Consider the following 135,912-nt stretch of genomic DNA (forward strand, 5'->3'; position numbering starts at 1 on the left):
TTTTTTACTATTCTTATTTTTTCAACATTTCTTTAAGGAGATATTTGTCTTTTGTTGCCTTAGTCACTATATAAGACAACAACATCTCTTTGACGTGCTTTTTTACGTTTTACAAAAAGGTTAAAACAATACTTTTCTTGGAACGTTGATATAGCCTTGTTTATTTGTGTTTTAAACATGCCATAGTTCATTCCTAGTCTGAACCAATAAGCTACTGTAAAATTAAATGAATAAATAAATAACATTGAAAAACACTGATAAAGTGAAGTTGTGGTCATAATGTTCGTGGGGTTTGCAGTAGTATGAATAGTTTGAGTGCGGCCTAAGAAATTGCTTTTGGGGAACATTCACAACGGTTGGACCAACTTCCGTACCAAGTAACCCGGACAGACCAATATGGCGGCGTTCAGAACAGGGATTGTTTGTGTTGGTTTGAGGTAAGATATACAACTACTTGTCTTTAAATACATTTGTAGTTCCTTGATATACAGCGACAGTGAAATGTTTTACTCATCTAATCGACACCAGAAATGTGCGGCGTTACAGGAGACCGAATGAGATCTTCATTTAAGGACTAGGTTATATCATACCTAGCTAGTAGTAAAGACGAGTCGTGTAACGTAGTAGCCTACTAGTGCAACACGGGGGTTTTCAAATGACTGTTGATCCCATCAACACTGTTACAATCGATGTTTATAATGTTAAATGTGACCGTGGTTCGCTTAACATACTCTTATTGAGTTGTAAGTCGCTCTGGATAAGAGCGTCTGCTAAATTAGTAAATGTCTTTTTGAAACATTTCCGCAGTTTACCATAAGTGTCACTTTACCCACTTTCTCAATTATTCCTAGAAACTGCGCTTTGAATTTGATGAAATTCAGCGTTTCCTTGATACCCCGACGAGTAGTCAAATTGCCTGCTGCAATAAGGAAGAACTGGTTCTCCCTAACTGCTGTCTCTGGCGGTCTGTGCGCGGTGCCATTCGCCGTGGTACGTAATGCCCATAGGTCAACATTTGTTTAATGTGCTTAAACCATACACAGTTACTAAACTTATTATCCTGTATCTATTGCTGTCTTTGTAGAGACAAGAAGGCCTGTCTCACGAGTCGCTAATCCGTCGGGCCTCGTCACTGGTCACAGACAGCACAAACACCTTCCTCTCTCAGACCACCCTAGCCCTAGTGGATTCCTGGACACAGTATATCAAGGTAATAGTCATGTCAGAAGAGTATAGCAGTAATATATAATATTTGATAATGCCAAGCACATTTTCAAATCCAGTTTATCCGTGTACATCCAAGCATATACATTTTCCCAACAGTATAACAAGGTCCACAATATGGCCATAAGTATTGTGAACACCACTCAGTACACAGCATCTGCATGTTGAACCTCTCATTCCAAAATCGTGGGCATTAATATAGAGTTGTTCCCACTTTGTTTCTATACTGCCTTCACTTTTCAAGGCTTATAAATAGACATTGGAACATCGATACAGGATTTGTTCCATTCAGCCAGGAGAGCATTAGGAAGGTTGGGCACTGAGGATGGGTGATTAGAACTGGCTTGCAGATGGCATACACATTCATCACTGGTTGATCTTTCTAATTTAGGATATTTGCTATATATATTTGTTCATGCAGTTGGCCAATGTTGTTTTATTTCGTCTCTTTAGGCCATAAATACAATCGTGACCCTACATAGAAACTATGTGTCATCAGCCAGCAGACTAACCCCAGCAGAAGAGGAGGCAGTCTGGCAAGTGATTATTCGCCAACGTGAGGAAGTAGGTGCCAAGTCTCAGAGGACAGACTTGCCCTTACATCTCCTTATGTTTCATATTTCAATAACTATCTTTCTCACATGTAATGTGTTATCGTATTTCTAAAAGATAAAGGGCCTAAGGGAGGACTGTAAGAAGTTTGAGTCAAACTGGATGATGGCCAAAGGTCTCTCAGAGCTGGCAGCTGAAACGGCATTCAACGCAGGTACAGTAATATGCTCCTGCTCTCTCATTGTGAAAGATACAATTCCACTGTTATGTTTTGGGGTGAAATGGGGTGGATGGGATTTTGGGAAGATGTCAATGTAAAGTGCTTCTGTCTACTCTGACATCTGGTATTGCAGGGCGTTTTGGTCAAAACGTCACAGTAAAGGGCTCAGACCTAAGACTAAAAGTGGAAGTGGAAATGTTGCTCCTGTCAATCTTAACCAGAAGGTTCCACTACTCTTTTTTGGTCCATTTTAGTTTTTTGTTAGGTACCAGGTATATGTTTTATAAACAAAGAGCTGTTAATTATTGCACCTAGTGATTTGTGTGTCTGTGTGTTTGTACAGGTGCCGACCAGGCATGTGTGACGGCAAAAGGCAGTCTCCAGGTAGCCATGGCTCATGTTGAGCAGACCAGACAGCTTTCTCTGGAAGCGGAGAACAACTTAAAGGAATCCAACGCAGACAACAGCCAAAGGGTCACATTGCCTGCTGCCATGGAAACTGGAGAGGACGATGATATCCCAGATGCTTATTTGCGAGAAGACTAGTGTGTGTTGTATTTGTCCCCTTGCCTCTTCTATAAGCCCTCTCCTTCTGTCAATCTAAGGATGGATAAGGGTCCTGTCTTTCTGGAAGTCTGATAAAAACCTAGAAGAATGACAATGTGGAGAAGAACTAGATCTAACGGAGTCATGGTAATCAATGTAGCGCTTACACTGCAAAATAAATGTTCCTGTTTTTGGTTATGTGAATTCCAGGTGATAAGTGCAATTTAAAATGTCAGCTTTAATGCTGTGTTTGGGAGATTATTGGGTGAAAGTGATTTTTTTTTATAAATATATATATATATATACAAAGGGTTACATCTAAACTCAAAGATTATGACTCCAGGAAGGTATTACAATCTGTAAAGTGTTTTATATGCATTTTTCACTTATGTAGTGACAACATTTTAGTATAATGGTATTGTACTCAAGGTCCTGATTGTGAAGGCCCTATTTTGCGCCAGCTTATATCAGAATATCTTGAGGAATTTTAAACTGTTTAGAATAAATTCTTTATTCATGTTTCTTTGGTTTGGTATCATGTTATGTTTTGACAATTTGCAACATCTAACCAGTAACATGCCTGATGTTCTTTAACACATTAAAATTTAATATGAATACAATGTCATAATGGCTGTAGTTTCAAATTTGCTTGCAGAGTTGAGTGCCAAAGTCAATATATTATTGGCCACCAGGTGGCACTTTAGGTTCATGATTAGTTAATCACTCTATTTGACTCAGTAATGGGGAGATACACTTGTCTACAAACAAATTAAGCTAATAATGTAATGGGCAAGAAATAGGGGTGATTTTTTATTATATTTAAGTTTGTTGGAAAAGGAAAGTGAAATACTTGAGTTAGACAGTACTTGAAAAGACAGTCACTGATTAGCCCTAAAGGAATACACCTTACTCAATACTACTTACAGCTGAATATCTGTATAAAGTTTTACAATTAATCACCAGGGCTTTCTTCAAAAAAAGAGAAAATGGATTGACACATTACACTGTGCATTTTATGTCGACACCCTCTACTTCACTACGTCCTACGCTCCATCCCAGTTGGGCATTTATGTACGAGCTAGAAAGAGAGACAGATGTACGGACGTAAACCAAGTAGGGAACTGTAAAAAAAAGAGGCAGGCAGAGTGAAAATGAGCGGGGGTGGGACAGATATGACTGAGCTTCACATTGCCACCATTCACTAACCCCTCTCAAGTCCCGCATGGCCCTCACTGAAGAACACTTGAGGACTTGCACAACATTCTCGAGGAGGAAAAGTGCTCGCAGGAAAGAAAAAGAACCTAACGTGTGAGCGGAGGAAGATGTTGTCATGGTCACAGTCAGAAGGACAGATATTTACAACAATTCCATGTCAAAACATTGATACCTGTTGTTATCATGATCAATCCACCCAAGGGTTAGGGTTTGTTGTCACTCTATCCAAACAGGAGTTACCTACATAAGGTACAGCCTTTTCTACTCCTTTACATTTGTCATCTTCTGAGATAGCCTATAGAGGAAGGGCTCACCTTTAAAGTTATTTTGCTCTTCCTTTAATTAATGGCACTGCCTCTGAAAGGTTCAGCTAAAGATATGCATGCAGTATATGTTGTTCCTTCCCTTTACAAACCAGGGGAGTTTAGTTATCATAATAAGAATCAATGTATCTTTTAGTCAAACTTGCAATATTAGACAACACACATAAGTCCTACATGATTCTTGTAAATTGTATTCACATGGGGTCTGGGTTTATGCACATGTACTTGTGTGAAGGTGAGAGATAAAAAATAACAAATTCAGCCATGGTGTTGGTGTAGTTAGTGGGCATGACAAATGGGGAGATGGTTGTAGGCCTTTGCTAGGTATGATCCCAATTTATTCACTTTATCAAAGATTTATTTATCTCTAAGATGATCTAGCAGTACAGGCAAGCAGAAATACGACACATTGATTTTCAGTCACACATAAACAAGTTCCACAGGCTTATAATGGAGTGAATATGGCCAAGCACGTCTTTTTGGTTGAGGAAGCAGTGGGAAAATACAACATCCTTAAATAAATACCAATTTAGGTTATACCGTTTATAAACATGTGTCACTTGTCATTTCTCTATAAATGCAGCTTTGGGGGGGAAAAGACAAAGGGAAAATTGTTTCAAATAAAACAGAGAAGACAGGACTGTTGCATCAGGAATGTATCAGGTCTGTTGGTATAATCCTTGGCACACAATGGGGAGCTCTTCTTGAGCTGAATGAGTGCCTCTGCTCTCAGGCAGATCGACCTCCCCTTGGTTTGTTTGGGCCACTGAGAGGAAACTCCTATGATGACTCCAGCTCACTGTCCCATGGTAAGAGGTTGTGGGAGAGTTCTTCAACTTTTAAATCGTTACCAGGAGTGTGGGACGACCTAGGTTGTGCAATCACAAAAACATACCAGTCGGATTCTCTTTTTTAATGCCACAGTCGCCAGCCGCACCCTCATTAATGCGCTATGCTAATGTTGGTGCATGCATGCTGTAAAGGCCTGCCTGGTACAGCCTGTGGAATGCATGCACAAGGACACACACTTACACACACTCGCTCCCTCACGCATAAACGCACATGCACACGCAGTCCTACCTCACACTGACAGGATAGGATGAATGGGGGTAGAGGAGATAACTTGTGTCTCTAGTGGATCTCCATAATACAGAATATAAAACTAAAATTAAAGAACTGATCTGGTTAGCTTCTAGCCAACAGGAGGGTGCCCACCACATTTGCTGTTTGCAAGGATTAGTTTGTTAATTTGCGCATGGCCCAATTAGACTTTAGGTGGTATGGGGGTGCTGTTCTAGTTGTTAAAGAACAGCAGGAGCAGGCTGAGACACAGATTGTTTTTGGAGAGGGGTTATGTGGGGATTACTGGTGGAGGGGTACTGGGGATTATCGCTGATACAGGGTCTAAGTTAACACTCAGAAGACAGTCTGCGGTGGCCAAAACGTAAAGTGCTAGAGGGCATTTTGGCAGGGGCAAACAGCAGACCCACATAAGTATACACGATGAACAACAGCAATCTAATTTTTCTCAAGTCGAATAATTGGACTTATCTTTGCATCATGTTTAATATAACCCATCAACTATTGAAACGCATTAAAGTGTGTCGTTTGTATGAGGAATATTAGTGGTTTTATTAACTGAATTGCACAAGTATGTTAAGAACAAATGGACTGTGCCTTTGATACTTATTTTTTTCTGTGGACCATTAATCCAATCAGGCGTTTGAATATATGTTCTACAGATAAGAGCGCAATAAAGATGACGTAATTTATATATTCGACCATATTTCAGGGGGTGGTATTAGATGACAGTTCGTTTGTTTGAATGGCTTCAGAGAGGTGAGCTCCCCTCTTCCTGTTCTAAATGCTGCAGTGGTACAGTCCAAACGCAGTTTGGAGTTGTTGCTGAGGAGGGTTGCAGTTCGGCGGATACTAGACAAACGTGTTCAATAGACCGCTCTACTTTGAAAATGTTGCTGCCTGAACACAGGAATTACCCGCACCAACAAAGACATACTGTCTTATTCTTTATCCTTCTATGTTGTATGACAGGTAAGTTGTTTGTTCAATTCAGACGTAGTTATCTATCTACAGTAGGAATAATCAAAGTTTCGAATTTGCTCTTGGAAGCAATTGAATCGGGTCTCGTGCGTCTCACCGAGCTGTCTAGCAACCTAGCAACCTAAAACAAAAATCACTTATTTTTCACTCAAAGACTTGTTAAGCAATATTAAGTTGTATGTTACCTGAAGGCTGAGATTGTCAAAAGTAACTGTTGTTAAGAAGTTGTTCACTTCGCTTCAGTGCTGGAATGGTGCTTCGGATGATGGTGTGATCCACGGCTGCCATGGAAACCTTTCGCGAAACCATTAGCAAGGGATTTTCTTCTTTTTGAAACTAACATTGTTGCTCTTCAAGTTATCACAACAACAGTATTGTCACCAGCAGCTATAAAAGTACACACAATGCATATTTACAAAGCTCGGTGGACCGCAAAACTTTATTGGACCAAGGGTAGTTACTAAGTTACTTATTTTTAAGGAAACATTCTAATGAGATTTGAAAAAGGACCCAGAGAATTTGGCACAATTTGTCCGTTTGTAAGATTTGCATTCTACCTTACAATTCCAATTGTTCAGGGAAATGACTAATGGGCATTGGCTTTCTCGCTTGTGATAAAGCTCTTTGCAGTCATGACGAGAGCGCAGGACTGTGTATCTAGGAATGTCATTTACCATCACCTGGTTTTTCCCTTATAAACGTGTGCTTTATAAAAAAAAACGGATCCTCGCAAATCACAAAGGTAAACTTAACAATTAGGTGTTTGTTTGCCAGGCATATGAGGGGAGAGGTGAAAAACACGCCAATTCACCAACACATATCTGTGTATTGTGACCTTGGGTCCGGTGAAGTGTCCTGTCCCCCCCCTTCCCCCTCCCCCCAGGTGGTTCAGGCATGTCCATTAGCTGGCCGGCATGTTGTGCCTGACTGATTGCAACAGGGGGAGAGGGGAAGACGACGAGGAACAGTTGAAATACCACAGGATAGCGGGAGGATTACCCTGGGCATTCCTCCGTCACTGGTGTCTTCTGTGTCTCTGTTCACTCTGGTGTGGCTGCCTCCTGCCCACCTTCTCTCTCTCTCTCTCTCTCTCTCTCTCTCTCTCTCTCTCTCTCTCTCTCTCTCTCTCTCTCTCTCTCTCTCTCTCTCTCTCTCTCTCGCTGTAGATTTAGTTAGCTGCGGTGTCCTACTGCCCATGACCCTTCTGTGCACGGCCTGCTGCATCCCTTGGATCGATGTGATGTACTGATGTGACTTGGGAATTGAAACATTAGTAGTTCAATCCTTTTACTGACCCCACTTTCTCTCTCTGTCTCTCTCTCTCTCTCTCTCTCTCTCTCTCTCTCTCTCTCTCTCTCTCTCTCTCTCTCTCTCTCTGAAATATAGAGGATACTTATTATAATGGTAGGCCTATTCAATGGTAAATCCAGATTGTTTATTAGACAGCACATGTGCTGTTGTGAGTGTAATGCAGAAGCTGCTAAGTCAACTGACTAAAAGATAGTGTGTTTTCTTGACGTTTGTGCATGCCGTTACTACGCAGGCACTCAAGCAGGAGACAGGCTTTGTGATTGTTGTAATGTGTTGTATCAGTGAGGGAAGAGTGTTCCACTCAGAGCTGTCAGGGTCCATTTGTTGCTGGGTGACCTGGCTGTAACGGACAGGTCTGCTCCGGCCAGATGCTGCAATTGCTGCCTGTTAGTGTTCCAATGGCTGGGCTTGGGGATCGGGGTGGTCGTGACAAGGGGTGGGACCGTATCAATCTAAAACTCAGTCTCACTTTGATGTGAAGTTAAAACCTCCCTTCCACCCACCCACTTCCCCACCACAAGCCTCACTCCCCCAGTCTCCTGGTGCAGCTCCTCCTGCTTCACAACATCAAAGCCAGAGAATATGGGAGCGTGGTCGACCCGGAGAAGAGAATGAGAGAGAGAGAGAGATTCATTCCTGTCGGCTGTGTTAAACACATTACACTCCACCAATGCTCCTTACCTGTGTTAAATCTATCAAAGTCCCAACTGCTGTGGTAAATCTAGATGTGACGGGTCTTAAGATGGGAGGATGGGATCCAATCCTCTCATTCATCAATGAACAAACTGACGGTAGTTGGGTGATGGCTGCATTTGCTCCTTTTTAGTTTGACATCCCTTCACTTACCAGACTGGCATCTCTCCAGTGAACAGTTTGGGTGTTCTCACTGGCTTCTGCCAAAATTAACTTGCGCACTGGGATTCAATCTGCAATCAATCAGCACAGCAAATCACATGACCTATAGTATATCCCTACCACTCGACACTATGGCATATAGGAGCCCACAGATTGGTCCCTCAGTGAAACGTATTGAATGTGATTATGTGGGATCCAGATAGTTTACTAGCAAAATCTGCAGATATGAAAGCGTAGGTTTGTAAAGCATGTCCTTGGTTTTGTGTTGTTTGACCTTCTGGCTCTGAGTGAGAACATATTCACCACCCAATGCTGCGGTACAGGAGGCCCGGGAACGGTCTGTTTAGTGTGCATTGACGTAGCACACACTAAACACACACCTGACTGACACATTGGTATTCTCTGGGACACCCTGCAGGTCGATGCTCAGTGCCACCACAATGTCATGGAAAGATTGAATTAAATGTAAACTCAGCAAGCACATAGGCTGCTGGTTCTCCCCCTCTCAGCATCTTCATTCTGTTCATTTGTCACTCAGAGCTGATGCTTCTGGCCCAACCCAGGAGGACTGACTGAGGGGGGCCTGAGAAGAGCAGAGCAGTTCTAGCATGCTCCCTGTCTGCCTTTGGAGGTCTCAATAAGATGACTACAGTCGCGGGAATATCCATCTGACTCCCAACCACTGTTTTACACACACACGCGTGCACACACACACACAGCATGTCATCATGGCTCTTAAATCTCTCGAACATTCTGGAACATGTGGCTTATGCGTTTAATGCCTCCTATCTGCTTGTTTGAGAGCGCCCCTCGCTATGTGGATAGGGGCTGTTGATAATTAGGCTCTGAGTCAAAAATGCAATGCTTTAGCGAAGCTCAGTCGTGTAATGACAAACTGGGACTGTTTAACTAAGGCTTGACAGCCTGTGTTGGAACAGTGTAGGCCCGCTCCTCCATTCCCACAGTCTGGGAGTTTGAATTTGAAAACGTTTCTTTAGAAGAATCTGAAGTGAATGTTTGTGTAAAAAAAATCTGTTGTTGTGGGCATGTGATCGTGATGGTCTATTCAGGCTGTCGAGGCTGAAGTGTGGATTAAGTGTTATGGGTGGCGGGGAAGCACACAGTTGAATTCTAATGAGAGGTTTCTATCATTTTCAGCTCTTTAGCACTTTGTGTCTGTGGTTTGGTATTGTCTTTGTGGAAGTATGGATGGCCAGGATGGATGGCCAGGATGTCTGGATACTTTTTCGAGGGAGAATACAGTCGGCCAAACAGTTTTTCATGTTGACCATGTCAACCTTTTCCTATTTTTAATGGGAAAAGCAGCCTTGGAAAATGACATCCTTAACCTCAGAGGAAATACAGGACCCAGATAGTTTTTTCGTTTTTCTTCCTGTAATTTGACCAGAAAACCAATCTTGTGACAAATCGCTCAATCCTGCCCCTTCTTCTTCATGACTAACTGCTCTCCTCACCTCCTAACTCCTCTGTCCGTCTCCCTTTAACCCCCAACCTGCAAGTTCTTTCTTCAACCCCCGTCTTTCTGTGTGACCTGCAGTGCCGATGGCAGATAGCAGCACTCTTATCTATTATTCATCACTGGTAGTTGGGGCGGATGCAGAGCTGTGAAGGCACTGACTTCTTCACCCTGGTCTCCACCCATGGTGGAGGTATGAAGGGGAAGAGGCAGGGCCCAGCACCCAGTTAACGTCCCCTGGGATGGGGGGTGGGGTGTACTGTAGTAGGCCCCATGTTCAGACAACCGTCAGCCCATTTCATAGACCTTTTTCATTAAATCGCATTTCAATAGGCCCACATTAAAGTATAATTGTGTGCTGAATTATTGATATTTCCGTACTGTCAGATATAGGGGTTAAAATGCCTCTGAGGTGTTTAGGTACAGCTGATGTGTGAGCTAGGAGTGTGTGTGTCAGGGCCTGTGGGGAGAAAAGGGGGGTGCATACTCTACTGCAGCCTTGAGTGTTACATACTCAACCCTCTTGTCTACACTAGGTGTGAAGCTAGTGTGTGGGAACGAGAACTTCGTTCCTACGCTGGAGGACTGATTCCCCCATCGCAGGTTCTTGCCCTATCCATCCTGTCCCAAAGTGTTATGACTTAACCTGATCTAGTGAGGTTGTTGTAGAGCTTGTGTTGAGCCTAACTCCCACCCACGTATACATGGTGCTGCTACATTAGGGGTGATGTGAGAAAGTAGGACACTCACTGCCTCATGTGTCCAAAGGGATGGGTGGGCTCCGGCACATTCTTTGTATCTGTGAATGAGCTTGCATTCTTTCTGAAAGAGTCTGTGAATGTGAAGCTGTGCATCTTTTTCTTTGGGCTTTTTTCGATTCTCAGAATCGAATCTCTCAGATTTGAGAACTTTCTTGACACACGAAACAATGTGGCTACATAAGATGAGTGTTTGTGTTTGAACCTGAGGCTGAATGTGTGTACGTGATGAGTGGGTGAACATCACGGTCCCATCACGCTATCAGCCGGCTGCTGTGGGCTTCATGGCCCATAGATGGGATCTGTGATGTCATATCCTGTCTGTGGCAGTGGGTGTCCCCCTCCAGTCATGAGCTCTGGGACAGGGACAAGCTGTAGTGTATTTGAGGCTTGGTGTCAGCCCTCACCCAGCCTGTCTTTGTGTCTGCCCATGGCCCTGGAAGGCTTTAATGAGCTCCATGATCCTGAGGTTCTGGCCAAAGGTTTAAGGGTGTGTTTATCTGTGCAGGTCTGCTGCAAGGATGTGTGGACTGCATTATAGAGGGCTGGTCCTGACATGAGCAGTTTAAACCTCTACCTGGAGGTGGCTCAGAGGGAAGCTAGCCAGACCTGGTAATCCCATCAGCCAATATCACAAGCTTAGGGATGGCTGTTTGACATGGACTTTTGCCGAGTAAGCCTATAGCAAGCCTGCTTTGTCGTAGGTGAAGCCTGTGTTGTTGGTGGGCGAGGAGGGTGAGACATCAGGGTTGTTTATTGCTTGTTACAGAAGAAGGAGGAAGCTGTAGCTTCATCTGTTGGCGCCGGGCATCCTTTTATTTCAAGCTCCCCAAGCCGTATTGTTTAGGGCCTAAATAAACCATTGGCGCAGGATCTAGTAACGAGGTGGGTGGTAGTCTATCACACTGGTGACCGCAGATGAGTCTTAGGCTCAGATGGGGAGAGCCAAAGTTATTTTCCTCTGGTTATTCCCTTAGTCAAGATCAGATGGCTCAAAGCTTGTTGCAGAACTGTCAGCAGCGTGGAGACAAAGAGACTGGGAGGGTTGTGGGAGGGAGGACCTCCCGGTGACCCACAGATATCTGGTGATGACGTGCTGAATCCCTCAGTGCTACGCTTAGCCTCATACAACTTGTGTTGCCTGTTGTCTGTCTCTCTCTCTCTCTCTCTCTCTCTCTCTCTCTCTCTCTCTCTCTCTCTCTCTCTCTCTCTCTCTCTCTCTCTCTCTCTCTCTCTCTCTCTCTCTCTCTCTCTCTCTCTCTCTAACTTTCTACTTTTCTTGCCATACAAACAAGCATACACTCTCATTTTCACAATAGCAATTGCTGTGGCTGTCCTGGCGACAGGCGTGTTTCTGCCTCTATATTTTAACATGCTTAAAACACAGCCTGTCAGAACAGGATATTCATCAACACCAATCAACAACCAGCCGCTCTCAGCACCTGAGGGTCGTCGTCTCCTCAACTTCCGTGGTCTACTTTCCTGCTTGCTTGACTCTTCTCCAAACTCCCCCCCACGGTTTTTGTCTGAAGTGAATCCACTCCGTCCTCCAGAGCTCAACTCTTTAATTAAAAATGTAGTTTCGCCTGGCACACACTGTAAACAGGAATTTAGTCAGAAATAGGTATGTGTATGTGTGTCTCGCTTCTGTTTGTGAGAACAGACATTGTGTTAGATGAAAGTACAGATCTGAAAAAGTGGAAGCGGAAGAGAAGGGGGAAGTCATAATTATCCACAAGGGGCATCCAACCCCCCAGTGCATAAACACACACACACACACACACACAAAGCTGTAACATTATGCACCCACCTACTGATGTCTGATGCATGAATGAGATGCAGGAATAACTGGGAAAAGGCCTGCCTCATTAGCGAGGCCCTTTTGCCTGGCATTGAGTCATCAAAACAGCTCTGTTTTCTTCCTCTCCTTCCTCTTTTCCCTCATCCTTCAGCTGTCTTTACTGAACAAGCACTGTGTCTTAGTGGAGTATCCCTGCGCTTAGATTCAGCAGAGATAACTTTTCTGTGTTTGTGTGTGTGTGGGAGAGCTGTGGGACTGGTCGGGGAAGGTGCTTTCCCTCCGTACCGGGGCCAGATATCCGAGACAGCTTTCCGTCTTCGGGGTCCCGTGTGTGAAGCGAGCTGGCCGCCCGTGTGTTTTTAGGCCGACACGTTTGGCTCGGTCCTGACATTCTCGCTGTGAGCGGGGCTGTGTGAATTCATCACTGCTTCTCAGTTCACACGCGAGGGTGTGTCTCCCAACAGCTCCACAGGGCCCACTACTGCACCCCTGCTTGGGAAAAGTAGTGCAGGGCTCCTCGACACTGTCATCCCTTGTTGACCATGGAAGGCCATTTGGACTGCATTAGCACTGTATCAGACTGGAGGCTGTTTGAGGCGCCTGGGCTTCTGTTGACCCCTGACTCTGCTCCAGTTTCCTCCTCCTCGTGAGAGCTGAGCAGAACCACACCTGTGTGTCTCCTCCGTGCAGAGTTTGACTGTGGTGATGGATCTATGAGTCCCTCTCCCCAGGCTGCCACCCAGCCCACAGGCCCGGCCCGGACACGAGCGAAGGCTGTTTCTGCGTTGCCATGGCGTCACGACAACATTTAATAAGGCATTACGGCTCCACCAACAGAAGAGCCACCACAACCTCAGGCCTGAGCAGAACTTCAGCTGGTCTGGTGCCTCCATCACCCAAAGGGCTGTTGGTGGGAGGGGAGGGGGGAGGACAGCCTCCTTCCTTAGGCCCTCGTCCAGACCCCAGACACCGGGAATCACCTCCGGAGAATCGGGGCTCCGGAGCCGGGACATGTGTCCTTTTTTTGTTTTTAGGGGCTGGGGGTGGGCTTGTTATTTTAAGTCCCCTGTGCATTCCATTACCCAGACCTCGGTCCAGGGGCAGCTGTGTGTGTGTGTGTGTGTGTGTAAACATGAATGATAGGGGGCTTTGGCTCCGCTAACGTGAAACCTGATGCTCCTCTAGCAGCTACTGTGCAAGTGCCCCTGCCGTAATGATATAACCTTTGCCCTCGCGTCGTGTGTGAAAGCAAGCCCACGTGCACACTCCCAAAGCACTGTAATGAGGAAACTGTCTGTTTGTGTGTGTGTGCGTGTGTGTGTTTGACATGCACAGATGCAGTCGTTGTTAAGTCCCAGTCTGTTCTCACTGTCTGGAACACCTGCTCTCGGCTTGCTGAAGTGGCTCTCCAACCACGTCGCCTTCCTTCAAACGCCACACAAGCGCCACGTGCATCGCGACAGCCCACAGTTCCTTCCGCACGCTCGCATAGTTTCCACAGATGTGCCTAACCAGACTTTTCTCGGATCCAGTGCATGTCACAGTAGACTGCACTGACTGAAGTACCCATGTAGTTAGTCAGGATGAGGGGAGTCAGGTGGCTGAGTGGTTAGAGAATCGGGCTAGTAACCAGAAGGTCGCTGGTTCGATTCCCGGCCATGCCACATGACGTTGTGTCCTTGGGCAAGGCACTTCACCCTACTTGCCTCAGGGGAATGTCCATGTACTTACTGTAAGTCGCTCTGGATAAGAGTGTCTGCTAAATGACTAAATGTAAATGTAAATGAGGGGTGATTTCTTTCCCACTCACACACACACACACACACAGACACACACACATGTGGCGTATGGGACCAGCTCGCCGTCACACACCTGCCTCCACGTGAGCTGTGCGTGTGAAGGGAGCGCTGACAGAGGAGAACAGGCAGAGGAGTCTCCTCTGGGAACGCTGTGTCCTTGCTGCCAGGACACCCAGACTCCTCTATGCTACTGTGTGTGTGTGTGTGTGTGTCTGTGTGTGTGTGTGCGCACACCTCATTTGCCAACTACGCCGACAGAATCACAGAAGCTACTCATCTTTGAGCTGGGTGTATGCCTATAGCTGCTCCTCAAGGAGAATCCCCTTTGATACAGCAGAGAAGGACATTTAGGTCCACCTCTGTAGCCACCAAAGAGCGGTTTTGTACCTCTGGCTTGTCATTTTCATCAAGGGAGAGGTAGTGGAGACAGTGTGTCATCCCTTCCTTGTCCCCCAAACTGAAAGGCGATTTTTGAATTGAAGGCAACTCTCTTTTCTCTCCTGCTGCTGTTGTTATTTTTAGGCCGAGCTGAACAGGCAGAGAAGATGAAAGCTCAGACTGAACATTTCTCTAGTGGTGGAGTTATTAATATCCACCCATCTATTGCAATTTAAAACCCCTGCATTATAGAAAGGAAATCACGACCTGTCATTTTAACTCTAAGCCCCCTTCTGTACAAGGATGGAGGGCTTTCCCTGACCACCTTCTCAAATACCCTAACCTCCACAGACTCTGACCTCCACAGGCTCTATCCTCCACAGACTAACCTCCACAGACTAACCTCCACAGACTCTGACCTCCACAGACTCTAACCTCCACAGACTCTAACCTCCACAGACTCTGACCTCCACAGACTCTGACCTCCACAGACTCTGACCTCCACAGACTCTGACCTCCACAGACTCTAACCTCCACAGACTCTAACCTCCACAGACTCTAACCTCCACAGACTCTGACCTCCACAGACTCTAACCTCCACAGACTCTAACCTCCACAGACTCTAACCTCCACAGACTCTAACCTCCACAGACCCTAACCCTAACACCTCTACAAAAAGCATGGCCCAGGATGCACTCTGGCCTTTTTAAAACATCACCTGTCTGCAGTGAAAGCCCTGTAGCTCGGACCCCAGTGTTTAACACTTGGATTAGAATGTACATCCCTCACTGTCAAAGATGGGGTGTCTTTCTGTTACGATGTCGAGGCCTGAGATCTGATGGGTGGGCCTTTGTTGGAGGGAATACTTAGAAATTGTCTGCCTTTTGTGATTGGCAGAGTGGGGGATTTGGCCTTCGTTGTTGTTGGCAAGACAACAACAGAATGTTTGGGGACAGTTGCCAAGCAATGCGGCGGGTTTTGATTTACGATGACGTCTTCCCCCCTTGCAGCTTGATGCAATTAGTGATGTAGTTGAGGGGTTTGGCGGGGTGACTCTAGTATTATGTTTTGGGGTTTATTTATCTGTGACTCCTATCATTCCTTCCACAAGATTCTTTTTTTTTCTCCACCACATTCTGGGTGATATGTTTCCCCCTCATCTGTGTTTCATATTAGCCTCTCCTTCCTCTTCCTCTGCTCTCTCTTCTTGTCTTACTGGTCCCTTCATCGGGTCAGCATATTTCTCCTTTTCTCTTCCGCCCTTCTCCCTCTCTAATTATTCCTGTCTAGTTCTCTCTCTTTCTGTCTTAGACTCTCTCTCTCTCTGTCTCTGTCTCTGTCTCTCTGTCTGTCTCTCTGTCTGTCTGTCTGTCTCTCTCTCTGCCCCCCCCCCCCCCCCCTTCCCCCCTGTCCTGCTGATATTAATGCTGTGTGGCCAGGCCATGGTAAGGACTGGAGGGGATGACCAAGCTTTCACGCTCGTTCTGATTGGACAAAGTGCTTTCACAAAGGGCTGGTTTTAATTCCTGGATTCAGGTCAGGGATAGGACAGGCTATTGTAAAAGAGCCCCTCTACGCTACATTCATCTTCAGAAAACACGCACGCTCAGCGGGGTATGATTTGATGGAAAGACCAAATGATCAGTTGCCGTGGGACTGCTTGGGTTTATGGCTCTAAGCTCGTGTTTGGTTTCAGGAACTCTTAGTGCAGCTGACGTCAGCGGTCTTCAGACCCGCGCTGCCTTGCGAGCACAGCCACACGGCAGACGTGACGGGGTTTCACGGAGAGGCGGCGATGATCGTCCTCGCACGGAGAACGCCACGCGGCTCTCCGTGTCGCCAGCACTCCCAGACCCCAGGCCCTCCTGCACAGCATGAGACAGCAGAGACACGTTTCCCCGTGCAAATAACGAACCGTGTTTCAAACGAGCATCTCAGTTAGCTCACTGGGTTGTACAGGAGATGGAGGTCCTTTGTGTTGATACAAATTCCTATAGTGACGGATATTCTCTCCCTCCCTGCCTTCCTGTGTATGTGTGTGTTTCTCAGGTGTGTGGACCAGCCAGGTGGTGGTGCCCCACAAGGTCAACGCCGTGCTGGGGAAGAACGTGACCCTGGGCTGCCGGGTGGAGGTGGGCAGCAACCTGAGCCTGACCCAGAGCACCTGGGAGCGCCGGCTCCCCTCCGGCTCCGTCACCGTGGCCGTATACAACCCCGTGTTCGGCATCTCCATCCCCCCCGACTACGCCCGCCGCCTGTCCTTCCGCTCGCCCTCCTCCCTGGACGCCACCATCATCCTGGAGGACGTGGGCTTCGCCGACATTGGCGTCTACACCTGCAAGGTGGCCACCTTCCCCCTGGGCAACACACAGGCCTCCACCACCGTCAGCGTGCTGGGTAAGAGAGGGTGGGAGCGGCGGGGGGGAGGGAGGAGGGGTAGTGAGCGGAGGAGAGAAAGTGAGGGGGGGGGGGGTTGGAGGAGGGGTAGTGAGCGGAGGAGAGAAAGTGAGGGGGAGAGGGAGGGAAAAAGAGAGAGTGTTGTGACAACTTTCAACAGCGTGCTTGTGTTGTGTGTGTGTGTGTGCGCGTCGACTGTGTGCGCGTCGACTGTGTGTTTATGTGGGGGTGGCTGTGCGCTTGTAAGAGTCTGAATGTAATGCTGTATCTTTGTAAAGAGCCCCTTGTAAAATGAATTAATAATGCATGTGGCTGGTGAGCAGGAAGCCTCTTCCCACGTCACTGGGCCGGAGGGAGAGGAGAGGAGGGGGGGGGCGGAGGAATCAGAGAGGAGGGTGGTGAAGGATGGAAGTTTGAAGAGGATGAGGCGGAGAGGGGCCGACGGACAGAGCATAGAAGTGACTTCACAATAATGTAGTGTTTCCAGTCAGACGCGGGGCGGGGGGAGTTCTGGGGATAGGGAATGGGAGCAATGAAGGCTCGTAGAGGAACCAGCCTACTATAATTAGAACAGGAGGAATGCGGTGAGCTGTAAGGGTAGTGTGTGTGTGTTTGTGTGTGGGCAGGGGTGTGAGTGTGTGTTTGGGTCGCACAGTTTAGTCGGACCTCTATTTTAAGGGGTCCCTGAGGACTGAGGGTGGGGGTTACATTGATGTAGTGTTTGAAAGGTTACTTGAAGCTCCTGAGCTGCTACTACAGAGCTGGAAAAGAGGGGAGAGGGGGGGTTGGAAGATGGAGAGAGTGGCATAAGTGGAAAGAAAGTGGTGGAAAGAAGGGGGGGAAAAAGAGGGTAATGAATGAAAGATGGGGGGGCTTTGGGTGCCTGTACCTCAGCCAGCTCAGGATCAACTCTGCCCCAGATCCATCAAGGCTGCTGAGTTGACTAACACTGCCACCTTTGTGTTTGTGGCCGCGCGCGCGCGTGCGTGTGTCTCAGTGGAGCCCAAGGTGTACGTGTCGGCCGGCTCCGCGCCGCTGATCGACGGCGGCAACGAGACGGTGGTGGCCACCTGCATCGCCGAGCGGGCCCGCCCCCCCGCCCAGGTCTCCTGGGAGTCGGACCTGTCCGGCCGATCCGAGGCGCAGCTGCTGGACGAGGCCAACGGCACCACCAGCACCCAGGTGCGCTACGTCTGGCAGCCCACGCGCCACGTCCAGGGCCTGGCCCTCGCCTGCGTGGTGCGCCACCCCGCCCTCCAGGCCGACTTCAGGATCCCCTACCAGCTCAACGTGCAGTGTGAGTGTGCGCAGCGGGGGGGCCGAGGCCACGCCGTGGACCGGGTGACGTCACCCTGGCGTGTTTCACCAGACGCTCTCCTGCTCTGTCCGCAGATGCTCCCGACATCTCCGTGGTGGGCTACGACGGAGACTGGTACGTGGGCCGCCAGAACGTCCAGCTGACCTGCAAGGCCAACTCCAACCCTCCAGCCCACCACTTCAGGTGGATCAGGTGCGTGTTTGTGATTTGGACCCAAATGACGGACAAATGAGACACATCTGTTCTGTTTCTTTTATTGTTATTTAACTGTGTGTGTTCCTCAGGCTGGACGGAGATATGCCCGAGGGCGTAGAGGTGGTGAACGACACCCTGCTGTTCCTGCACTCCCTCCAGAAGAACGACTCTGGCGTCTACAGGTGCGAGGTGGCCAACGACATCAGCCTCCGCAGCCGAGACCTGCGCATCCTCGTACAAGGTGAGGGGAGGAGCCGGGCGCGCCTCGCACAGCCTCAGGTCCTCACACACAGCCTCACACACGGCCTCACAGGGCCTCACACAGAGCCTCTCAACATCGCACAGCCTCACAGGGCCTCACACACACAGCCTCACAGGGCCTCACACACACAGCCTCACAGGGCCTCACACACAGCCTCACAGGGCCTCACACACACAGCCTCACAGGGCCTCACACACACAGCCTCACAGGGCCTCACACACACAGCCTCACAGGGCCTCACACACAGCCTCTCCTGCTCTCTGTCCTTCAGGCAGTGTGCAGGAAACACTCAGTGTACTCTTTTCTAAGGCTTTCTAATACCCTGTTCTGGAACACCCAAAACCTTTCTTACTTCTTTGCTTGAAAGACAATAAGGCTACATGTGCTATAAATCACACTGAGGAGAACAAACACACACACACACACACACACAAATACACAGTCTATCCAGCATTTCATCATGTCAGACCCCAGTGTGTGTGAGCCCAGGGTGTGTCACCGTGGGATACCGCTCGCTGCATTAGTGCCCGATTATTTCCGGTGCTCAGATGTAAGAGTCTTAATTACAGACTGATTAGCCTGGATTAAGGCTCCAGATGTTCAACAGGAGAGCAGCTCCCTGCCTGGACAACCCCATCTGCTCGTCCCCCGTCCTCGGACCCTACGTCCCGGCACCCTCCACCCCTCCCTCCCTTCGTCCTCCCACCCGCATGCTGTGTGTGGGCTGTGGGACATGAGCATGTCCCCCGCTGGGGTTTGGTGTTCGCCCCCTTCTCCCCCCGACCGGTCTCTCACTGCCACGTTGACCACCGTACCTCTCCCCATGCCTGTCTGCCTGTGTCTACCTGTGTCTACCTGTCTGCCACGCTACAACGGTGACTGCATCACCCTGTGCCCGTCTCCCCTCTCTCCCTGTCTGCGTGTTGTGCAGTGAAGGCGTGCAAGCCTCGACTGAGAGATGAGGATGATGATGCTGAGGTTGTCCCAGATTCATGAAACATTCACCGGTTCTTTTCAACTCCTCTTCATTATTTATGAACTTTTTTTTTTCTCCTTTTCCCCTTTGAGAGGAGCTCGTGTTTTTGTGCGCGTGTGTGTTCCATGTGTGCGCCCCCCGGGGGTGTGTGTTCCTCGTGCGCCCCCCCCCCCCCGGGTGTGTGTTTCGCCGTGTGTGTGTGTGCGCCCACACATCCGTACCCCGTCTCCGCATGGTGCCGTGTTCATTCACACACTGTACCGTCACCTGACTGGAGTCCTCGGGTCCATGACGTCAACCATGTGAATGTGGGAATCTGATGTTGGTCCAGACATCCATCTGTCCTGCCACAGGGGCTGAACACCCCCCCCCCCCTCCCTCCCTCCCTCCCGCACACCCAGAACGCTCTCAAGAGCATCTGTGAGCCCACAGGACGAAGACATTCCGAGATAAAACTCCTCCCCCGACTCTCAGTTTAATCCCAAAACGAGCCCCAGTGGTTAACAACAGACTCAGCATATGTTGTGAGCTGAAGGCTGGAGGAGAGCAGATTAGCCGGGTGGCTGAGATCTCGATACCATGACGTGATAGCAAGCTGCTGAGACGAGGCCATGCTTGGTCATGGTCCGTCCAGCCAGCAGCACGGGACGTCTTGGATCCACAAACAGGAAGTCACCAGCTCTCCATTGACGGGGTCTAAAAGGGGGCTGCAAGCTTGCTGATTGGCTCTGTTGTAAATCCCTCCCCCATCTCTCCAGTCCTTCCCGGTAGATCCTAACCTATTAGAAACCTCCCTCTCCCCCTCCTCCATCAGTCCCCTGTAGACCTTCACATTCTCATTGACTCGAACATCTGTACCTCCCTGTTTTGATCTGATGTGCAGTACATACAGTAAGCTCTTCATAAAGCTCATATAAGCCTGTGTTTGGTCTGCACAGAATCGTCTGAGGTCAGGAGAGAGCTCTGCCCCTAGGCATTATGTGGGAATTATAAAAGCTACATCACTTCAAATAAGGAAATAGCAACAGGTTCTACTCTGACATTTAGGTCCCGGACGACATAGCTACTGACCCTCCCTCCCCATCCCTGGTCCCTTCTAGAACAGTGACATCAGTTCCCCCTCCACCCCTGCTTCTCCATAGTTCTGTGATTTATCTACAGCCTTCTCCTCCCAGCAGTCACTGGTTTGCTATTACTCAGTCTATAGCTATAGACTCTATCTAGTTAGCTATAGACTGTAAGGAAATCACCACAATCTCATTTATACAATCTAAAATGACAATTTCCAATCTATTAATGTGACTTCCATACCCTTTTAAAATACCTTCCCACAAGAGATACTTTATTTTTTTTGCAAACCAGAGGCTGCTGCGATCTAATTTAGATTTAAATTATGTTAGTTTTGTCATGTCCCTTTTGTAGTAAAATGCTAATGTAGTTGGCATTGACATTCTCTACTTTTCTGTCTGTCCATCCCTCCCTCCTTCCCTGAACCTCTCCTTTACCCGTCTCCCCCTCTTCCTCCCTCTCCCCCCCCCCCTCTCCCTCTTCCCCCCTCCTCCCCGACCCCTCTCCTTCCTCCCTCCATTAGATCCTCCCACCACCTCCATGCCCTCCACCACCCCTGCACCCGTCCTCACTGCAGCCTCCTCCTCCTCGGGGGGGGATAAGCGGCAGGTTCTCTTCACCTCCCCCACCCTGGCAGCCCTGCCTAGCAGCAACCTGGGCAGCATTGTGGGCGGGGCGGTGGGCGGGGCGCTCTTCCTCCTCCTGCTGCTGTCGCTGGGCGGGGTCTGTTACCTGCGGCAACAGCAGACCTTCCGCGGCAACTATTACACGAAGCAGTACCTGGGGCCCTCGGACATGCAGAAGGCCCCGGCACAGCACGAGCTGCAGCCCACCAAGACGGGCAACAACTACGGCTCCAACAGCCAGGACCGTGACCGCGAGGAGTGGGGGGACCGCGAGCGGAACCACGACCGCCGTCACCTGAACGACCACAACCACGAGAAGGGGCACACGGCCAACGGCCACACCAGGGCCATGAGGGAAGCCAACCAGCACCAGGAGCACCCGCGCTACTCCAGCCCCCAGCAGCCCGGCCACGCCAGATACGTCCCCCCCGCCGCCCCCCTGGCCAACGGCTCCCCCTACCTGTCGGATGACTGCTACGATAGCGGGCCGGAGGGGGACTACGTGTCCCACATGGACGGCTCCGTCATCTCTCGTAGGGAGTGGTACGTCTGACCCATGACCCCCCCCCCCACGTCAGACTCCTCCGCCAGGGAGACGAGACGCCACAGGAGAACATCTCAGAGGGTCTCGTGCGTTATTTAAGAAAGGACAACTCTCTCTCTCTCTCTCTCTCTCTCCCTCCCTCTCACGTTGAGCGTTTTCGTCCTTCCCTTTCTCAAGAAGACTCTAGTCTGAGAGCATTTTTTTCTTGACGTTTGAGCCCCATCGTGGACAGACTGTGTGGATCGCCTAGCCACACTGGTCGGTGGTGTGGGCATGCCTATATTCTGCACTGGAGGGTAAATGTCGCGTTTGTTTTCATGTGTGTTCCAAGCCTGATTTCTCATGCACTACTGTCTCTGCCTCATGGTGTTGTTGAGGTTGAACGCCACGGCAATTTAAGTTTGTCAACTAGATCATGTTCTTGGCTTCGTCAAAGCAGACTGAACACTCCCGTGCCACTTCAGTGTGTCTTTGTTTTTTTTTTTTTTTTTTTTTTTTTTTAATCTCAAGTTTCTGAAGACCTTTGACATGAGTTCATCATCTGTTCCTATGTTGGGAGGATTTGAGGCATATGTCTGATCATGGCATCAAGGGGTATAATGTAAGAGTAGAAGGGAGAGCTGGTACACCATGAAGTCACCCACGCGTCAGATCCTGAGAGGGCCATCTAACCACCTATGGAGAACAGAGAGAGGGATGAATCATCCCCAGGGAGGGAGAGAGGGAGGGAGAGAGGGAGAAAAGCAGGGTGAGGCCACGAGAGAGAGAGAGAACTTGTTTCTCTGAATGATTTCGATATTCATTCCAGATTTCATTTCGGTGTGTCTGTGGCCTGGTACCCACAGAGAGAGAGCAGAGTACAGAGCAGTGAGCAGATCGTGTGGGTAGCGAACACTTTGACGTCAGCTAGTACCTTTTTATTTATTTTTTAAACATGTGTAAGTGCCAACCTCCTTAGTGTTGTCAGGTATTAAAGTAGAAGCTGCCTTTGCAGCAGAATTCCAGTTGGACCGTGTATGTTGGTGCGGTTCCACTTTCTCAGATAACGGTATTGACGAATCAATAGCACTTGATTATTTGTTGATATGAATCACTTTGTGTATCACCTTATCGTACAGGGATGTGCAGCCCTAAGTAGAGTTCAATGGATGTAATGCTAGACCTTCCTGAAACGGTAGGACGACTGTAAAACCAGCTCCACAAGTCGAGACACTCCACACACACACTTACTGTAGGTAGAAGTGCTTTTTGTTGTATTACTAGGCAGCACTGCTCACAGAGAGACGTGAGACTCAATGTCATGAAGTCTGTGTGAGTCGGTGAGGGGGGAGAGCGGGCTGTCAGTTTGGTGGGGGTTCATCTGTTATGTTAAGTAGAGGGGTGGAATGGGAATCCATCTCCCTGGCTTTGAAAGCTTTCTGTCACTCTTCTGGGTTCAGTAATGTGACTGGTGCCTTATCCCAGAGAAACAGGAGTTAGAAAGTAATAAGATGCTATTATTTATTGCTGTCAACATGTTCCCAGATGAAGAAGCGAGCCCTTCGGCCCCCTGCTGCGAGAGGCGGGCTTTGTTTGCCGACTTCCTTCTTCTGTTTACTCCATTTGGCTTCTGAGGGACTGTCTCCTGTGCCATATCCTCTGTTCTGTCTTCTCTCTACAGCATGAAGTTTGACGACGGCATTGTTTTTTTGCTCGCACAACGACACTCGCGACATGCGAGTGGCAAAGCACCCAGAGAAAGCTGTGCTTGACTAGACTGGTGATCACGCACAGGTTCCACGGCGCTCCCGTGTCCGGTCGGACTGCGGACAGGGGAGCTCGAGGGCTCCCCACCTGCTCACGGGGCCTCCGGTGGAGACTTTTCACTTATGTCCTCGCAAGCACCTTCCTGTGTGTTCACGTTTGTATTGTATATAAGAAGAGACGGGGTACTGTAAAGTTCAAATGATTTCAAGCGAGGCGTAAAAAAATGAAGAAAAAAAACGTTCGAAAAATAAAAAAGAGTACAAAAAAAATCATATGCTGTATCAATGACGACGAACATTGTTTTGTAAATCTTTCGAGATACTTTTGTTTTCAATAAAGCACCTTTTTTTCTGTGAGTTTTCTTCCTGGACTGATTGGCAGCTCGTGGACTGAGAGAATGTGTGCTCCCAGACGGCTCCTCAGACTGATCAGTGTCTGTGTGCCTCCGCAGGTGACGTCATCTGTTGCTCCCCTCGCTCCCCGCACAGACTGAGCGCCCCTCAATCAGTGCGCGCACACACACACTCCAAACACACATGCTCCAAGCCCACAGCACACACACTCCAAGCACACACGCTCCGAGCCCACAGCACACACACTCCAAACACACACGCTCCGAGCCCACAGCACACACACTCCAAACACACACGCTCCAAGCCCACAGCACACACACTCCCGAACGGTCTCTTGCACATCCTCTCTGCTCCACCACTTCTCTGCCTTCCGACGTTCCGTTTGAGGAATTGATTGGATAATTTCAACTCTTCCAACCTTCTCCCCACCTGCTTTTCTAACGAGTCAGCAGAGATCAAGGAGCTCTACTCTGTTTTTTTACCCCCCCCCCACCTCTCTTGTGGTTCAGTTGTCCTCTCGACTGGCTTAGCGACAGAACAGAAAGTGCCCTCGCTCTCCTCTACGGCTCGTCTCCTTTGTGCGTCGTCGTCGTCCCCCCCCCCACGTCTCTCCCCCGGCGTCTCCCAGCTGGTGAAATCAAACGCTCTGTGTTTATGTCTGCCCCCGAGTCCTTCTCTCCAGGCCATTGACTCTGTCCCCATGGCAACAGCCTCATCTGGAGCTGGTGACAGAGGCTGTCTCCCTCAGGACTCCACCATACCGCCTCTACCTGCTCCGAGAGAGAGGGAGAGGGACAGGCAGGCAGGCAGGAAGAAAGGTAGAGACAGGCAGGGGGAGGGGGCTGGAGGAGCGAGGTAAAAGGGGTTGCTGAAGGACAGAGGAGAATGAGAGAATAAGCCATTGGGGTTTCAAATGGCTCATTATAACCTGCTGCTCCTAACAGGACATGGCAGGGAGCAGAAATCACTGGTGACCTTGGCCCACCGTGTCATCGTGACAAGCCCTGTCCAGAAAGTCTTCGTTTCTGTGCCTGTCCGGACGTGCAGTCACTCTCATTGAGACAATATTTTTCAAGGTTTCGTCGTCCTTGAAGTGGAGCGCGCTCAATTCCGTGTGGGGACGACTCTTCTGCAGATCTGCTCTGGAAAATAAGGAGAAATCGAGCTCTCCAGCTGTAATGATTTCCAGTCAGACATGCATGAATTACTGTAAAACCTCCATTTAGAAATCAATTAATTGATCTGACTGATCTTATCTTATTGTTCTGCCCACACTTAGAGTTTCTAATTGAACGCAGAGGGAGGTGGATAAACCACTCCGTGACGACAGCAGTGTGTTGTTCGATGATCGTTAAAATGAAAGATAAATAGTCTAGGATAGTCTATTGCCAATACCAGTCACTGTTAAATTGGAGCTGGATTACAAGAGACCACCAGGATTGTGTGAAATGACAGATGCTTGACAGACTGTCAGACCACCCATGCACCACGGCTCCACCCTATGATTTCACCAGAGCCGGCCACAACATGAACATCTGCTCCCTCAGGGGCGTGGTGCTGCAGCGACCCTTGACCTTGCTACAGAGGTTTGGGGATGATGATTGTCCCAAGAGGGGAAGCGTGTGACCCCCTCCCTCGGTGTGACACTCGTGTCAGGGAGGTGTGTGTGTTGTCACCTCCGAGGGGTTAGCCGTGGCCCGACCCGCGCCGAGACACAACCCTCTGCTTCCTCCTGTCCATTCATGGGGATCAGAGTTTGGCCTTGTCTGTCAGCAGTGTGCTGAGACCAGTGGACGAATAGTGAAAGGGAAGGAGCTTTAGAGTCCCTGGCAGTGGATTAAACCTCCACCTGTGTCCACAATCCGGTCTTAAGAGGCATCGCCTGGATGGAGGGCTCTATCTTGTTTGTGTTTGGGATCTGGGCTCCCTGAAGGTGCGCGGTGGGGAAAGCCATTAGCTCAGGTGTCTCTGAGAGGGCCTCTGTCGTCAGGCAAAGTGCTCACGCTTTAGTTAAGGTCGTCGTGCTTGACTCATCCCCAAGAACTTGTTGTCATGGTTATCAAAGGAAAAGGTTATTCTATGACTAACAGTCCACGGTTCGCCTCTCCTGTCTCACTTGAGAGCTCAAGGGCTTGTTTTTTTTCCCAACAGCTCTTAAGTACAGTGTACTCGCCCTCTGCTCTACAGATAGATCCAATACCTGCTCCTGTTGGTCATGGGGAGGGGGTGGAAGGAGGAAGGGGATGAGGAGGGGGAAGGAGGGAGAGAGAGAGGCGTGAAGAGGAGAGCAGCGTTCAGGGGTCGGCCCAAGGTCCCAGCTTGTTTGTTCTGCATCGTAATTGAGATGTTACTTTGGATTCTCGTCTCAGCACATTATTGATTTTGCTAGCGCTCAGGGAGCTAAGCAACTGGACTTGGCTGTCACGTTCACTGTTCTGTTTTTACCCCCACCCCACCTGCTCCCCCTCCTTCTAAAACATGCTTCTTTCCAATCCCTCTCTCACACCATATTACCAACATCCCACATTGACCCTCAAGGGTGGTCTGTAATTGGCTCTAACTGGCCATAGGCTATCTTTCGGTGAGTTTGATTAATCTTAATTAATCTTGATCAATGTTAATCCCCTCTGTGGACCCCCCGATGTCGTGGATAACGAGCATGTGATCTAACGAACAGTCCGCAGAGACGTTGCCAAGGCACCAGGACTCAACTCAGAGGAGTAAGGGAGAGAGAGAGAGGAATGGGAGGATGGAGGGTTGGGAAGGTCAAGGTGGAAAGTGACTGGAGCCCGGTGGAGTAGCCAGCAGCATGGAGCCCCTAATTACACCGAGTCAGGGCTGCGAGACCCAGCCAGCTTACATGCTTTACAGCCCGCAGTATACATATACCTCCTTAAACACACACGCACACTCAAACAGACACAACGCTATCGATAACACAGTGGATATCTGGGGTATGTTCTGCTGTGCCATGCTGCGTTACGCTGTGTCGTGTCGTGCAATAGTGTCCTGTGCTGTGCTGTACTTTGCTCCGTGCCGTGTTTGTGTGTGGTGCGGTGCTGTGCTACGTCTGTCCAGATGTTCTAGTCTTGTCTGTGTTGTGTCCCAGACCAGTCACAGGAGCAGAGGTCCAACTCCATCATCGTGGCGGGAGCCGCTCTGGGGGCGGTCCTCGCTCTCTTCCTCATCGCCGTGGTCACCATCGTCATCTTCACCGCTCGCAGGGCCCCCCCGCCAGCCTACACCGACAAAGTGTAAGTCCAAGATATGTTTCCCGCAGCAGTTTTGGATCCGTATATCAATCTGATTATGAATGTTCATCATTAGAACGAGTAGCAGAGTGTCCGAATGAAAGGTATTGCCATACATATGTTCCTTCAATGCCCGAAACTCCTTCCTTCTCTCCACCCTGAGGTGGGAGGGAGTCCTGGTTCCTGCGGAGGGCTGCTGCAGTATTCTCCTCAGGACCTGGAGGGTGGTGTCCGGGTGGGGGATGGTGGCGGGGGTGAGAGGGTGCAAGGTTTAGAGGTGACAGGTAATTGCAGTCTTGGCAGCAGTCCCTCAGTCTGTTTCGCTGAGTGTGTTTCTAGAGGCATACCTGAACTCATGTTCAACTGAATGTTGTGGAGGAGAGAAGGAACTTTTCCATTCAATTATTTACATGAGAGTCCGGTCACACCCTGGCCTAGAGCATGACTGACATGGAATGGGTGTGTGTGTGTGCGTGCGTGGGTGTGTGTGTGTGTGGGTGCACTTCCGTGATTCTGGTGCACCTAAGCAAATGGCTCCCATGTCTCTGTCTTCCTCTTCTCACTTTGGGATGTGGTTTCCTGTGACACACACACACGCACACAAACACACACACGATGATAATACACACCCGGCAGCTCAAGATGAAAACAGATCTTTTATCAGTTGAAAAGGCATTTCCTAGAACAGGACATTAAGCATAACAACAGCATCTGTTTCTCCTCGGCCCGTCCTCCAATTACACCGTAGATATGAAGCTCCATCCGGCGTCTTTATTCCTCAGAGGATTACATCACTCTTTTCCTTTTGTTCTTCGAAGGCCCTCTCCAGTCCCACACCTCGCCTGTCTGTCTTCGTTTCCTCACCAGCCACTCACAGGCTCGGTTTCTGAACTCGAGATGAGCCGGCCAATCAGCTGCTGTCTTCCTCGGAGCCAGTGGGTGGCTGCACGCAGAGCGTTGCTCGTAAATGGTTTCCTCATGCCGAAGACGCAGAGAGAACGTCTGACGGTGGAACAGTCCGGGTTGTTCCAGGGTTTATTAGCATACGTACAGTGCATCCACACTGCTCAGGGGGAACGGAAGGGTTCTCCATTACGGACAGACAGGATAAGCTTTGCCGAGGCACATGTATCATAATAAAGCTGATCAACTGTCACAGAGGCAGTTTAGAATGAATCCCAGGAGACTGATTGCTGGGGCTGTGGTAGTTCCTGCGGTTGGTACTGTGTGCGTGTGTGCGCGTGTGTGTGTGTGTGTAATTGGATGCCCACACTTGAGCATGTGCACCGATAGTATCTATAAATGATTGGCTCCTGGTGTTCCAGCCGGAGACATAGCCTCCGGTGATCAATAAGATTCACAATTATTTGATTCCTTTCTTCCTTATTCAGACACTCAGGTGACGGGCCGTCTAGTGGCTTTTAGCAAATGCTTGACCTTCACTCCGTCCGTGTTTGACCGGAGTTTTACACTTGGACTCTGTAGACGTTGGTCCAGGCAGCCTTGGGGCCTGTTAGGCAGCTCACTCTCAGACAGGCTGGGAGAGAAAACAGGAGGCCTTCTAGAACTGGCCAAGAGAAACACGAGCCTGATCTGAAACTCCGAATCAAACAGCTGTGTGTCAAAGGAAAGAACATTTTCCATGCGTCTATGCATCTGCGAGCCATATTGAGTGCTTCCAACCCCCCCCCCCCCACACACACACACACACACTTATAAATACAGTACAAACACACAGGTTCAGAGGGGTGTGTTTGGTCCGGCCTGGTGTGTGTCGTCTGATGCCAAGTCAAACGCTGTCGTCCTGGGAGTGACCCTGGCTGTGTGTCCCGGAGGGAAGAGGGGCTGTGGAGCCTCATCCTGCTCTGTCATCACACAGACATTAAAGCCCATCTCCTAATGGATCAGGTGCACTCTGTCCCTCAGCCTACTGTGGGAAACACATGCGAAGTCATTAACAATACATCAGCCTCCAGGAACCTCTCTCCCCATCCCGACCCCTGGAGCGACTTCGGTGGTTTTCTTGGCTCCGACGCAGAGGATACCGCTCTGAAGTACCCAAACAGCTGACGGTTAGAGTTCAGGAAATCAATGACTATGACATCCACTTATAAATGGATATAGGTCAGGGTGTAGACAGTTTTTTTTTCTTCTTTCGTCGTCGAGAAATGTGGGGTTTTGGCCAGCGTGAGTAGGGTCTGTGACCTTGGCTGCAGTCTCTGTCTCTGGAGAGCAAGAAACTTCCCTCGTCATGATGGAGACTCATCCATCCAGAACTCGGTGCTACTCGTCTCCACATGTGCACGGTCTCCCGGGAGACGGGGATGTGGACGGAGAGAGGGCGAGCGAAGGACGCATGCATAGAGGCAGGATGAAGAAAGAGCCGAGGATGTCCGCAGGAGGCCGTGCAGAGTAGGGGCTTTCTGCAGAGCGAGGGTCGAGGGCCTTGTGGTCGAGAGTGGAAACGATTTGTGCTCACGGTCTGTGTTTGGGTAGGAGGAGGGCTTGTGAGGTGTTTTGGAGGAAAATGGGTGGAGATTAGGCCGACTGGCAAGTCAAGCGTGAGGTGAGGCGCGATGAAGGGGCCGGCCGTTAAGTTAATCACTCCATTTACTGCAGCTTAGAGCCTGTCGATCTGAGCGCAGGATGGATTTGGTTCGCAGCAGTAGCCATTCCTAACATAATACTATTAATCTGGTTTAACCACCTTGTAATGACACGGCTCCGGGACACACAACACAACTGTGCCGTGGGTCAGTTTAGAAGAGGTTCACTTGTGGAGGAAACCTGACCTTTCTTCTGTCCTCCAGGATTGACCTCCCCCCGACACACAAGCCCCCTCCTCCCTACACAGAGAGACCCCCCGCCATCCCTCTGGCTGTCCACGCCACCCAGGTGGCCTCGCTATCACAGGTAACCCCCCCCCTCCCGCATCAGTAATGCTGCTGGCATGTCGGATGAAGCATGTGGAGGTAAGAAGCAGTGGCTGGGATAACCCGACAGGGGCCATTATTCAGTTAGTAGAAACACAGACCTCCAGTTTTAAACGGCTAGATGATTTATAGTCATCTTTACTTGTGATCCCCACCCATGCAGTCCATCTTTCTCCCTGCCCCCCCTCCCCCTTCTCTCCTGTCGGCGTTTCATCTCATTTGCCGCCTCATTTAAGAGAGTTAATTAGTATTCAGGTTCATAAAAGGATTGGAGCAGCTTTGGCCCTTTATACTCCTTTGTCGTCCCCCCCTCCCCCGCACTCATACGCAACACATACTCAGACAGAACCCACACACACATACTCACACACACATTCATACACACACACGTACATGCACGCGTACACACACGCACTTTTGATGGTGCACAATTCTCTCTTTTATTACAAAAGAAAACAGAATCTTTGCATCAGGCCCTCAGGGCACTGGCTCCTCCACAGTGACTGCTTTTCTTTGCTTCCGGGAAAATTGTCTTTTTCATCCAATTAGCAGCTCTCCTCAGAGACAGTCGTCACCGAACCAATATCGACCAATCCCCTGCCATTTCCATTCCTGTCCTACCGTAACCTTCTTCAACAAATGTTTACGCCGAGCTTGATGTGTGTTTCAGGCTCGCCGGTCCGAGCACAGGCTGGAGACGGCTGAGAGGTCAGCAGCCCGGCCGGTGCCGCGGCAGCCCAGAAGCCCCCCCCGCCAGCCGCTGTCCTATCAGGAGTGGGTGTGTCATCAGAACGGCGCCGACCGCGTGTACATCAACCACCGGGAGCACTACGTGTGACGGACGCCATCGCAAGCCCCTCCCACCATGTGACCTGTCAATCATCCAGCCCGACCAATACCAAGCTTGTCGAGTCCACTCTCTCCACCATGTTGAGCACGAGCAGCCAACCAGCAGGTGCCATGACAGGACAGCCTCTCTCTTTAACCGTCACACACCTGGTCCTCACGTCTCCCCCGCCTCAGCAGAGAGCAGAGAAATGCCATAGCAGGAAGAAAAAAAACGAGCGATTCTTTCAGGCACTTAGAAATGGCCCACTTTGAGCTCTGTAATGCCCATCAGCAGTGAGGAAAGCTGTTGTGGTTGTGGTGTTATGTTCTTTGCTGTAATTCTATCAGACATGGTAACATTGTCTGAAGGAGCTAAAACAAGTGTTACTGTATCTGAGAGTCAAACAAGGCAGTGTTTGTATTAGCACAAAAGCAAAATGTATTCACTGTTATCTCTAAAATGTGAAAGTCAGCCTGCATGTACTGTATATATTGAACTTATACTGTAGCCAACGTGCTTGAAAAGTCTAAACTGAGTGATAGAAAAAGAAAACTCCTGCACTTGAAACTGAAATGGGAATTGTTGTTTTTGTTATTCAAATTTGATTTGACTGTGATAATATAGAATTTCTTTCAACTGATTACGTGCCATATTGATATTAGTGGGGTTCCTTTGGTGTAGATACGATCATCTTTTATATTATTTTTCCATTGCGTGCACTGTAGATAATATGCATGTTTTCTTGTTTGATTTTTATATTAAATAGACTGTAAATTATACATATGATGAGCGTTTCCGCCTCTTGTATAGCATGTTTGTATGTGGTAGCTTTGAGTGGCAGCAAGCTCATCCTGCCATCCCATAATAACAATGACACTGACACTGAGTTCCAACCAGGCATCTGCTTGGCTTACTAGGATGGACCCAGTCCGTCACAACAGAGTGTTAATGAGCAAGGCCTCACTAGGGAGGTCCAGGACTCTCCTGGCTAGTCTACTAGGGAACCAGCCTGGCTCCAAACCACAATCAGGCCATTGTTTGTTTCCCTGTCTCTGGTGAATAAGCTCTCAGGAATTTGTTAACTATTGAAATATAAAAATGTGTCAGTTTCTGGCCAATGTCCCACTGTTTCCACCCGTTAACTAACTCTGGGGCTCCATGGTGGGAGTTTGGAGTTGTTAGTGTCTGTGTGTGTCTGTGTTGAAGGGGAGTTCAGGACTCTGACCTCAGGGGTTTGCTGACTGTTGGAGAGTGGAGCACTGGGTTATTTAATCAGGAGAACGGTTTTGGGTGGCAAAACATTTTTCATGTACACTCCCTGTGTGAGTGAGTGTGCGTGTGCATGCGTGCCTATGTGTGTGTGTGTGTGTGTAAAGGTTTTGCGTTAGGGGTTTCTAGCCTCAGCAGATTAAGGCACATCCTGCTCGAGGCATCTTATGAATAGTTAAACCTAATGTTTCATTCAGGCTGGCCTTAAAGGGCAACGAGATCCTTCAGGAATGTAACATACCAATGGAGGTGGATGAATATACATGTACTGTATGTAGTCATGTACATCTCCAGCACTCCCAACACCAGCACTGGCCCCGCGCTCTGGGTTTCTGGAACCCTCTGTGATGGTTGATGTCATCCTCCAGGCCCACGGCTTCGGAGTTTTATTTATTCATTTATCTGAAGCCACTTACAAACTGCAGAGAATCTCCAGGCAGTGTGAGAAACAACACACAATCAAATGGACGCACTGCGCAGCATCGCAGGATGGAATTGTCATTTCTCGGGTGAACCCAAGATCCAGTGCAACACAAGGCACAGTACAGAACGACTGCCTTATCACAGTGGCCCACCTAGGAGCTTTATCTAATGTTAGGAAGGCCTGGGAGGGTGGCGACTCTCCTCCAGAATGCAGATACGGCTGGTGTATGGAGAGGCATCATTAATAGTTCCACGTCTGCAGAGACACCGAGGGGAGCCCTGGCGTATGACAGGCGGCCGGCTCCCTGTCTGGGAGAGAGATAACCTCCCTGGATCAGGTCAGTGAAAGCCTCTCATCACACCCACCCACGTCAGTCTGAGACCACGGAAGATTCCAGCGTGTAAGACACACAGCAATAAAAAGGTGATGGTGATGATGAAATATGTGGCCCACAGCACAGGACCTTTGAAGGGCTGTAAAACTAACTGTCAACATATTTCCGTGCCGATGACTCAACCCGAGATGTTGGCGTGGTGCTGGACAGCCAGCAATGACTGTCTGCTTAACTTCATTATGACTCTGGCCTTTAAAAGTTTATCCCTGTTTTGTAAAACACCTCTCTCTCTCTCTCTCTCTCTCTCTCTCTCTCTCTCTCTCTCGCTCTACCCCTTTCTCTCTCTTTCAGACGTCTCTTTCCCTTTGTTGCTCTCTCTCTTTCAGGCTCTGTCTGTCTCTTGGCCCAGACATTGTCCTTAGTGGCTGCACTGGCCACCTGCCATCCTTTTCTCCTGTCAGACTCTTAGTGTGCGTGCAGGCCAGTGGGTGAGGGTGGGGGGAGGGGATTTAGAGTACTGTGGGGAGAGGGGGGTGAAGGGGGGAGGGGTGGGGCTGGGGGTGGGGTGGGAGAGGATGGTGGACAAGGGGGCTAAGCACAGGCAGATTTACTGCCCCAACGGGGAGGGGCTGGCCCCCTTTCTTCTTCCCCCCTGAGCAGTTTGTCACATCATTTGCTTTACGTCTGAAGGTGGATAAAGAACTACAGTGCCATGGAGATGGGGCTGGGCTCTGGAATAATAGATGGCTCTGTGGAAAAAAGGCGAGGCAGACAGAAGGGAGGGGATGAAGAGAGGGGCATGGCTTCAATGGCTTCTCTGCAATTCAGTGGTGATCATGGGCAACATAGTTTGTGATGTGCCATCTGTTGGGTGTGTGTGTGTGTATGTGTGTGTGTGTGTGTGTGTGAGAGAGAGAGAGAGAGAGAGAGAGAGAGAGAGAGAGAGAGAGAGAGAGAGAGAGAGAGAGAGAGGGAGAGAGAGAGAGAGAGAGAGAGGGAGGGAGAGAGAGAGAGAGAGAGAGAGAGAGAGAGAGAGAGAGAGAGAGAGAGAGAGAGAGAGAGAGAGAGAGAGAGAGAGAGAGAGAGAGAGAGAGAGTGTGTGTGTGTGTGTGTATGTGTGAGTGAGTGAGTGAGTGAGTGAGCATGTGTGTGCGTTGGTCTCCGGGTGATAGCATGTGTTCGTATGGGAGTGTGGTTGCCTGATGCATTGAGCTGGTTGTACTCACATCGCACCCTCTGGATGACTCAATCAGCCACCCCGTGAGCCAGCCCCGCTCCTCCCTCACCCGGGCCACGTCAGGGAAGAGCTAGCAAGACCACAGCGCCGCACCAAAGTCACATCAATTATGAATCCATCTCAGTATTGATCTCCGCCCGTTAACCAGTGACGTATCGTTCAGCAGGAGCTGGAGGACTTTGCACAGGCAACGCCACAGCAGGGACGCTAACGCCGCGAGCCAAGTCCAGCTTAGGACATCTCTGTGGAGGAGGACATTGTTTACGACCGCTTATCTAGACACCACAGGCGCATACCAAAACATAACAGCTGCGAAAGCTCAATTGGGTGATAGGAAAGTCATTCAACAAGGCTTGGAAATGTACTGTGTGTATGGCATTCCATTGGGTGCTAAGTGCCTCGTCTACAATTATACAATGCTTAGAAAATGGAAAGAGTGAGGAAAATAAACGTTTAAATACAACAACATATTTACTGGAGTATGCTACCAACCGTTAACCTTCCGAGAGTTCATGTTGGTTGTTTAAGGACATGCTAGCGACAGGAATATGAGTGCACAGAGAGGTGTCTGAGAACCTTCCAGTTAAGCAATGAGACATGTTGCCAAGGCTTTCCCCAAATCATTATTTATGAGTCTAGGCCCAGACTCATGCTGTACAGTGAGGAAAAAGTGCCTTTTCACAGGAGTACAAAAATAGCTGCCATTATTCTTTGTTAGTGTGTGTCTAGACATTTGCAAGATCTACACAACACCTTATTGAGGCCCAGCGTGCATGTGTTTGTGTGTGTGTGTGCGTGTATGATTGTATGTGCGCGTGTGTATATTTGTCAGAGGATTGATTCTGTGTAGTTGGACCATCCATCACTTTCGTCATACCTCCATGTCTCCCTTAACCCCGTTATCTCATGCTCCCTCCTTCCTCCCTCTCTGTCTCTTTTCATATCCTTTCATGTCCCCCACACCCCCACCCCCCAGCTCCCGTCTGTGATAGCCCACCACACTCATTCACTTCTGTTACTCCGAGCTACAAAACCACAGAGGAACGTTTATGCCTGTTTCTGCTCACAGTACAATTCTCTGCCGGTGTTTGGTGCCGGCTGAGCTCTTGTATATGCCGCGGTGCCTGCTCCCTGCAATCACACTCAGTCAGTCCTTCACAGACCCTTGAGGGAGTACATGAGATGTGGAAATCTGCCTCCCCAACCCATCGTTCCTCCCCGAGGGCTCATCATGTATTTATGACAGCTGAGCTGAACTCTTCGTCTGGGTGTTAAGCGGACAACCGCACACACCAAGGCCTGAGCGCTGAGCCGCCCGGCCGCACGGTGTCATTTCTCTTCCCCGGTGACGTGGCGGTGGCGGCGTCGTGATCAGAGCAGGATTGGTGTGGTTCTGCTCAGACGTCTCCATACATCAGCGGGGAGAGAGCAGCGATTCTCTCCCTCCTGCCGGAGCCTCATCTCTGGCTTAGATGCCAGCCATGAGACTGGACCATCTTCTTTCCGTCTCATATGTCACTGTGTGTGTGTGTGTGTGTTTGTGTGTATTTCCATGTGGTTGGATGTGATTTATGAGAGTTTCCAGTCGCAGTATGTAATAACTGAATGTAAAATGGAGGGCTATTTGTATTTTTATGGTTCCGTGTCAGATTTGATGTTTTTCATGAAACTGCTGACAGCATTTTTGACAAACAGTTTTCATGACAATTTGTGTTATTTTACAAGATGTTCCAAGGTCATCAGTGATCCAGCCAATGTTTCTAGGAGATCAGGCGAAGGTTGATGAGTTTTGGCAAACGTTAAAGAGAAAAAAATCTGTCAACAGCCCCAACACATGAATCAGAAAAATTCAGGCCTAGGCGCATAACTACAAAAGTAGGACAACCAATATTTTCAGCCTTTGTAAAAAAAAACTAAACAAAAAAACAACTTTTAAACAAAGACTAAGTTTGAGTGTCTGTTGGCAGAAACAGCAGGCCTCTATGTCTCATCTTTAGCCAGCCATCCTGTTCAGTGTGTTCATGAGGTATCAAACCTCGGCAGGAATGAGTCATTGTGTGTGTGTGTTTAAACTGAACAGCAATGAGGCAACGTTGACAGGACACAGGACACAAAAAGCTGGGAATAAGACAAACAACGTACTGGTCACACAATTTAGTTTTTCACGTGGTTTTAACATGCCATTAATGAATATTTGATGTGAAGGCATTCCTCACTTTAAAGTGCTACAATGTCTTAATGAAGTGATTGTTTTGCTATTTTTCCATTTAAGTTTTGGATAATTCTGATAAACATTGGTTCCTAATTCTAAGTAGTAGACATGAGTTCAAACTAAGGCTTTCACAAACTGTTGCAGATATACCACATATGAATGAATCTCCTAGATTTTGTGCACCTACTGCCTCATCATGGCCGATAGGGGCCCCTCCTCATGTGTGTGTGTGTGTCTGTATGTGTGTGTTCTTGAGCACGTGCGATCAGTGAAGGCTGACTCAGCAGAGCTGCGGCCCAGCTGTCGTCTAGTCGCATGCACCCATCCCTTTGGATCTCCACAGGTCAGAGGTCATAATACGAGTCCTGCGCGGCTCCCATTACTGCCTGCCTCTCAAGGACACACACACACACACGAATGGTAATTATGTTTGTAACGTCACACACCAATGATCCAAAACCATTAGGGCTCAGTTACTGAGTGTGGTTAGTGCTCTAGTGATTTCTGCTTCCATTTACACTTCAGGGGATCAGATATCAATGAAGACGGTCATGTGATGGAAATAGCTCCATCTTATCTGATTTAAATTGCATCTAAATGGAAGCCTGGGAAAGATAGGAAGACTCAAATTTGAATCAATTTAACAGTCACATTTTTCATACAAGTTCTGAAATGTCCAGCAGTGTATCCATGCTTATGATTTCACAGTGCTACCTGTATCAATTATGGCTTAACTGCAACAGTCACACCTACCTGTGGTAAAGTATTGGAATTTTGCTACAATCAACATAGTAAATGGTCAACTTTTACACCGTAAAATTGTAGTGGTCTTACTGCGCCCTCTAGTGGTAGCGAGGGAACAGCAGCGCAAAGACAAGCCAATCGTCATTCCACTGAACTATTATTAAACCAAAAATTGCCATTGAGGACAAACGTTATCTTAAAAATTATTTTATTATTATATTTAATTATATATCACAGACTTTCAGTGGCAGTTCACCAGTTCAGCATCATGAAGTTACATCTACTACACATACTGATGCATTTCACAGATAGGCAGGTCACATGTAAGATCATAGTCCAGATATATGCATCTAACAAAAACACTCACAAACACATTTGAAAAATGTAATTATATGAAATTTCTTAAATATGAATTATTCATTATTGTGCTTTACAGTGAGTACACACTGTAGTCAACTCAACCATTGGAGTGCATCTCTATACCATCATTCAATATGCGTCTATTGTATAATTTACACACACATGGCCTTAATAATGCTTCAACAGTCACTGCACAATACCCTCTACGTGAAGACACGGTACAGCACGCGCTTGCCCTAATATCAGGTTAGCAATGGCCATCAAATCTATTGCACACTTTGTACTTTATATATAATAGACATTGCTTACAATGAAAATGTTCAGTCAGTAACCACAGATTCATATTGTTTAAGCATGACCCAAACTGATCTCAGTCAGTTGACATGTATACATATTCATACCACGCTGTAGTAGTAGTAGGCCCTCTGGATAATGTTTCTTGGGACTATAGTAGCTACACAAGTCTGCTTCTCTATGAAGCCTTTTTAAAATATCTGACATCAATATCACGTTACTGTATACTTCTGTTGGATTTATATCTACATTATCGCACGGTTTTCTCAGCAGGATCAATAAATAGACTGCACTCTCGGGTCCCATCCTGTGACAGACTTGGTGCTCCCTGCCTCTGCCTTCAGAGACGATCCCCATCTCTCCAGTACCAACCCTCCTCACCGGGGCCTCCAAGGAGAGAGCAGGGAGCCAAAACACCAAATCAAACTCCTGATGTACTGTAAGTGTCTGTGGGCCGAGCTCTGATTGGCCGGGCGTTTATGTCATTTGTCGTCCCCAGGGCAACCCAGAGCAGAGTGCTAAGTCAGAAAGGGCCAGGAGGAGAGTGCCTCAGTGACCTGACCCAGGTGCCATGTCCACCACAGCTCCCGATCACCATGCTTATCTAGCCAAAAGGTCCACACAGGGTTTCCCCAGCCGTCGTTCAGGGGGTCAAAGGTTACGGAGGCGATCCTCCTTAGGCCGGAGCGCGAAGAGACGACGGTAGCAGAGCTGGACACCAGGCCCTGTGGGAGTCTAAAATCGGGAACAGTCTCAGTTAACAACAGGAGATCCATCCCACAGACACAATACAGCCGTGAGGAGGAGCTAGGCATGTTACCTGAAAACTGAGGCAGTGTGTATCTTGGGGGAGGGGGACTGTTAACCTTCCTAACAGTTGCACTGCTCCCTGGCCTGTGCCGAGGCTCCCTGTGGCGACTGGCGCAGGTGTCTCACCGTCGTGTCTCCGTACTGGATCCCCGAGCCCATCCTCTCTGGGTCCAGCTCACCTACGGCAGGGACACATCCACGCACGGGTGAGAACGCCCCGACGCTACCCCCCCTTCACTCGCGCTCGCACGCCGGGAAAAAGGTCTGCGTGAGTGCAGCTTGGCGGGTTACCTGACTCGATCTTGTTGAGGATGGTGCGGGCGCATTTGAGGAAGGCCTCCTCCACGTTCTCTCCGGTGAGCGCGCTCGTCTCCAGGAACATCAGCTCTGTGGAGACAACAAGCACAGGCATGTGCCGTCACCCTACCGCTCTCCTCCTCGCTCCCACGCTGAGGCCCACGCTGAGGCTGAGGCCCACGCTGAGGCTGAGGCCCACGCTGAGGCTGAGGCCTGGGCCGAGGCCCGTCCAGCCTGGCTGGTGCCAGGGGATCCGCTACGTTACCGTTCTCCTGGGCGAAGCGGGACGCCTCCAGGAAGGTGACCTCGCGCTCGGCCTCCAGGTCCTTCTTGTTCCCGCAGAGGATGATGACGATGTTCGGACTGGCCAGCGTCCGTGCGTCCGTCAGCCAGTTCGTTAGCGCGTTGTAGGTTTCCCGACTTGGCGAGAGACAGACAGACCAGAGATTAGGATGGCTGGATGGATAGATTCAGGCTGGATAGTAGGTTCATAGCAGGGCACACGACATTTGAACTTGAGCCAATGTGTTACCTGGTGATGTCATAAACCAGGAGAGCCCCTGCTGCTCCTCTGTAGTAGCTGCGCGTCACAGACCTGGGAGCCCAAGAGCAGACCACGACTCAGAACACTCTGCCAGCGCGTAACAACCAAGGTTGCGAGAGCCTCTATGGTACACATCATCAGACACTACCTGAATCGCTCCTGCCCAGCTGTGTCCCAAATCTGCAGTTTGACCGTCTTGCCAGCCACCATCACCACGCGTGAGCCAAACTCCACCCCGATGGTGTGGCTGGAGTCCTGCTTGACTACATGGACAACAATGCAAACAACAGGTCAGTGTGGACTGCCTTGAGGAGATAAGCCTCGTGCAGGCTTTCATGGGTGATGCAAGGTTGCTTGTTTACTGTAAATGTTCTGGGTGTGTTTGCCTTGACGGGAGGGTTAGAGAGCGTGCGATTCTGAATTCTACAGCTAGTGCTGGGATCTTACACTTGTTCTCTATGAACTGGTGGAGTATACAGGATTTTCCTGATCCAGCACTTCCAATCACCAAGAACTTGAAAAGGAAATCTGAAGAGGAGGGAATGATTAATTAAACATGAAAGGCACAGACATTAGCATGTGGCTAGGGATCAGGCTAGATGGGCTCTTTTTAAGAGTCGTTTCTTATTTCCAGAGTCAAGGCCTCGTCCTTTACATGAACTATTACTCAACTGAGCCCTGCTAACACTCTTAGATGGCAAGCTAGCAAGGTAGATTTAGCTTCGTATTCGTAAGCTTTAACTAGCTAGCTAGCTGGGTACCAATTGAAGAGAGGATAGGCAATATTGGCAGCTGATGTCGAAATTCATTCACTTTTAAAGAACCCCAATGACACAAGGACGACGCGACAAATAACAAACACGAAAACATTGCAAGTTAACTTTGCTCGGCTAGACGGTTAATCTCCAGACGTTGGCGTAAAAATAATTGACTGCCAAGACATGTCTATTTTGCTAGCTAGCTTGGGCTACCGCTAAATAAACAAGCTAGAGTCGGGCTGCAAATTAATACTTTCCTTACCATATGTCTCTGTCATTATCCTTGCCGGATTCAAGTTCACCGGTGGCTGAAACGTTATTTGTGAAGAGCAAAGACAATGTATCGTTAGCTCGATAGCAACTGTGTTCGATATTATTTGGCGTTTATTCTGGGGGACTCATACATCTCTGGCTGGCTAGCTGAATAGCAACATTACATTGGACAGCATAGGAGTTAGCGCAGGCTTGATGGGACGTGATGACGATATTGCGACGTTGCATGAGTCTATTTTACCTACAACCTTTTAAAGAAGTGTTAAATGAGGTATCATCTTCCTGTGGATGCTAAATTACATTTAAATTGCTCTGTGTTCACCTGTTCAGCAGCTCCAGCAGCAGATATTCAGTAAAACGCTATGCAAGAAATGTTCAGATATTTATTCAATCAGAATGGTATGCAAAAATGGAAGAAACGTGAACAAATGCAGTTTAACACGCCTTTACTTCAGTTACAGTAGCCACACGATCATATTTAGTCCAGCCATTCAGTATTTTGTGATGGCGATTGATTTGTGATATAAAAATCCCACTAACCCATTTGACCAAGTGCCTTCCACTCCAAATATTGCATCTTCTTGTAGTGTAAGTATGTGCCTTGACCAAAAGTGACCGAGTTTTCATTCTGGCTCCCGTTAACAGACAAATATGGGAAAATGGTAACAAAAGCACTTCCATCAAAATAACCCCCCCCCCCTCCCCCCCATTAGGTCCCTATAGCCTTATCCAGAGCAGTCCAGGACAGTCCAGGTGGCCCGATAAGACATGTGAGTGACACCCTCCTCTGCTGCAGCCCCTTCTACTCATCACTTGGACTTCAGTTTTGGTTTGGGGGCAGGGGCAGGGGCAGGGGCTGGCACAGGGGCAAGGGCAGGGTCAGAGTCAGGAGCAGGGACAGAAACAGGTCTGATCTTTCTGTACATCCTCTTAAACCTGTGAAGACAGTAAACCAGAAATATAGGCCTGAAAATGACAGTTTATGTCATGAGATTAGTATCTTTCATCAATGGCATCTAGAATTGTTGGACTGTTTTGACCTGAATTTTGAAAAACTGAATATTTAATGTCCCTATAGGGTGTGCGCCTAAAAATAAACATGAGTAAAACTAGAACATCATCACAGTAAAATAGGGCTCACATGTTTTTGATTCTCCTCAGGAAACCCTTGACCGCTCTCACCAGCTTCTTTATCCGTCCCTGTTACCCAAAACAAGAGCTGGTTAGCAAACTTCCCAGTGGATTGCTGTCAAACAGTGCTTCTTAGATGTGTCCCAGTCATGACTTCCAGGGTCGACGATGACCATTCTGCTGCCTTACCTGCTGCTTTTTGTAAAGTAGCGGAAAAGAGAAGAGGCAGATGACACCTGAGAAAAGAGAATTAATTGATGAGTCGTCTGTGTGAGTCATTTGTGAGAAGAGGAAGTTCATATGCAGATGTGGACCGGTAGAGTCTTACCAGCAATCACCAGGGTTAGTCCATTGGTCAGTATTCCCACATAGGACAACAGGTACAACAACACTGCAAACTGAACAACAACAAAGTGGGGAAGATAGTTTGATTTCATATGTGGAACAGGCTTGTGGACCACTGAGTCTAACACGCTCCTGAAACACTATACATCCAAATCCTTTTAAGGTACTAGAGTAGAAGATGTGATCGGTGACCTCTGACCTTCACAGAATCCGTGATGCTGCCAATGAACAGCAGGCGTTTGAGCTCCGTAAGACCAAACGCAATCAGCAGCACCGCCTTCTCCACCAACACCACTGTATCTTCATTCGTCAGTGAGCTGTCCTCATCCAGGTAAGTCCTAAGGGAAACACACAAACACACGCAAGTATTTACTCTGAATGAATGATATGGCACTCCAAAGAACAGCATGGTGGTTTCTCCTCAAGGACAGAGGTCTGGACTCACTGGAAGGGCTGTTCCTTTTCAGGGTTCCAGCGAAGGAGCTCCAACAACTTGTAGTAGAAGCGCAGGGGAAAGGTGACACACAGGATGCCCAGGCCCAGGTAGGACAGCACTGTGAGGGCACTGAGCTGGAACAGGCTGGCCAGGCCCACCACCAGCCCAGTGAACACCACTCCTGTCTTCCCCATGTTCTTCCAGTACACCAGCTCCACAACTGGCCACAGGCAATATGGGTTTATGAATGAGCGAGCAAATGAAACGTGGCCTGACTGCTTTGAATGAATGATCTAGGGAGACAGGCTGATGTACTGTCTACAAGGCACAGCTGAAGGATGTAGCATGGAATGCTTTTGTTTTTGTTTGTGTGAGAGAGTCAACCCCTTTTTTCTTCTACAGTGATGGTGGGAATGATGATATTATTCCAGCTAAACATACTACTGTTATGATTTAAATGATGAAGATGATTTAGAATCAAGAGTCAATAAAGAGTGATTGATATAAACCAGTTTAATATATATCAATCTAGGACAGCAATCCAGAGATGTCTATTGTGTGATCCCTCATTGATGATACTGTATATTGAGGGTGACAACCGGAGCTTGCTTCCGTAGCAACCAAAGTAACATACATGTTGACAGAAGTAGCCACATATACAGATGTTTACCACCAAAATCACTACTTATAATACCTAATTACGCATAACTACCTTTCCAAGGCCTGATGTGTGCAGTATGTAAATGGTTTATATTTCCCCATCAGAGGGAGAGGAAAGGAGAGCACAGACATGTTCACACAGCATGCACAGGCAAGCACACACACACACACACTCAATCAATCAGTGAGAAGCATGTGCTAGCAGATCTGTTTAGCCCTGTTAGAGCTGGTATAGCACTGTCCACAACAGCTGAAGCTTCAAATGAGCTCCCTAACCCCAGTGTAAATCTAGAGAGGTAATTATCTAATTAAAACTAACATCAAGGAATCCTGCGCCCACACATACAGCTCCTCCTCGGTCCCAACACGTAGCCCTGTATTGTATCCACAACAGCTGTACCCAGGGTGATTCAACATGGCCAGGCCAGATTAAATCTCAGAGCAGTCATCAATCTACGGAGCCAAATCAGGAGATGAAGGCTCCTGCTGTGCAATTCTGTTAAAACAATAATTTTTTCCCGTTCATTGTATGTCTGACCATCAATTCTAACTCGGTGTGATGTTACAGTAGCGATCTTGAGCTTATCTAGCAACAGATTTTTCAGTGGTCAGTCTGGCTCCAACTGACCTGGCCCTAGGAAGTCCCCTCTTTAGATCACCCACCCCCAGCTACACTCCTCCAGCCCCCCCCCCCCCTACCCCCCTCTATAGTCCACTCTACCTGGAATCACACACCCTTTGCCAGCTTACCTTTGGTGGCCATCTCAGCAGCTGTTGTCTTGCTGCTTAGCCCTCTCCTTAAGCCCCCTGCACTCCCACTGTATGAGTCCGGTCCCCAGGCTTTTTTTGGCCACCCCAGCCCTGTCAGCAGTATAAGGTCTGGCTGGCCTAATTTTATCCTGTATTGGATACCCTGTTTGAGGTCTCGCTCTCTCTCTCTCGCTCACACACACACACACACACACACTCTCTCTCTCTCTCGTTCACACGCTCTCTCTTGCTCTCTCTCCCCTCTTACACACACACACACACACACACACACACACAACTTGAGGAACCTGAGACGTCACCATGTGCATGAGCGCAGGCAGTTCCGTGGTCTCCGGAGAGAGCCCTGGTTTAGTGTGATTGGTTGATTATCCAAAATAAGCAGTCTTCCCCCAGTCAGACAGAGGGACAGGTTAGTAAAAACTACTGTACTTACTACCCATACCCTAAACATAACATTTCAGAATTGCTGCATGTATACATGTTTTTAGAGTAATGTGAAGATACTTTTCAAACCATTGCTAAATAGACAAACACAATATAAAAATGTCAAAATATGGTTTTGAATTTGCATATGAAATACATATATAAATAGGTCTGATTGTTCTGAATGAATGACTGCGACCACCACAAAGTGCGTCATTCACACAGCTTTCGCTCGAGGCACGCACCACAAACACATGACTCATATATTCTAAAGGGAGCATCGTTGTGCATAAAATGAGCCTTGTCTCCTCTCCATTCATCTCACTCTCACTCTCCTCCCTTCCATCCCCCCCTCTCTGTTTTTCCCTCCTGCCCTCCATGTGTCTCTCCCCCTCCTCCCCCTCCTCTCTCCCACATGCAGTACTATGTGCTGCTGTATATAGAAGGCTGACGCTCCTGTAATCCCCAGGAGTAGATGCCGGGTAATCCAGCCTCATCAAAGGTCGAGATTAACCAACCTGGAAGGGGAGGGATGAGAACCAGAGCTACAGATAGGAGCGGAGGGAGGGAGAGAGGGAGGGAGGGAACAAAAGAGAGTGATAGCGTATGCATGACAGGGGCGAGCTTTTCTGCTTACGGATTGGTGCACAGAAATAGCCAGCCAATTGGATGGAAGGAAGGGAAAATAACAAGACTAAGGGAGAGCTGGAGAAAGAGGGAAGAGCTATGAAAAAGAGAGGGAGACGGTGAGATCACAGGACTACAGTAGAGAGGAATAACCTAGCGTGGATCAATGATGAGAAGCGGAGGGATAAAGAACCACTGAGAAAACACAGGCCGGGGAGAGGAGAGGACAAACAGGAGATGGGCGGGGAGAGAAGGATTCCCAGCCGTCGCGGAGAAAATCAATCAGCCAGACCAACAGCATCCGTCCGGGCAGCCATGCACTGAGGCCTGGAGCTGCAGCACTCCGCAAACACGGCTCAGGCCCAGCACCAGGCACCCGGGCCTGCTGGCCTCGGCTCCCAGCAGCAGGCCAAGCCCTCAACGAGAAAGAAGATCCCCATTGGTCCACTGCACAGAGCAGCCATGAGGACGGCCAGGAAGGGCAACGTGGAGATGCCTGCTTTCGTGCGGCAGCTGGTGAAGGAGACAGAGAAGAGGGTCAGCTCCTTCTTCAAAGGAGGCCGTGGGGGAGCCGAGCCAACGGAAGGGGAGGCAGAGGAGGTGATCCCCAGTCCCTACTTAGACCGCCCCGTTCTGGATAAGCTAACCGAGGAGGGCTGCTCCAGATGGGGTCTTAACTATGCCCTGGGCAGCATGCAGGGCTGGAGGGCCAACATGGAGGACTTCCACAACTGTGTGCCACAGCTCGGCGGACAAATGGCTGACTGGAGCTTCTTCGCTGTCTTTGATGGTCATGCGGGCAACTGTGTGGCCCATTACTGCTCCCAACACCTGCTGACTCAGATCCTGACCACAGGTGACGCTGATTGACAATGATCTGTACCTCTTGCCACATCATCTTTCATCATCGTCATTTCTCATCCGAAAAGTCTTGAAAATGTGTACCTCTATATATTGAATTTATCCTGTCCTATTGAGATTTAATTATTTCGTTATTGCTATTATTTATAGCAATAACAAGTGTTTGATTTAGCTGATATTTAGTGGTGATGCTCTGAAAATGTGTAATGTCTTTGGAGTGTAATGTTTTCATGCGTGTGCGTGTTTGTGTAGGAGCCATCGGGCCCGAGGATGATGCCGAGAAGGTGAGAGGAGGCCTCATTGAGGGCTTCCTGCAGACAGACAAGCAGCTGCACACAGTGGCCCGGCGCGAGGGCTGGGAGCGCGGCGGCACCACCGTGGTGGCCACGCTCATCTCGCCGCGCTACATCTACTTCGCTAACTGCGGCGACTCGAGGGCCATGCTGTGCCGGGCAGGCCAGGTGGGCTTCTCCACAGAGGACCACAAGCCCTTCAGCCCTCTGGAGAGGGAGCGCATCGAAAGCGCCGGCGGCTCCGTGTCCCTGCAGCGCATCAACGGCTCCCTGGCCGTGTCCCGAGCCCTGGGAGACTTCAACTACAAGGGCGCCGAGAACCGGGAGCCCACCCAGCAGATGGTGTCCCCGGAGCCGGAGGTGTGTGTGCTGGAGCGCTCCCTTGCAGACGAGTTCCTGGTGCTGGCCTGCGACGGGGTGTGGGACACTATCACGAACGAGGAGCTGTGCGCTTTCATCCGCAGTCGGCTGTGCGTCTGCACTGACCTCAGGGAAGTCTGCTCGCAAGTCATCGACCTCTGCCTCTATAAGGTTGGTAACTGGGACAATGTGCTTGGTAAATAGAGAAAGAGATACACCTGGATATAAGCAGAGAAGCATTGGTGAACATGAAAGATTATTTACAAAATTTACAAAATGTATAAAAAAAATCTGAGATTGACAAATATATGTCCTGAGTCAAAGACACACATTACAAAATGTACTCAGTTTCATAAAAGAGAAAAGCCTGCAGTTATACTTTTATCTTAGAATGTTCTATTATGTAATAGCATAATCCCCAAGATTATTTTTTTGGGTGCAAAAAATGATTGGGAACACATCCAATACTTCTAACAGGGGCTCAGACTTTACGTGGCTACATCGGTCAAAACACACAAACATAATCTCTTTATACAAAGCACAGGCCACAAGAAGGCCAGCGAGGGACAAGTTGGCAACCTTGTGCACGCAGGGTGATTCAGCTGCTCTGGCTTTGGCTGTCGTGTCATCATCTTAGCGTGGCCTCAATGTTGTGTAACAGCCCTCGAGCTCAGACCTGCCCGACGACCTGAAAATGTCACCGTTTCTCGCTCCCTCAAACCCATGCCTGCGCTTCACCGCGACAGTTCATGGCACATCTAGTTTAGTTGGGCGTCACGGCAACTGTCCGTGTTGTGGGAGAGGAACCAAAGTGGTATTAGATTAGCAGGGTGTACGTTAGACAAAGGCTAATTTGGCCATCAGCCTTCCGCTTGATTTAGAAGCTTTTTTTTTAGCTTACCCAAGCCCTTTACTCTGGGCAACTTGTTCTTCATGCACACACAGACACAGCTTTAGAGACTCACAAACTACAGCCAACACTAACACAATTCACACTTGACCCTAAACAAAGCCACCTGTGGCTAACCCTGGTAAACACAGTGACTGAGCTTCTAGAGATGACAACAGGGATAAAGAAGTCTACAAGAGAGAATGGGAGGGCAATGGGCCCTACGTACCACCTGAACCAATTAACCTTCTTGTGACTTTAAGATACTAAGCCTTTCACTAGCACTCCAGAGATGGACAAATAGAACACAGCTCTGATTATTACAGCTCTCATTATTACTATTGTCCTTAGGGACAAACATTGCCAGCATGTTATTTGATTTGCTGTCCACATTGCTGTGCAATTTAAGGCTGTGCAAGATCATACGAGTGTTCAACATGTGTTGTTTATATATGTTACATGTGCACTCTTATGCAAACAGCATGTCCTCTCTGTGGTGGAACAATGCTTACCTTTGTAGGGAAGTCTGGACAACATCAGCATCATGCTGCTTTGCTTCCCTGGCGCCCCCCAGCTGTCAGCTGAGGCACTGCACCAAGAGGCCGAACTGGAGGACCTGCTGGAGTCCAAAGTGGCAGGTGCAGAGATGACACACACACACACACACTCCCCAGCCATTCAAAACACCACAGCTGTGATGTAATCGTTCTATCGAGCTTGAAGAGTATTCATACTGGCAATCCAGTCCAAATCCCATTTAAAAATAACAAGTGCAGTGGGATGCATATCCACTAGAGTCTCCACATTAACAGCTATATCTGTCTGAGAACTTACTGTAATCTGGGCGCTGACACGGCTTCTCCCTTCCACAGAGATCTTTGAGGAGCTGAGTGGCCGAGGGGAGGAGCCTGAACTGCTGTCCGTCCTCACGATGCTGGCGTCCACAGCCATCCCTGGTCTACCACCAGGAGGAGGCCTGCAGAGCAAGTGAGACAGCAAGTGTGTGCGAGTGTGTGTGTCTGCGTGTTTGTGTGTTTGTGTGTGTGTGTGCGTTTATGTGTGTTCAGAGAACAAATAATCAATTGCAATTTAGAAGGGGCATGCGATGGATGTATAAAAAAGAAAAATTAAAAAAAAAGAGAAAAAAAAACTGGAAACGTTACCTGCTTGTTCTCTTACCAATGTCCTGGTTTTGTTTCAGGAGGAACTGTATTATCTCTGCGTATTATCAACTGAAGGAGGCTCACCAACCTTCCCTACCCAATGTGAGTAAGTAAGCTGCAACATCATCTAACTGTTGTTTAACTACATCACGGAGGGTCTAGAAACCGTCTGTATTTCAAACAAATAGTGTCTCTTCCATGGTTTGACAGCGGCCTTATTTCATCTAGGAAGTAGGTGGTCCTGAGAAGCCCATCTAGGCTTGGAGTGTGACCAATCCGTTTGTGGCATTTGACCAATCACACAAGAGGAACTGTCGAAAGGAATTATTTTGTCTCATCAACTCAGAACATCTTACAGTAACAGGTACAATGAAAACTGAAGAATCCACAGATGTAATATATTTCTACAAGGGGGATATTTTTTATGATTCTGGACATAGATCAGCAGCAGCATGACTCAGTAGTTACAGCAACCAAATGTCTGCCTCATAATCATTCATTCAGAACTACAGTCTTAATTAATAAAACCATGATGGTTGATGTTTTTAAAATGGGATTTATAAAAGTACAATTGACGATGTGATATTTGGGGTTGTATTTCAGATTGATGTTTTGCGATTATTGTTATCCATAAGTTCCCAAACCTCTCTCTCAGTCCTATGTTTGGTCTGGTTTGCATGATCTGTACTGTGCTGCCTTACTGACCTCTTTCACAGTAGATTTAACATGTTACATGACCAGCCATGAACAGTCCATAAGCAGTCAGTAGACTCAGTAAAATGTTATCATTTATCATGCAAGATTTCCATGAATATGTACTTCTATGATATACTGTGTATAGCTATTTAATGTTTAAAGTAATGACTGTTTTCAGCCTAAATAAAGATTATTTGACTGACAGAGCATTTCAGTTTCAGTTCACACAAAACAAACTCAGATTCCAATCGAACTCAATTTTCATTGTTATTATTTAAAATATTCAAATTTGTTAGCAGCTGAAATGATATTCCTTAATCAGTTTAGTTCATAATATATCCACTAGGTGGAGATGTTATTCTTCTTGCTGCAACCTAGTGTTCAGTGTGTGCAAGACATCAAATCTTATCTTCGGTGCCCTGACACTTCTGATAAAGTGATGCTTTGATAGGCATTGAGTCAACATATAACAGCTACATATTAATAATAACTACAATATTAATAATAATACTGTAATGAAAAAACTTGCAGATGATACATGGCTTTTCTTATGAACACACACCTGCACACACATGATTTGATTAGACTCTGTACCATCCTGGTCTTTTCTACATGCTGGTTTCTTGACTGTGCCTGTATCACACTCACTGGAGCACTCTTTAACATAAGGGCATTTGTCCCAAGCCTCACCTACACTACATTACCTTTTAAAATATGACTTCTCACATACATCATGATTGCACTGAACTTCAATGAGACACTGCATTAAAACGTACTGTCCCCTCCTTGAGCTATCTGCAGAATAATGAATGCTGTCCTTACAGCTGCCATACTATTCTTCTGACGGATATGTAATTAAGCCACATCATTCAAACAGCGATACATATTCATCAGGTGCTCCTGCAGACTTCAGATGGCCGAGAATGCAAATACAGAATACGGCCACATCTCTTTATTCACTGATCGTGGACAGACCCTAACGGACAACCATTGTGCTGTTTTAAGGATCCCAGGGGACATCTGCAGTGCTCTCATGAATCAGGCCTTCCTCTCAAGAGGCCCTCAGAATCTCCCACTGTCTGATTGCCTTCGGCACGAGCCAATCACTTGAGCGAGACAGACCCCTCTCCAGACTGATGTTCTCTGAATGACACGCATCTGTCCAACGCTTATCTCCACACAAGAAAATGGGGATATTCAAGTATAGTCTGGAGTTCAGTGATATTGATGAACGTCTGGAATTCATGTCAGAGTTGGGTCTGACTCAGAAGCCTCTATCAGAATATAAGTGCCGTATATCTCCAATAATCTCTGAATCTGGTGTAAATGTATGGTCTTTGGCAGCAAGTTACTGTGGTTCGCTAAAACAGGTTTTCTTCGTGATTGATCAAGAATGAGCTAGTCACGGAAATGACCATCCAGGTCCAAAAAACAATCTCCGAAGGATATTCCAAATTCATGTGCACTCATTTATTCAGTGCATGTCTACATTTAAATAAAGCGTTTGTTTTCCCCCATGGCTAGACGGGAGCAGAGGCTTGCTGGGGGGGAGAAGGGACTACCTGTCTACACTGGTCTCCTGAAGGCGGTTGTTCATGATTGCGAAGGCGCCCACCCCTCCGGAGAAGCCGTTGTGGCGGGCCTGGCTTTGGCGGGGGCCCTGGTGAGCCGTCTCGCACAGCTGCTTCTGCAGCAGGGCCAGGGACACCTTATTAGAGGCCGTGAAGTCGTTCACCGAGATCATCTCCCCAGAGAGCCGGCGCCCCACGCCGTAGGCCCCGTCGGGCCCCGCCCCGGCGTCCGTCTCGCTGTCACACACCGTCTCCACCGAGGCGTCCGTGTAGCGATGCCGGCCCGCCGGGCAGTGGGACGGCGCGGGCTGCACCGCGTTGCGTTTGAGCCGCTGCTGGCGGAGCCTGGCGGGCGGGGGCCTGAGAGTGGGGTGCTTGTTAAGGAGGCAGGGGCAACACAGCCTCCAGCAGCCCCTCAGCGAGGGGCACGGGCAGGAGCAGCAGTGGCCCGGGCACGCCAGCTTGGCCAGGATCCAGTTCAGCGTCTGCTTGATGATGATGGAGATGACGTTGAAGAGCGAGTAGATGCAGCACACGCCCATGAGGATGAAGAGGCAGTTCCCGAGGCGGTAGGCGTCCTGGGCCTCGTAGCGCTGCCTCTGGCTGCTCACCAGGTCCCCGAAGCCGATGGTGCTGAAGGCCACGAAGCAGAAGTAGAGGGAGTCCACGTAGCTCCAGTCCTCCATGGTGCAGTAGAGGGTGGAGGCGCTGCAGGCGATCAGCACCGAGGCCACCCCCAGGATCAGCATCACGTAGTAGACCGAGGGCTTCCAGCCCTCCAGACTGTCCTCCTCACTGTGGGGCTCCTCTCCGCCCGACGAGCCGCCGACACCGGCTCGCCTCAGTCGCCGCTCGTGACACCAGCGCATGATATAGGCGAGCATGGTGATGATTCTCTCCAGAAAGAGGTTGAAGAACAGGATTGTAGCAGCACAGCCGATGAGACCATAGAAGATAAGGAATATTTTACCAGCTATGGTAGCTGGAGTAGTCATTCCAAAGCCTGGAAGGTGGGGAAATCGGTGTCATACAATTTGAAAGATGTTAGAGTAGAGAAGAGAAGAGAGGAGAGGAGGGGAGTTAAGAAAAAGAGAAAGACAGAGTTTTGTTCCGTCACAAGTAAAGATCGCAGTGGTATCACAGTGAGACACATATTGACCTCATGCCTCAGAATAGAGGAAAACAGAACCAGACTCTCCTGAAGCTCACCTGAACAGCCTCAACGCTCTCTCACTATTCTGAATACTCTGATCCTACTAAAACATCCTCTTCTGCCACAGAAAAACCTAAAACCACACGTTCTCATCCTGCCACAGCCTGAAGGGGGGGGGGGGGAAAGAACGAGCAGGTGCTCAGCTCACCGATTGTGGAGACCACTGTGCCAACAAAGTAGAAGGCTCCAGAGAAGTCCCATCTTGGCCGGAGTGCGTCCACTCTAATGCCCGCCCCGTTGGCCTCTTCATACTGACGCAGCAGCATGTGCAGGTCTTTCCTGCTCACCCTGTGGTGCCCAGTGAAGTTGGCCAGCTGCTGGTCCCAGAGACGGCGGGCGAGCAGCTCGGAGGGGCGCTCCAGAGCGGAGAAGATGGCCGCTCCACACATCAGGTAGCACAGGATGAGCCCGGCCAGGAGACAGAAACGTGCATTGTCCTCGTTTAGTGGCAGCCGAGAGCAGCAGCCACCGCGCCTACGAGCCATAACTGTGGTTGGCCCAGCAAAGACACACCACTGCACTAACATGCACCTCCCACACCGATCTGTTCGTTCCCTGTTAACACACTACACACAGCAAACCACCAACAACACATAATGCACTGACTACAATACGTAAAAAGATATCCATTGGAAGCTTAAATCACAGAGCAGCAGGTTTGTCCAAAAGCCTTTCTGTGATTTAAGAAGCGTCCAGGAAGTGTCCAGGTTGACAGAATAAGACAAGGATAGTTCCATAAACACAAGGAGTAGTCCTATAGGCTGGTAGGGAATAGCCAGAAGATCTGGACCAGAGGGTATTATGGGTTGGTACCAATGAGCCTTTCACAGTGAAGTGATGTCCATTCAGTTGAATGGCCATACAACTGCTCTGGAATTTTCCATCCTCCAACAAATTGTTTAGCATTCTTAATATTCTATGTTGGTCTATGTTCTGATCTGAAATAAATGAGACCAATGAAGATGCATAAACATACACTCCACAAAACTCCTAGGAGATGTTAAACAATATGCTTTAACATGCCTAAATAGTAAAGCAGCACAAACAGTAGATTGATTATACCGTTTTTAAATTATTTACGATTTTGGATTATGCATCATAGTAACAATATAGCAATTAATTACTCAAATTGACTAATATTAAGAAATTATTGTATTACATTTAAAATAAATCAAATGAAAACTTGATTTTAGATACCACCAAATATTTTTCGTTTAAAAGAATCAGAATCCGCATCCGCAATTTTGTAAGACAACTCACCGTGCGTCGAGTTCCACGGTCTTTTGAGAGTAGACTGCTTGCACGGTCAAAAGTGATCAAGTAAGACTTGGGGATTCATCTTTTTTGTTGAAAAGTGAACGGCTCTATGACTCAATGTTGACATCATATATTCATTAAACACAATACTCCGGACGGTATGTGTTTGTGTGTGCGTGAGGAGCGATAGAGAATAGAGAGAGAGCGAGAGAGAGAGCGAGAGAGAGAGCGAGAGAGAGAGCGAGAGAGAGAGAGAGAGAGAAAGAGAGAGCGAGAGAGGAAGGAGGCCACATTGGCCACCTTGATTGGTGTAATCATCTCTTGATTTTAGGAGCGGTCCTCCAGCCTAATCAATGTTCACTCTAGTTTCCTTCTGACTTTCCTCATTTTCAATATATTATGCTGTAATCAAACTACAGGTTGTTGTTTTTGCCATGTTTTCATTGACCATTAGCATATTTTTAATGTGCACCTGAAAGCCGGTTCATGATTAAATCAAATGTAGTAAGCATTGTACACTGCTACTGGAAAGTTTTGTCATCTGCTCTGTAGACAGAGTGGGTGGATCTGCTTTGTTCACCCTGATTGTTGTCTGTGTCTGTCCCTTCCTTTAATCTTGGATGTAGGGCGAGGGAGAGAGGCCAGGGCCTCCTCCTTTTTGGATCCTGTTTTCTGCAGGAGTAAGTGCCCAGGTGTAGAAGAAAGAGACCACATATGTAAACGTGATGACACTTGCTTTAATAACACCTGGAACATATCCTCGGACGATATCTGCGTGATTCATGTTTTTCCTATCATTAAGTGTATCTGACATGCTATATTTTAATGATAAAAAACATTGTTGATTTTAGTATCACCTATATATGATGAATATGAAGAAGAGAGTTTTGTTATATTCTGCATTTTTTATTTTAAACCTTTTCATTTAAGCATTTTTTATTCGACATATAATTAAAGAATAATAAGAGTCAACACACAGTGACATGGTTATTATGATACAACTGCCAACCTATGTGGCATGGAATTATAAGGATGAATAAACTGGACATATATTTAAAAGCATGATTATTTTCAATGAAAACATACAGTGGAAATGTGATGGGATAATGTAATCCAGTTGGTCTCTTCGTGGCCAAGAGACAGTGTTGACATTTACAGAAGGCACTGTAGACATATACACACAAAAATATAATGACAACAAAACCAGAAATATACTCAACACAGACAGGAAGAGACAGACTGCAAAGACACAGTCTCAGAGGAGTGGGGAAGATTCAAAAGCTTGTACTCGAGCAGCAAATATCAGCACATGCTTTTCAACTTCTGTGTTTATTTCTTGCTGTGAGGCATTTGGATTCTTCTGCAAAAAGTCAACAATGCTCTTGATACATTCTCCCTGTGTGAAGGGAAAAACAGTGGGTTTAGACTGTATATTAACTAATATAATACTGTATATTAAATAATCCAATTCAAACAAATCACTGTGTGGCAATGTGTAAACATAGGATCACGTTCATCCCATCTTGTCCATTTTAAAATACACAAACCTTATAGGCATCCACTTTCCCTTGTCCAGTAATCCGGTTCATGAGCTCTCGTGCCACCTGAATACCTGTGACAGCTGTCAATATCCCCTTATCCTTTTCATCGTCAGAACGGAGCCAACCAAGAAAAGCCAACTGAGAAATGAAAAAGAACGAGGACAGATATGAGGACCAACGTAAGAGGTGTACGATTTAACATGTACAAATAAGTAGGCCCATTTTAGTCCAGCTAGACTAAAAGCCCTGATGTATTTTAACAGATTCAACTAACCAGTTCAGTTATCATAGAACTATTATAATGTAATTTGGATAAAAGCGTCTGCTAAATGAATACATTTAATTTCTGTAGCGTTAGAGGTGGAAAACCACCTCTACAGAAACCGCCATTGTTTTACCTGTTGAACTAACTGCGAATTTGACATTTCACCCCCTGAGCTGGTTGGCATTGACATATTCGTAATTTGCTGTTTTACTAGGTAAAGTTGTTAACTTTGTAATTGGTAGCACACTATAAATATAGGTAGCTAAATACAATAATCTAGATTAGAACAACGTTAACGCGATAATCTTGCCAGCCCAAAATGCACCACCCCTTGCAGACCAACTTCCTGTTTACATTTTCTTCTTTATGTGTTCTGATTTACGATAAGATCATTTTACTCTCTACTGCCACCTACTGGTTAATGCGGTCACAGGATGCAATTTACACATTGCCAGGAGAAGGGTATTCCCAAAAGATGACCTCTAGAATACGTTAAATTATATGACAGAATACTCATTAACACAGTAATCATATATCATGTTTATTCTGAAAATAAATGCAATTGAAGTTTGACAAAGTGTATCTGAACGATAAGAGCATCCAATATGCTCTATCCCAAAGCTGAATACTCTTCACAAGTCATCATTATTTTATACAGCACTGACAATTGCTTACAAACAATATAGAGGTATGATACAGTAAAATAAATATATTGGTCAGGTCTCTCTTGATTTAGAGAAAGTTCCTAGCTGCTTTGTATTCACATCTTTCAGTTGTTCCAGCTGCCGTTCCCCACGCCTGTAAAGGTATTCTATGTGCATGACATCAGTCTTTTTGAGGCGGGAGTTTTCTCGAAATTCATCCCGTATTCTGGGTAAGAAGCCTGGCTTGTCCTGGCCAGCTCGGAGGAACTGTCGATATAGAGACAACACCTGCTTCTGCAGTTTACTGTGACGCACCATAGTTTGGGGCACTGGGCTCTGAGAGTGGCTGCTGCCGATGTTAGAGAAGCACCAACCAGAGATCTGGACTGGGGGAGGAATCTACTGACGTCTGTCAAAAGTCAAGCATCAGTGCAAGTACCACCTAAGAAAATGGGTAAAATACATTCGTAAGTTAGATGACATTGGAGGCTTATCAACAGAATAACTAAGGTTATTAGATGATCATGTAATGAAAATCGCCTGTTTGTCCAAAGCAACCAATATAAATGATACAAATACCTTAAATGCCCTAGGCCTATTTGTAAGTTCACATTGGTGAAAATCGTCTGCTAAATGAATAAAATGTAACTGGTACATATTGCAACAGCTTTCAATGTAGTGTCACTATCTGCTAGCTCTGTGTTTGAAAGTTTAAGTTAGCTAGCTAACCTATAAGCATTCGCAACTTACCCTGTACCACTCAATGTCAACGTAGAAAGATGGTTCAGTTATCCTGGAAGGTTGATATACGGAGAGGATCTTTCATTTATAAATTCTAGGAGGGGACTTCTAAATAATATATATTTTGTGCTCTTCTAGCACCACTGCTGCTCGACCTCAGTGAACATGTTTGTTGTTGCGAAACCGAAAGACGACGATTCTGTTACAATGGGGTTACACTGCCCTCTAGTGACTTGGCTGTTTTACTTACACGAATATGAAACGGTGCCAATCCCTGCACCTAAAAACAATAGATCAAACCTATTCGGTTGGCAGGTCATCTTTATCTTTATTAACAAAATATATTTTGCACAGCCACCGTTAACTTTGCATAATACCAATGCACAGTAATATAAACATTACAGTAGATACCAGGTTAGTAAGTGCAATTCAATAGGCTTAAGGTACAGTACAGTATACCTTATATGGACGTGCGACTCACATGGTAAAATGGTTATTTCACTCATTAGCAAAGCAGTCAGTCAATGGGTTGAATTAGATTTGTAGTAACTGAATGAAGTGTTGACCCTTAGGCTATCTGTGTTACAGACCTTATTATTTCAAAGCATATGTATCACCAATAGATGCTATGATGTACAGTAGAATATAAATTGCATCTTAATTAGCAGTAACTTGTGTTTAGCCAGTAATCCACTCTAATTACTAAGTAAAGGGCTAAGGTTTGAAGTTGATTGGAGTTTCTATGACTCTTTCATAAGAGATTGGCACTAAGAGAAAATGCATTACCTTTACTTTATATGTGCATAATAAATGCACTGACATCAATACATTTGGTTACACTCAATGTGTTCTCTACTTTAAAGTCTGAGTAGTTGGAAAAGGGATATTACATAATTTTAAGTATTTTCACCAACTACATACATCATTATCTTCAAAGTCTTCAACATCATGTTACAGTTCACGTTTTACCACCACATACTTACTGGTATGGGTTTAACCATATAAATAACATTACAGTAGCTATTGTTTGAGAAAATGTTTCTGATCTATACCACACCAGTTGGAATGAATATAACATCAGTGCTAAACAGTCCTTGGACATTATTCTTAATGGATCAGAGCCCCAGATATTCAGCCAGGAACACCACCACTACCTTGATGAGGTTCTCCACAGTCGCAGAATGGATGTGCTGCGTTGTGTCCTCCAGAGTGTGCAGAAAGGAAGGGAAGGGCGTTGCGATCATATGCAGCACGGGAACACCTGCAGCCATGGAAGGTGGACGTGGGAAGGGTAACGAGACAGGGAAGGGGAGTAGACTAATGAGACAGAGTGGAAGCCAGAGGGCACTCAGGATAATCAAGGGGAAAGAACAGTTCATAAATCTAACTCCGCTTCCCTAACCTAACCTATCCTTGGCTATCTGGACTGGTATACATGTAGATACACGACCAGCAAACACAGACTCCTACTCAGACATTCGAGACGTAAATATAATATCCAACAGTCGAACCACGAGTGTTTGTGTGTGCTCCCTTACCCTTTTTCAGAAAGGGCAGGTGGTCGTCGTCGACGGGACCCATCTGAATGTCCTTCCTGAAGTAGCTCTGCTCTCTGGGGTGGGAGGCCAGCAGACCCAGCTTGTGGAGCTTCTTCTCTGTCAGTAGTGACACCACACCACCGTGTCAGAGAGCAGGCACGAGGGAGGGGGACCACCAGAGACAGGAACAGCAAAGGGAGGAAAGTATTTTCCACATGAGCCATGGTCTACGGTTTCAGTGACATTCTGCCTATTAACCGCAAATGCTAGGAGAGCGAGAAGGTCTGGAGGGTCTTCCTACCAATAAATATGAGTCGATCAAACCAGCGGACTGTGTCGTCGAAATGGCTGATGAATGTTGGGTCAGGGGCACCAATGAGATTGAACAGAACAAATAGATCCTGAGAATTAGAATGACAATTTAGCACCCATCATGAGGCTCAGAAATGGTCAAAAGATGCAAGCCTCTCGATCATCTTAGCCTTACCAGGGCCTGAAGGAGGGTGGTGTCTTTATCTCCAGATGGGTGGGGATTGCGGGACATTTGGTCGGCGAGGTAACGTGAGCCGTAAAGAGAGTCTGCCGGGGTCCACTCCCCAAACGCCTCCTCGCCATCGAAGAACACCAACTGCAAGGTCACCTGGGACATCTTTAGCAAACAGGAACACAAAATGGAAGAATGGACGTTTCTTGAGTCTGTAAACCGGTCTGTCTCAACAATATTCCAGTGCTGGTGATGATATGGTGTAATCCAGCCAGAATATGAGTCAGTATTCATTCTATTTGTGACTAATCCCTTGGTGTTCATTATTATATAAGAATACATTAATAATTTGTGACCCTGGGTCAGATTTTCTATGAATAGACCGACAACCCTGAAGACAGGTAAACACTTCAGCAGTGGACACTGTGAAAGCTCACCCAGTCATCAGTTTTCCCGCAGCTTTCTGCAAAACTGACATCCGATATCCTGCTGCAGACAGGAACTTCAGAGGATCTGGCCAGTCATCACTTTCTTCGCAGCCTTCAAAGTTTGCTCACATCCCAACGGACAAGAATACATCTTACCTGTTGTTTAAGCCCTCGGAGGTGTATATCCAGAGCGGTGACCATCTCCAGTATCATAGCACACGGAACAGCAGCGTCACTGGCCCCTAGAAATCTCCTGAGAGGACCGTCGGGGGTTTTCGAGGTGGCAGGGATGTCTTTGGAGTCGTAGTGGCAGGCCAGCAGCAGGCGGCGAGGGGCTGAGGGGTCCAGAACTGCCAGCACGTTGGAGAAGTTGATTGGTCCCTTCGGGGTGGGGGAGTTGAAAGTGTCAATCTCCAATGACCAACCGGCTGAGAGTGACTCCAGGTGGGAATAGATGTGCTGAAAGCAGACAGTAAAATAGCATAATAACACTGCAATAACGATACCAATAATACCAACTCTGTGAAACACAGAAATAAATAGACATAGGTTAAATGTCACTTAAGGTGGTGTTTATCTGTGAAGTACACTTGGGAAACTAAGGTGCCTATATTTAAATAAAGGCCTCTTTACCTCTCGCACCATACGGCTGCCTTTGGTGCCAGGCAATCTCTCAACCAACATGGGTCTCAGATGAAAGTACCACAGCCGACCTCCTTTCACTAGAGCCACCAGCCGCTTGACTTGGGCGATGGTGGGTCTACTGGGTTTATGACTCAACTGCGTTGGAAGATAAGAAGCAGCATGTAAGTAGGTTTTAATCATAATTCGGCCTAGTTTTGAATTCGCCTATATTTAAACATCTTATCAACCACTTACCTTGTCCCTTAAAAGGTCTGGCTCACGAAAATGTATACTGTCGTCACCATGAATAAGATCATCGTCGTTCTGTTCAAACGATGAGAGGGAAACCCCAAGGGCCAGAGCCATGGCCAGCATCCCGCATAAACAGATGAGAAGCAGTCGAACACGGGACATCCTGAGCCCGTTACAGCGTCCCACGCTGCATTGACAGCCTCCCGCCGGTCTGTTCCTTCGAACGGTACTCAACATCTTTTTGCAACGAATTCATACATCGTAGACCTCGATGCCCTAAATGCTGTGTGTGTGGGCAACACACAGAGTGGGGGATTAATGTCACAAAACGACTGGACGCCCTTTGCCTGCGTATGAAACTAGAAATACAATATGAACAGTTCATTCAATTGGCTACATTCAATTCGATTCATTTTTCATATTAAAATAACACAATAATCGTATTGAGTAGTTGCTTTCTTTACCTGAATCGAGCAAGCGCACCGTCATGCTGAAATATGGAATGTGTCGTAGCCTATAACTGTTGATCTCCCGGTCTGCCTAAATCACCCAGATGTCTCTTCTTAGAATAACCTTTTCCAACGTAAACCTATTGAAATGTGCCGGAGACTATAAGAGCTGAAGCTGAGCTACAGTAGGCTACAGCACATTGCTCTTGCATTGATGACTGGCGAAAATGGGCGTGCTGCGTGTTAAGAGACTGACAGCTGTAGCTATATCCTAATTTAAATGTTTTTGTTTTTTCTCGTTAGATTATTCTAAATAATTACACTAAATGAATATACCCGAGGTGTGGTAATTAGGGAACTCACAACGTTAAATATCAGTAAATATAAACAACACACGTAGTGCATGCTATAGACTGTAACAATACGCATTCAAATACACAATGTAATTACAGATTATATATTTTAGAATATGTAAATATATATTTCAAAACATTTCCGCCATGCAACCCTGTAGTTACGTCGGTGTCCAATGATCTTTCAATAGAACGCTCAATTTTATCCATTCAAAACTCGTGCTTACAGGAGATTGGTCGGGGTTTCCATAAAAAATATTGTTTGGGGTCGGCCAGTTGTCTAAAGTCATTGTTCTAGATACAAGAGGAATTGAGCTAACCTAGTTAATTTAAACTGCTTTAATTTCCCCCTTAGGTAAGAAACTACGTGAGCATAATCTTACTAATAATACACCTACCTAACAATATCTCTAGCTACTTTTGTTGTAATGCCCTTTATTATTGCTCTATTTGTACTGCACTGTAGGTATAGCTACTCGCTAGCTAGTTAGATAGCTATGTTCGTCAATCTCGCCTCCAACTTTCTTTGTAGGCTTATACAAGATAGCCAGTGGTATGAATAAAGCCAGCATAGCTACAATGTTATTTTAAATTGAAAAATTACTATTCAACCAACAAAATATTTGCACATAGAGTAGGATCAGGTGAAGAGGAGGAACGTTTGTACTACTGGATCCGTTTGCCATCCCGTTCAATTAAAGGGCGCTAGCTAGCTTGATCTCTTTTAGATTAGACTCGAGAGGGCCCAACTTAAAAAAAAAAATATTGGTCCATCCTGCAGATATTTGTGACGCCTCCTTTCGGGAGATTTGAGTAATGGCACCTGGACCCAAGGCCAGAGAGACAACTCAGAGGAGAAGGTAAACTGAAGAAATTGAATGTGACATAACGTGTGTGTCAAACTAATGAAAGAAAAACAGATGTGCAGCAGCATTTGTACAATACTATGATTTATACTGTTCCTTATTTGGATTATGCCTCACAGAAAGACTAAACTTGATTGGAGCACATGCTGGAGCAACAGTCTGAAAGAGGTGGCTGGTCTGCTGCCTATGACTGAACCTAGACGTGGCAGAGCTCTTACAAAGGTCTAGTTTCATGTTTTGATGTATTTGAATTTGTATATATGTATTTTGGTACACATTTGAATTGGTATTAACATACTTAGTAACTAGTAAGTATTGATACAGTAACATTAAACGTGCAATCTGTGTTTCCAGTTGATCACCTCTTCCCTTTCCCTCTTTAGAAAGAGACACTGATCAACATGCTACTCTACTTTGACTTCCTTCACGATAAGATCCAGAACCTTCAGAGTTGTCTGCCTCCCCACTGCCTCCTCCAGGAGCCAGACACAGGTACATCAAACAATCATGTCTCGCCCATTTACTGGACTGGTGATTTACTCTGAGATGTTTACGCTTATAGTTGTTTAGTCCATATGTGTGTCCATCTAGGTTCAGGGTCCGAAAGCGAAGACAATACCCCCTCAGAGCCCTGCACCCCTCCACAAACTCTGAGGGCAAAACGCAAATATCTGTGTAGCCGTGCCCGCAAGAAGTCCACAGGTAGGACTCTGGATCCCCTCCCCCCAACTTTCCTAGACCGTTGTGAGATGATCTGAAAACAAAAGAAATCTGCGAGTGTGACCACGGGTCCAGTTTTGCCCGCAATAAACACTTATATTTTTGCCCTTGCAGAAATAAAGTTGGAGGTTCAGGATGAGAGAAAAAGACAGAAGAGAGAGAGGAGTGCCAGTGGAAGTAGATCCTACACCTTTGAGGAGGATGGGCAGTCTCCTCCCATGTGGAGCATGTTCTCTGATTGGTCAGACCTCCAGCCCAGCAGCAGCTATGAGCAGTGGTCTGTGGGTGAAAGCGACTCTGTTCCGAGCTCCATGGATTCAGCCTTCAGCCTCAGGGAGACTCTTCCCTTGCCCACGCCGCTGGAAGGTGCGTGGGCTAGAAGGGATCCTATGTTTAGGTGTTTAGCTATAGCTGTGTCCTCTGTGTAGGCGATCTCTTTCCGAAATCGATCGTTTTCTCTTTTAGGGAACAGTGGGGTGCTCTGGTCTCCTCTGGGAGGGCACTGCTCAGTGTGTCAGGATCTCACTGTCAGTGAGAGCAGCCCAGGCAGCGTGGTCTTCGACACGCCCCCAACAGGGTGAGTTTCATACACACGACAGTTGTACGTGTGTGGGTGTTGTCCATCCTTATGAGTGTGTGTGTGTGCGTTTCCAGGCCAGGATCGCTCCTTGTGAAGGACCGCATGTTCGGATTAGTTCTGCCTGTGGGAGTGCGAAGGTTACCCCTCCTCAGCCCTGCCGCCATGTCCAGACAGCCCCCACCGCTGTTCCCCCTGCTCCCTCTCTTAGGAGCGGGAGACAGTCTGAACCTCAGCCCCTCCCTCCTCACCTCCCCAGCCCGGGGCCTCAACCACTGCCTGCTGCCAGAGGGCCAAGAGGAACTCCAGGGTAACACACACACACACCAACGCTCTCTCACAGCCAACATCTGGCCCTCTGATGGGGCGTTGAAGTTCAGGGTTACAGTAGATAATCTGACAGGGGGCTGTTTAACGTGAATTTAGAACATGAAGCTCAGAATGGTGCATTTTAGACCACATAGGTTAACGCTGTATCAGCAACACCGACGCCAGTGTTTTGGGACGGGGGCCAAACTCTCGAAAAAACAAACTGCTGAATCTTTTCGCAGCCCTGTTTGAGGATGTTTGGGTCACCCCCAAAACCAGCCACACCCGAGTATCCATCCGCCCACGCCATGACCCTATTGACTCGGTAAGGCCCATCCTCCCAACATCAAGATCGACCCACCAGTATGTTACTGCATGCACTGCATACTACACATGTACGCGGTGTATTAGGAGTCTGCTCAGCATGGTCATGCAGTCGCTGCCGCCCCCTAGGTAGAGGAGGAGGAAGCTGTCGTACCCCCTGAGGTGTGGTTGTCATCCCAGAGCGAGGGGGAGGAGGGGGACGCCACCTGGACCCCCAAGCTACAAGGCCCTACGAAGAAGACAAGCAAAGGCCGCCGCCGCCGCCGCCGAGCCAAGGCAGCCACCAGGGGGACTCAGCGCGCCCCTCCCAATCTGAAGAAGAAATGCGTCAATGGCTTCATCATGTTCTGTCGCGTCAACAGGAAGACCTACCTCCGGTGAGTGACCTTGTGCCCTCTGAACACCAGCCAGAGAGGAACCCACCTCTGTGTGTGTACGCTAACATGGCTGCTGTGTTTGGTGACAGCTCCCATCCTGGCACCCCCTCCACCGTGGTCACCAAGGAGCTGGCCAGCTTGTGGCACATGATGCCCAAGCAGGAGAAGAGAGTATACTGGTCAGTATCACCATAAGTGAACAGGAGTCACATGCTACTGGATGAGTTGTAGGAAGGAGTTTCCTTGCCATCAACAACTGTAATGCGGTTAGAACTGAATTTCTAGTCCTTGATTACCTGCAGCCTTTACCGCACATTCGTATGAGGTGTAGATGAACGTGTCTGATGGATGAAAATACGTGGGAGTGCGTTTCTGATCTGTGTTCTCTCTCTCTTCCCTTCAGTCTGAAAGCTCGCACGTTCAGCCGCCAGCAGAACCGCAACGTGAGGATCGAGGGTATGGAGGAGGAGGAGGAGGAGGACTGCGTGCCCAGCCCCCTCCACATGCTGCTGGCTCACAGAGACCTGTGTGCTGCTACCAGGGGAGGGATCTAGATCATTCTCCACACACACACTCAGGCCACAGCACGTGTTATAAAGGACCAAAACACTCACTGATATTAAAGCGACTTTATGTCAGCGATGATGACACTTCAGTACCATACTTGTCGCTGGGCATGAGTGCATTTTGCAGTGGTATCCAACAGACCATGTGTTTATGACCATATGCATCCTGCGCTGGAAGTTTATATTTATTATGGGCAAATCAACGACACTGGTTTATTCATGAGCCACATAGTTAATTATGAGTTCTTTGTGAAAACATTAATCAACCTTACTCTGCAGAAGATTCAGCACACATAAACTAACAACACATTTTAAAAGGCTGCAGTTGTTTTTCTGAATATAGTTCCTGTAATGTTCAAATCTTTGATAGATATCTTTAATGATAAGTTATCATTAAATGGTATTCTTCTGTAGGTTTTGTTGGTTACAATGCCAAGCCAGTTTTTTATTTGCTATCTGGGTTTGTAATTAATGTCTGTATTTTATAATGCAAAACACCAAGGAAGTACACTGTTTATAGCATAACAACTTACACCATTGACTGAAAGTAAAATGTCTAATCTATTTACATGTTCTTACAGTACATTTATATTTAACATTAATACCTTCGCTGTCCTCTAGGCAGGAACTGAGCGCAACATGTTTTTAAAGTTCAACCAATTGTGAAATGTGTGTTAATTGTGTTATTATATTATATATAATATTGTGTTACTATAACATTTTATTATCTTATACTGTATGTGACATGTTTGTTTTGAAAATAAAGTTACATTTGTTGCCACAAAGTCTTAAAAATACATCACATATTGAATCAAGCAAAGATCTCCAACTTGTACGAAAGGGTTAGGTTCAATTGTATATCGGTGACAGAAAGACAGGAAAATATGTAATTTATGTAATACCTAACATTTAATAAAATCAGAAAAAGATAAGATAACCATTTAAAGAATAGCTGAAAAGAAAAGAAATACTAAATGTTTCCGCTGTGGTTTTATATTTAAGGTTTATAGAAGCCATTCATCAGCTCAGAGAGCAGACTCATTTGCAGGTTAGTAAGTAAGTAAAATGTATTTGTATAGCGCCTCTCTCAGATAAAAATCACAAAGTGCTAGACAGCAAAATGCAATACAACACCACAAATTAAGATACAACATTTAAAATAGAAAACATGACAAACAACCATAAAAACCACAAAAAGGTTAATCATTGTGATCAAACTATGTGATATTGAGAAGTAGCAGAAGCCTGAACTGTAGCTTTCCCTCAGCTTTCAAACCCCAGCAGACCTGGTCCACTTTGTCCATGCTTGAAACCGTCTCTTCATGACTTCCTGTCTGTTTGGGTCAGTGTACCCGGTGCCACATTGAACAACAGGGTAAGGTTCCGGAGCTGCTCATTGGCTGCGAGAGACTCCTCCCACAGACGCTGGTTGGTATCCCGCAGAACAGTCACCTCCTCCAGAAGGGCCATCTTGTCCTGCCTCTCCTGACAGACCAGAGAGCAAGATGGCAGTTAACCACAGATTAGGGGGATAGGAGACAGGAAGGTAAGGTAAATGTAGTTATGGAGTATTGATCCAGGTTTTTTCCTCACCTTTTCCAGGTTGCTTTCCAAGTGTCTCAGTAGTGCTTCAAGGTAGTGGAGTCGTTTGGAGAGATCACTTGAAACCTCACTACAGGATAAGATGAACGTGTTAAGATACAATTAGTTCAAATGTGTGCGTGTGTGAGGAAGAGAGAGGCTATGGATACAGTACCTTCCCAGGTTTCTGTGGTGAGGAGGGCAGTGATTGGAAAAGCAGGAGGCAGTATTATCCAATGATCCATGTGTATGAGGCTTGTTGTGAGACAGCTGGTTTATGTTCCTCCGCACTTCAGCAATAAATAAGCAAACACAACATAAAACTAAGTTCATGTTGATATTCAGTCTCAGCAAAAATACATGGACACACACACACACACACACACACACACACACACACACACACACACACACACACACACACACACACACACACACACACACACACACACACACACACACACACACACACACACACACACACACACACAAGAAAACACTTCCTTACTATCACAGGCTTTGGCAGCATTGACCAGGTTGCTCCACTCCAGGCCCCAGGCTGGGTCTGGCTGGGGCAGAAGTTCAGGTTCCCAGTCCGCTATCAGGGAGAGGTCAGAGGCAGACAGGTTGTCCAGCTCTGGGCAGTCAGACACAGGGGAGCAGGCCAGGCTGGAGTCCAGTGTGCCACTGCCTAGACTGTTTCCAATGGATGGGCTTCGAAGGCTCTGACCGTACGATTAGTAGACGTTGAGGCAGAAACGAAAGCCAATTAAATGTGAGTAAAAACAGGCCCTTGATTGTGCAAACTCCAGCTGAATTGAAAAATGTTACTTTTCATCAACTTTGCAGCATAACTCACTGTGTTACTTTCAGGGTCTCCACTTGAGTTATCTGGTGTGTCCAGAATGATGAGTCTCCTCAGATCCTCCTCCAGGTTGCTCTTGTGGCTCTGCCGAGGAGAGAGGGGCTCTCGCAGAGAGGCTTGGAGCCTTGGCTGACCAAATACATTCTGGGAGGTCATGTCCACCTGCCTGCCAAGAAATTCCACAAAATCCCTTAGATGCATCGGTCCTGCTAATGCTCAACTTAATCCAAATCAGTAGAGTCAGCTCAATCTCTCATGATGGAATTAATTCCCTTATAAACTTCAGCTTTACACTCCAAAGTTACTCTCTCTAACCATAATACCACACCATACTGTGGCAGAAACATGGGTATTAACAAATAATCAAACTAGACAATACACTGTTCTTACTTTTACAATAAATTCTGAAATTCATAGAGACACTGAACCTTTTGATGCTGTTGCTGACAGAGTTGTTGTCGGTCTCTGTGGTTTTGCTGTCTCTCCTGGTCTTGTCTCTGGATTGCAACACAGGAATCGTCTTGGGGTGGACAGGCTGTGGGCTGGTCTGGTTCTGGGAGGACGGATCCTGGTGGTTTTCTCTAGGCTGGCCCTCGTCCAGGTCCTGGTCTTTGGGGATCTGAAGAGTCTGGTTCTGACTGCTCTGGCTTGAAGCAGAGGAGCTTGAAGTGATGGTGGCCCTGAGCATGCGCGGCTTGTCCACAGTGGAGGTCTTATATCCCTGAGGAAAACTGTGGACCCTGCAGACAAAACAAACACACACATAGCAGAGCCACAGGTATGGCACAAACACAAATACACTCAGCACAAACAAACACACACTACAAGCAAACACATAAAGGCACAGACAGGCAAACACCAAAGACATCCACACACAGAGCAGGAACATATAATCATGCATTGCATGCAGTCAGGATCCACCTTCTATGACATGTAATGTCCATTGAGACTTACCCAAGTATTAACCCAATTAGCTATGGTCCTAACTGGTTCCACAATGCCCCACCCATTGTGTTTGTGTTTGTCACACAGTTAGAGTTCCAGAGGAGAGTGCCCCACATTCCCACTAAACCCCTCCCCCTCCTCCCCCCGTGGGAGCCCCTGACTCTCAGCTGACCCGGAATCTTCACACACAACACATCATGTTATCCACACATTCATTCTCTCCCCCTCTCTCCCCCTCTCTCCCCCTCTCTCCCCCTCTCTCCCCCTCTCTCCCCCTCTCTCCCCCTCTCTCCCCCTCTCTCCCCCTCTCTCCCCCTCTCTCCCCCTCTCTTCCAGATCTCACTCACCAAGGTCTAAAGACAGCCAGCCCCCTTCGGGGCAAGGGCAGGGTGTGAGCATGGTAACCCTGCCTCGGAGGCTTGACAGGGACGGCTCCAGCTGGACTCACATCTCCAGGGTTGGGGTCTCTAGGGTTTAGGCCGGGTCTCTGAGGAGGGGGGCTGTACGTGCCCCAGCTATGCAGGGATCTAGGGGGGGTTCTGGGACAGGCATAGTGAGATGTGTCCTCTTGTTGCGCTCCACTGGGAACATGGACAGCAGGATTGACAAAAGCCCGGTTACTGAAAAAGATTGAGTCAAGTCCATGGTTAACACCCCTCTCAAGGAACCACCCCTCCTGGGTGGGACGAGAGGAGGCCATGATATGGAGTGTTTCCCTGTGGGACTGGAGACAAAACAACACCTTGACCTGAGAGAGAGAGACAATGAGAGAGAGAGAGACAGTGAGAGAGAGAGAGAGAGAGAGAGACAGTGAGAGAGAGACAGTGAGAGAGAGAGAGAGAGAGAGAGAGAGAGAGAGAGAGAGAGAGAGAGAGAGAGAGAGAGAGAGAGAGAGAGAGAGAGAGAGAGAGAGAGAGAGAGGAAAATAGATAACTGGCATGTTCCCCAGAGCATCGTGAATATGTGACACAGCCAGAGAGAGTGTTAAACCATAGTCAACATCGGTCCATACAAAAAAGGCAAGAATGTTGGGTGTGTCTAACACAGTAATTGTGTATGTTGGAAAACCAGGCACATCCAGCTGTAACCTTGTGCAGTCTAGTTATCTTGTCACAAAGTAGGGTTCAGCTACTCTGATGGCTCCATGTGAGAGGACCAACTGTCCCTGACTAGTCTAGAACAGAGATACGCTATGTAGAATAGAGGAGGGATTGTTCACTCTGAGCGCCTGTGTGCAGTCAGTGCTCTTCTTGTCAACACCAAGCTGCATTGTGCTGAACTAACATCCGATTTGTAAAACTCAGACTAAAACTATTAATTTGTAAAATGTCACCTTGGTACCTGGTAGGAGGAAGCATGCATCCACAAAGCAAGCATGAGTGAAAGTATTTTTTCAAATTAACGGTTGCCAATATAATATATATATTTTTTATTCTAAATTTCCATCAAATTCTAAGCACAAATCACAACTGCAGCCGAGGGGTGAACACCCACAAAAATACCTCAACTAAAATGACAATGAAAAAAGAATATAACAATAATCTTTAGTAGTGCTATTACAAAATTCAAAATCTAATAAAAAAAAAACTCCATGCACAAATCATAACTCGGATAGAGGGGTGATAAAAATGATTGAGTCTCCATTTACATCCTCAAAAGTGCATTAATTATTGCTAAAAAGACAGAGACCTCAATATTCTGAAATATTACTGCACATGCTCTGCATACTATTCTGCAAATGTATACACACCACTACTTACCAACACTAGTCAACATTAACACTCCTTAAAAACACACATAAATTCAGGAATCAGACAGTGTTCTGCCTTAGTGCCTCTACAATTAGCTGACTTGTGTGTCTGCGCGCGCTCGAGTTTGTGTGCGCGCTGAATGGTGAATAACTCATCTGACTCGAAAACTGGATATTCGCAGAAGACCGTATTCATTCTAAAGAACGAAATATTCAAACTCAGCCTGGCAGCGCCAGACCAAGTATGTTTAAAGTAGGGTAATGTCTCCTTTCTATTATTTGTTGTATTTGTTCTGCACTCGGGCCATCGTGGAAAATAAAAAGCATGAATACGTTTTTTGTTTTTATCCCAGCCTTTTTTCATATAAAGAATGGTGTCGTTCAATAAACAACAATAGCGTTCCATCGTTGTTCGTCACTAATATTCGATTGTTCTATTACATTTACAAAAGTGTAATTCAAAGGAACACTTCAGAGAAGATGAACTGTCTTGTTGCTCCTGTATAAAAGGGTTTGATTTTCTGTAAACATGGGACCCATAAGACGAATTATACCAGACTGGACAACATTTTTACCACAGCTGAAACAAACAATACAGGTATATTGTTAAAATATCTGTTCACTAATAGTTACTATAGTCTGCTTGAGTGTGTTGAAATTATATACTTTTATTCTACAGGAAAATGAGAATCAGGAGGTCCAGACCAAATCTATCGAGACTTGTGTAGATGAGGAACAAGAAGCTCCAACCTACTTGGATGCCTCTCCAAGCACACAGTTCCACTACACCTGCGCCCCCAACTACCTTCAGAGTGTGACCGTCTTCTCAGGCAGCAGTGGCACAACTGTGGTTGGCTTCCAATGGGGACACGCCCTGCTTAGGAGCAAGGTATGTAGCCCTGTGGGATTGATAGAAACACAGAAATCAGACACATATGCAGAGTGGTGACACTGAAGACTTGTATTTCGCTACCCTCTGGGGGGAACCTTCTCTGAACCTCCCTTTCTGTCTGTAGATGGACATGTGGGCAGACAATGGGAAGGGCCAGTTGAGGCACTATCTGAGTGTTCCCATGGAGAAGACGTACAGAGTCGAGCACCTCGTGTTTGTTCCAACCCAGCGTGTACTGGTGGGGGCCTGCAATGACATGCGTCTGAGGGTCTTCACTGACATCACCCAGAAGATGAGGGTGCTTTACCAAGCGCCCTGTCCTGCCATCGTGATCTGCATGCACTTCTGCCCAGAGACCAACCAGCTGCTGACTGGCAGCATGGGCCTCATTGCCTTCTGGGGCTTCAGGATCTCCCCGGACATTCCTCTGGGGCTGGTGAGGGTTCTGGACTGGAAGTGCTGCTCCCTGAGCAGGAACACCCTGGTGGGGGCCCTGGTGACCGAGCCCCAGACCTCCTCCGTCTACGCCCTCTGCAGCAACCGCATCAAGGCCTTCGAGCACACGGGCCAGAGGGAGCTGCTGCAGTTCAAGGGCTGCAGCCGAGGCCGGCTGCGGTGCATCGCCACCGACGGGGTGCAGAGGTACATCTACACGGGGGGCGCTTGCGGCTATGTGCAGATATGGAGCAGGGACATCGCCGGGATGCTGCATGAGTTCCGGGCCCACACCCACCCCGTGAGCTCCCTGCTGCTGCGCTCGGACACGGGCAGCTTTCTGACGGCCTGCACGGGCGGCTGGGTGAAGGAGTGGAGCTCTGCGGGAGACCTGCTGTTTAAACTGTACGTGGATGAGCCTGGAGGGGTTCGGAGCCTGCTACTGCTGGGGAAGGACTGCCTCCTGTGTCAGTCTCCCTCGTCCATGGTTGTCTGGCAGCTGCGCAGCCTGTACCGCCTCTACGCCGACACGGGCTGTGACTTGCAGACGATCCAGAGGGTGGAGTGTGGACGTGACAGGGCGCGGTTGCTATCGGTGACTGATTACGGAGTGGCAACACTCCTGTGCCCAGTCAGCGGGCAGCTGCTGATGCTGTCCTGGCCCCTCGCACACCTAGAAAACGCCCTGGGCTTTGCTTACAACCCCGGCAGGGAGGAGCTCTTCGTTGCCTACGGAGCACCGGAGGTCCTCGTGCTGGACACGTCTCAGAGTCCCTGTTCAGCTAAGCACCTCATCTGCACCTCCACGGACTACGACGACGGGGTGATGTGCGTCGAGGGAGTGCAGGTGGACGGGGCGGGGTGGCCCGGGGTCGGCTGCCTGGTGTTCAGCGGCCACCGCAGTGGGAAGCTGCAGTTGCTGTCCCCGGCTGAGCTGCACTGCCAGGTAGATCAAGCGCACTCAGGAGCCATAACCCAGAGCAGCAGCCTCCCAGGGCTCGTCCCCGTCCTGTGCTGCTATGGCACCGACAAACAGTTTAGCGTGTGGTCGGTCAGGCTGGAGACAGAAGGGGTGAGGCTGATCCTAAACAGCAGAGTGAGCTGTTGTTTCACCCCACTGCTCTCCCGCCTGCTCCCTGGCTGCGTGTGCGCCATCTCTCCCCACCATAACCTGCTGCTGCTCTCCCTGTCTGGAGGGGTGGACGTTGAGAGGGAGAGGAACCCTGCGGAGCCAGTCTGCTGCCTCGACTACTGTCCCCTCCTGGGTCTCCTGGCCTTGTGTGGTCCCGGTGGGAATGTGGAGATATGGGACTGTACAGGCAACATGCTGAGTGAGATGAGGCTGGGCTTGGCTGTGAGCCAGGTGTGCTTTGCCAACACAAGGGGGGACATCCTGGTCTGTTTCAGAGGCAGCATCTACCTCATCTCCAGCCTCCACTTCCTGCCCGTCAGGCTACTGAAGGCTTTGCTGGAGCAGGGCTCAGATGATGAGATCCCAGAGTACCCCATACCCTTCCTCCCCAAAGCTCCAGAGAGCTACGATGTCTCCAGGGTGCCCAGGATCCACCCTGGGTCTGAGGGGAACATGTCCATCGCCATCCCAACATCTTCAATGTTAGGGGAGGCGGCTCAGCCTCCCCTAACATTGAAGAGGAAACTGTCTCTGGTCACAAACTTAAACCTCACACCCAAAAGTGCAACACTCAGAGGTAAGTGTTACTGTAACCTCACAGCCACAAAGACTAACACTTAAGGTTCAGAACAAGAACATACAGTAAAGTATATGTAGGTTAAATGTGTTTTTTTATATATGTGATGTTCTACGTTAAATACAAAACAAGGTTAAGTTAAGTTGATCATTTAACGTGTTTATTTTGGCTGATAGTGGTGAAGTGGACTGCCCCTGCCAGAGGAAAAGAGGTGGTGGTGGAGGATGTAGCTGAATGTTATCCCATACAACAGGCTGATGTCTGGGATGATACTCCATCCATGGCTCAGGCTACAGAAACAGAACACAATGTCTTGGTGTGGCCTGTTGCCCCAGATGGATATCTTCCTAACTCAGTTCTTCGGGGTCAAGGTCAGAAGCAGGAGGAGTCTGCTCTGGTAGAACCTAATGTTCAAGCTTTTCAGTTGAAGCTCAGGGAGGAAAAGGATGTCGAAACGTCATCTCAGACATCAGACATTCTATATTTGCCCCAAGCTGCAAAAAGCATCCAGTATCTTCATTTCCCGTTGCCAAAAATTATTTGGAATGACCCAGTTACGGAGGAGTCGGAGCCTGAGGCTGAGCCTAAGGCTGAGCCTAAGGCTGAGCCTAAGGCTGAGCCTGAGCCTAAGGCTGAGCCTGAGCCTAAGCCTGAGGTTGAGGCTAAGGCTGAGGCGGATGTGATGGACATGCATGAGAATCTAAAGACAACACTCCAGACCCTTACAGACAACCTGCTGCAGGCAGACATTGACACCTTTGATAAGCACAGCCAGGCCCTGCAGGAGTTGTTCCAGTCTACCAGTGTGAACCCAGGACTGAAGCAGCTTGTCAAGAAGTTGTTACTGGACCAAGCTCACAGTGAGGTGCCCCAGTGGAAGCAGCTGCAGAACTGGAAGAACCTGGTCACCCTGAATCTCATCTGTGAAGGGGACCAGAGCTTGCTGGCGTTCCCACTGCTCAACCCAGATCCTGAGATGCGTGACCTGGCCCAAGACATCCTTAAAACGGTCTTCAACATCACAGACAAGACGACACTCCAAACAGAGCTTCAAAAGCACATGACGTGAGAGTCCTTCCTGTGCATAGGTCACCGTTCTGAATCCTGTTCCATCGAGCTCTTGATATTCTCTGAAAATCATTCATTTGTTTCTTTTCAGTCAGAAACAGATAAAGGAACTGCTGGACCAGCTGAATGAGGACTTGGAGGTTATAGTGGATGTGGACAGGAAGTCAGAGCCCAAAAAAACTAAAGAAAACCTGCCCCTGCCCCTCCCCCTGTCCCCTGCCACTCCGATCACATGTAAGTATAATAAAAAATATATATATTTAAGATAAATTAAAAAAAATCTGACAAATGGACGTCCCACATCTACAATCCTGGATTCTATTCCTCAACGTGCCTCTCAAAACCTAAATATTTTGCAGGCATGACACCCATTACTCAAGAGTTATCAGTTATCAGCATGCCGGTTCAAGATCAAGGTACCATATCCATTATATTAAACCAAGGTATGAACAATTTTAGCAGTGAAAACTGCAGTGCAAAGCAGTACATAGTCTTTGCTCATGACCGTTTATTTAGTTCTGTCAATTTCATTCCCTCCAGAAAAACCACAGCGGAAGGCAGACCTGCCCATTGTCAGACAGCCATCTGTCAAGGAATTACCTCATGTGGAGATGAAGAGGAGCAAAGTTATGGTCTCTAAACCAGAAGTACAAGTGAAGAAGAAACGCTCTTTCCTTCCACCTGTGTCTCCTTCCAGTGAAGCCAGACAACACGTCCACTTGAAGTCCTTTAATCTGCAGGCGACACAGAGGAGCGTCGTTGAGGTTAAGAAACAGGGAGCGCTGGTACGTGATGATCCTCTAATGTACCTTTACAGTAAGTCCCGAAGGCTCTCCGAAGCCCCTGCTTGCTCTACTGCCGTCCCTCGGTCTAAGAGTCCGTTGCTGCCAAGTGACATGGATCTGGGTTCCCCCGTGAGCCAGCAGGCGTCCTCCTCCCTCCTGACCCCGCTCGCTCCCTCACGTCACCCTGAATACTGCCGCATTCAGCCTCGCTGTGGCGAGGGGGACGCCAACTGGAGGGAGAGCCTCCGCAAGTTAGTCTCACTCTACGGCTTCCGCTCCAAGGGTGCCCCGCCTTCTTCCGCAGGGTATCAAGTGCCCCCCGTCTCTCTCGTTCCCTCGGAGGCCACGTCCCCAGTCCCCACAGCGCCCGAGGCCCCCTCCAGGCCGGCAGGACAAGGTGCGCTGGGTCAGAGGGTACTGCACAGGACCCAGCTGAGGGAGATGTGGGAGAAGACACCAACTCAGTTCCAGCACGAGGTCCCTCTCCCCTGGCAGCTGAGCAGCTACACCCTGTGCGCGCGGGGGAAGAGCAGGTACGGGAGGCTGGAGCTGGACTGGGTGCGGAGCCCGGAGGGAGACGTCCCAGCACGACACATACCAGCCTTCCCTTGTCTGACGCCTGCCTGCCAAGCACTTTGAGGACCACAGTCGTAAACACCAATTGAAGTGAAGAGAATATAATTACTTGGAATATATAACGTTTTTTTACACTACAGAAAGAAAATATATATATATATGCATTTTTACAGAAAGATTACTTTTGTTACCACTACAGTCCTTGCTGTAGTACCAGTTTCCAATTAATAAACCCTGGTTTTCTAATTATTCCGCCTATGTCCCTGTATGTGGTTCATTCTGGTGTGAAACATGGCACAAGAACAACTGTCTGGAGAAAGAAATGAGTTGGTCCACATTTTAATGGCATCCACTTTAACAGTCTGATCTAAGAAATGAATAAATTAACTACTCTCAACAGTACAATTTGAATCCAGAAAAGTCCTTTGATCCAGGCTCTTCAAAACTGATCAGCTTTCACTCTCAATGCTATGAGTATTAACACAAGTATGGTTGTACATGGGTGTCATCACATTGCCACATCTTTGTTGTATGATAAAATGGAAGGGAAAAAAATACTCTTACTGGAAGAAAAGAAAAAAAGAGCTCATTCTCAAATAAAAATGTATTTACATTTAAAGCCATTCGATTTCTGTACGAAAAATGACATGGGTTAAAGCACTGCGTCATATCTCTAGTCAGATGATACATGATGAGTAAAACTTGCGAGATGACTCAGGGAACCATGAAAATTTGTCTCTACAGCTACACAAACTCCCGTCTCGCTTACGTAGGGGAGCACAGACACAGCGTTCATTATCAAAACATGTCAGCTATGTTTCTTTCTGCAAAAAAAAAAAAAAAAAGGCAGTGTTTCATTTGTCTTCATCTTGGTTAATCTCCCAGCTAGCTGTGCTCATAGTCGACTTTGACCGTCACATACTGTACTGTAGGGCTGTCTGCCTTTTCCTTACACCTAACAGTTATTTACAGCGGTCCGAGTATTCCCAAAGGTCGCCACAGAAGTGAAGTCCCATGGTCTGCACATTAAACATGCACCCAGTGGAACAGGGCCAGAGCGTTTCAGACACGGTGCTGGTGGGGAGGCGTGGTTGGCACAGAAGGGTCCTTCTGTAATAAGACTGGGATTCAGGTGACAGGGAGCAAGCTGGACAGGATCTCGATGAGGTTGTCCAGCCCCCACAGGTAGCCGTCCTCACGGTTCCCCTCCACCCAGGGGGTGCGGTGGTCCAGGGTCAGAGGAGTTGGCAGTGGAACAGTCTTTCCAAAATCAATCATCCAGACCCCCACCTTCCCCGTACCATCATGCACAAACAGCAGGGAGCTGCCCACAACCTGGAGACACACTAGTGTTAGTGCCTAAAGCTACGGTACAGTACATTTTTAAAGCAGCATCATTCGTAAAAGACTCTTCTACACAAACATCTTACTTCATAGGTTCTGAAGAAGTCCGAGGTCTCCAAAACCATACAAAGTTCCTTCAGCCGTTTCAGATAACCCCTCTGACAGCAGACAGGAGGAAGGAATTACAAGTATTTTTGTGAGAAAAGGGAGACTTGATAGAAAGGATGAGCATTTGATGGAGAACACAAATTGACAGAAATCACTCACCACGATTTGGATATTACAATCTACGAAGTCCTTCAACGCTTCCATCACCTGCTCCCTGCTCTTGGTCCTTTTGAAGTTTGTGTTGCACACCCCCTCGGTTTTCTTCAAACGGATGTGAAATGGTTTATGGTCAATTATACTGTGGCTGCCTTTGTCTTAGGTCCACAACACTGCAGCACTTTACTCATTTAATTTCGCTCTTTATTTTAGAAGACGACAAAGTACTTCAAAGTTGACTTGAAATCACTTTCTCAATTCGATTTTGGTTCCAATTTCATCCACTTTGGCTCCTCTCATAGTACTTTAGCCAAAGAATTAGAGTGGATTGAAGGATACACCAGAGTACATCTCTTATCACTGTTTGTGTGTGTATTCATTTTGCATGCAAGAGTGCATGTCGTAGTTCATACCTTGACCCCTTCGATGCGGAAGCCCAGGGTAGTTGTGGAACTCAGGGTCTCCCGCCACTGCATGTACCTGGTCTTCAGCACGGCCTGCTGGGCTCGCTCCTGGGCCGTGGGGGCCTCTGGATCCACGGCCACCATCTTCTCAAACATGTCCTTACGGGGCTGCGGGCGCTCCCGCGCCTTCAGAAGCTCCTCCTCCAGGTACGTCCTGGGAGATCACACACTTTACACACACACACACACACACGTCGACGCTGACGCGTGCGGGCCTCCTCCGTCACGCCCACGCTCGCTCACTCACCGGCTGCCCATCTTGCAGTCCATGATGGAGGGCGAGTTGAAATGCGTCAGCAGGTCGTCCATCATGTTGTAGTCCTGCTCGGCCCGCTGCACCACCCCATGGTAGGCTGGTACGAAGGGCCTCAGGGCGTCCTCCATCAGCCGCTGCAGGCAGCGCTGCTCCCCCTCACAGAAGCGCTTCAGCAGCATGCCACAGTCCCCTGCATGGAAGCTTCCTGCGACACAGGACATGCATTGAAAAAGGGATGTTCATATGCGTTGAACACATTTGCCGAGCGCGTGTCCGTCCTTTATGAGACCACACATGACATTCGCGGCACGACACCTGCTGTTTGAGGGAAGCCATGACGTCGAGCAGAGTAAAACCACCCACCTGCATGTCCAACCACTTGTACCCATTGTTGTGGTTTCTTGTGCTGCACTGAGAGGGCATGCAGGTTCCCTGTGGTTTTGGGTTTCTTCCATGTGGTGTTCTGCGTGAAGAAAGAGAGAGAGAGCAAAGGTGCCGAACATTACACCACAGAGCCCCATTCTTAACATACATGAATAACATACCCTCTCTCTCTCTCTCTCTCTCTCTCTCTCTCTCTCTCTCTCTCTCTCTCTCTCTCTCTCTCTCTCTCTCTCTCGCTCTCACACACAGGTCATGTTCCTTGGCTGCTCTCCTGGGACATAACCAATAGACAGAATCTCAGACTTCAGACTTCGTCACACAACTTGCGACCTGTAAGTGAGCGTCTCCATGGAGACGGCTATAGACTAGCAGATCGAGCAGAGACATGTCGGGGAGAGGTCGGGCTCTAGTCTTGTGCAACAGCTGCTCATATTCATCAAACATTTACAGGCTGGGCTTGTTTTGCACAAAAGTGGTTGTGAAAAGCTTGGACAACACCCACCAAACCTCAAAGTCATGCAGTGGGCAGTTATGAGATCCACTCCCAGTACAAATATAACATATATATTCCAGTTAAATAGGATGTGATACACAATTGATATTTCTTAACTAAGATCTGACAGACCTTGGGACCTTTGGCATGAATGATGGATATTTGTGTCACATGTCCATCTGTGCATCAGCATTTCAGGATGACACTATACACTGGTCTAGACGGGTTTGGACACGATTTCACCATTGCTTTCGTCTCTAACAGGATCAGGTCATATGGTATGGGCCCTGTAGCCCAACATTCTCCCACATAATGAACTCACCCGATGGGGTTCATCTACACAAGCAGATACATTTGTCACGTGAATGTGATTTTCATAGTTACTGCTTGCACCATCCTCCTCGTAATCCTCGAAAGACGAGGTGGGCGACAGTATAGATGAGGAAGCGTTCGACAGTTTCCTGAGTAGTGACGAGGCAGGCGAGCCCCCGAACCCACTGTCCGAGCACACCGATTCTTCCTCGGGATGGGAGCCAACGGAGAGTCCGCCAACTCTCATGGCCTTCAGTTCAATACGGCACGGGCTCAACTCACGAGTGACAACTAACTGTGGAACATGTTCACGTGCGTTTTCGCAAACACAGATGATAGCCCCATTATAGTTGTTTGAGTCTGGTTTTTCCTCTGTCGACCAAACTGCCGGATCCGCAAATGCACCGGAGCAACTGACTTCATTCTCTCCCATGCTCCTCGAAGCTGTCGCTACTGGCGTTTTGGTCATTCTCATGTGTCACTAGAAAGTCCCGTTGTTAAATGCCACTGATGCAATTTAGCTTGTTCCAAAAATCCACTGGTACGGCGCGTTACCACTTTACTAGCAAGCCTGAAAGAAAACAATAACCTGGCTGATCTCAGCAACTCCTGCCCCTTCCACCAAACCCCTGGGCCGTTCGAATAATCAGGAACAGATTTCCTGAGTAACCATCCATATACTTCACTCAGCCAATTATATTTCTCGAAATGCGAGTCTACATCAAAATGATGTCATTTATGACAAGAAGCTAGCTAGTCCAACCCCAAAAAACCCCGGAGCTGCGTTGACGGAGCTGTGTGTGTGATGCGGCGGCCTGTACACATTTTCTTTCACCACACGGGGGTGCTAGTAAGCACTTTGTCGTGATAGTGACAAACGAGGAAGAAGTTACCATGGGACACAGGAAGTAAATAAATATCAGAGGGAGATCTACCAGGATCAGCTGAAGAGAGTGTGTAGCAGCAGATATGTTAAAATAAGATGGTTGGAATTTAACCTTAATCTAAAGATCATATTGACGGTACAGCATTATGTGTCGATTATTCTCAAAGACTTCTGTTACACAGTTTATCTAATTGAAACAGTACTGGTCTAGTTACAAAGCTTATATCCTTACAGACACCAGGGACAGCTTGCTATCTTACTAAGTGGATTAACCAGGCGAGCTACAAGACTGTAGCATGCTAAGCTGTATGTTGAAATGCATTTAAGTCCTTTTTGAATGCAGTTATTTAGTTTTTCAACATTCCAGAATCAACTGGTGGTCAACTGGATGTTGGATAGGATGCAGGTATTGAGTAATTTCTATCAAGCTCACCTATTCCATTGGTATTAAGGGGAGTCACAACAAGTCAGTAATGCCTCCTCCGGATGCTCCAGGTTCTCACCATTGGCCCCTGTCTGAGCTACTTGGTCAGCGGAGGCTGTTAGGGTTTACCATTTTGCTGGCATGGCTTGTCCTTTTCCATCTGCTGGTGAATGTGTGGCTGCTCTGCATCTTCACCAGTCTCTTGGTGGTCCTTGGAGGTTGGCTAGGGATCCGTGCTGCCCTCGACGCAAACAGCCTGCTCCACCTCGAACACTTCGTCCCCATGGGAAGGCTCCAGTCGGCCCTGCACTCCCCTGAGAGCGAGTGGAGGCTGGACCACGAGATCCACAACGCGGTCCACAAGGCGGTTCGGGACTTTGTCTCCTCGTGGTACCGCACCCTGGTGTTTGAGGAGGGGGGGGAGTTTGAGCAGGAGGTCCAGGATGCCATGCTGGAGTCTGTGATGGAGCTGAAGGAACGAGCCCTGCGCGTGGACAGGAAAGCCCTTGTACAGAAGGCCCTGGAGCTATGTGGCTGCCACTTGCAGAGCTACATGACAGCCAGGGAAACGCAGGCGGAGGCTAACAAGCTCCAGAGAGAACGTAGCAGCCTGTGGGAGCTGTACAGCAAGGCAGACGCCCCCCACCCTGCCCTGAGCAGCCCGGCTACAGAGCTCAGCTACGCCAGGGCTGTGGTGAACCTCCTCCTCCATGTTCTAGTCCCGTCCCCTCACCTGGAGACCAGGACGGGACGCTACATGGTGGGGGAGCTCGTCACCTGCAACGTGTTGCTGCCTCTTGTCAGCAGGGTGTCGGATCCAGACTGGCTGAACCTGACCATTGTGGAAATCTTCACCAAGTCACGAGAGCGACCGGGGCAAGAAGAGCTCTCTGGGACTCTGTATAAAAGCCAGACCAGGCACGAGTCCTGGGCCACCTGTTGCTCAGACTCAACAACCTTAGATGAACAAGACACCCCCAGCAAGAGTCATTTTGACCTGGCAGGCGTTTCCTATGACGCCAATCCTCACGAGTCATTCTATATGTCGCAAGGTTTGAAAGAAGAGGCTCTGCAGGACAGCATGGTGAGTCTGGTCAGCTCTGGTAAAGGAGACAGCTGCTCCGCGGGGCTCCTCAGTCCCTGCCAAGCCAACTGCTTTTATCAACAGACAGACTCAGACCAGGAATCCCACTTACTGGATTCCAAGAAGCACTCCTTCGACTCCCTTCTCCGCATGGACTCTGAGGAGGACCAGGCAGACAGCTACTGCGAGTGCACTTCGTCCACAAACTTCTGCAGTGTGCTGGGTTTTGAGGATGACCTGTCTGGATGTTTTGGTCCCCTGAGGGCCCTTGGGACCAGGGTGACCGTGCCCGAGGAGCCTCACTGGCCGGCCGGCATGGCGGAGGATCTACCTGCGGTCTGCGCTGCAGGGGGCCTGGGCCTGACCCCCTTTAGCTTCGAGCCCCCGATCAGCCTAGATGGACCTGCCACCATCCAGAACCTGCGCATCTCTGGTACTGTCACTGCCAAGGAGCACCGTGGTACTGGTAACCACCCCTATACCCTCTACACTGTGAAGGTAACATTTCAATCAACGCACAAATGCATTTACACCCACATACAGTCTGTTTAAAATAGGCTGTTAACTGTTTGACTTGGACAGTTGGACTAAGTGTACCGTTACAGCATGCAACGTAAGAATTTAAATATTAACAATGATTCTGTTGTGTTCCTCAGTATGAAACCCTTGTTGATGCCGAATGCCTGGGCGCTCTGCAGCCTGTTGCCTACCACACAGTGAATAGGCGCTACAGTGAATTCCTCAACCTGCAAACTCGGCTGGAGGTGAAGCCTGATCTGAGGAAGATGATAAAGAGCAAAGGTCCTACCTTCAGCATGGATACCATTGATGTACAAAGTAATTGAGATGCAGCCTGTGGAATCAAATCTCACCAACTTCTACATTTCAGATATCAAAGGCCCCAAGAAGCTTTTTCCTGACCTCTCATTTGGAAACGCAGATCTTGAGAAGGTGGAAGTTCGGAAGAGCCAGCTGGATACATTTCTTAAAGTAGGATGTAACTAATTTATTTTTTCACTAGCAAGAGTATTAAAGAATTCATTTGTTACAATATAATTTGGCTGTCAGCTGTCTAATCCTTGTTTGGGTTTACAGCAACTGAGCACCATCCCAGAGACAGCCAACAGCGAGGAGATGCAGGAGTTCCTGGCTCTCAATACCGATGCCAGCACAGCTTTTGAGAAGAAGCCCTTTGTCATGTCAAGACTTGACAAGGTGAGCTACAACTAGGCAGTACAGTTTAACAGGTCAATGACAAGATATGCTTTGTAAGAAACCCCTCTGTGGCATGGTTGCTGTTGTAGATGGTGGGGAATGCTTTAGACACCCTGAAGACCGCCTTCCCTCGCTCTGACCCCCTGAGCCCCTCTGACGACCTGGATGGAGACAGCAGCTCTGAGAGCAGAGTTCCCCCAGACAGCAGGAAACCCAGGTGAGAACATGTCTCAGTTTTTTTTTTTATGTACACTGCTCCCGTTGATTGTAAGTTGCCGGCACCACATTACAGTGGAGAGTGTTTGAGCGTTCAGCCTACAGTGTTTGTTATTTTTGATGTGTCAGGTCACGGCTCAGGTTCTCCAGTAAGATCGCTCCGTCTCTCAACATACCTGACCTGCAGCCCAAAGTGACCTACTCCTTCAGCGAAGACAGCACTGTAAGTTATTAAGTTACTGCAATTTATTAACGGCGGGCCCTAAACACATTATGATATCGCAGACAATATGCATTTACCTCGAGGACAATTGCTCCTCATGTTCCATTATCTGTAAAGAAGATCACCTATTTCTACAGAGCTCATTGATGTGTTTTGTTCAACAGCCCTCCTTATCCCTGTGCCTGTGCTGCGTCATTGCAGGTGTTCAACGGCTTATCCCTGTCTGGCCTGGAGAGCTTTGTTGGAGAGCAGGAGAGGCTCTTGAGCTGGCCTCCCGGGGCCGCGCCCGGGGAGGCCAGGAGGGCCAGCCAGCCGCCCGGGGCAGACCGGAGGGGAGGTGGGAGCTGGGAGAGGAAACCTCGGGGGACAGGTAAAGCTCACCTACGCAGAAAGGTTTGCTACACCCTGCAGGACAATGAGTCTGTGGAGAATCATGCCTTCACAACGGTAGTCTCTCGATCGTGTTTAGTGAGAGTGTGTGGGGTGCAATTGGGGTGTGAGAAGCTGCCGCTTTTCCACTGGATGGCAGTAGTGCCTCACTGTTCCATGCTCGAGCTCTCATCTGGGCTTTGGTTGATGGCTCGTGGTTTTTATTGATCATCTGATATATTGCTATTGTTGCACTGTCCCTGGCAGCTGAGGTGTGGTTACTGTGCACTGTGCCGTACTTTCGACATGAACCATTTGTATGTCGCTTTGCATAAAACTAATAAAAGGGGAATGTATCGTGCAGACCTTTGTGTTGCGTGTGTGTGTGTTCCAGACACAGCCGTGGCAGATGTGGCCCTGAACATCCTGTGCCTGCTGATGAGGAACCAGTGGAGCTGGCTGTGTACCGAGAACATCCAGAAGACCATCAGGCTGCTGTTCGGAACCTTCATCGAGAGGTAACACCCTTCGGAGCGCATCTCCTCTACCCTTCCATACAGGCCAGATGAACAGCTGGGGGTCAGTGTGCACTTCCCTCTGGTGTTCTGAGGCCAATACGGTTTAGTGACTTTGTGATTTTGTTTGTCTATGCAGTCAGTAAAATAACATACATGAAGGTGAACTATAGATTGTGTAAAGTAAGTAGTTTGCACACAAAAAACGACTTAACTCTCTGTCGTGACCAGAGCAAGTCTTGTCAGTCGGGACTAGTTGGTTTCCTAATGGATCCAGTGTGGACTGAGGTCCTGTCTCCTGATGGATCCAGTGTGGACTGAGGTCCTGTCTCCTGATGGATCCAGTGTGGACTGAGGTCCTGTCTCCTCATGCATCCAGTGTGGACTGAGGTCCTGTCTCCTCATGCATCCAGTGTGGACTGAGGTCCTGTCTCCTGATGGATCCAGTGTGGACTGAGGTCCTGTCTCCTCATGCATCCAGTGTGGACTGAGGTCCTGTCTCCTGATGGATCCAGTGTGGACTGAGGTCCTGTCTCCTCATGCATCCAGTGTGGACTGAGGTCCTGTCTCCTGATGGATCCAGTGTGGACTGAGGTCCTGTCTCCTCATGCATCCAGTGTGGACTGAGGTCCTGTCTCCTCATGGATCCAGTGTGGACTGAGGTCCTGTCTCCTGATGGATCCTGATGGGTCTTCCGTTATTTCCCTTCAAGACATACAGTGGGCCTTTGACGTATTTCCAGGGATGGTTTCGTGAGATGACAAGTAAGAGGTTTTCAACAGTAGAGTAATGCATGATACGTATCTGAAATTCCATAAGATTCTGTCCAAAAACTAAAAGGATCCCATTGAATGGAAGTGATTAAACAATGGATTTGATCTTTTAGTTTTGTTTCACAACAAATGTGTTTGGACACAGTGTTCTGTACATTAATTATATAGGCATGTTTTGTTTTAGAACATAATTTGGTTAAATGCTGTTATGAAATGTTCCTTTATTAATTTTATTCCGGAGCTTTCTTAATAACTTGTCAAATTGCCTGCAATTATTGAAGAGTTGAATGGTTTGGCCGTGCCAGTGAAAATATAATCTGTCTATGAAGTCATCACAGATTGCATTATGAGAAAAAGGGACAGCCAAGTGTTTGTCAAGAAAGCTGTGTTTTACAAACCTTACAGCTGAATGGAAAACCTTATAAATCTGCTTTCCAACACTGTTCACAGAGGCCTCAATTATGTATTGCTGCATGTCATACAGCATAATGCTTCCAGCAGGGAAGCTCTTCCCTCAGAGACATAACCTGCCAGTCCAGAGGGAGAGCTCCTCCCTCAGGACCTCTCTTCAGTAGAGGTGTCTCCTTGTATAATGCAGGTAGTCATACCCGACCAGCATGTGGTGGAGCTTGGTTCCTTCTCCACTAAACTCGCCAACACTAATATTTGTTTGCACGCACAGTGAGCAATTTTTCACTCAGCCACACTCTCACTTGATACCCTGACGCTATGGCTCCTCGCTCACTGAGACCTAGGGTTTGGCTTCATATAGTAAAGTGGTGCCCCCGGTTAAAGCCTCTTTGTTACATGGATACTCTTAATCTTGTATTTTTTGCCCGAGAAGCTGTAAAACCTGGTATTTTGATTGAGGAACATACATATTTTATGTGCTTAGTTACCCTGGTTAGTACTGAAATGTGTTGTTTTAATGATGCAAGAACTATATGCATCATAAAAACAAAATAATGTGATATTTTGAATGTTTCTGTGTAATCCGTCTACCTTTTAGCCGGCAGCGTTTTAACGATCTTAATTGTAAACAGTTTTTTGGGGCCCCACATGTTAACAAAACATCTACCCTGTAGAAGTGCTGTTGGGGTTTCAGCCTCTGGTGCCCTGGGTAGAGTCTTTGGTGCCCTGGGTAGGGTCTCTGGTGCCCTGGGTAGAGCCTCTGGTGCCCTGGGTAGGGTCTCTGGTGCCCTGGGTAGGGTCTCTGGTGCCCTGGGTAGAGTCTTTGGTGCCCTGGGTAGGGTCTCTGGTGCCCTGGGTAGGGTCTCTGGTGCCCTGGGTAGAGCCTCTGGTGCCCTGGGTAGGGTCTCTGGTGCCCTGGGTAGAGCCTCTGGTGCCCTGGGTATGGTCTCTGGTGCCCTGGGTAGGGTCTCTGGTGCCCTGGGTAGGGTCTGGTGCCCTGGGTAGGGTCTCTGGTGCCCTGGGTGAGAGCTGAGAAAGAGGGAAGGGGTCTGGCCATCTCCACGGCTGTGGCCACAGGCCTCTCCAGTCTTCTGCAGTCCTGGGCCGAGGGTACATTCATCGGGACCACAGTGTTGACAGTAGGCTCAAAACATAAGCCTGACAAAATGGTGGTTACTCTATTTTCTCTGTGTGATGTAGTTGTTTGTTTTCTGAGTAGAATAATTATAGACAACCTATTTTGTGTTTACTCTGTCTGGGGAAGGATCTCATAACACAAAGTTATGGTCGTAATTGATAGTGAGATGATGACCTGGTCTTTAAAAAGCCTCCCAGGTTCTGCTTATTAAAAGGTGCCTGGGCACAGAATGTTCTGAATCTGTATTTATACTCACACAGTGCTTGGGTTTGGACTGGGTCATGAGGTGTGTGGACCTCTCTGTGAATGACCACCGGGAAGGGAATTGGTTTGTGTAATTCCATTTGGCAGGATGCAACAAGGGTGTGAGGCCTGATATGACCCTGTCGTATCTCTAGATAGAATAAACTCACAACCTTGAGGACCCCGTGTGTTGCACAAAAGAGCCACAGTAAATTAACAGGCTGCCTTTGTTAAAGGGAGCACTTTTCCCTAATAGGGACTTGTTTCCACGCGCTCTGTCTAGTGCAGCATGCCTGTCATCCATATAAAAGACGGTATATGACTTGTCTAGATCCACAGGGGAATAGTACTCCTTGGCTCCACCTCCACTGAGGATTTACAGTTTGGGAAGTTTCTCAACATCCAGTCATAAAGAGCTAAAGAATGACGTCAAAGTCTGAAAGATTCTGGACATATTTAGTGATATGGAGTGTCAAGCTTTGACCTCTTCCTGCCATGTTTAGAGTTGAGACACTTACTGGCCAGAAACACTGAATCAATGGAATGACATGTTAAATCATTTCAAAGGCTCCACCACTTTCGTTTCAATAAAGACTATCAACTAAAACATCTTTCATTAGTGAGTGATGAAGGGACGGGAAAGGGAAGAGGGTTCCACGTTGACTTGCTGCATGCTGGACCCAGGTCAACGTATGACCTGAGTTCTTGAGTTATTTAAGTGCTTTTACACATTGGAAACCTTTTGCTCTGGACAATACTCCTCGTTGTGGAATGCTGTATCGGTTTGAAAATGTTCGGTCTCTCTGTCTCTCTGTCTCTCTGTCTCTCTCTCTCTCTCTCTCTCTCTCTCTCTCTCTCTCTCTCTCTCTCTCTCTCTCTCTCTCTCTCTCTCTCTCTCTCTCTCTCTCAAACACACACACACACACATACTTACACCCCTATAAAATTACTGCTCCCAAAACAGAGATTTTTCACCTTTAGTGTGCAGATTTATGTGATTCCAGGACACACAAGCCTATACTGTGCACAAGGCCTAGCAGGTGCTGGGAGCGAGCGCAGCCAGAGCACCGCTACACTTCGATGCATACTTTGGCATTGCGGCTGTGGAACAGTTCTAAGGAGACATGTTACACAATGCCTCCGATCTGTTTAATGTCTGCACACACACTGCGGTGTTTCATCCCTCTGTGTACACACTGTACTTTGCCTAAATGGAACAAGCTACTGACCCAGCATGGGCAGCGCACGTGGCCACCCATACCCCCCCTCCCCCTCCCTCCCCCCTCCCCCCTCCTTCCTAACTAGACTTGGAGAAAAAGAAATAAGATGAGCTCAGCGTGGTCTCGTGAGATACACACAGGTGTATTTTATTAATGTGACCTCAGCTTTTATCTTAGGTGTTCCTCTTTAAGACCTCATCTAGATGAACTCGGTGTGGTGTTAAGTGTCTATACATGCCCCAATGTGACCCCACCTCAGGCCACGATAGTAAACACCAGACACATGATGTCAGATGCCTAGTCGACACCAGTCCACGGTTAATATGGTTATGTTCCCGAAAAAATTTGGTACAGAAACCTGACTCGGGGAGGGGTAATATTAGGAACGTTTGCAGTAAACGCTCTCACCGTAAACTGTCAATGACGTGAAGTCAGTTAATGTGTCTTTGAAAATGCACCCCTATCAGCTACTCCCGGAACTGAAAGCTGCCCCAGCTGTAGTGTACGTGTTCTCTGACCTCTCTCTCTCTCTCACCTCTCTGTCTCCTCTCTCTGTCTTCACATCACCAGACCACAACCAAATTACGGTTTATTTCTGCCTTGACCCCTGTCTCCCAGAGAGCAGTTGGACGAGACAGGTTCACACCAAGGCCACGGTCAGGTTCTTTTTCCCCCTAAATTGGTAGCAGCAGTGCCCTTTGCTGTTTGGCCTTGCGGTTTGGCCTGTGCTTAATGACCAGACATTTTTACAGCGAGTGAGTGAGTGATTGTCCTCTCTCTAATCACCCCGCGGTTCTGTTCCTGACAGAACCGTGGACGGCGGGGGAGTTGAAGGCCTGTGAGCTGGGCTCACTGCTGGAACAGGAAGCCTGTGTTTATTCCGTACACACTGACATGTGGCAGGCAGGTGCTCCATTGTCTGGGGTAGGGAGTTCTGTTCTGGATGCTGTGAAGATGATCAGCTGCTCGGAGGCAAAGATGCCTGTTAGCTGGAGGCACGCTAGGCTAGGCCTCGTGCCCAAGGGGGCTGGGCTATTAGGAGGTGAATATGATGATGGCGGCTGTGTGAAAGTGGGCTCGAGCACAGCCTGTTAACCAGGCCGTGTGAGCTGTTGTTGTGTGCAGGAGAGTGCTGCGTCAGATCTCCTGGCCTTGCTGTTCTGCCAGTAGTAGTTACCAGACTGGCTGGATAGGTTGTAAAGATGTTGGGAGATTCTCTCTGGAAAATCTCTTATACTGCTGCCTGTAAATCACGCATAAAACCCAAGAAGGTTTGTTTGGAGTTGTGTGTCCTGTAGGAGTGTGTTTTATTAGATACAGAGTATTTGGATGGGCGGCTTTGGTTGGATGAGCTGTCATCATCAGAGCAGCTGTTCCCCCCTGCAGTCAAGCCTAGCTTTGGGAAGTGGCGTGTCCTGCCCGCAGTGTCATTTACTACCACCAGGAGGCAGCATATGCCTATACCAGCACCAAGCCCAGATCTCACAGGACAGGCAGGATGGACATTCTAGAATAGAAGGCCCCTGGACAAGGAATATAAGGCACATGGAGACATTTTTATTTCATATTTTAAATGTTTTCTTTATTCATTGACTTGTGTTTATGTATCACATTAGTTAAAATATACAAAGGCACCATTGCACTGTTGTTCTCAGACCGTATGACAGGGTTTGGCATTTGGTTCTAGTTGTGTGAGATGAGCAGGTGGTTTGAGTCAGTCAGCAGCAGCATAATAGGAACCTGCAGGGCTCCTTTGATAAGGTTGGGAATGAGGCCTTTGCGTCATTGACCTGATCCTTTGGTGCCAAAGGCCAGAGCACACAAACGGACACTTGCATTGCTTTGACTCTTTCATAGATTGTTTGTAACTATCTGGCCTGTTCCGCTGTGTGCGGGCAGCCCTGGCAGGGGACAGACACCACCGTGAGGCCAGACCAGTGCTGTTGGGAAAAAGCTGTGATCCGTAACACAGGCCTGTGTCTATTCACACTCCCAGCAGGAGGGAGGCAGAGGAATCAGCCCTGCCAGCAGACAGACACACACACACACACACACACACACACACACACACAGAGACAGACACACACACACACCGCTGCAATAATAGTTTCCATCTTTACTGTACCGACTGATGTAACAGTGTGATAAGCCTCGGCTTGGTGAATTTCATTTAGATTCTAGTGATGTATGTGAGTGTTTTTCTTCCTAGCCTGAGGAGCAGATCACATTTACACAATGAAGCTCTTTTATTATGAAGAAATTAAAATAACGGTTTACAAAAGTGTAAACATTTTGTAAAAGGTTACACTTTAGCATACTGGACTCTGTCGCAATATTACATAATAACAAGGTATGTCACCGGGAAGTTTGTCTGCAATTTAGTTAACTGATAAACGAAAATGTCACATATGATGAGAGGATAGATAATATCTGACTTCTGGTTGTAATGATTCCTTAAAATCAGTCTTATATAACCAAGATTTTTCTAGAAAGACAGTTGGGAAAGACATTCTTGTTTTATATGATTGGCATTGAAATGTGTCTATGGGCCAAAATAAATAAAAAGGTTATTTCTGGTATCTAAGGGCCTCTCAATTTATGACCTGCATTGGTATAGAAACCCTAGAGCCTTGTCATGTACAACACATTTAATATAATCTACGCTTAGATAAGAATGTGCCACACAGTTCAGTGTTAGTTGTGTTTTTCTGACGATTTAGACCTTCCATCTGTTCAAGACTGGAGACTGAAGGCTTTAGCACACTGTCAGGCAAGAAGCCTTCTGTGCTTAAGACGGTCAACTAGAACATTTGTTCTTGGCTTTAGGCACAGGTGTTTGTACTTACTGTACAGATAGAAGAACAGCATAAAATAGATGGCCAGTACTATCCAGATATGTACCGAGTGGACAGGACAGGACACAGCAGGGCTCACAAAACATAAAAAAGGCGACCCATAAAGCATAATGCAGTGTCACTGACGAGATGACATCTAGCTAGCATGAGTTGGTAGCCGTGAGGGACTGGGGGTAATATTACGAAAGCAGAGCCGTGTGCAGGTGAGGCCTGGAACATTCTGAGAAATCCGATTTCTGAGAAGTAAAGATGCTTGCTGTGTGTCTAGTCTGTTGGAGGGTGTTCTGTTTCCCAGCCCTGTTGCTCTACCACACACCCCTCAACCCGAGCAGCAGGCTCCCAATTGCTCCGCTCCCAAACTCTTGGGTCACTAAAATAAACACTCACTGCCAATGGCGAGATGCTAGCTACTATTTCTATTCTGGAAACAATTCCAGCCACCTATGCACCCATCCTCCCCAGCTGCAGCTGCAAGTGTTTATACATGTCGTTCACAGCTAGTCATGTTTTGATCTTCAACCAATCAACCGTCGCCGTTATCATGTGGTCTTAATGAGCCCACGGTGCTGCTGATGATGTAGAGGGTATGATGTAGAAGGTAGATGACAGCTGCCTTAGGTCAGGCACCTGTGCTAATGCTTTGCTAGACTTTTGAACCAACCTACAATAGCCATGGTTGGCCTCTGAACCTACCTACCACTGCCACTGCCATCTAGGTTCCTAAACCTAGGTGCTCTGGCAGACTAACAGCTTCTCCTCCTGGGACCGATGGCAACGTGGCTTCATATCGGCCAGTTGACAGCCTCTACTGTAACCGCTTGGACCAGCCTCAACGCCCCTCCGACTTTCAAGAACGGGCCATGGAAAGAACAGTAGAGTGTGGAGTCTGAGAGAGACGGGCTGCCTTCCACCAGAGCAGCTGCAGCCCGTAGCCTCTCTTACGGCCCAAAGACCAGGAAGTCAAAACAGCTGAAACATGTAATTAGATCCGACACTCAAGGAGCGGGAACAATAGGGCAGCTAGTGTGGGGGAAACGTGATTGAAGGAGACATCAGCTTTTCTTTTTTTTTTTTTTCAACACTCAAATGGTTTTCGTGGATTTCTTTTTTGCGTTACATAACCGCATCTGTAATGCGTTACTTTACTTTTCATTGGTCTTGTCTTCCTTCTATCTGAAATGATGGATTGTGAATCTAAGGTCTTGCATAATCTTTGAAGGGGGGGGAAAAACAGAGTAAGGATTAAACGGTTGCACCGTTCTGTGTATGCAACTATATTTTTGGGGCACTAAATTGGATTTATGGCTTTAATGTGGTTTTTGGGTCTTTGTTCTAGTCCGGGCATCCGGTAGTTTCCGTCCACATTCTTGGACAGAAGCCTCTTACACATTGTTCTGGGACTCTTGAGCTACACTTAATGTATTCACTAAAGTGTAAATCCTCGCTTTTACCATGGTTTATAGAGCATTAAGGGAAAGATTGAAAACATTTAGCTAGTTTAGCAAAAATAATTGCTATATGTGCAAAATCTTGCCATGCTGCTTCTAGCTTTATTCAACCTGGCTTAGGTCGCTTTTCTGGTGACTGATGCAACAATACTTTCACAATCATCCGTTTCACTATGCTGCATATCATTTTCAGCTCAGCTTTCAAATTATTTTAACTCGGCACATGTGTGCTTGATCAGACGACTTTTTGTTTTTGTGTAGTAGTTGCCACATTTTGTTGCCGGGAGTTTCAGACAATCGTGTTTCAGCCGTCTCTCTCTCCTTGTGCATCGCTCAGGTGGCTGGATGTGGGCGTGGCCCACCTGACCAGCGCCCCCTGCTGGGTGATCTACCTGCAGGTGATGCAGGAGGCAGTGTGGCCCGGGGGAACTCTCCCCGCCCAGCCCCGCTCAGACCGCAGCCCCGCTCAGAGGGAGGAGACCAAACAGCAGTGTCTCAACTGTCTCCTGCAGCTGCTTCCAGGTCAGTTCATCGAGACAGGGGCATTGCAAACACAAACAAATTGGGTCTGTGTTGCTTGGTTGACACTGTTTTCCTAACCTGTGTTCCCGCCTGAGCTCAGAGTTCATCACTGACATGCTGGGGACAGAGAAGTACAGACAGAGCTTGGAGACAGTGCTGGACTCTCTGCAGGACTCCCACATCAACAAGTAAGTGTCGTCCCCCCCCCCCCCCCAGTCACAGACACGTGTGTGAGATGTAACGTGTGCCTTCCCGCACGGCCTTCTGGGCCGAGCGGGAAACGGAACCTTCCGCACCGAGCTGTGATCTGATCCGAGTCAACGTGTCGGCCCGGCTCTGTGGTCCTGCGCAGGCACCTCGTCTACTGCGTCTGTGACCTGCTGCTGGAGTTCCTGATCCCCGAGTCTTCCGAGGAGGACTTCCAGAGGTCTCTCCTGCACAGCCTGTCTGGGGACGTGGAGAGGGTGTCCGCCTCAGCGTGAGTGGGTGTGACCTGACAGCTCTCCCTCCTTTCACCCCAACATCCTCTTGGCAACCCCCTTATTTTAGAGTCTCTTTTGTCCGGAGTTCTTTCATTAAACGATAGACGAAGCATGCACACCTGGTTCAGGGCTAAGCATTGGGGTCATAATATGGCTTTTGTGTCCAGCACTTGTTAAAGGATTTACTCTATCCCAGCAGTCCCTCTGATATATCCTTCAACTAACCCACACCCCCCCCCCCCCCCCCATCCCCGCCAATGTGGACTTTCTCATCACCGTGGTGACCAGGGCCCTGCCTGCTGGGTTCATCATAATGGGGCTAGGAGTTTACTGGAAGTGCTGCTGACGTCAGTATCGACCCTCCTCTCAGACGATGAGAACTGAATCAGAAGTTGGAATTGCTAGAGGGATAAAGGCTGACATTGAATGTAATATTTAAACTCAGTAATGTTGATAATGTTATTGGTTGTATTTTTATATAGAATATTATTTCTTCATGTATTTATGTATTTATTTATAGTATTATGAAGGCACATTAGTGCTTATCTGAACATATTTGATACATTGAAGGTGAAAGTGCTGTCGTTTTGGTACAGTATGACAGCCTGATTAATGTAAAAACCTGATGTTGAAATAAGTTAATAAGTTGTAAATTAATACTTGATATTCATACTGTGAATATGAATACAATTAAATAAATCAAAATATACTTGAGGATTTTGGATTGACAGTTTTACTACCAGAGTAAGCCTGCTGTACATGCAGGCTGCTGCAGTGCTGTTACATCAGAAGGCACATCTCTGTTCTCAGGCTTTCTACAGTGTTTTACTTCATTTTACTAGCCTGTAATTCATCTATTTTGGTAAACAAAAGCAGTGGTGAGTATTCTACAGCCACCTAGTTGTAGGAGATGAATGGCCAGAAGGTAAAGTTGTGTGCAGACATAACAGAAACCCATCTCTGTGTTATTATTAATAAGGTTAAACCAAATGTGTCAGGCAACTAGTTCATACTTTTGGCCTCTAAAAGTGGTTTTACCTAATTCCTCCTGGATGAACTCTGCTTGTGTTAACTGTTAATGCTTGCTTTTGATCATACAACATGGTTGGAGTGCATCTGTTTTGATACACTGTCAAGACTGGAGACGTTTCCACAATTACGCACATTCTTCTTCCTTCAGATTGTTATTACTACTTTGACTACCTGTCTTTAGGCTGAGCACTGATTTGTCAGATCAGTGACAAGCTAAATGAGACATTTAACCTTTCCCAGAACTGGTTTCTATCTCTAAGAAAAACAGAGCAGTGTACAGTCCCACTCGTGACTCCTAATGGTCCTCAGAATGTCTCCATAACTTCACTCCTCCATCAAGACCCAAAAGTCTGTTGTGGCTCCCCAGTTTCCACGGCGTCTGGCTTGAATAGTTTGGAGCCCACATTGGATGTAGTCGTGGCTGTCTGTCAAGCTGGGGAGACAAGCCAGCGCTATGAGATAATCAAATGGAACCGAATTAGGCTTTATTGTATAATCATTCTTATATGGATAGTTCTAAAATGCCTTGGAAAGTAATCCAATTCAGCTGTTGTCATCCGCTTGATTACTTTGATTCATTTCCTATGACTGTGTGTATTACACATACCAAAACATACACACTTTACAGTCTGTACAAACACTATGCTGTTAATATCATCTTCATGGTAAACAGTGTTTTGAATTGAGCTATTACATCATCGAATAGCCAAATCAAGATGAATAAAACCCAGATAATATTAAAATTGTTCCTTTCTTCGGAATTCCACACTCAGATCTACTATAGAAAAGCAAGATTATTAAAGCATGCAATTGGATAAAAGGTCGTCCGAAGCGATGTTTTCTCACTTAAATGCTGCCAAAGCACACTGATTGGATCAGGGTGGTATGAACTACACGAGTCCTCAGAGGAAGCCGGGCTGATGGAGATAACAGGCCTCCCTCGCGGTGGTTGGCATGGCAATCAGAAGACAGTGTTGTTTTAGGACATACTGGCAGCTTGGAGACTACATGCCTGTCACGTTTCTGCAGAGTCTAAGTCAAGTCAATCATTCGGATTACAGCATGAACGCACTTGTGCTTTAATGTTGGCCCATGTTATTGACTCTTCTCTCTATGATGCCTATTTGGTTAGCAAATGTCCCGATACAAGCACTTGACTCCTTTTTCAATTACCGTAGTGCTTCTGCACCTCGATAATCATAAAAACAGTCTCAAAACTCTCTCTATAACAATATATAACAAAACTCTAATGCAGGCTGACATGGTATGAAACTCAAGGCCTGTGGTATACGTACAGATCATCACTCCTGCATTTTCGAGCAGACTAGATCATCAGGAGCCTTTGCTAATCATGGATATGGTCATTTGCTGTACAGGAATGTCATGCTCCTCTGACTGCAGACAGACTCCAAGGATTCATTCCACAGACAGCGGTAGCAGATTCCAGAAGGTTTTCCGAACAATTAGGGGATTTAATCAAGAGCAGAGACTGTGATGACTTTACCATTTCCACAGTGATGACGATAATGATGATTAGATGACAATCACCATCAGATGTAGTGCCATGGATACCAACCTAATTTACGGTATGGGAGTTAAATTAGCATTCAGAAAATTATGTCACACCTTTAGTGTGTAAAGTAGGTATGTGAAAATATTTTTGTAAATTAGGTGATAATTTAATTCTCAAATTCCCACTATTTTGAATGTCTGGGTGACTCGGAGCATTTGGTCATATGAATAATATTATCCTATGAGTCTTTTTCGCCTTGCCCAATTAGACTATTTTGCAGGGTTGAGCTGATGCACGAAATAGACCTGAACAATAAAACCTTTGCCTATATAAACAGAACTATTGATTAAACCAGAACAACAGAACTGGAATAATTGAGATTACCTTTCAATACAAAGGGATATAGGAGCTGTCTGTTTCAACCAGTTGACTGTTTGGTTTCAGACGAAGGATGACACACTTGGTAGTGAAGTAAAGACAGAAGTATTAAATTCCCTCCAGATCTCTAGAAACAAATTATGCAAATGATCTCCACGTTAAGCACCACAAGTACTGTGGATACCTAGTCCATTTAATTATAATTCCTCAAACAAAGGGCTGTGTTGCTAAGAGGCTGGGCACTTCAAAATATCAAGCGTGATATTTTGACGCAAGGCTCCCTGGCAGCAGTCTAATGAGAAATCAGTGAGCTCACAGCGGTGGCCAATAGGAGGCGTGCACCGTGGTGGTTTGAGTGATGCCCTTAATAACCCTGCAGGTGGAGACACAGCTGACCTTGCTCATGTTGTGGCACAGTCACTTCCAGTAAGACCACTGCAGTAGCTGGCACAGTTTGCCAACAAAGTCAAAGCGCGCCAACTGTTTTCCCTACGGTTTTTACGTCTGGGACTGAGGCTGTATGAAGTGCGTCCCAAAGTTCAACAGTAAGGGGCTGAGTCTTTCTCTATAACACTAATATGATTACCAAGAGCCCCATCTCAGACATCAGCTTTGACACAAGGGTGGTCACAGTAGGTAAACACATTTACCGTGTCTCCACGTTTCAGAGAAAGTAAAGAGAGAATGGTGTAGATTCAGCAGAAAAGACTAAACTGATTAGTTTTGTTACCCTTTTTCCACTGTATTGGATTAACTATGAGTCACTTTATTTGACGTGAGTGACACAGAATTTAGATTCAGCTCTTGTTTGAACAGAGATGAAAAGATGTTTTGCTATGTTTATTTTCCATGTAATCTTTCCCCAGTTTCTGTCCCTCAAAGGAGGGGTCAAGTCAGGTTTTTGAATTTGGGGAAGCCTTGGCGACAGTTTCGGCTTTTGTGCTGCTTCCAAAAGTCTTGTGTCAATGCCTTTTCAAGCAGCCCACACAAGATGAGCAGAGCAGCCTAGTGACATCAGTTGCAAGGAGCCATTCCAGAGAGCAGCGATCCTTCACCCTTGTGGTCCTTGACTGCACAGAAAATGCACGCCTGGCCTTTTAAGTTTCGAGTAATAAACGTCACCATAAATGTAGGTCCCTCGAAGCAATTCTTGACACGCTTTGCTTTTTGACACATGCAAGATGAACTGTTCAGATTACGTTTTTTTTTGGCGCTCTTTTCCTGTTCATTTTTCTCGTATATATCCTCCCTGTCATCTTGCATAAGAGATTGCACGTGTTAGACACACACACAGACAGCCCCCAGAGGAGGAACGTGCCTTTATTTTCAGTTGTCAGGTGGTAACGGACAGGGGGGGGGCAGGGAAGACAGGAAGGCATCGTGTTCACCTCTTCACCTCCCCCATCTGAATACAGACTGGCTCTCCAGGATCAGGCCCAGGCCCAACTAGCATAAAAGGGTCTCCCCTGATGCACTCATAAATATTTACACACGCACCCCTGACCCTCACCCGCCCATTATCTCTATTTTTCTCGGTTGCTAAAGTGCCCTGTGATTGTTTGCTTTCCAGTGTGCATATCTCAGACCTTGTGGAACGTCTGTAGTGGCCAAAGTGAACTATTGAACACTGTGGACTCCCAAATGGTCCTCGCTATGTGTACTGTACTCTTGCGTCTGTGTTTTGGAGAAAATTAGAGGCCAACATGGGGTCAGCAGAATTTACGATGCAACTGGAGCCATCTTTGACCCGTGCAGGGGAACATGGGACGTTCAAAGGGACTCTCCTCAGAGACTGGTGAAGTTGACTGTAGTTTATGTCGTTACCTGCCAATAACCCCACTGGTCAGACACACAAAGCAGACAAGACTTATGTCAGAGAGGTTGTTCTCTGTAATCCACTGTCACGGTATGTCATACGATCTGATAAAGCCGGACAACACATTTACGTATATTGCCCAGTACCTCCAAAAGATACCTGCTGGAAAAGGATTTTCATTGGTTAGAGCTTGAAAATGTTTATAGGAGTATGTATTTTCGTTTGCAAAACATCAAAGCAAACCATGGCCATTGGGCCATTGGGCCATTGGGTCATTGGGCCATTGGGTCATTGGGTCATCTAGAGATGCTTTTTTACAGCACCATGCTTCTTTAGTTTGTTGTGAACTCTTACCGACCCGAGGGTCTTGTCAGTGATAAATACATTTGTAATGTGGCTTGTCAGCCTCCAGAGGGCACAGTAAACTCACTTACTCGATCATCTGTGGTCAGATGAGCATGTGAGAGCTTACCAGGAGGTGGCAGTGGAAGGCAAGTCAACGTGTTGATTTGTTGAAACGTAAATCTCGCATAGCTAAAGCTCTGTTCAATACATTTCATTGAGAACTATATTTTATGATACTGATACACTAATCAGCTGTTTCTTCACTTTACTCGGGAATCCATCCCAGACACCTGTATCCATATTCCCTTTATGATCATACTTTCCTTATGGAATATACATCGAATGTGCGTGGGTCAAATATGGTTGGAATGGGCATTGCTCAATGGTAGAACATTTCACTGTGGATCAAGAGATGCAAGGTCAGCAGGTCAACCCCCTGTATGTTTCTTTGGATCAAAGCTAAATAAAAATTAAATGAAATAGGATTCAGTGTCCTTCCATGCATGACAAAAACAATGGTCTCTGTTGGCCAAAGCTTAAGGGAGAGTAGCTCATAAGCCATGTTCAAATTTTGTATTAACTGTTGAGGGGTTGAGTAAGAGGCGGACATCGCAGAGCTCACAAGCACACGATGAGCTGCTGGACCTGGATGAGAAATCAATTTTGAATCCAACAAATGTTTGGGAATCATCATTTGCACTTTATTGTAAACTAGGCATTTCATGTTGTACTTCCTGTCTGTGCATTCCCCCTGTCCTCTCCAGTTGATGAGAACGCTCCACATGCTGAGAATGTGGAATGTTGGCTGGCCATTGGATTGAGAATTATCCCACAGAGGACCAATGATCTGTGTGGAAGATCATTTTACATGTTAACATTCAAGAGGGATTTCACAAACTGACAAACGGCAAGTTTCAGCAAATGTTCTACAAAAATGCAATTTAGTGGTTGGGGAAATGGACTGACCACAGATTCTACATCTTTGGCTTCCAATGTTAGTGAAACGTCTTGGACTTGAAGCGAGAGTGAAGGGCACCTCTTTTCTGTGCAACACAACATCTGATAGAGTCTAAGGCTTCTTCATTGACACTATCTGTTTCGGTACTCTCCAGAGCTCTGTCAGCGCTTCTCACACAGAGCTTAGTGTTGAAAAACAGAGATGACGTGGTTACGTGAAGAGGACACATGGGTTCTGACAAGTTGATTGAAGAGGAGGCGAAGAACAAAGTGACTGAGGACGCTCTGTGTGTTTTCTCCACGGTGGAGACAGTGGGTAAGATAAAGCGTGCAAAGCTTTGAACTTTTCCACGATTCTGCAAAGAAAAACTTGGTTTCTTTGATTTTTTCGACAAGGGAACGTTCTTTGTTCCAAGCGAAACCCTTTGGAGATGTGGAGGGTCTGTCGGAACGTCTGTTTCCAACGGCGAAGCTGTGTTTTGATATTACATGAGACAGAACAGCGAGAGAGGTCATGGGTCAGGAAGCACTCTCCTGTCCCTGGACCACTTAGACAGGGAGGGTCCTCCGCTTGATGTTGTCCACGTCATGAGCTCTGGTCATCTTCCTTTTATTTCTCTCCCTCTCATTTTACTGCCCTCCCTTCCTTTCTCTTGACCCAGTGACTCATGTCTGGAGGCTGCTGGTTGTGGGAATCTGTCTTTTCCATTGTGGAGAATGCTGTAGGTGGACATCCTGTGTAAACGGCCACTACTTAATGCTACCTAAAATAGCTGAGTCATCCTTCACACTGGAAAAGTGTGTCACCATCTAATGCGGCTATGCAACGTCCAAGTTCTCAGTGGAGACACAAAGAGCTTATACTGCACCCATACCAAATATAATATTAACTTCACTGTGTATTGTAATTCAGTTTGGCTCTACTATTGTATTTCCAATTCAGGCCAGTTTGGTACGTTTCCCAAGATAGCATACATCTTTGTCTGCACCGTATGTCATTCAATCTAAAAATGCAATGTTTTATCTCAATTCCTGTCCATGGCCAACTAACTGTCTGGGAGATCTACACACAGTTGCAACTTATTAGAAAATCTGTAATATAGTGCTGTTCTTCTATCAACACAACACCAAGCATCCATCTGAGACAAAAGAAACACACTGACCCATTTATTTCTTTGTGGACGTGCTCTGTGATATATCATGCATGTGCAGACGGCTCCCACGTCCCCCTGCCTTGTGTAACAGAGGTCACTGGTGAACTCTGCTGGACAGTCCCAGGGATCTGTCGGAGATGATGCGGATCAGATGAGGGGGGCCGTGTCCAGCTCTGAAGACCACTCGTCTTGGATCTCACGTCAAGCAGCTGTCCAGGAGAGGAAGGGTGAAGGGGTGCCCTCAAAGAAGCTAGGTGCCGCTCGTTCGCTCTTGACAGCAAACCCCTACACTCACAATAGCAGGGCCTCCTTGGGGATATGACTTTCAGACCAGAGAGCCTTTCTTATTCCAGTCGAGTCCAGCCACTGCCCTGCTCCTACCCTATCAAACGGCAGTAGTCTGGATGACGATGAGATCTCTCTCCTCTGGTGTCTCGTCTCTCGAAGAGGACACATCGATCACTGCAGCTGCTGTTCAAACCTGCAAAAAGGAGCAGAATGAGGACAAGCTGTAATTGGATAAAGGTATTTTGTGATGAAAATGTGACTGCTTTCCAGACATCCTGGTTGCTCCTCCAACACAAGCAGCTGCAAGTATGGCATTGAGGAGGGGTGTCGAGGGCTCCTTGAAGGCCTCATCTCCATGCACGTCCACAGAGTCAACACAGGACACTGCTAACAGGAACCAGATGCAGCAACACTGGTGCGTTAGGTCAGTGCACTCTTTTGTGTCACAGTCTGTGATAGTGGGACGAAGCTTGTGGTTGTTTTCCATGGAAGTCTTCTCCCAGACGTTAGCTGTCCGACACTGGCCTGTAATAGAGGTAGCAGTAAGCCGGAAAAAAGTTTGAGGATCCATTAAGCTAACTTTATTTATAAACTAAAAATGACAAAAAATAGACAGAACTCAGACAGAAGAGGTTGACCTCAAAACGTAATGGAGTCTGCTTTAGCCTAATCTAAATTCCAGATGCAATGTCCACACAAGCTTGTGTGTAAACAGGTGATTATGGGATGTTGTTGCCTTGAAAGCTCATAGACAAAACACTGCCATATGATGGTCAGACAAACAGTAATGACAATCGGCAGTAGTAGAACTACAATACAGAAGTAATGTTTGCTGCCTAACTTTCTCTTGACATTTCTGCAATTTAGATTCCATTTCCAAGGTTCCATTTCCAAGATTTCCATTTCCAAGACCTTGCATCTGCTCGTGTGTTTTTGAGGAATTCCCCCATCAGTAGTTCCCAGCTGTTGCCTGGCTCGGTCTGGCTGGCCAGTCAGTGGCCCAAAGGTGCGGCTAGTTGTAGCACCTGAGAAAAGTGTCAGCTTTGGCAGACACATTGACCGTAATACACAGGTGCTTACAAAACACATTTTCTACATATGTAGTATATCTATGCCAGTATCTCCTGGGTGCTTCATTGTATAGTACAGTAACACTCTTGTAATGGTTCAGGAGATGAGGAGCAGCTGACTTCATCTCCTCACCAGTGTTGCTGTCTGGTGGGTATTGTTTGTGAGGGGAGGCTGGGTCAGTTTGGCCTGGCCATGGAGGGAGGATGTGTTCTATAGCCCAGATGGTTCATATTTACTCTCCTGTTAATCTCCAGGTCTGGCAGTCCACATCTTTTTCTCAGAACGGTTCCCATCAACCTTTGCTCCATCAGTTGTGCGTCCAAACCCACAACCATCGGCAGACAGGAAGCAGCTGTACCTCAGACTGTAGGTTAGCCTCAGCAATGGTTAGCCTCAGCAATGGTTAGCTTCAGCATGGTTAGCTTCAGCATGGTTAGCCTCAGCAATGGTTAGCCTCAGCAATGGTTAGCATCAGCAATGGTTAGCTTCAGCATGGTTAGCCTCGGCATGGTTAGCCTCAGTAATGGTTAGCTTCAGCCTGGTTAGCTTCAGCCTGGTAAGCCTCAGCATGGTTAGCCTCAGCAATGGTTAGCTTCAGCATGGTTAGCTTCAGCTTGGTTAGCTTCAGCATGGTTAGCCTCAGCATGGTTAGCTTCAGCATGGTTAGCTTCAGCATGGTTAGCCTCAGCATGGTTAGCTTCAGCAGGTCCACAAGCCCTCAGCGCAGGGTGGTTCAACACCCACTACCACAGTATTGTTGGTTGGAAAACCACAGAGCAGGATAATTAGGTTATACTCACTTACCCATTCTCATCAAAAAGCTAGATAGTTCCTGATCCTGTGTATTTTTGTGTATTTCAATGGCTATGTTGTCCAGAGTGTTTTGGACAAGCAGTAACAGTAAGTGCCAGCTGCAGTCTCTGTGAAGGATCACCTGAACATGGCCATGTGCTGGCATAATATTTATTCAAGAGGAATCAAATTCTTGCCTTGATTGTAATAGTTTCTAATACAGATTTGGACTAAGCAGAATGTGCTTGGACACTATTTGGAATGTGCGGCTGAAGGAATAAGTGCAGACTACCAGCTTGGACAGAAGCTTTATGTTGTGTATTCATAGACTGGTGGCATTTGGTCGGAGGGGTATCATTAGTGAGCTGGTTTGGGCTGGGTCAAGGCTTTGGTTTTGTCTCTGACATACTCGTCCATATGTGGTACGCCAGTCTGAAACCACCAAATGGCCACTCGTCCTGGTAGAAACGAGGCTTCTGTTGTAATTATAGCCACTCTACTCCCACAAACTGAGTATATTTACATTCTTTCTTGCATCAGTTAACCCACGGGAAGACCCTGGGGCGTAGTGTTTCAATTTCAACAGAAAAATATATCTGTTTAAGAAATCTTTATAAAGTTGAGGCTTCAGTGGGGTGTTATACATGGTTCCTGTCATTCAGAACAGGTGAGTGGGATCCAGATGAGGTGGAGATTTATCTTAACAGGGAATCAACACAAGAGAGCTGTATGAATCACATTAGTTGTTGTTGATTCGGCTGAACTGTGGGGGCGGTACATTCACCAGTGGTCTAACCATGGCACTATCATACATTGTTTTCTGTTAAAATGAATGAGTAGATAGTACATGAGTTTGGCTACGATTATTTAGAAATACAGATGTCTATCATGAAGATTTTTGGGAGGAAATTAAACCGCTTTGAGTTTGACCTGTGTGGGCCACCATCAGCACAGCCGCTACTCTTGGACTCTTCTCCTTTCCAGTGAAATCCCCAGGCAGGAGGCTGGAGGGAGGGAGGCCAGTATCAGCCCATGATATCATGGGAAAGGAAGCAAGCCGTGTTAAACGTTCCTGAGATCCAATTTATAGAGTGTTTAGGTTGGATTTCCACTGTTCGTAACTACAAGTGGGAAGAAAAGGCAGGGTCAGTCGAAGCACAGAGAGTGGTGAGGTATTCTATACTTGTTGAGGAGGTACAAGGCCATTGTGAAAGGATAGGTAATAAAATCATTGACAGGAATACGTCTTTTTTTTTCTTCTTCACGCTCATGGACAAAATGACATCAAGGAATCGGATCGCTCCAAGCCCTTGTTCTCTCATATTGTGGTCTCCATAATTGCTCGCACTTTCCAGGCGGTCATTGTCGTGCCCCTGTGAAAGTACTGTCATGTGTGGCAGATTTTTAGGGAACGTTTTAGTCACTTGGATTATGTGACCTCTTAAAAAGAGACCTTGCTTTCTGAGGACTCTTCGTGTCTTCTATGTGTTTGTGGAACCACTGACTACGAGATAAGCAGTCTGGATCTACCACCGTAATTCATGTCTGTGGTACTAAGATGCATGGTAATTGCATTTACCTTATCATAGGTTTCACATCGAAGACGAAGAATAACACAGCAACTGTGTGGGGTTTGTTAGGAATGAGGTCACCAGGTGAATGCCTTCAGTTGCCATGTGCCGCAGTATGTGGGTGTTTGTTTTAGAGTGCGTCATTTTTGAATTCATGCCCCTCTTTGAAAATGAACTCATCTCGGGGCGGAAACAGCATGCAGTCACCTGGGCTGGATGCCCATTCCCGACAGTTAAGAGAGCACAGCTGATCATCTTATATTTAGTCTTGTGTTTGCTTTCTCTGGTTTCTGAAAAAAGCCTGAAGACTTTTCTTGGCAAGCCAAATAAACAGGTGTGTGTGGGTGGGTGTTTGGTTATGTGAATGTGTGTGTGCCCATGTGTGTGAAAGGCCATTCAAATGCAACTTATTTTGGCATGAGCAGGTTGTGTGGCATCTAGATATAATTCATGTGCACATGCCTATTGTACAACAGGAAATCCCCATTATTCATCTGTGGGAATATACAGAACGGTTGAGGAGAAAGTGGGCTGCCCAGTGTTCAGCTAACACTGGGAAGCCAGGGTCCAGAAATCCCTGCCCAACACATAGACTAGCTGAGCCTTCCACACCCTCAGCAGCCCTGCCAAAAGCCTAAGTATTCCTCACGCTCCCTCTCTCTCTGTCACACACACACATACGCGCACACACACACACTCACACTCAGCCTGAGAGGGAAAGAGAGACAAAGAGAAAGAGAGAAGGGGAGATAATGACTCCGGAGGGGATGATGGGGCCGTAACCTTGCAGCCGAGCGTTTTCCATCTCCCCCCTCCCAGCGATCCTGAGAAGGGTGGGGCTAATGGGCTGCACCTGCATCATGCTGCGAGGCAGGAGGCAGGTTCCACCGCCTGGCCAGGCGTCTCTCTCTGCTGGGAGCCAAGGCCAGGGAGACGGGTCACTGACTCTCAGTTCTGCATATCCAGCAGTCCATTACAGGAGGACATTTACTTAGGCAGGGTGTTAGACTGAGCGGGTCCAAAATGGCCCTTGGCTTTATAAATTGCTGGCTATGGTTGACAGTGAAACATCCAAGTCAAGCTACTAATTGGCTGCTTTTTGAGTCAATAAGTTGACATTGGAAAGTTGTCCCATGTTGTGGGGACTTGTTGTCCAGCTTGAGAAGCAACATGTGACCTGTAGCAATGTTATACTCCCTCATGCAGCAGACCAAAGCTATTCATTCAGTGGAACAGTAATTACTTTGTTTAATGTACCCATATGTAATAAGAGATTAGCCCTATTATTAAATTACTGTCTTCTTTGGAACACTCTCGTCTCCAGTATACAGCGCAGACCAAGTTCATCCATCATAGCAAAAGAATCCAGCCAGTGTTGTTTTCTTAGCTGTCTACAGAATGCTCCAGATCATCTCAGTAGACTACAGTATGTTCCACACATTAGGCCATCTCACAGCTCAAATACCTTCCGGACTGTCTTAGTAACACTGAGATTGCAGAAAATGCCTTGAACGTATACAAATCATCACCCAGTCGAGAGACTAGGAATGATTTCCTCATATTTGTACCATCACGGGGGCACCATGACTATAATTGGCTTTTAAAGTGGATGTTGTCCCAAATATTGACATCCAAGTATCCAGGGTAAATATTATTATTGTAATGAATCAGAAGACTTGCTCTCTAGGACAGAAGTGTTGTAGTGGCAGAGGACCAGTAGTGTGTGCTGCTCAGAGTATTTACCACTCACCCTGTCCAGTCATCAGAGCAGGAGTGAAAGCTGGGGAGACAGCTTAATAGGATGATTATTTTTTTCATCCTTTTGCTGCTTTTCTGACTTCTCTGTCTCATGGCATGAGCTGGATTGATGTCAAAGTAGATGGTAAATAGCTGGGGAAGCTGAGGTACAGTTACCTAATCCCCTGGTGTTGAAGGTGATTCAGAGTTTAGAGCAGGTGCGAGTGGAACACAATCACATCACAGTGAGGCACGTGAAGAGGCCGAAGGATAGTTTTGCACGTCTCCCCGGTCTCCTCTCTCTTCACGATTGATGAAGGAAAACCCACCGTCGCTGGGGAGCTCCCGTCTATAGGAACGACAGGGAAGCCAGGATATCTCAACAGGAGCTTGTGCAGGCGGCATTCACGGCTCTGTCCTTCTCCTCGTGTGTTTCCCTTTGCTGCTCCACTGGCTTTTGACTTTAAATCTTCCAGATCTCACATGCGTGATACCCAGACATCCAGACATATCTGGATGGATTCCCCCCCTCCCCTCAGAGTTTGGACAGCGACTGTCTCAAGAAAGGTCATAAAACATGATGAAACACACCTCGTCTTGTGTGAATTCCATCCTCCACCGGGGCGCTGTGGAGAGAGGAGCGAGAGAGGATGGGAGGGCCCAGAAACAGACTGAACGTTATGTAACTGGCCAGCGTAGCTCTTCCTCCCCTCAGCGTGCCGCCTCAACATGACAGTAGTTATGGGCTGTATCTCAAAGGGAAGTGTAAAAAGTGACATGGTCTGTCATTTTAATAAGCAGCCGGAGGGGCAGAGTGGTGCGGCTCTGGCCTGTAGCCTCCTCCACCGGCCCACAAGAAGCCGCTCCGAGCTGTTATTAGCCCAGATAAATGAAGGCGCAACCGGTGTTTAGAGTAAGGCAGCATTTTAGTGAGGCTACACACCCACACACCCATGCGGCAAGGCTCCAAACGGTTTTGCGTCAAGCTAGACACGCCCAATGGAGAGGACGTAGTTTGTTCTTCCAGAGGAGTAGATTAATGGGAGGACCTTACCGTCTATACAATGCAGGAGAACGTTCTTGATATCTATAATCTGTCGATGACAGAGGTTTACCAGATTCAGCAAGGCAACTGTTTTTTGGTTTCAAACCACAATGAGTAATGAAGCAATTTGCAAAATAAATAAACCGCTTCCGTTTATTTTTCCTCTTAATTGTTCCAATGTCATTGTTGCCTACACGTACACGAGATGGTTCGGAGCAGAAGAAGCTGGCAGAAGCCTGGATGAACTCAGGTTCCATTTGTGGAGACTTTAAAGGATTGCCGAGCAAAGTGTTTGTAGCAGAAGAAAACCACAACGATTATGTTCTGGCCCTCGGGGTCGACCGTGGCTACTTCCTCTGCTCTCTGATCCTCAGCATGAAGTTAAGCAGGTCCTCGAGCTTCCGCCGTGCGGGCTGCACCTCAGGTACTGAGGAGCAGAACGGTCCTCTGTGGAACACAATGTGGAGGAGTTCCACAGCGGCAGGGCTGGTTGGGCTGGCGGGGTGTGAGTGAACTGTGTTTGTTGTAGTAGACACAAACCCAGTGCCCTGAGTGGGTTGCCTTGTTTCACTTGGCACTGCCAGCCGTAGATGATTAATGAGGGGCAGTCCCACCGTGCGTGTTTAATCTATATCTCCTCTCAGCAGGCAAGGCAGTGATGTTTTCTCTCTATGCTTTGTTACCAGGAGGTACCCTCATGACCCTGGCCTAACAGCATTTCATATTTCTGCTCTATGTTTTCATCCATCACCACGTATTACAGTGAAGGAATGGTAAATAGAGGGTCACCTAGCTACAGCCCTCTAACACCCACGGGGAAGGCCTATCCTCTGCCACCCTCATTCATCAGTTGTTTCACAACCCAACCATCTGTTAAACACCTCCCCTGCTGCTCACGCCTTTTTCCTCTCGTAAATACATATACAAAGGTATAAAGTATATACTATATATGTACAGTATAAATATGTGTTCCACAGGTCTGAAGATTTATCCTGTCATACTGCAATCCTCAAAGGCAGGGAGTAAATACCCTGCGGTCCATCACCGAGGCAACATTGCTGGTCAGAGATATTGTTTTGATGATGGATGAATGATGAATGGATGAGTCAGATGTGTGATGAAGCCAGTGCTGTGATGTTTTACAGGATGCAATAACCTCATCGGCGCAAGCTGGGACCCATGCAGACACCTGCACAGCAGGGCGCATCGGCCCCCTCCTGACCCTCTCAACTCACGGACTGAGACCGGTTCATTCTTCCATTTCGGTGAGAAAACGGCGTCATGAATTACACAAACGAGGCGCGATGCTGGATGATGTCGCCAGGACGACGCTCGATGACACGGCAAGCTGGAGCAGCATTGATGATTGATCCAACGCGTAAATCGGTTATTTCATGCCCTGCTGAGTTTTGGCAAGCCATCGCAAACTGAAGCAGTACACCAGCATGGTGAGGCAAGATGGGACGGAGAATGTGATATTGCCCACAGAATGAGTCAGAGGTACGGCATGCAGCTCCAGCATGCTCAGGTTCATAGGGTTATGTCCCTGGTGGTACAAGTGTTGGTGAGCATGAACAGTAATCTAGTACTCTCCATCTGCCTTACTTTCATACAAAACATAGGTACGTGCATAAAATAAAATTAAAAAAGCTCCTGTTGGCTTGTATTTAAGGGGCAGATGGTAGACCAGGCCCTTACTAATGAATGGTTTCATACAACATTATACTCTAGGTTTCATAAAGAAGTTGCAGGTCCCACATGCTCTATCAAAGTCTGAATGAAATGGCTGATTGTGAGAATACTACTCCCTAAGTGCATGACCGCCATATTTGGTGGTCCCAGAGGATTCAAGGTCTCAAGTCGAACACCCCTCAGAAAACAAGGCCTATTAAGACTGAAACAAGCATTCCAGATACAAGAGGTAATCTTAAAAAAAAAGAAGAAAAAAAGAAGAAAATTCAGGAACATAGCTCAACAAAGCCTCCCAGTTGGTTTTATGTTACCCATTAATCTGAAGGCAAAAAGAAGCAGCTTGATGGATGATGTCATGTGTTTTCATTATGATTAAGTGTGCGCAGCTGAATGCCTAGGATGGACGTGCACCTCATCTTTCTTTTCACACCCATGGTGAAAAGACTGTTGTGCACAAACGAATGTGTGTTCACTTCTATTGAATCGCTGTACTTGTTTTGGTTAATGATTTTGGAGATTGATTGTTTGTGTTATTTTGTTCTACACCTGCACATATTCTTACGTTACAAGGGGTTTTGTTAGAGATTAAACTCATTTAATGTTCTGGGTTCAGAGATGTCTTAGTACTGTAGTACCAAATCTAACATGGATAACGAAGTCATAGCACTGAGGAATGATACAGTGTTGGCTCACTACACCAACACTTAAACACTTAAATCGTTTCCTGCTTGTAAGAGAACATCATTCTTCAGCCTGCATTACCAAGGTCATACATATCCATAAAACCTCAGAAATAGTTTTTCCAGACAAAAGTCCTGCAATTGTGGCAGAGGGTCAATCGAAAGCTATTTGAGGATGAAAGTTACAGAGGAGCAGAGGGAATGTCCTAATTCTCCCCAAGGTCAGCAATGGGAGACCAGTAATGAGCGTAACTATGGATGACCTCATGTAGAAACACCCGTCACTAGAGATGGCCTGTTCAACGAGGTTCATTACATGACTCCGTAGGCCTGAAATGTAGGACTGGCCTTCGCAGAGAGTACAGCCATGCCTTCCATTAAACAAAGCAGACAGGTTTACAACCCTGCTGCTCAGTGCTGTTTTACACATTTGTGTAGGACATTGTAATAGATGTCACTGGCAGGGACCAGGTACTTGACCTGGAGTCTACACCAGCATGTTTGTATTCACCACAAAGCTCTAAGTAAGCACTGTAATGAAGGAAGGATTTCACAGCTGTGTTTGCTAATAAGTCACTTGACCAGTGTAATGTAGTGCTCAACCCTGCTCCTGGAGGGCTACCATCATGTAGGTTTTCATTCCAACCCTAATCCAGCACACCTGATTCAAATAATTAGCTGGTTGACAAGCTGATTCCTGCTTTTGAGGAGTGGGATTGGAGTGAAAGTCTTACAGGAAGGTAGATGTCTAGGAGCAAGGCCGAACAGGCCTAGCGTACACTCTCGACTCTGGTCAAGTGGCCCTATCACAGCACTAATTAGGCCTAATCCTGCGGGGGTCTTTCAGAGTCACGCACACAAAGGATTATGCCTCACCACTTGGCCCGTCCTGCTGAGAGTGTGCGTGCACAGCCTTAATGGACCCTATTTCCTTCACTCACCTGCAACGATAGGAAGGTTGAATGCAATGGAGCTTTTGCCAGCGATTGCTCCGTGAGGGACATTACTTTTGATTGAGCAGAATGACTGGAATGGGAAGTGATGGCCGCATGGGGGCTTTGGGACATCAGGAGAAATCGCTGTAATTGGCATAGGTAATGCTAACTGCTTTCCTGTGCTGCCCTGTAGCTGGTTTGGGTTGGACTTTATCAATGTAAGAAATATTTCATAAAATGTCCTTTATTTATTAAGTTGCCAAATCGGCCTATTTATTCAAAATACCACACATGTTTGTGTATGTGTGTGAATACAGTCGGTGAGGTAAGCGAAGGGGCTACATTTTCATGCTGAGGGATATTTTAACCTCAACTTGGCAGTAAAATCAGTCTGAATTATGCAGTGTGTGTAACTCCCGAGGCCTCTGGTGTTAATAAGAGACCCCAGGCTTCAGACGGACATTTATGGATTGCTGCTTCAGCGCCAGTAGTGCTGGAAGCACACCTCCCTGTACTGAAGGAAACTAAGGATACAGTCAAGTCAACTACAGTGTGACAACAAGCTCAGCCGTCCTGTCAGCACACAAAGCTCCATGCTACCCTCCGTCTAGGCAGCAACAACACAACCCCGTCAGCACGAGACGTCCTGTGAGTCCTGGAACGTCCTGGAACGTCCCGGAGCTGAGGAGAGAGAGACTCTGGAATGAAGGGAGAGAAGGAAACGGAGGGAGGTAGGGCCTCAGGAATCACACCCTCCATTCCTCACCGGGTGCATGTCCGATGGCCAACAACACCAGTGTTGTTGCTGAGCATGTTTGTGTTGGAGAGCAGCCCCTGCTCTGTGTCCAGAGACTCGGCACGCCACGCATCTGCTGGAGATGTGCTCTGGACAGGCGCCGCTGAACACTACTGCGTGCTGTAGCAAGATGAGGCATGCAGAACAAAGTTTTTGGGTGTTTTTTTGAAAGCACCAAAGAGTTTGCATGAGTTTCACTTGGCCGTGGAGAAGGGCTTTTACTCTTTCCTCAAGATCTGTTTTAATTCCTAGGAAAAGAGTGATTCAATATGAATTATTGTTTGTCAGTTTGTCAAGTGGATTCTGTCCTGCCATAATGCTTGGAACATTCTATGTGCTTCGATGAAAGAGGTGAAAGATTTACCCTTGCTTTTCCAGACGTGATTCCCCCTCTTCCCCCAGATTCACCCATGCTGGCGGTGATGGTCTTTAACAAATACTTATCGCCAACTGTCTTTGTTTTGTAATCTACCTCTTCTACACGTCTTCCACATAATCAAACTCCTTCCTTTCAACCTGCCTGTGGTGCAGTGTGTATTGAAGCGCCCGATAGACCCCTGGCCAAGCCACTCTGCGGCACACTGCGCCGGCACGGGTCTGGTAATGTGAGGCGGGATCGTTTACAATGCCAGAGCGAGGAATGAAAGATGGGAATGGAGTGAGGTCAGCGTATTGCCTCAGTCCTTCTCCCGGCTGCAGGTGAAACTGATTTTGTCGTTAGATTGGTCCCTTTGATGGTTTCCTTCTCCACAGGGCAGTAAAGATCAGGCTGTTGCCCCAGAGAAGTTATGGTTTCCAGATTTGTAAAAGCACAGCGGATGGCAGTGAATCCAACCAGAGGAGACAGGATTCTCTTAACTATTTGTTTGTTTCCATTAAAGGTAATTTAGGAGCGCTTCCAGGAATCAACCTTAAGTAGAGACATGCACCTCTCTGTGGTTTGAATAGTATATTATGTCATGGCACTAGCATTCGATTCTTTCTTGGCTTCCATGTTTTGTTTTGTCTTGTACTGTACTACATCAAATAGGCAGGAGAATTATGCTGATCACTTGTGTCGATGTGAATTATATTTTTTGCTCTTTAGATAAAAACATCTATCCACCTGCTATCAATCACTTTTGCACATTCATCTGCTCCATTGAGTGTATAGTTCATCTGTCAGTACCCGCATGCACTTCTGCCTTGGGCAGTGGCTCCAAGGGCTTTCAAACGGAACTGTGAGTGAGAATCTCCCCCAAACACATCAATTAACTCAAACCGTAGGCTGGGGAAGATGGATCTCGTGTTTGGAGAATGTGAATGACTGCTAATTTAGTGCACGGCGTTCTGGACACAGCTGTTGTTTTGGAGAGTGTACACTCATGCCTTATCGTCCTCAGTCGCTACACTTCCAGAGAGAAATCCAGAACAACACGGGGAATGATAACACATTCTCAATCCTTGATTAAACTCCTTCCTCCAAAGAAAGCACTCGTGGCTGTGCCGCACAGACGAAACAACACGCCAAATGGAGGGAAACGTCCGCAGTGCGGAGGGATATGAACTGGATGACTGGTGTATAATGAATAAAACTGGATGTCTTGGTGGGGGGAGAACGCAGGAGAACAACTCTTTTGCTATTAAGACCGTACGAGACAGCGTGGGCCTGTAAAAGACCTGAGCAGTAAATATTGATCTCTTCTGGCTAATGTAGAGTACCACCGCTAGGCAGCCGCAGTTTATTGCCCTGACCTACAGTAGGTTACATAACGAAGGTCCCCTTAACGAAGTGCGCCAGGGTACACAAGTTTTGTTGGTCGTCTTCAGAACATATAGAATAACGGTGGGCTTGGTAACGTGTCCCAGCACATGCTGTATCCGTTAGTCCAACGTGCCTCGTAAGTGTAGGCTAGAAGCAGCAGTCTCCGTCGACAGCCGGGCCCTTCAGGGTGTCAACGTGCCACGCCACGGTAAACACATCACTCTCACCCGCAGGGAGGTTTGTCAACCTTCCCTTCTGATCTTTCTAATGCTTCCATGTCACATGTGACCAATTATCTGACCTCTCGATTGAAAAATGTGTGTTTGTGTTTAGACACTCTGGCGATGTCAGACCCTGCATTGATAAACAGTCCGGGCCCCGGAGGATGATGGGAAGTGTTACACACACTCTGCCAGGAGCGCAGGGGGAGACGTCCCAGCGGGAGACAGAGGAAGGACCAAAAACAAAAGCATCTGAGGCCTGCGTGTAGACGAACAAATATAAAGCTGTAATTTACGACACTTCAGCCAAAGGCGTCTGCATGGATGCCTGTGGAAACGGTGACACACTCTGGAGCCCTTCCCCTCCTTTATTGTCGAGGGACAGAACTGAAATATTTGGTTTGTTCGCTTCATTATAGCTGACCCAGTTCTGGAAGCATTTTTAAGGCCAAACACCAGCTGAACCCACAACTAAACCCTCAATACTAACAAATGTGATTGCAATTAGCCTGCATCCCCTCGTGTTCGGTGTGTTTGCTGTGTCTGCGCATGTTTGTGTCCATTTTGATTGTGCCCATAGACCCTGACAGGCCTCATTAGAGTGAGATGTCATGGCCATGTGTGAGGTTCTCAAAGACGACCCTTCAAATACGATTTCATTTAGGGTTATATTGCTCTAGAAAAACTATATCAGTATGTCATCTATCTATTAATAGCGAGCGGTAAGTGGTACCACGCAGTGTTTTGTGTGTGTTCCATCCGACACACACTCTCTCTCTCTCTCTCTCTCTCTCTCTCTCTCTCTCTCTCTCTCACTCTCTCTCTCTCTCTCTCTCTCTCTCTCTATCTCTCTCTCTCTCTCTCTCTCTCTCTTTCTCTCTGTCTCTCTCTCTCTGTCTCTCTCTCCCTCTCTCTCCCTCTCTAGCATGGCCCACAGGTCACGCACAGCCTGCAGACTGAGTGAACATCAACTTGGTCCCTGGCTTGCTTTTGAGTGCACACACCGCATACATACAGAGAGCAGGGGAGAGGAGAGAGAGAGAGAGAGAGAGAGAGAGAGTGAGAGAGAGAGAGAGAGAGAGAGAGAGAGAGAGAGAGAGAGAGAGAGAGAGAGAGAGAGAGAGAGAGAGAGAGAGAGAGAGAGAGAGAGCAGGGGTGACATCACCTCCAGAGCTCCACTTATGAGCCAGAGAACTGGCATTGCCCCACACTTGCTTCTCTCTCTCTCTTACTTTGCTCAACTGCAACTGTAATGACATGGATCTGGCTCCATAGCAGGGGATTTTCTGGACCAGTGTGTTTGTTTCTTTAGAAGTTCTCCCCCCTGGTCTCAGTCCTGCTGATACTGTGGCCATGGCAGCCTACTCAAACAAATGTGATCAACAGATAGACTTGTCTACTGAAGGACAAATAATGAAAAGCAAGATTCACACTTTTTTTTGGTCTCTGTCAGCATTGATCAAACTATCAGTTGTCTCTGTGGAAGCAGAAGTTATTTTGTGATGAATTTCTTCTCCTTTGATAAAGCCTGACGGCTATGTTAAAGGATACAGCCTTGATGTAATTCCACAGGTCTTTGAGAGGATAAAACACACTTCTTGCTGACGCGGGGCTTTTATAATAGACAGTTGGCCTTAGACAGCACTCTTTTCTGTTCTCTGGCATACTGGTTGAAAAACAACTAATCAGTACTGGTTACCCTGCAGCCTCAAACACAGCTCTGACCTACTTTCACACAGAGATGTGGCTGTGGATCACATTTATGTCCATATGAGGGAATGTGCTCATGGCAGGAGGTCACATTTCGTGAAGCTCGAAGGCTGTTTCAGATACACATGTTGCGCTTTATCAAACCTTCATATCCAAAAGCTTCTCTGGAGCATTCAGAAGCCCCAAGGCACACCCACTGGGGTCAAAACATCCAGACCAACTTGCCCCCGTCCCCCCGTCCCCACTTCAGAGAAGTAGACCCACACCGTGGAAATCCCCAGAGTCCTCACGTGCTAGCCGTGGATGTATGTGTGGTAGTATGACCCTGGGTTGACCCTTGAACTCCCCCCCCCCCCCCCCACATACTCCTGTATCTGTGCATCCTCAGTACCGGTGGAGACAGTTCGCTGTCTCCTAGTGCCAGGGCCTCGCCAGCCCCTTCTGCGTTACGTAACACCCTGGAGCCCTGGTGATTTACTGTACAGGTGTTGTGAGGCTCTGTAGGTAACGCTGAAACCATAAAACATCTTCAGTGACATGTTCGCTGAGGAGCTGGGGGTTGTCCGTGAAAAGACACGTTCGGGTCAAACCTTTTTACTCCCTTCCACACTGCTTTAGAGTTTTGCACTTTGCAGATGGTTTCGTGCCTATCTTCACACACGCAGCAATCACTTATAATCATTTTGTTGACATGCCGATTGTGCAGTGTGTATGCCTGTGGTGCAGTGTGTATTGGTCTATTTGCCGATTAGTCGACAGATATGATAGGTGTTCGGTGATGAACACGGTGTGTGTGGGGGAGTTGGGGGAGTGGGTGTGTGTGTGTGGCTCTCAGGAGAGGTCCATGTAGGATTGTTAAACAGAGATGAGAGAGGCCTGAGGCTTGTCTCCACTTCTGTTTTCTCCACTCTGTATAACCATGAATGCCATGAAAACGTCTTTTAAGTCTTTTGACTGTGATTTTGCTTCAAAGTATCTGTCGTTCAGTGTTGCCGGAGGAGTCAATATTAAGATAGAAAGTAAAGAAGTTATGTCTGGGAAAGTTTTCGTGACTTTTTTTGTGGCAGCCCCTCAGACGTTTGTGCTTGAGGAATCACTATATCAGCCTCTCACTAAAACACAGCTGCTCACATTATTTAATGTGGTTAGTTAGGTGAAGGAGAGCAGTCAAAGTGTGTGTAACATTTTATAGTAGCAACTGTGCCGTGAACAATCACTGTGTGATGTACACATGTAATGTTGTTGTGAAAAGCCCCTTAGTCTCAAAGCTAATAAGCTAATTGCACCTTCAGTTGCCCAGACAGGCCTTTGGTTTCATGTCCTCCATGAAGCAAAGGTTGTGCATGTAAAGATGGGTTCACCTTGGATTATATTGAGTGCACATGATGATGACATCTTCCATATTGGTTTTGCTCAAATAATCAAGCATAAACTTTCTGAAAGTAGAGGGCAAAGAAAGTGCTGTTTTTAATCTAATTGTTTTACGGTATTTTATCTACTTCACAGATAATGCATAGACTGGATAAAGAGAGAGAGAGAGAGAGAGAGGGGATAGACCGAGGTTGCAGAAGGAGGGAGAGAGAACTGAGACAGATTGGGAGCGACAGAAAGAGAGAGACCATTAAACATAAGTTGGAGCACTGCAGGGGATTTCTTATCTTACCTGTGCTGTATGTCCGCTTTCGACAGACGAGTACACATGTTTTTTTACTGCGCCGTAAACTCCCTGCTATTGGATCAGATTTTGTCATCCAAATAAGGCTGTTTTACAACCCCTCCCCACACTAGATTATTACTTCTTTCTGACTTAATTCTGCTGTTTTTGTAGATACTCTCTATTTTGTGAAGTTATTCCCTTTGGGGGGAGCGAGGCATTTCTTTCATACCATCAACTCTGATTGCTCTGTCCTCTGGCCAACCATGCCATGTAGAATTATGTCTGCTCATTGTAGACGGCCACAGACATGGTGTCTGTTTGTGATTATAGATGGAGTCGGAGGGTAACTGTGATCATGTGAAACTGCAGACTCTGTGTCAGGCTAATTCAGATGAACAGAGGTGCCCTCTGGGTGACTAAAACACAAAGCCGGAGCCAGCGAATGATTCTGCTCTGCCTACATTTCTCAGGTGATGTGGAACTCATGTTAATGGGCCTCAGGTCAATGTGAGAGGGGAATATGGAGTGATCTGCTAGTTAGCCTCCCAGTGAATGTGTCTGTTTGGGTTGTGGATACTTCAGACATGTCTTGTGATCTTTCTCTGATCTTCTCAGACTTACTTTCACGCCTCACTTGTTTCATGGGATGGACTGCATTTTCATACTCACCACCCACATGGTCACTTTTGTGTCTCCTTTAATATACAGTCTCTCACAACTAGATCCCCAATAATAAAATAATATCTCTTGATGGGAAATATGATTATCTCAGGGGCTTTCAGTGGAAAGAATCTGTGGGGATTTCCCTTGAGATGGACTAATGTCAAACTAAAATAGACTCTGTCAAGGACCAAGAAAGGAAAATATGTTTTTCATCCTCATTCATATTCTTTACCATTTTATAGACTGCATTAAAGGTTCCGATTTTTCCACGTCCTCCGATTCTCAAAGAGATAACTTGACAAAGATATTTGACTTTATTGAGAACTGAAACATTGACATTCCTTCTAGAACAGACGGTGCAAACTATTTACATATTCTCAAAACAATAATAGTAGGAATGGTCTTCTTGGAAACAGGTCTCAATTTGATGGATGGTCATTATTCATGGTCTGTCCCTCCCGCAAGTCTTTAGAGTGTACTCCCCCACACCAAGTGTCACTCTCTCCAGATGGATGGAGCTATACAGTGGATGGGTTCAGTCATCCTCTGATGTTTCCCACATGTTTAGGTATGTCGACAGACCTGTGCAAGAGACTGCACGGCCATGCTGTTTACCACATGGTCAGGTATCCCATGAGGTCCAGAGTCAGGTTCCTGGGTGTGATGGTTCACTGGCTTGTCAGTCAATGCCAACATACCCTCTCTTGACTCTATGTGACAGTGTACAGCATCAGGGTTGAATGTAGGACATATTTAACATCAACAGTGATTAGTCCTTTCCTCACAGCCACTGGGTAAATATTGAAAATGCAAATAACTGTATAAAAAAAAACTGACATTGTTTGTCTTTTTAATGTTTGGAACAGGGCAACAGGGTGAAAGTAAGTAGCATACTGTGTGAAAGGCAGAAGTGATTTATGATGTGTTGTGGGTTAAGGCTAGTTCGGTTGAGTTAGACTGTCCATCACAGATAGTGACACTTCCCAAGATCTGTGCTTCAGCCTGTCAGCTCTTTAAGCTTGATGGCTGCTTTTAAAAGAGGCCCACATATCACAACAGAGCTCATGGCAGCTGCCTACGAGCATGTAGCTGTGCCCTGTCTGTCTTTTCTTATCATTCAGTTAACGTTTCTGCAACCCAACATTCGGATTTGGATTTTATTGCTAAAACATACTGTTGGTTGACGATGTACTGTACAGCAATTGCACTGCAGCAACTCTTAATCAACATCGGTATTCTCTCACCTCATTGTTGCTGTTTGATGGTTGTTCCAGTGAACACTCCCAGGGCAGGGTCTGAGTGACGCTGGCCTTACATGGGAACCTTGTCCTAGATTGCGCCTGTCAGGACTGAACAACACATAAAGTTTTAATACTGGTTCCAAATGTGTGGCCGCAGCCCCGATGGTTCAGATCCAATCCGAAGTGTTGCCAATCACACCCAGAACTCTATTCCTCTGGCCGAGCTTTCCCAAGGGTGTCGGTTGGATTACTGGAGATCACAACTTTTCAGCCGGAGTTTGGAACCCTCCAGAGACCGCGTGTGGTTTTCCTGTTTTGACGTCTGTTTTCACTGCCAAGCCATGGAAACGTGAGGCGGTGGTGGTTGGGGTCTGGTCGTTGCTGGGATGTGAGGGTGGGTTTACGTCAGTGCTCCAGTGACTCAGTGCAGCGGGTTACTACGTGAGAAGAGCCGCGCTGAGAGGGTCTCTCAGCCTGTGAACACAACATGCTGATTGAGTAATACTACTCTGGCCAATAATTCTGTTTTCAAATGCTCGGACTTTCCCACGTTGAGATGATCAACACCTGGAAACGATGATACTGAAGTCTGTAAAAACATGGAGTCAGAGAACATAACAATACTTTTGCACCCTGTAGCAGGTCCACACCACAGAGCTTCCCACTTCTCTTTTCTATTTGGTTTTGAACAAAACATGAAATCGGCTCCACTTTACTGAATGTCTGTCTGTCTATCTCATCTATGTTGCTATGTTGACGATGCCCCAAGCTAGCAACGTTTGTTCAACTGGATCTTTAGGTTGAGAATCTAACCAATATGTTGACTGACAAGAATGGAACAGGAATGGCTTGTCTCAAAGGGAGAACGTGCCAGAACAACATGTCATGATGTACGCAGGAGTGAGAGACACCAAAGATCAGAAGAAGAGTTTACAGAACGACATGATCTTGAACCATCATACAGAGGGTCGCCGTGGCAACCTGGGATGATGTCAAGCCATAAACATGGCCTTACAAGATTGTAAGATCGTCTGTAAGATCATCCACGTACTCACTTCTGATTGACTCAATGTATTTCTAGTGACTCATTACTCTGATGGCATCCAGATGCAGACAGACATTTTGTGGCCAATTGATGGCTTTTGTTTGGGCGAGCTCCACTACCTGGTGCTAAGTGAAACAGGATTTACCAGGACACTGACATCATGAGGCAGGACAGAGGTGAGGCTAAATGGATATGGCTGTCTGCCAGAACAAACAGATTCTTTTGGCTCGTCAGTCAGGCCAAAGTCTTCTCTCTCCCATCAAATAAACGATCACTCTGGAGACGGGATCGTCGTAATCCTCCCGCTTCATCGCCTTGTCTCTCCTAATAGCTGTTGTTCGCGACGTCAAGTCTCACGTTTTTGACGTCGAAGTTCTGCAACAATGGTGCATTGAGTTCCTCAGTCACTGACAGTCTCTGGGCTCGACTTTTACAGCCTTAATGAGAGGTGTGGATAATAGCTACAATAAGACCTACATTACAATACCTCATGGACTCAACAAGCATTACATTTAATGGCTTAATTGTGTTACTTCATTGTATACGCTCTGCCATACAGAACAGGTGTTTGCAATAAAATGGTTCTCTCTGCCTCCCCCCTGTGGTTTATGAGTTGGGTTAGTCCTGCTGGGCATTGATACCCAGTTCATTAGAGATCAGTTTTGAGACAAGCCCTTTGTTATGTATGCCAGGTGACTCTCAGCACATGCATTTTCTAACAACATTTATACCTGTTTGTCATGCCCAAGCGAAAGTATTGTCTCAGTGGAGAAAAACAACAGAACCAGAAGAAACCTGATCTTCTTTGATGAATTATCACCCCACATAGTGCTGCAATGACACTGACTTGTTCCTTCATCATCTGACGCCATGGTTTGAATGTGAAGTTGAACTGGCAACTATCATCTGCCAACATTTCTAGTCTTTCCCCCGAAATGACGGTCATATTTGGCTCTATGTGTTTGCCAAACATGGCCTTAGTCTGGACACACACCGAGAATGTGACACAAGGCAGTTTGACTCGCAATGCTGACTCTCTGCAGACATGACAGTGAGATGAGACACAGAATACTTTGAACTGTGTGTTCTGCTGTGAGGTCACCCTCCCAGCCCAGCGCACTGGTCTGATGCTGTATGAATCTACTGCGTCCATGTCTAAACGCACACACACACACACACACACACGTTCATACAGTGTAACAGGCAGCAACATTGCCCAGGGGATTTTGCAACATTAATTGAATTAATGTCTAATTCAAATGAGGAACTGTTGCTTGAACACACTTCAAATAAATACTATAGAATTATTACAATTGTATTACTGTAACATCAAGATCAATGCCAGATCTTGCATAAAGTTTTGCTTCCGAACACCTATTCCCCATTTGTTGTTTTGAGCAGGTAGTTTAAAATACAGCTATGTTGCATGTCACGTACTAATGCATTGATTAATTGTGGCCTGTGTTTCTAGTAACTACAGAACAGAATGGTCCGATCCCCTCAGATGAGAAGACAGTTCAGACAGAATGTTTAGTTCCGGATGTCACCCATCCAAAATTGAAATCTCTCTTAATAGGACACGTGCGAACAAAGATGTTTTCATTCCATGCTCTTCTCCAAGTAAATCTATTCCAAATGTAATCTTCCAGCGCCAATTATTTTCTGCTGTCTACACAAATATGTGCTCAATTTGAAAAAGTGTTCCTTGAGTTCAGGATGTTTTAAGGAGGCTCAGGACAAAGCCTTCAAAACTGCTGAACCTTGGTGAGATCACAGGAAACAGTTCAGCTGTCCCCATGCTTAACAACAGCTAACCCAATGTCCCTTGGATACATATAATATCCAGCATATTTGTTTCAAACACAACCAAACACAGCATGGATCTCATCACAGTCCTCAGATTTTATGAGGCACTGTTATACTTGTTTAATGGCTAGTGTACACCACAAGAAGTTATGTTCTTCCTCCAGCTCTCCATTAAGCCATTAGACTGAAGGGAAAAACAAAGTGCTGAAACTGCTCAAGAGGAGACTTTATAAGACTGGCATAAGTTGTGTGGTTTAGGTTCCTCGTAAACAGATGAAAACAAATATACCTTTTATGGGACAGCCCTGTAATATGCAGCACTGAGGACCAGTCTTGTACAGTTAGCACTAGCTAAGACATAAACCGAGGACAGTGTTAATAACAATTTTCACAGATGACCACGGTGTGCTCCACATAAAGTTTCTCAAATTACGTTAACGAATGTATTTATTTGCGACACAGGAACTGATGGAACATTATTTTCTCCACACTGAATCTGTCTGATGTGTCATGGACCAAAAGTGTCTCCCACGAAGAGTAGAAGCAGACGTTTGTTTTCATGAGCTGCTGGTCAGCCCTAAAGGGATTTACAAAAATGTACTGTACACATACGACACATGTACCATCTGTCCACATCAAGAACCACCTGCTTGTATCTCGAGCCTCTGGTCTCATGATAACATCACTTCATACGATCACTGTTCATGTTTATGCAAGTGATTTTAGCTGTATGGAAAATACTTCTCTGGAGTATTTTAAGCCGCTCATGCATGTAGTAAAGCATGACAGCTCACACACCTACACACCTTCACGTGTGGGTGCCGGGCGCTTCGAGGTGGCCCCTAACGTGAAGAGGAGGTCAGTGAGAGGGTGAGAAAGGCTTGTGGTTTTCCTGTCGTAAGTAAGCTCTCCCCACAGAGCTCCGTCAACACCTGAGGATGTGTCCTCACTTCGCGCCCGGGGGCTGTGGCTGTGGCTGGGACTGTGGCTGTGGCTGCTCCCTCGCCCCACAGGATGTGCATGGGAAAGGGATCTGGGTCAGGGCACACCGCCGCAGGCAGGCCTGTGGGTTTTCCATTGCTCGAGTTATTTCTGTCAGTGGATCAACTGTGGCTAAACAGGCATGTTTCTGTATTCATTTACCACACTGTTGCTTTTGAGGGAGTTGAACCTGCACATGTCACGTGCTGGTGTACTTGCTGCTCAAAAGCAGGGTCCCGGGGCCGCGCTTGTACAGGGCCACACAGCCCTCCTGCTGGTTCTTATTTCTCCCTGGCACTTACGCTAATTGATCAATTAGTGTCTGTGATTGGCCACAGGTTTCTCACACCAGTCAACCAGTCTCTGTTCTAAAGGTAGGGCTGGAAATCTGCACATACAACAGCCTTGAAGACTTCAGTTTGGCTCTGAGTTGCCAGTGTTTTAATGAGTAACAGGAGCCAAACGACAGGAAGTGGCTGAACTTCCCATGTGTGTCAGTTGACCGTATGCTGAAATGTGAAGATGAAAGGTAAATTAGTTACCTGTTTGTAGTGCTAATTATGGAAAATCAATGTGTGATTGTGTTTCAAAGTTTAACTCAAATGCCTCAAGGTGCTGGGAATGAAGTGGTTAAACAGTACTTAGTGTCTGTTGGGTATGCATCTTATCATGCAAGACTTAACAACTGAAGCTTCTTTACTCCCACAATGTGTCAGGGAGATGGTAGTAGCTCTTAACTCTTTTAATTAATATACAATCTCTGTCTTTTCTCCCTAGTAACTCAGTACAAATACCGCATTTAGAAAGTACACCAGAAAGGCAAGAATCAAAAGTAGTATTTGCAGTAGTTCGGCGGTCAGTCAAGTAACAGTCTAGATTTATCAGACACAGTGCAAAGTAAAGACATCTCAGCTACTAGGCATAGTACGACAATAATAACATCTCAACAGTTCAACAATAACATCTCATTCACAATAACACATAGTACAGTGCAGCTGAAACAAATTTGCAGGTGTTACAGAAATAATGTACTGCTAAGTGCTACATTTCCCCCTTTCTGCTCTATACAACCTGTCAATCAATCAACCGTACCCTGTGTACAACCCTAGCTGACTTAGCCCTCTGTTCAAACAAAGCTTAGGAGCAGTGGCGAGATACTTTGTGTGCTTGTAAATGTTTCTCTTCAGCCCGATGACAGTAAGTGTGGAAAAGAATCCAAGGAATGACTGGAGCACAGTCGGTCCCATGAACGGAGAGAAGTTCAGCCACGGAGCTCTGACGGCCCTGCCTGATCCCCCAACCCTCGCAGGAACATTCCACTGGACAGGCTTGGTCACCTGCAGTCCATCACCAGAGGGGTTTCCTGCCACTAGCCATAAAACCCCACCTGGACATGTGTGGGTTCGAGCCCCGCTCCGCTGAAGGTAACACATAGGTCGTGAGGGTCAAGCTTTACAGAGCATGCTCCATGGTTGAATCAGATAACATATGATTGAGCATGAGGCCCTTCAGGCTGAACCTCCCCATCCTGGCAGTGAGGGACACCATCCCCTCGTCTGGTGTTTTACTGTACGACTCCCTCTTAAAAGGCTTCAGCTGAAATAATAGCCGTGGCTGATTCATTTGTCCAACCAGAGTCGTTTTCACACAACGGAACGTTGAGGTGACGTTATTCATACGCACACACACACACACACACGTCAGTTAATTGTGCAGTTCATAGAATACTCCATCAAAGCTTAAGCTTGGAGACGTAGCAGTCGTGATTAAGAGCACATGAAACCGCAGGAATAAAAACATGACGGAAATCATCAAAGTGAGAGTGAATGTAGCCACGACAAAGAGCAGGCGCCAGAGATACATGCGGTGGTCTAGTGTGATGATAGCACCGTAGATGTTCACATAGAACATTCTTAAAGACATGTTTTCATTCGTTTGTCATCTTCAGACAAGTTTCATTCTTAAGGGCAGCACAAAAATGTTGATTTATGGTTTTTTTTTCTCCGGGAAATATGTTGCTAAACAAAATGATTGCATGCACTGGTTTCAATTTGTTGGGAGTCAAAGGTTCACTGGTCTTCCACTGGCCTGTTTGTATCTGTCGGGTTCTGGAGAAAACCCCTCAGGTGAGCATTCATCCGGCCCACACTGTTCCCACACACACCCATTCTCTCTGTCTCTCTCTTGGCCCTTGCCCCAACACCCTAACCCTAACCCCTCTTTCTCTTCCTTGACTTTCTCTTGCTGCCGGTCTATGCCTCCTTGGCGTACTCACAGGTGTAACATCTTGCGTGAGACAGTCCTCGCAGGGCTCCTGCAGGTGACAGGGAGTCTCTTGTGTTGCTGTCTGGTGTGGAGGCCTGGCGATCCAGAGCCCAGGTTGTTAACTCAGTCTGCTGGAAGTCTGACACATGCTAAATGGGAACGCTCTCCTGACATCTACAATTGAATAATGAGCCATTTGGAGGATTGTGGGTGGAAAAATAGTTGATTTTTGTTTCTCTTGTGGTCCAACTTTGTTTCACCTGTTCACTCCAAAATAAGCATACTTTCCTCGAGAGAAAACATCTTTTCTATTCTTTAGAATTGTGGCATATCTGGGGCGAGTATGAACATTACCTTTGGGGCTACAGACCAAGGCCAACTTTCCTTATTTCCATGAGTCCATTTGTCTCCCTTGTCATATGTTGCTGGACTGCTCAGTGTGAAAATATGAGTTAATCACCTTGGCACATAAAGCAGAGTACTGTAGTGGGCCAGTCGATGCTTCTCAGGGGGAGCTCATTCTATTGGGCAATGTCAGTGGTGTCTGCCCTCTAGGGCAGGGCTGGGCTGGGCTGGGGAAAAATTCTCTCAGGTACACTGCATGGTGTTATTTACTGGTCTCCATAGACACCTGGCTGTTTGCAATAACATCCAGTGAGTGACTTCTCGAAAACCGAGGCAGTGAAAACAGAAAAACAAGACCACCTGTTTTCTCCTGCGGTTTCTGGGAGGCGGTTAATTAGGGAATCGGTAGCCCATCAATATTCTGAGTGGAATTTCAGGGAGGTTTTTGGATGACAAGCGAAGCACCAGGCAACCAGGACTGAAGAAGAGAAATGAGAGACTCTCCCTCTGTTGTTCTTGTCTGTCTTTGTGTTTTACGCTCTCCCTGTGCGGTTCTCTCTCTCTCTCTCCCTCCCTCCTCCATTCTTCTCTCTGTCACTTCCTGTCTACTGGGGCCAAGGTTCTAGAGGTGTTCTCATGGCATCTGTGTCATGCCATGGAACTATCCCAGATCTGTTTATCTAGTTAGGACTTTTATTCGAGAACTGAGTCCGAAAACTTAGCTAAAAACAATTGTTCCTGTTCTCACAATCTGTACAAATCCATTGTTTTTGGACAAAGTTGTCTCTCACTTTACTACTCATCACGAGATTTTGGCAAAAAGACTAATCGAGTTAAATCAGAGTGACGGAGAGGGATTGCAATCTTTCCGGAGGCCATCTCGGAGTCGGGCTTTGACTGCAGTGTTTACAACCTCCACAGTACAGACTCACAGATGACTCCTCCATCACTTGTAGATAAGACTAAACAGACCAGTGACGCAGGATCCTGGTGCTCTCTGTGGTTTGGGGCTGTGAGCTCCTCTTTAAGCCCTGGCTGACTGAGGCCCTCTTCCCGTATTTGGAGAGCAATAGAAGCCATGTGGAGATCCCCCCCTCACTCATGCTGCCTTAATGAACACACATACAACACGAGGGATGGATATGGTCATCATGCCCACAGCTCTCCCACAGGGTGAGGGCTGTAAATGAGCTCTTACAGAAAACACAGTATGGCCACAACACATTTCTCAATCCCCAAATCAATTTCTAATGGTTGATCTCAAATGTGTTCTCCATCTGCTGAATGAAGTCTGGAAATGATAGGCTGCACCTCACTTTTATAGCAGAGACCATCAAAATAAAAAATGTTGTCTTTGAGGTATGTTGTGGTACAGCAGAATCGTGGTTAGTTTGTGCTACATAGATATTATCTTCATACTGATGATGCCACAAAATTAGATGGCTGAGACCCATCTCACTAGTCAAACCGCTTAGTAAGGTTGACACGCATAACTGGAGGCCTCTTTTGAGATCTGGATTTGATCCAGGGAGCGAGTATTTACATGGCCTGCCTGGACCAATCTTTCTGCTTTTGTTCTGATGGTGTAGACAATGAAAAACAAACGCAGCCTGGGTTGAGCTCACAGGCGCCGGGGCTTGGCCAGGCTGAGGCTTATAAAACTGGCAGCTCTTTATTCCTCAGGTTTTAATTACAGCCATACTTCTGACTACGAGAGGCACAATGCATACGCACCATGCCACTCCATGGCTGAAATTTGATGTGGAATATCTTCTATCAAATTTTAACTATTAATCTAAAAAACTTGAACTATTAAGGAGAAGTTTAGTAATTTTGGTAATTATATGAAGGTAATATGATGTGGCAAAATATAGATAATTATACCACAATTATGTGTCACAGTTTACTTATAAGGTATAAATGATAAATATATATTAAAAAAATTCTAAAGTTGCTGTAATAACTTGGAGGAACTACAGGTAAGAGGCTGATTACTGTGGCATGGTTTGTCAAAACCCACGCTAAAGTCTGGACGGTAGTCTCTGTTGGCCTAAAACCAGTTTTTAGTTGAAGAACTCTATCAAGCCATTCTGACATTCTGTACAGTATCTCTTCAATTACAAGTCTGCATCACCTCAGCTCAACTTTCAGTTTTCCTCAGAGAAAATCATGTTGATGTTTTAGAGCACTTCAAATGTTAAGTACGGAGTTGTTCGAGCACATCCACAGTACGTACTGGCTCTCAGCTCGTCGCTTTTACAGTCTGTAGTTGCTGAGTTACGACCTGTAATCCTCGATGCCAGTGGTGTGCCCAGGATATGAGAGATTCATGGGCCCTCTCACTGCTGTCGGCTACACTGTAATTCCACATGAATTAGAAACTTGTTATATAATATATATATTGTACTGTAGTACAAGAGCCAAAGTAAAGACTGGTTTTAGATTGCTGCACTACTAATTTTAACACAGCAACAACAACAATGGCAAATCATCGTCGTCCCCCAAGTTATTGATGACTTTCTCTGCCAAGTGACGTCACCAATCCCACTGATTTCATAGGGCTGCTAAAGCTGCAGTTGCTTTTAGCTGTAAAACTTTCAGCCCTGACCACTGGCCTTTGGACTGGTTATTGCCCCATGTGGAGCAGAACTGTCTGTTAGAGTGCCCAGATAATAAACCAGTCTCAACATCAGTAGATCCAGCCCTAACTCACAAGGTCCATTGCCAGAATGTCCTCCAAAAACCTCTTGGGTTTACGTTGTTGGTGGGCTCTTTTTAAAGTGGTCTCTGGGGTTTAAGAAATGAGAGGTGTTGCGTAGAACTGTTGTGGGTAATGTGGAACTGGAATGCCTTGGGGAAAATCCATTTACAGAAGACGTTAAAGCGTCTCACCATTTAGTTTCACTTTTTTTTCGTCACCTCTGGTCTCGTTCTGGAGGATCTAATGAATGATATGTGCCTTGTTATGTAGGATTATGTTCTTTTACATGGAGACTTGGTTTTATTGGTCAGAGAGACATGTTTTTGAGGCCCTAAGCCTTTTTGCAGCACACCTCATACAATACAGACCTGAAGTAAACGCTGCCAGGTTCCACAGAGAAAGGTCCTGTTTTTTTGCAAAGTTCTTTGTCCAACATAAAAATTCCACTGGTGTGAATGTGTATATACCTTGACGTCTGAGGATTGTATAAAGGGTGTGTAACTAATGTCGTCTTGCTCCAAGCGATTTGCTGAACAGTGTGGCTGCAGCTTGTGTGTGTAAGATGCAATATGTAAGTGTTGTCCTCCCAGCCCTACACGTCTCCCATGGCAGGAAGAGGTTGGAGGTCTGCGTGCTGGAAGACACACATCCATCTCAATCATTCTCATGTGCTTTGAATCACACAGGGTTACCACACATAACTAGTTAGTCCAGAACACTTCCATGGGGATGAGATCGAGTTGGCTGGGGCACTGCACACAGACAAGCTACGTTCTCCCTCATCAGAAAAACAGCTCCACTCCACCCTCACCACACACATATCACACGCCCTGTTGACATCCTACAGGACAAACACATGTACACTGAAATATTGTTGTTATTATTATTATCTTTTTTTCTGGAGGAGTGTGGTGGAGGAACATTCCGATGGCCCTCTGTGGTGTAGCTTGTCATTCTGTCGTCAGTCATATCAGGGTTTTGATAATATACTACAGCTGAGATTAAACTGTAGCAGACAGTGAAGTATCCATGCCTAATCTGTAGATGTCATAGACACGGCTGTTTTATGATAACCGTGCATATTTCTCGACTAAAATATTGCCTCCAAGGTTTATAAGGAGGTTGTTTCCGTTACAAATGAAAGAATGTTTGTTTTATGTTTCAGAATGTTGGAGTCTTAACGCCCAATACTGCACTCTCTCTAACAGAGTCAACAGTCAACACCAGTCTGTGTGCCCTTCTCCCATAATAACCTGGGAACACAGGACAGTATATATTCTTGGCAGACGTTCCTCTGTGAAAACAGGACTCCTATTGTAAATATCGCAGGAAATACAATGAGGTTGATTTAATGTTGATATAAAGCTGAAATTTGAGAATCTTCCAAATAAGGACTGACAGACCCAATCCAAGTCCTTGTATCTTAGCCAAGCCTATCCACATACAGTATCAATTGGCCTCTCTTGAGTATGTAGTGCACTAGCACTACCATGAGAGATGTAGTGCACTACCTTTCCAGAGGGCTGGACAGATCTACAGTGAAAGATTGGTCTGTAAAATGAAGGGTATAACTGAGGGTAAATGCAGAGGATGTCTCTTTAGAGAAGCTCCCCTGTTTGGGATTCCTTTCCTTAATGCTTTAGTCTAAAGACAAGGGCAACAATTGTTCTCATGCTTATCATGTTACAACTCATCTGCTTCAGCAAGGTTTACGGATGTGTCTGGTGACCATCCTCAGACTGAAGCCAGTTGTACAGGCTGAGGACTGAGCCCTGTGTTATGTCTTTCTGTCTGACCTGCCTGCCCTTCCTTGATTACGACTCCCTCCCTCGGACTCATGGCTGTCTGTTATCAAACTGGAGAGCTCTTACATTCCTGCTTCTCTCGTTTACGGAGAAGGAACTGAGTCAGCAAAGTGCTTCTTTGTGGGAGAGTTAATGATACAAGTGAGGTTGTGTGTTGCTCAAACAATACTGGAGCCAGATATAAAACTGACCACAGACTCCACGGGAGGCGACATAGCAGGAGGTCAAAGATTTTTGTGCTGAACAATGTGTAGTGTGTGTGACATCTTGCTGACATTAGATGCCTTAGCCTTAACTGCTTTGTTGAAGCTATATCTCACCGGTGATTCCTCATGGTGTGCGGGGTATTGCACAGGTGGGGGGGAAATCGCCCGCAAAAATCTACTGCCTGAGTTGCTTGCAATCAACATGTTGAAAGACTACAAAGCAAAATGATTAGGAACGGAATAGCTCAAGTTGTGGTATATCAAAATATTGCAGGACACATTTCAAAGGCTACGTGTGAACAGACTTGGACCAGGCCTTGCTTCCAGTACTTCAGGATTTACATTATGATTAAAATGATAATGAACAACACATTTGTGTCTGCAATAGGTTTTTCTTCATGTTTTTGCTTCCAATGTTGCAGATCGAGGATTAATGACAATAGCCATGGTTAACACAGTTGTAACAGACAACTAATTGCCTTTGATTAAACAAGTTCTAGTTCTGGAAATGCACGTCCTTAGGTAGTAAACCAACAGCGCTGTATGTAAAAGACACAGAAAGGTCATGGATGACTTGGGATTGAAGAATGTTTTTAAATAATCCCAGGTGACTAATTAAATCAGCGTAGACCCAGAGTACATAAAACAGTACATTGAAAAGGTACTCAGTAAATCGTCGTAAGCAAACACAACCCAACTACTAAACACACAGGTTCTCATATAGGATCTGACTTTTTGACAGACATGGTAATAGCCAAGTGGTCCAATCATTGCCCCCTATATTAACCTTGGGGAAAAATAGCTATTAGCTTCACCTTAATGACCAGCCATGCTAATTATGGGTCACTGCAGTCTACTGTGCCTCAATCCGTTGTGGAGAACATATTGGTGAGAGTAGGAAATGGTCAAAGGTCAAGGCAACAGAATGGCTCATTAGGATCTTTGGGAAAACACTAGTAATTTGCTCTTCTGTTCAGTCAGGAAATGAAAATGAATACCTCTGGTGTGGGGATACACAGCAGAGGCTCTCGGAGGGCTCGACTTGAACAATGTTAGTCTGGCAAGGCCTGAAACTGCTCCAATTAGACCCCACTGAGCTGGTCTTGGAGGGCGTAAGGGCTTTCACTAAACACTTGTGTGACACTGAGAAGCAGCCGATAGCTCATGCGTGGCACGACAGCTGAAACAACACGCTCATGTCATCGGGGAGAGAACGTGGAGAGAACGCTCAGGTTGGGCCCTGTCGTAATGCTTTTATGGGTGCTTTCCCTCTCCTCAAACCAACTGCAGCTGTGTCAATGGAAGGCACGGGCAGGTCAAAAGGACATTTGATTAAGCAAGTGGATAACCTGTTCCTAGATGTAATACAGAACATGTTCAACCCCTCAAAATGCAACTGTGTGTACAGGTCTCAGTGTATTAGGTCATTTTCTGTTTGAGAAGAATGTCCTGTTGTACGTTGTAAGCCTTGCTGAGCCATGACACCGAGCCATTATCCATCCATCCATTCATGAGGACCCACAGGTCTGATGCTCATCTGGTGTGATTTCTTTAAGGGAGGCAACATGATGTCTACCCCCTGGACAGAGCACGTCTGTGCACTGCCCTACCCCCACTCAGACTGGTCGATACTGTGGCCTGGCAGAGAGGCCATGGGCCCCCTCCCCAACCCTTCAATCTCACGGTGGACATTCAACCTCAGGGCAGCAGATTTTCACAAGACAGCACCACGGTGTGACTGTGGAGGAGATTTAAGGTAAAGAACCACACAGACCCCAGTAACAGTAACCCCATCACTGCCGCCGGCGGGCCTCCAAAAAACCTCCCTTGACTGCATCACCAGTCAGACTGTCTTTAATTTGATAGCTTTGATCAGCCTCTAAAAACCTAGGAGGAGGTTGTGAGACAAACCAGATGGCTCTCCCTCCAAGGCTTTTTCACACAGTTGCAAGTCTCTGGCATGCGGCGCAGCGCAGCACATGGGGTGAGGCTAATGTAGCACAGTGGGGCTGCCAAAAAGAGCATTAGACACCCACCCACCCCTCAGAAACATGGAATGACCAGAGCCCCTGTCAGACTGTGAGCGGTTGGTGCCTCGAAGCGCCAGCCATGCAGGTCTGCAGAATCAGAACAGCATGTTCAGGAGTCATGGACATATGCTGGGAATGTCTCAGGGCGTGTGTGCATGGGTTCATGTTCACTCTGTCAGTTGTTTCACAACATGGTAGAGCACTAACTGGGATGTATATCGTCAATACCCTCAAATGCTTTAGGAACGACAACCATAGTTTAATAACTCAGCAATGGCAATGATATCGTTTTGAATCAATACTTTGATAAATATGTAATCCAGCATCAAAACGTTTATTTATACACCTTGCCAGCTATCTTAGTCACAACAACCCCCATGAAGAGCAGACATGTAAAGGATCCTTAACCACTATACGTAGTTTTATTTTATCTGTCATTAATTGAAAGTGTCCCCCCAAGCAAGGCTCTCCTGTTTGCTCTGGTGTGATTCACAGTTCTGTGTGTCCTCTGTGTTCAGCAAGGCCCTTCCTGTTATGGTCCTGGTATGGAGTCACCTTTTCCCCCCAGGAGGAAGGTAAGGACCATGGATCCATAACATGTCACCGTGTATTAGAGCTGCTTAATTTCATGGTTAACATTATGCAAGAAAAGTGCAAAGCACCCAAACGTTTGTGTTTTAGATAGACTCTGGACCCTTCAAGCTCACGGACCGGAGGAAAGTAACGTTCCTTCCCATGTGTGAGCAGTTGTTCCAGACTCCAAAAAACCCTCAATCTGGTTATGATTGAGATGATGACATCATCGGCGAGCAGGACCAAGTTTGTATGAGGATATGGTGAAAGGCCATCTATGTGCAGAAGAAAAGCCTTGTGGGTGAGTGACAGGGCAGTGAAATATGAACTGTATGTGCTCTGAGTAACGCTGGGGGGGGCAAATGTTTGCACGTATGACACACATGACAGGGGGAGGGGGAGGGGAGGGGCTGATCACTAAATTATATTTGTGGTGCAACACTCAGTTTCCTGACACAGTTCCTGCATATGGCAAATACTGATTGAATGTGTGAGTCACTTTACAGTATCAAATGACCGATTATGTTTTTTTGCATTCCAGTCAAAGTTATATCTTAGTGGGATTATATTTATTTATTGTATAAATTATTCCAAATCCTTTCTCCATTCTCCATTTGCTTTTCATTAGTTTTTTTTCCACAGGATGCTAAAGACAAGGAATAATCATGATAATGACATGCGGGCAGGGGCTCAAGCCAACTGTGTTCTGCAGTGTTGCATAACAGAGTATTATAAACGCAGCCTCACCGTGCAGAAACCACCTGCAACACTTGAACGACCCGGGTGAGGAAACTCAACCTTGTAAATAAACTCATTGTAAATGAGCTTGTAAAACCTTGTTGGTCAGAGACTTGCAAAGCCACCCTGCTGACATAGTGGTTTCCATATGGTGTGAAAAGATGACTTCTCTCTCAAGATATACCCCCCCACACACACACTTCTTGTGTGATATAGTTCAGGAGACACAGACTAAGTGGATACTCCCCCCCTTCCCACTCATGAAAGCTGAGAGGTATTTTTCTACAACTACAATCCATAACAGCTATTGAATTTCCAAAGGAAGGATTGTCTTTTTTTAAGTGTAATGTCCTTGTAGCTGAGGAAGAGAAAAGCAGTTCCGTGTGTGGCACATCCATGTCCTTTGAAGAGGGTTCTGGACGGATAGGCTGTGTGCCTGGCTGCCCCAGCATCCACTTTTATGTCATCCCTCACTCTCCTCCATCCCTTTGTGAAACCTAATACCTTGTCAAACCCCCTTCATGCTTCAATCGCCTGGTTGTGCGAGAATTGTGATTTTTTTCCTGGGAGGGGGGCAGTGGAGGGAGGGATTACCTAGTCCCAGCTGGTCCCTGAACACATTTGCACCACATTACAGCACAACCCAAATGTTTGTATTAGCTCCACCTGCCAAGGAGACGATGGGGAACTCTTTGTAGAGAGCCATCCCACGTGCAGCACCCTCGTCATCAGTACGAAGAACGTTATTAATGACCGCTGGGTTTCTCTGCACCAGTTCAGAGGAGGTGGTCTAAAACCACCAGACTGAAGCAGTTACATAAGTAGTCATGGTCGGCGGTCTGGTCTCACTGTAGGACCCCTTATTTATTGTCATATAATTGATTGATCATTAGAAGTTTCCAAAAAATGAAGACTGAAGGAAGCCTGTGGGACTCTTGGCTTCCAAAAGATAAGGCCGGTGTGTTTGTCAAAGTAACAGCATAGTAGTGAAGCAACAAGGCTTCCCTGTACTCCCCTCCCTGTAGACACCCTCCCTTCCTGCTTCCATTCATCAACGTCTCACTGGGTAACATCAGCCTGTTACTGTCTATATTAATACCACAACTGTGACAGCTTTTACCGAGAAACACACTCCTCCGCTCCGCTTCCCCAACAGTAACCGTGTTTATTGACGCTGTCTCCTATTTTCCAAATGGGCTGCAGGACTTTAAGCTATATAATGTGTCCTGATGCTAAGTTGACTGTGCAGATAACGTCATGTTGTATCCCATTCATACAAAAGGATTTCTTGCGTCGTCTCACCTTCCCTCCCTTGTGATGCTGACACATCTTATGCCAAGCGAGCGGATGGCGTTCTCTCTGAACCTAGTTTATTCCTCTATCTCCTCTCAGGTAATCCATACCACGATACTTAATTAAATGTTGCCTGCTTGACTGCCCGCAGACTGTGTTACAATCACCCATTTCATCGGTAGCTCGGAAGAAAGCATTTATTTCAGGCCGTGTCAAGTAATTTTTTCCTTTTTTGTGCGTGTGTTTCAAGAACAATGCCCACTTTCTCTTCTGCGTGCTATCTACCCATTCATCAAGCACAATAGCTTAGCTCGATGAAACGAGAGAGGGAGATTTGCTCCAGAGAAGGTTTCATTTTGGTCCAGGCCACGCGTTTGATCTCTCATGGAAGGTAGGAAGTGTTGTTTTTGTTTCGTAATACTCTGAATCTGAATCTGCCTGTGCTTTATGATCATTGGAAATATGTAACATAGGGGACAAGGTGTGTCAGTGTTTGGCTGAAGCAAAAACATAGTCACTTCAACAAAGTTTCTTGTGCAGCAATTGAAATTTTCAACTCGCGCCAGCCTCTGTGAAAGCTGCTTTCTTCCAGACATGTTTTCTTCTGACTGGTTGCAGAAGCACCAAAACATTGGCTGAGAAATTTGACCTGACTTCTGTCTCGTGATGGTTTGACAGGCAGGCAAGTGTCTGCTGTTGGCATCTAACTCGCTGCCTCTATTCATGAGCCAGCCTCTCTTCAGCCCTGCCTCAGCCTCTCCGGTCTCCTCCAGCCTTCCCTCAACCCTGCCTCTCCAGTCTCCCCATAGCCTCCCAACAGTCAGTATCAGAGAATCAGAGTTGGAGGATGTAGGAAACCATAAACATTTTTAGGAGCACTACAAGCCATGGGGAGATGTGATGCAGCCCTCTCCACGTCAAACTGCAATCAACTGTTGCTTATTTTATCGTTTCATAACAACCTGGATCCTGTCCCGTAAGCCACCTCAGCATGCAGTATCAAGATCCAACAGCTGGGGAGCCTCCAGAACGTTATTCATAAAATGAGAAGCATCAACAGCCTCTTATGACAATACATTACAGGCGTCTATCTGGATCTTATTAGTCATCTTGGAGAACAGCTGACCTTTTGTGCTCAACAAAAAAGAATTATTCAAATGGCTTTCACTAAGAGAGCTTTGCCTGTCATCAGTCTGACAGAGGAGTAGTTATTTGCTGATGGGGAGGAAAGCCCTGTAAAAGACCCCACTCCCCCACATAACGCACGAAGGAGACTGTCCTGTTCCCCAAGCTCTTTGTGTGTCTGTGCATGTGTGTGCGTGCGCGTGCGTGTGTGTTAGCACACCCTCTGTGTGCATGTCTCTGCTGGAGGGTCTGTGGTTGTGAGCTATGCTATGGGCTTGGGGCTCTGGCTCCAGCACCACCACACCCTTGCTGACTCCACACTGGAGACACCCACATGCAGGCAGGGCTCTGAGTCATGCCGGAGGGCCTCACAGCTGCCTCTGCGCTCCAGCAGTGGGATGGAGCGGGCAGCCAAACCCAGCAGGCACCAACACTTGCAAAAACCCTGCACAACTTTGGGGCTTATCTGTAATGTAGAGAACACCCCAAAGAAGGGGGAGAGACAGCGAGAGAGAGAGAGAGAGAGAGAGAGAGAGAGAGAGAGACAGAGACAGACAGACAGACAGACAGACAGACAGAGAGAGAGAGAGAGAGAGAGAGAGAGAGAGAGAGAGAGAGAGAGAGAGAGAGAGAGAGAGAGAGAGAGAGAGAGAGAGAGAGAGAGAGAGAGAGAGAGAGAGAGAGAGAGAGAAGGGTCTGTTTAATTCTCTCTCTCTGAATACTTGTTACATCAGTATTTTACCTGTTCATTGCTTATTCAATTTTAATAAGTTTTATATATATATTTGGGCTCTGTGTGGTAAACTGTGTTTCAAATGATTACTGGACAGGGTTTTAAGTCCAACAACTCACTGAACTGTGTTTTGACTCAAAGAAGAGTAATTTGGTGTAAGGTTCCTGCCATTTGTTTTATGGCCAGGGAGTGTTCTGTCTCCCATATTTCATGACCAGAATTGTCAGCCATTTTGAGTCGAAGGCATTTTGTGACATATCACCTCCTTCACGTTTTTCTTCTGTGACTTCGGCAGCAAAGTCGATGCAAAAACCAAAAGCTACCGCTCATTTGCTTCCAGTGTTCACCTTTCAGAATCTTTACCCCCTCCCAATGTCATCCTTTTCTTCACACAATTTTATGCCAAGACTTTCCGTTTTATGGGACACAGTATTTGTGGGAGTGCATCTCTACATGTGGAACCAATCTGGTGCGGCCTAATGAGTTTTGCAGGTGGCTGGAGTGCGTGCTTACAATACAGAGAGGGAAAGAGACCACATACTAAAGCCAAGCTGAGGTAACTGTTGCCTGCATCTTTACGGAGGATTCACCATAATGTTGGGATCCCTCTTTACCTCAGCTCTGAGGAGATATTCATCATCATCAACAGTTGTACTCCTGACCAAGAGCTTGCATCTATCTCTTCTTTACTCCTTTCATCTCTATTCACGCAGATATTGAACACTCTCCATGGTTAAGTTAAAATACTGCAAG

General features: G+C 47.0%; 13 protein-coding genes and 1 long non-coding RNA gene across 24 annotated transcripts; 6 read left to right on the top strand and 8 right to left on the bottom strand.

The window, feature by feature from the left end:
• The first annotated feature begins 315 nt into the window (after positions 1 to 315).
• diablob (diablo, IAP-binding mitochondrial protein b) lies at positions 316 to 3,063 on the top strand. The gene is made up of 6 exons (XM_062486122.1): positions 316 to 437; positions 852 to 990; positions 1,085 to 1,210; positions 1,678 to 1,788; positions 1,894 to 1,990; positions 2,340 to 3,063. The coding sequence occupies exons 1-6, from the start codon at positions 397 to 399 to the stop codon at positions 2,540 to 2,542; spliced, it is 717 nt and encodes a 238-aa protein (XP_062342106.1). The 5' UTR covers positions 316 to 396; the 3' UTR covers positions 2,543 to 3,063.
• A 2,834-nt stretch (positions 3,064 to 5,897) lies between these two features.
• Positions 5,898 to 31,903, top strand: nectin3b (nectin cell adhesion molecule 3b). 3 transcript variants are annotated; one of them, XM_062485897.1, is made up of 8 exons: positions 5,898 to 6,132; positions 16,570 to 16,917; positions 17,915 to 18,214; positions 18,310 to 18,427; positions 18,520 to 18,671; positions 27,115 to 27,259; positions 30,067 to 30,169; positions 30,860 to 31,164. In XM_062485897.1, the coding sequence occupies exons 1-8, from the start codon at positions 6,051 to 6,053 to the stop codon at positions 31,025 to 31,027; spliced, it is 1,416 nt and encodes a 471-aa protein (XP_062341881.1). In that variant the 5' UTR covers positions 5,898 to 6,050; the 3' UTR covers positions 31,028 to 31,164. The 3 variants fall into 3 exon arrangements, with proteins under 3 accessions (XP_062341881.1, XP_062341880.1, XP_062341879.1); XM_062485896.1 differs by lacking the exon at positions 30,067 to 30,169 and having other exon boundaries at positions 30,860 to 31,903; XM_062485895.1 differs by lacking the exons at positions 27,115 to 27,259; positions 30,067 to 30,169; positions 30,860 to 31,164 and adding an exon at positions 21,260 to 22,619 and having other exon boundaries at positions 5,900 to 6,132.
• Positions 31,904 to 37,429: 5,526 nt separating this feature from the next.
• LOC134039558 (ras-related protein Rab-4B-like) lies at positions 37,430 to 40,734 on the bottom strand. Its single transcript, XM_062485484.1, has 8 exons — positions 40,564 to 40,734; positions 39,991 to 40,071; positions 39,692 to 39,806; positions 39,532 to 39,594; positions 39,265 to 39,419; positions 38,994 to 39,089; positions 38,713 to 38,881; positions 37,430 to 38,627 (listed from the first exon to the last, which is right to left on the bottom strand). The coding sequence occupies exons 1-7, from the start codon at positions 40,577 to 40,579 to the stop codon at positions 38,763 to 38,765; spliced, it is 645 nt and encodes a 214-aa protein (XP_062341468.1). The 5' UTR covers positions 40,580 to 40,734; the 3' UTR covers positions 37,430 to 38,627; positions 38,713 to 38,762.
• A 209-nt stretch (positions 40,735 to 40,943) lies between these two features.
• rtn2b (reticulon 2b) lies at positions 40,944 to 44,034 on the bottom strand. The gene is made up of 7 exons (XM_062485483.1): positions 43,897 to 44,034; positions 42,496 to 42,706; positions 42,250 to 42,388; positions 42,034 to 42,103; positions 41,895 to 41,941; positions 41,716 to 41,774; positions 40,944 to 41,510 (listed from the first exon to the last, which is right to left on the bottom strand). The coding sequence occupies exons 1-7, from the start codon at positions 43,907 to 43,909 to the stop codon at positions 41,384 to 41,386; spliced, it is 666 nt and encodes a 221-aa protein (XP_062341467.1). The 5' UTR covers positions 43,910 to 44,034; the 3' UTR covers positions 40,944 to 41,383.
• An 897-nt stretch (positions 44,035 to 44,931) lies between these two features.
• On the top strand, positions 44,932 to 49,424 carry ppm1nb (protein phosphatase, Mg2+/Mn2+ dependent, 1Nb (putative)). Of its 4 annotated transcripts, none has more exons than XM_062485872.1 (6): positions 44,932 to 45,823; positions 46,081 to 46,652; positions 47,891 to 48,008; positions 48,243 to 48,357; positions 48,572 to 48,639; positions 48,762 to 49,424. In XM_062485872.1, exons 1-6 carry the CDS (start codon positions 45,430 to 45,432, stop codon positions 48,776 to 48,778), a joined length of 1,284 nt encoding a protein of 427 aa, XP_062341856.1. In that variant the 5' UTR covers positions 44,932 to 45,429; the 3' UTR covers positions 48,779 to 49,424. The 4 variants fall into 4 exon arrangements, with proteins under 4 accessions (XP_062341856.1, XP_062341857.1, XP_062341855.1 ...); XM_062485873.1 differs by having other exon boundaries at positions 48,572 to 48,635; positions 48,744 to 49,424; XM_062485871.1 differs by having other exon boundaries at positions 48,572 to 48,635.
• Positions 49,425 to 49,531: 107 nt separating this feature from the next.
• On the bottom strand, positions 49,532 to 52,944 carry kcnk12l (potassium channel, subfamily K, member 12 like). The gene is made up of 2 exons (XM_062485875.1): positions 52,162 to 52,944; positions 49,532 to 51,803 (listed from the first exon to the last, which is right to left on the bottom strand). The coding sequence occupies exons 1-2, from the start codon at positions 52,538 to 52,540 to the stop codon at positions 50,788 to 50,790; spliced, it is 1,395 nt and encodes a 464-aa protein (XP_062341859.1). The 5' UTR covers positions 52,541 to 52,944; the 3' UTR covers positions 49,532 to 50,787.
• A 1,041-nt stretch (positions 52,945 to 53,985) lies between these two features.
• Positions 53,986 to 55,436, bottom strand: LOC134039435 (uncharacterized). The gene is made up of 3 exons (XR_009932776.1): positions 55,210 to 55,436; positions 54,818 to 54,949; positions 53,986 to 54,666 (listed from the first exon to the last, which is right to left on the bottom strand). It is a non-coding gene; the product is annotated as an uncharacterized LOC134039435 (long non-coding RNA).
• A 167-nt stretch (positions 55,437 to 55,603) lies between these two features.
• sdhaf1 (succinate dehydrogenase complex assembly factor 1) lies at positions 55,604 to 56,646 on the bottom strand. Its single transcript, XM_062485561.1, has 2 exons — positions 56,471 to 56,646; positions 55,604 to 56,162 (listed from the first exon to the last, which is right to left on the bottom strand). Exon 2 carries the CDS (start codon positions 56,036 to 56,038, stop codon positions 55,793 to 55,795), a length of 246 nt encoding a protein of 81 aa, XP_062341545.1. The 5' UTR covers positions 56,039 to 56,162; positions 56,471 to 56,646; the 3' UTR covers positions 55,604 to 55,792.
• A 128-nt stretch (positions 56,647 to 56,774) lies between these two features.
• On the bottom strand, positions 56,775 to 60,416 carry qpctlb (glutaminyl-peptide cyclotransferase-like b). The gene is made up of 8 exons (XM_062485560.1): positions 60,252 to 60,416; positions 59,791 to 60,070; positions 59,545 to 59,691; positions 59,068 to 59,370; positions 58,487 to 58,648; positions 58,301 to 58,400; positions 58,000 to 58,116; positions 56,775 to 57,722 (listed from the first exon to the last, which is right to left on the bottom strand). The coding sequence occupies exons 2-8, from the start codon at positions 60,022 to 60,024 to the stop codon at positions 57,577 to 57,579; spliced, it is 1,209 nt and encodes a 402-aa protein (XP_062341544.1). The 5' UTR covers positions 60,025 to 60,070; positions 60,252 to 60,416; the 3' UTR covers positions 56,775 to 57,576.
• Positions 59,896 to 65,127, top strand: LOC134039595 (uncharacterized). 4 transcript variants are annotated; one of them, XM_062485554.1, is made up of 12 exons: positions 59,896 to 59,996; positions 61,371 to 61,449; positions 61,575 to 61,677; positions 61,839 to 61,947; positions 62,026 to 62,157; positions 62,290 to 62,541; positions 62,641 to 62,752; positions 62,830 to 63,062; positions 63,304 to 63,386; positions 63,515 to 63,762; positions 63,852 to 63,941; positions 64,166 to 65,127. In XM_062485554.1, exons 2-12 carry the CDS (start codon positions 61,406 to 61,408, stop codon positions 64,314 to 64,316), a joined length of 1,557 nt encoding a protein of 518 aa, XP_062341538.1. In that variant the 5' UTR covers positions 59,896 to 59,996; positions 61,371 to 61,405; the 3' UTR covers positions 64,317 to 65,127. The 4 variants fall into 4 exon arrangements, with proteins under 4 accessions (XP_062341538.1, XP_062341537.1, XP_062341541.1 ...); XM_062485553.1 differs by lacking the exon at positions 59,896 to 59,996 and adding an exon at positions 60,846 to 60,944; XM_062485557.1 differs by lacking the exon at positions 59,896 to 59,996 and adding an exon at positions 60,846 to 60,944 and having other exon boundaries at positions 63,566 to 63,762.
• Positions 65,128 to 65,215: 88 nt separating this feature from the next.
• LOC134039596 (signal-induced proliferation-associated 1-like protein 3) lies at positions 65,216 to 69,601 on the bottom strand. 2 transcript variants are annotated; one of them, XM_062485559.1, is made up of 8 exons: positions 69,480 to 69,601; positions 68,067 to 68,435; positions 67,203 to 67,514; positions 66,769 to 66,940; positions 66,418 to 66,634; positions 66,085 to 66,199; positions 65,922 to 66,000; positions 65,216 to 65,813 (listed from the first exon to the last, which is right to left on the bottom strand). In XM_062485559.1, exons 2-8 carry the CDS (start codon positions 68,417 to 68,419, stop codon positions 65,649 to 65,651), a joined length of 1,413 nt encoding a protein of 470 aa, XP_062341543.1. In that variant the 5' UTR covers positions 68,420 to 68,435; positions 69,480 to 69,601; the 3' UTR covers positions 65,216 to 65,648. The 2 variants fall into 2 exon arrangements, with proteins under 2 accessions (XP_062341543.1, XP_062341542.1); XM_062485558.1 differs by having other exon boundaries at positions 68,067 to 68,467; positions 69,480 to 69,598.
• An 8-nt stretch (positions 69,602 to 69,609) lies between these two features.
• On the top strand, positions 69,610 to 74,997 carry LOC134040043 (WD repeat-containing protein 87-like). Its single transcript, XM_062486268.1, has 7 exons — positions 69,610 to 69,711; positions 70,149 to 70,358; positions 70,486 to 72,505; positions 72,682 to 73,570; positions 73,665 to 73,807; positions 73,933 to 73,989; positions 74,114 to 74,997. The coding sequence occupies exons 1-7, from the start codon at positions 69,610 to 69,612 to the stop codon at positions 74,995 to 74,997; spliced, it is 4,305 nt and encodes a 1,434-aa protein (XP_062342252.1).
• A 260-nt stretch (positions 74,998 to 75,257) lies between these two features.
• itpkca (inositol-trisphosphate 3-kinase Ca) lies at positions 75,258 to 79,257 on the bottom strand. Its single transcript, XM_062484961.1, has 7 exons — positions 78,462 to 79,257; positions 77,626 to 77,725; positions 77,254 to 77,467; positions 76,956 to 77,160; positions 76,546 to 76,647; positions 76,365 to 76,436; positions 75,258 to 76,269 (listed from the first exon to the last, which is right to left on the bottom strand). The coding sequence occupies exons 1-7, from the start codon at positions 78,924 to 78,926 to the stop codon at positions 76,063 to 76,065; spliced, it is 1,365 nt and encodes a 454-aa protein (XP_062340945.1). The 5' UTR covers positions 78,927 to 79,257; the 3' UTR covers positions 75,258 to 76,062.
• Positions 79,258 to 79,507: 250 nt separating this feature from the next.
• Positions 79,508 to 94,228, top strand: snx19a (sorting nexin 19a). Of its 2 annotated transcripts, XR_009932756.1 has the most exons (12): positions 79,508 to 81,343; positions 81,502 to 81,646; positions 81,735 to 81,835; positions 81,941 to 82,060; positions 82,150 to 82,277; positions 82,406 to 82,499; positions 82,701 to 82,869; positions 83,263 to 83,386; positions 91,809 to 91,993; positions 92,094 to 92,181; positions 92,346 to 92,903; positions 92,958 to 94,228. XR_009932756.1 is itself a non-coding variant. In XM_062484960.1 (11 exons), exons 1-11 carry the CDS (start codon positions 79,811 to 79,813, stop codon positions 92,473 to 92,475), a joined length of 2,817 nt encoding a protein of 938 aa, XP_062340944.1. In that variant the 5' UTR covers positions 79,508 to 79,810; the 3' UTR covers positions 92,476 to 94,228. The 2 variants fall into 2 exon arrangements, 1 of the variants encoding a protein (XP_062340944.1); XM_062484960.1 differs by having other exon boundaries at positions 92,346 to 94,228.
• Positions 94,229 to 135,912: the final 41,684 nt, after the last annotated feature.

Source organism: Osmerus eperlanus, chromosome 19 (assembly GCF_963692335.1).
Source record: "Osmerus eperlanus chromosome 19, fOsmEpe2.1, whole genome shotgun sequence".
In the NCBI taxonomy this organism is placed as follows: Eukaryota; Metazoa; Chordata; class Actinopteri; order Osmeriformes; family Osmeridae; genus Osmerus; species Osmerus eperlanus.

Coding starts and splice junctions, on each gene's coding strand:
- diablob (XM_062486122.1), top strand. CDS start 397: ATGGCGGCGTTCAGAACAGGGATTGTTTGTGTTGGTTTGAG. Junction 1,789..1,893: donor TTATTCGCCAACGTGAGGAA/GTAGGTGCCAAG, acceptor TATTTCTAAAAG/ATAAAGGGCCTAAGGGAGGA. Junction 1,991..2,339: donor TGAAACGGCATTCAACGCAG/GTACAGTAATAT, acceptor GTGTTTGTACAG/GTGCCGACCAGGCATGTGTG.
- nectin3b (XM_062485895.1), top strand. CDS start 6,051: ATGTTGCTGCCTGAACACAGGAATTACCCGCACCAACAAAGACATACT. Junction 16,918..17,914: donor CACCACCGTCAGCGTGCTGG/GTAAGAGAGGGT, acceptor CGTGTGTCTCAG/TGGAGCCCAAGGTGTACGTG. Junction 18,428..18,519: donor CACCACTTCAGGTGGATCAG/GTGCGTGTTTGT, acceptor TGTGTTCCTCAG/GCTGGACGGAGATATGCCCG.
- LOC134039558 (XM_062485484.1), bottom strand. Junction 39,595..39,691: donor GCTGGGCAGGAGCGATTCAG/GTAGTGTCTGAT, acceptor TTGGGCTCCCAG/GTCTGTGACGCGCAGCTACT. Junction 39,420..39,531: donor CTGGTTTATGACATCACCAG/GTAACACATTGG, acceptor TCTCTCGCCAAG/TCGGGAAACCTACAACGCGC.
- rtn2b (XM_062485483.1), bottom strand. Junction 42,104..42,249: donor GCATCACGGATTCTGTGAAG/GTCAGAGGTCAC, acceptor GTTGTTGTTCAG/TTTGCAGTGTTGTTGTACCT. Junction 41,942..42,033: donor ACTAACCCTGGTGATTGCTG/GTAAGACTCTAC, acceptor CTCTTTTCTCAG/GTGTCATCTGCCTCTTCTCT.
- ppm1nb (XM_062485871.1), top strand. CDS start 45,430: ATGAGGACGGCCAGGAAGGGCAACGTGGAGATGCCTGCTTTCGTGCGG. Junction 45,824..46,080: donor GACTCAGATCCTGACCACAG/GTGACGCTGATT, acceptor GTGTTTGTGTAG/GAGCCATCGGGCCCGAGGAT. Junction 46,653..47,890: donor TCGACCTCTGCCTCTATAAG/GTTGGTAACTGG, acceptor TTACCTTTGTAG/GGAAGTCTGGACAACATCAG.
- kcnk12l (XM_062485875.1), bottom strand. CDS start 52,540: ATGTTAGTGCAGTGGTGTGTCTTTGCTGGGCCAACCACAGTTATGGCT. Junction 51,804..52,161: donor CACAGTGGTCTCCACAATCG/GTGAGCTGAGCA, acceptor CCCACCTTCCAG/GCTTTGGAATGACTACTCCA.
- sdhaf1 (XM_062485561.1), bottom strand. CDS start 56,038: ATGGTGCGTCACAGTAAACTGCAGAAGCAGGTGTTGTCTCTATATCGA.
- qpctlb (XM_062485560.1), bottom strand. CDS start 60,024: ATGTTGAGTACCGTTCGAAGGAACAGACCGGCGGGAGGCTGTCAATGC. Junction 58,117..58,300: donor TGATCGACTCATATTTATTG/GTAGGAAGACCC, acceptor CACTACTGACAG/AGAAGAAGCTCCACAAGCTG. Junction 57,723..57,999: donor CCTGCCCTTTCTGAAAAAGG/GTAAGGGAGCAC, acceptor CCATGGCTGCAG/GTGTTCCCGTGCTGCATATG.
- LOC134039595 (XM_062485554.1), top strand. CDS start 61,406: ATGGCACCTGGACCCAAGGCCAGAGAGACAACTCAGAGGAGAAG. Junction 62,542..62,640: donor CTTGCCCACGCCGCTGGAAG/GTGCGTGGGCTA, acceptor TTTCTCTTTTAG/GGAACAGTGGGGTGCTCTGG. Junction 63,387..63,514: donor GCCATGACCCTATTGACTCG/GTAAGGCCCATC, acceptor GCCGCCCCCTAG/GTAGAGGAGGAGGAAGCTGT.
- LOC134039596 (XM_062485559.1), bottom strand. CDS start 68,419: ATGGCCTCCTCTCGTCCCACCCAGGAGGGGTGGTTCCTTGAGAGGGGT. Junction 66,200..66,417: donor TGCTGCCAAAGCCTGTGATA/GTAAGGAAGTGT, acceptor TTATTGCTGAAG/TGCGGAGGAACATAAACCAG. Junction 65,814..65,921: donor TGGAAAGCAACCTGGAAAAG/GTGAGGAAAAAA, acceptor CTGGTCTGTCAG/GAGAGGCAGGACAAGATGGC.
- LOC134040043 (XM_062486268.1), top strand. CDS start 69,610: ATGGTGAATAACTCATCTGACTCGAAAACTGGATATTCGCAGAAGACC. Junction 69,712..70,148: donor GCCTGGCAGCGCCAGACCAA/GTATGTTTAAAG, acceptor TTTATTCTACAG/GAAAATGAGAATCAGGAGGT. Junction 73,990..74,113: donor CATGCCGGTTCAAGATCAAG/GTACCATATCCA, acceptor CATTCCCTCCAG/AAAAACCACAGCGGAAGGCA.
- itpkca (XM_062484961.1), bottom strand. CDS start 78,926: ATGAGAATGACCAAAACGCCAGTAGCGACAGCTTCGAGGAGCATGGGA. Junction 77,468..77,625: donor ACAAGTGGTTGGACATGCAG/GTGGGTGGTTTT, acceptor CCTGTGTCGCAG/GAAGCTTCCATGCAGGGGAC. Junction 76,270..76,364: donor ACTTCTTCAGAACCTATGAA/GTAAGATGTTTG, acceptor GTGTGTCTCCAG/GTTGTGGGCAGCTCCCTGCT.
- snx19a (XM_062484960.1), top strand. CDS start 79,811: ATGCCTCCTCCGGATGCTCCAGGTTCTCACCATTGGCCCCTGTCTGAG. Junction 82,278..82,405: donor CCAGACAGCAGGAAACCCAG/GTGAGAACATGT, acceptor TTGATGTGTCAG/GTCACGGCTCAGGTTCTCCA. Junction 82,870..83,262: donor GAGGAAACCTCGGGGGACAG/GTAAAGCTCACC, acceptor TGTGTGTTCCAG/ACACAGCCGTGGCAGATGTG.